The sequence below is a fragment of the Cervus canadensis genome, chromosome 10 (assembly GCF_019320065.1).
Source record: "Cervus canadensis isolate Bull #8, Minnesota chromosome 10, ASM1932006v1, whole genome shotgun sequence".
Classification (NCBI taxonomy): domain Eukaryota; kingdom Metazoa; phylum Chordata; class Mammalia; order Artiodactyla; family Cervidae; genus Cervus; species Cervus canadensis.
In genome coordinates this window covers 53,096,222-53,198,853 of record NC_057395.1, presented here as the reverse complement: position 1 = coordinate 53,198,853, position 102,632 = coordinate 53,096,222, and the positions used below count along the sequence as shown (strand labels likewise).

The 102,632-nt window shown below is 60.6% G+C and overlaps 6 protein-coding genes across 26 annotated transcripts in view; 2 read left to right on the top strand and 4 right to left on the bottom strand.

Annotated features, from left to right (window-relative positions):
- Positions 1-3,016: 3,016 nt before the first annotated feature.
- Positions 3,017-52,055, bottom strand: KCNQ2 (potassium voltage-gated channel subfamily Q member 2). Of its 14 annotated transcripts, none has more exons than XM_043479878.1 (18): positions 51,552-52,055; positions 35,725-35,815; positions 34,849-34,975; positions 34,384-34,559; positions 33,428-33,553; positions 31,620-31,730; positions 31,002-31,097; positions 28,285-28,379; positions 27,204-27,233; positions 24,208-24,276; positions 23,265-23,294; positions 19,138-19,191; positions 15,517-15,740; positions 15,047-15,155; positions 14,518-14,649; positions 12,499-12,606; positions 9,809-9,932; positions 3,017-9,061 (listed from the first exon to the last, which is right to left on the bottom strand). In XM_043479878.1, the coding sequence occupies exons 1-18, from the start codon at positions 51,845-51,847 to the stop codon at positions 8,330-8,332; spliced, it is 2,730 nt and encodes a 909-aa protein (XP_043335813.1). In that variant the 5' UTR covers positions 51,848-52,055; the 3' UTR covers positions 3,017-8,329. The 14 variants fall into 14 exon arrangements, 13 of the variants coding, with proteins under 13 accessions (XP_043335813.1, XP_043335814.1, XP_043335819.1 ...); XM_043479879.1 differs by having other exon boundaries at positions 15,047-15,152; XM_043479884.1 differs by lacking the exon at positions 12,499-12,606.
- An 11,595-nt stretch (positions 52,056-63,650) lies between these two features.
- On the bottom strand, positions 63,651-71,605 carry EEF1A2 (eukaryotic translation elongation factor 1 alpha 2). 2 transcript variants are annotated; one of them, XM_043479464.1, is made up of 8 exons: positions 71,355-71,605; positions 69,811-70,031; positions 68,103-68,282; positions 67,353-67,649; positions 66,830-66,980; positions 65,556-65,812; positions 64,714-64,948; positions 63,651-64,056 (listed from the first exon to the last, which is right to left on the bottom strand). In XM_043479464.1, the coding sequence occupies exons 2-8, from the start codon at positions 69,952-69,954 to the stop codon at positions 63,929-63,931; spliced, it is 1,392 nt and encodes a 463-aa protein (XP_043335399.1). In that variant the 5' UTR covers positions 69,955-70,031; positions 71,355-71,605; the 3' UTR covers positions 63,651-63,928. The 2 variants fall into 2 exon arrangements, with proteins under 2 accessions (XP_043335399.1, XP_043335400.1); XM_043479465.1 differs by having other exon boundaries at positions 71,182-71,365.
- A 10,930-nt stretch (positions 71,606-82,535) lies between these two features.
- PPDPF (pancreatic progenitor cell differentiation and proliferation factor) lies at positions 82,536-84,180 on the top strand. Of its 4 annotated transcripts, none has more exons than XM_043479470.1 (5): positions 82,536-82,695; positions 83,045-83,243; positions 83,461-83,538; positions 83,618-83,714; positions 83,798-84,180. In XM_043479470.1, exons 2-5 carry the CDS (start codon positions 83,189-83,191, stop codon positions 83,913-83,915), a joined length of 348 nt encoding a protein of 115 aa, XP_043335405.1. In that variant the 5' UTR covers positions 82,536-82,695; positions 83,045-83,188; the 3' UTR covers positions 83,916-84,180. The 4 variants fall into 4 exon arrangements, with proteins under 4 accessions (XP_043335405.1, XP_043335404.1, XP_043335403.1 ...); XM_043479469.1 differs by having other exon boundaries at positions 82,538-82,695; positions 83,163-83,243; XM_043479468.1 differs by having other exon boundaries at positions 82,546-82,757; positions 83,163-83,243.
- A 1,667-nt stretch (positions 84,181-85,847) lies between these two features.
- Positions 85,848-92,605, bottom strand: PTK6 (protein tyrosine kinase 6). The gene is made up of 8 exons (XM_043479466.1): positions 91,970-92,605; positions 90,156-90,277; positions 89,714-89,874; positions 89,074-89,227; positions 88,288-88,449; positions 87,082-87,263; positions 86,219-86,372; positions 85,848-86,038 (listed from the first exon to the last, which is right to left on the bottom strand). The coding sequence occupies exons 1-8, from the start codon at positions 92,197-92,199 to the stop codon at positions 85,851-85,853; spliced, it is 1,353 nt and encodes a 450-aa protein (XP_043335401.1). The 5' UTR covers positions 92,200-92,605; the 3' UTR covers positions 85,848-85,850.
- A 236-nt stretch (positions 92,606-92,841) lies between these two features.
- Positions 92,842-100,656, bottom strand: SRMS (src-related kinase lacking C-terminal regulatory tyrosine and N-terminal myristylation sites). Of its 3 annotated transcripts, none has more exons than XM_043480374.1 (8): positions 100,097-100,651; positions 97,639-97,760; positions 97,318-97,484; positions 96,403-96,544; positions 96,161-96,319; positions 95,558-95,739; positions 95,305-95,461; positions 92,842-95,069 (listed from the first exon to the last, which is right to left on the bottom strand). In XM_043480374.1, the coding sequence occupies exons 1-8, from the start codon at positions 100,456-100,458 to the stop codon at positions 94,876-94,878; spliced, it is 1,485 nt and encodes a 494-aa protein (XP_043336309.1). In that variant the 5' UTR covers positions 100,459-100,651; the 3' UTR covers positions 92,842-94,875. The 3 variants fall into 3 exon arrangements, 2 of the variants coding, with proteins under 2 accessions (XP_043336309.1, XP_043336310.1); XR_006271748.1 differs by having other exon boundaries at positions 94,930-95,069; positions 95,305-95,438; positions 100,097-100,656; XM_043480375.1 differs by having other exon boundaries at positions 94,930-95,069; positions 95,305-95,438; positions 95,558-95,686; positions 100,097-100,655.
- FNDC11 (fibronectin type III domain containing 11) overlaps positions 100,257-102,632 on the top strand; it is a 5,906-nt gene continuing 3,530 nt past the window's right edge. Inside the window, exon 1 of one of the 2 annotated variants that reach the window (XM_043480377.1) lies at positions 100,257-100,359. The gene's annotated coding sequence lies outside the window, so the exon portion shown is untranslated. Of the gene's footprint in view, positions 100,360-100,557; positions 100,724-102,632 lie in introns of those variants that run through there. The other variant, XM_043480376.1, reaches the window with a different exon arrangement.

Sequence of the window (102,632 nt, the reverse complement as noted above, 5' to 3'; positions counted from 1 at the left end):
GCCCTGCAGCACAGGCCTCGGGGATGTAATAATGTTTGCAGACAAGCCCAGCATCCCTGCCTGCCTCCTGGGTACCCAGTGCAGGGCCTGAGCTGAGCTGTGTTAGGAGAAGGTCAGGGAGATTTGCTCCGTCAGCTTCCGGAAAAGGAACTGGTGAAAACAGAACTTGCTCTGGGCAGTAGCTCTAGTAATGGGAGATAGCTTCCAGGTCTGTGTCCATGACTCCCTCTCAAGTCTGTGTCTGTGGCTCCCTCCCTGGGATTCAGCTACTTGGGTGGTGGTGGGATGGTCCCAGCACCAGACATCCCACTTTGGACTCCTGGAGGGCCAAGGGTCAATGCTTGCGCAGGGCCTGCTGCATCTATGGTCCATTAGGACCACTGACCCAGGATTGAATTAGGCTCTGCCTTGAGACAAAGGTGCCTGACAAGCCAGCAAGGGCAGCCTGTCATCACCCATGGAGCTGTCTGACCTCTGACCTCACACACACAGTGGTATTTCTGTCCCTATGGTCTGTGCTCCAGTAGCCGTCATGAAAAGTCAAGCTTCGTAAGTGGTGTCCACGGTCTGGGTTTCAGGGTCCCTGAGCTCAAGGCCATGTCTGCCTCATTCCTGCTGCTGCTCTAGGGACTGACACAGACCTGTTCAGTGAATGGATGAATACATGAATGAATGAATGAGTGAATGAATATGTGAATGAATGAATGAGAGAATGAGTGCTTGAATGAATGAAGGGCACCACTCCCAGAGAAGCCTTCAGTCTTGTTGTGTGCTAAGTCACTTCAGTTGTGTCCAACTCTTTGCCACCCCATGGACTATAGCTCATCAGGCTCCTCTGTCTGTGGGATTTTCCAGGCAAGAATACTGGAGTGGGTTGCCATTTTCTCCTCCAGGGGATCTTCCAGACCCAGGGATTGAACTTGCAGCTCTTACATCTCCTGCTTTGGCAGGCAAGTTCTTAACCACTAGCACCACCAAGCCAAGTCCAATTCCGAGAACACCACCTCATGGTCTTGGGATCCCAGGGGCTGCAGGTTTGAGGGTCCAGGTGGGACTGTGGCTGCAGCCACCCCAGCTTCGAGCTCTGGATTCTGCACCCTGGATTGCAGAGCAGTAGAACAAGCACCAGGCAAGTCAGTAGACACAGGGACCCAGACCAAAGTGGCTGGATGGAGCAGTGCCTCCTACTGTCCTGAGGCCTAAGGGCCTGGCTAGCATCCTAGCCTCTCCCCCTCCAGCTTACCAGCCCCCACCACAAGGAGCCCCCACAGCAGGAGCCCTTCCCTGAACCCTCAGGCCCTTCCCCGGGTGCCACAGAGTCCAGGGCCAGGCCTGGGGACGTCGGCACAGCAGAAGCCACCAGTCAGCCTTTCCAAGTCAAGGGATGATGATCCCTGGGAGCTGCCGGGGATGCTTCCCCAGATGGGCTCCGTGTCCCAGAGCTCCGGGCAGCTCTCCTCCAGGTGAGTGCTGCCACCTAGTGGCACCAGGATGTAGAGGCCCTGGGGCCCAGGAAGAGCAAGAGGGGGCATCCATCCTGGAGGGTCTTAAGGTTGGGCAGAGGCTGGACACACCTAGAGGCTGGCATTCCCCGCCAGCCTCCCTACAGCCCGTGCCTGCCCGTGGCATCTGTCCACCACATGTCCTATCACTACGTCACCACAGTCTCCTCTGACCCTCCCAGGCCAGCACTCACACGCTGGGTCCCCTGCCCACTTCACTTTCGGGCACTCAGAGACTCCCCACATGCCAGAAATCCTGACAGAACATGAGTCACAGGCAGGGGCATGTGATCAAGGGGGCACGTCAGCTCGTGGGGGGCTCGTAAGCTATCAGGAAACACACCATGGGACGGTGCGGGGGCGGGGGGGGCATGAGCGGACATCATCTTCTTACTCCCAGAGGGCTTGTCCAGGTGGGTGGAAGGGGCAGGGCTGCGGGGGAGCAAGATTTCAGGATGAGGGAGGGGCCAACAGACCAGTAGGTGCCCAAGTGGCCCTGTGGAGGGCAGGCAGTGGGTGAGCTGGTGGACAGCACGTACCCACGGCACCCTTGGACCAGCGCCCCTAGGAGGGAAAGCAGGGCCCCCAGGGGTCTGGTATGACCCCTCATCTCTGGAGCCCTCTCCTCTGGCTCTAGCAGACGGGCAGGGACACAGCAGGACCCGGGTGGGTGATCTGGGTGGTCACAGGTGAGAATGGCAGGGGACCCTGCGCCTGCAGGCAGTAGCCCAGCTGCACCTAGAGCCCAGTTCTCCCCCAAACCCAAGGCTACCCCGGGCAGAACTTTCTGGAAGTCTCACAGCACAAAGGCCTCTGGTGGGTGGCCTGGTCCTACCAGGCCCCTCCCTAAGCCCCTGCTGCAGAGCCAGGTGACCTGGGAACAGGCTACAGAGGCAGCAGTCCAGGCCTGGTCACTGCCTCTCAGGCCATTGAACTGCTGAGCTGCTCTTCCTACTCAGCTGACCCCCAGGAGGGTCCAGCAGAGTGGAAAATTCCAGAGGGCAGTGGGCAGTATAGTTGAAAACACACGCTCAGCTTGCCGCCACGTCTCAGACCCACCTGCAGCCCATTCCTCTCACAGAGAGGAGGTATGGGGGCAGTGACAGAGCAGGTGCCACACTCGGCAGGATGGCCTAGAGGACTTCAGAGTCCAGGCAGGGAGCCAACGGCGAGTTCTGGGTCTCCACTCATGCACAGAGCCCACACCTGAGAAAAGGCCCCTGCTGGCGCCCACCCAGCATTTCCTGAGGGCCCCAGGCTGGAGGGGCCATTCCCAGGACTCTTGCCACTCCCAGTGGTGGAGAGAAGGGCCAGGTGGGGAGCTCGGTGCATTCAGATCCCAGGCCCGGGGTCATGAGCATGTCTGTTGTGTGAGCCACCAGCTTGTCCTCCAGCATCACACCAGTGACAGGACACTGACAGGGCTTGGTGCCCTGACCTTGGAGGGTGCAACCCCACCTAGGCCCTGTCACAGGCCAACAGCCCCGAGCCCCGAGGAAAGAGGCCACACACGGTCCAGGTTGAATCACTGTGTTTTACTAAGTGCACAGGTCCACTGGGCATCCGACTCATCCCCGTGGCGCTACAGCTTTCCAGAACCTCCCACGTGTGTTCCTGTCACCAGATCCCGCACCCGCCGTCCCCAGGCAGCCTGCGCTGGGCCCTCGGGGTGGCACACGTGTCAGCCTGACAGTGAGTGCAGTCAGTGAGTCTCAGCTGGTCTGTAGAAAACTAGATTCTTTCCCTGGGCGTCTGTCCCTGGAAAATGGACGGCACGCAGGTCACCTGTCACAGGGGTGACAGGTCCAGGAGCAGAGGCCCGGCTGTGCTGCAGGGGCGCGGGCGTGACGGTGCTCATCAGCACTGAAGGCATCATGACATATTCTTTGGAGCATGAACATGAACAAAAGTGCAAAGACAGCCAAGACAACAGTGCAGACGGGGCTGGGGCTGGGGCCAGGGCCGCCTTCGGACGGCATGGGATGAGGGTGGGGTCCCCAGGTGGGCGGGTAGGCAGAGCCCCACAGGAACCATGCCGTGAGGTCCCCTACCCCCTGTACTTGCTGCAGACCTGGGCCCGCAGACCCTGGATGGAGGAGGCGGCGGGGTCGCAGGTTGGTGCCTGGCAGAGGCCAAGCGGGCAGGGGGTGACCACGGTGAATTTTTGTCAACGTGCATTAAGGCAACAACTTTATGAAACTCAGTCAGAGCTGGACGTGCAGCGTTCAGCAAAGTCCACACGCTTGCCCAGAAACCCCAGGATTGAGCGCTGTCCCCCAGGAGGGTCCCCGCCTCTCTCGGTGCCTGATCTGCCTATACTGAGGGGCTCTCCAGACAGGGCCATCCAGCCATACCTCTATCAGGCAAGGGGACCCATGCAAATATCCAAAACAAGAACCACCCAACTCCTCCTCAAGACAGAGGGGTCTCTCCTCCCCCAAGCATCTTTTTCAAGCTCCCTACCTCCTTCCTAGGAGGAAGGGGCATTCTCCTCCCTCCAGAATGCCCTCCACATCTGCCTCCATCCTCACAAGTCAACAGAAGCCAGCAAGCTGTGTGCCCCACTTGTGCAGCTCCAGGGGCTACAGTGTCCTGCCCTGGGCAGCCGGCTTTCTAGGGCCCTTGGACAGAGGGTAGGCATAAGCCCCTGATCCTAGCACATCACCTCCTCCAGGAAGCTCCCCGATCGTCTCTCCCACTTAGTACTTGGTAAAGGCCCAAGTGGAACCACCCTGGGGGCAGGAACACAGGAAGCAGCTGGCCTGGGATAAGTGCACAGCTCCACTGGGCATCCGACTCAGGGAGCCTGGGGCTCCCCTGGGCGCTAAAAGTAGCCCGGCCCTGCGGGGCCGAACATCCATCCACACAAGCAGGCAGCCTGGAGTTCTGCTCAGGGGTCACAGAGGGCAGGACTGTCCACATCACTGCCCAGGGCAGCTGAAGACCATGCAGGGCAGTGCATGTGAGGAAGAGTGTATAATTTGGAGCCGTGTGTACTGGGGGTCATGGAGGCACCCTGTGGCTCAGAACTCCCCACCCCACTGCAGGCAGGGTGCCCTGAACCCTTCAGGTGGGGCCTCCCTGCTGGACCAGCCCTCTTCACAGACATGTATTCTGGAGACTTGGGTGCGGAACCAATGTTGACTTTGCAGCAGGAAATCCAGGCCGATGCCTCCACCAGCGCCTGGCGTGGTCTTGACGTCGGGAGAGCATGGGAATTAACACCAGCACTCTTACAAAGGCCTGTCTGCAGCTCCCACCCCCGGGGCTTCAGAAGCATCAGCAATGTCCCAGGGCCACGTTCTGTCCACAAACAGCAGGTACACGGCGTAGCAGACAAGAGGACACCTCCCCCCGTCCCATGTTGACACCTTAGGCCCATGACCACCAGGGTGCCCCAGCCTAGGGAAGGGAGAAGTTAAAAACCATTCGTGAAAGCTGTGCAGAGCTGCTGTCTGGTGACCGCTCCGGTTGAGAGTGTTAATTAGAGGGCAGTGACTGGCTCTCCTCATGGGGTGGACTCCCTGGCAAATCCCCCCAAAGGAGGGTGGTGCTCCCGCGGGGGTGCCGTGGTCTCCCAGAGGGAGGGGCCCGGCAGGGAGGCACCGGAGGGAGTCCCCTGCCCTCTGGCTGGGTTCCTTCATCCTCCACGGTGGCCATGGCTCATGCTGTCACAGAGCAGCGGGGTGTGGGGCAGAAAAGGGAGAGGGTCCTGAGGCTGGGCCGCATGGTTCAGGAGGGCGGAAGGAGCCATCAGAGCCCCCACATTGCAGCTGGATGCCCACAGACACCAAGACCTCCCTGGCCCAGCCTAGGCCATCCTGGCATCTGGACAGCCTCCGGGGCAGCTGAGGAGGAGGAAGAGGGTAGGTGGGAACCTGCCTGGGCTCTGGGGATCCCCCTGAGGTGCTGCCCAGAGGCCAGAAGAGCAGGAACCCCACCCAGGGTCAATGTCCCAGGACTGTCTACAACTCCCGAACTTGCTGATTCCTATGGATTGAAGCAGACAAGGCGTCTGTGCATGTGTGGGTAAGCGTGTGTGCACATGGGTGTGTGAGTATGTGAGCATGGGTGTGTGCACATGGTGTGTATGATTGTGCACACATGAGTAAGTGTGTGCACTCTGGTGTGTCTGGGTGAGAATGCATGTGACTCTGTGTGCAGGTGCTGTGCGTGTACCTGTGGGTGTGTATGCATGAGTGTGTATGTGCTGTATGTCTGCAGGCAGGGTGTGAGCACAGGCATGTGCAGGGCTGAGGGAGCCACATGATCAGGTAACTGAGATGCTTCTCTTGGGAAGCGCCTACCACACGTATGGTGGGGCAGGGTGGCCCCACAGCCACGGGTCACCCAGGAAGTGCACCGACGTCCCCGGAGTGCCAAGCACTCTCCTGCCACAGCTCCTGAAGGTGGGGGCCCTGGGGCAGCAGATGGACACAAATGAACACATGTTGCTCGGACCCCTAAGAAGGAGCCTCTACCCCATCATCTCCTAAAACCGCACCCCAAAATGGCCCCCCAAGGAGAGACCGGGGGGGAGGTGCAGGATTTCATGGAGGAGGCGTCACAGACTCCTTGCTGAGCACAGCACGTGGAGAGTTGGGCCTCAACCCCTCCTTCTGCAACCTTGGAGGCCCTCCCAGCAGTGGCCTTGGCGCCAGCATCTGGCTCAGCAGCTCTGCGGACCAAGCCAGCCCCTCTTGTCACCAGGGACCCACAACATAGGGCATGCAAGTGACAGGACATGCACCTCTCTCCAGGGGCAAAAGGCCTCTCCTAGCAGGCCAGGGGCCCACGCAGGCCAAGATCTGACAGGGGTGGGTCCTTGCTGCTGGCAACCCGAATCGAACCGTCCCAGAGCCGGACAGCAACAGCTGGGGCTAGAGCAGCTATGGATACACTTGGTCCAGGGGCTGGCCTGCTCATGCCTTGTTGGGGGCCTCCAGCTGGGGCCTCTCTCTCCCAAGATGGGGGGCAAAGGGGGGCTCTACCCTCACCCAGAGGAGCTGCTACTTGCCAGGGCCTCTTCACACAGCCAACACTAAGGAGGAGCTTTGCTCACCACTGAAGGTCTGAGGGGGAGAACACCAAGGGGGCACAGAGCAGACACGCTGGGTGGAGGGAGCCAAAGAGGCACCCCCCGCCCAAGGCCACATGGAAGATTCCACAGCCAACCCCTCTCTGGAGACTGGGGGTGGGGCATCCTTGTGCCTTGGCCCTGAACACAGACCACGGTTCTGACTCCGAGCTCAGGTCCTCCTGCACTGGGCTAGCAGACAGGTGCACATGGCGGGGACCTGGGGGGTCCTGGTGAAGGGGGGGAATGCACAGGGGCTATAGTAGACACTGCTCCCCAGGGATCTCAGAGGGCCAGGACCCCAACAGCCAGGGGCATTCGACCCTCGGATGCTGCTTTCAAAGTCCTTCCCAGAGAGCAAGCAGAGTCTCTCACTGACCAGGATGGATGGAAGCGTCCTGAGGAGACAGCTCAGGCTCTCCCTGGACCTGGTATTTCAGGGGAAGTCGCTACGTGGTAGGCCTCGCGGACCCAACCCTGGTGCACAGGAAGGTCACTGCCTCAGAGGACACTAGGTGTCCAGGCTTGCTGTCCTGTCACCCCAAATGCCAGAAGCCTCTGCACACTGACAGCTGGGGGCCCAGGATGGGGTCCACTCCGCCTCCTGGGGTTGGACTCCTGGCTCAAAGCGACTGCTCCTCAGGCCCAAGACGAGAAGGATGGGCACCACTGTTTCCCAGGGCCCAGGGCGGGAACAGGCATCTCTGATCCCAAGACACCCAGCAGTCACAGTCAAGGGCTGGTCAGTGAGGAGAGTGCGGGGGATGGTCAGCCTAGGAGGGACAGGAGAGACCACCTACAAGGCAGCTCCTTCATCTCTGGACAGTGCGGGGCAGGACTCTACTGAAGGGTTTTCCCGTCAGCTGCAGCATCGTCCAGCTGGGGTCCTGTTGGGGGGCTGATGGGGGACAGGTGAAGCAGGGTCCCTGGAGGACAGTGAGCAAATCAACTCACCACAACCAGCCCGGTCAGGACCCCAGAGCACGAGCCTAGCCAGGGGGCCCCCTAGCCACTCAGCACACATTCCCACAGGCCGGTCCATGTCACAGTGCTGGCCACAGCGTGGTGACCAGCGCCCAGCCAGGGGAGAGGGAAGAGGACACAGGGGACACCCCTCCAGCTTCCAGGTCTGGAAGGGAGCCCCCAAGGGTCTCCTCCAGGAGCCTATGGAGCCTGTCCCTCCCCACAGGAATCAAGTTCAGGAGGTCAGAGGCCACTCTGTTCTGGAGGGGGTCCCGAGCCTCGCCCCCACACCCCCTTCAGGCCAGAGTCCTGAACGTGGGGCTGGCTCCTGTCACAGGATGCTCGGAACCAGGGGGAAGGTGGTGACACTGACCAGCAGCTGCAGGTGGTACCCAGGATGATGGGGCAGGACAGGAATGGGGGCAGAGACAAGCCACACGCCCTGGGCCTCAAAGCTGCTGATCCTCACGAGGCAGATCTGCCCCTCGCTGCCACCCTGCCCCCACCCAAGCCTCCAGTTGGCCACTGGGTGCCTGTCCTCAGCCTCGACCCCGGCCTCTGTCATGCCCAGGCCAATGGTCTGCAGAGTCTGCCAAGTGGGCACGGCCAGCCGGGCTGCCCCTTGCTGGAAAAGAATTCCTGCCAGCCTTCAGTGGGAGAGACTGAGGGCCACGCCTGCCTGCCACCCTGCACAGGCACCCCTACTGCCTTGCTCTAAGAAAAGGGCTCCAGAGCATCTGCCTCAAGACCAGGAGGCCAGGAGTCAGGGGGAGGCTAGTGGGTGGCCTCACTTCCGGGGCCCGGCCCAGCCCATATCACCAAAAGGGCCCTCGCCCGTCGCGGAGCGTGGTGGGGGCCCGCACGGGGTGCAGAGGTCCGAGTCCGTGTCCGACTCGCCCTCCGCAATGTAGGGCCTGACTTTGGCACATGGAGCGACCGCCGCGTAGCAGCTGTTGAGGGCATCCAGGTTCTCCTTGGACTGGGAGATGCTGAAGCCACTGAAAGAGCGCTCCAGCTCCTCGTGGTCCACGGATGGAATGGAGATGGATGTGTCACTGTCCCTCAGTGCGCCCTCGTGGGGCCTGCAGGCCGGGGCATCCTCCGGCCTCAGGAACTCTGTGCTGGCCCGGTGGCCCCCGCTGTAAGCGGACAGGGACCGCTCGTGGGCGGGTGGCGGCGGGATGCGTACAAGCGAGCTGTGGTCCCCCACGGGCGAGGTGCCGTGGCCTGGGCGGGGGTGGCACTGCTGCTGCCACGAGGTGGAGGGTGGGCACTGGGCAGGGGGCGCAGGCGGGGGCGCCGCAAAGTTCTTCTGGCCCACGGAGCTGGTGGAACGGACGAGCTTGATGATGCAGCCACTCCGGCCACCGTGGTCCCGGCTGTCCTCAGGGCTGTGGTATGGTGGCGCTGGCTCTGGCTCCTTGGCCCCAAAGTAGGCCTCAGTTTCCGTCGGGGGGACACCCATGCGCTGCATGTAGATGTTCACCAGGAAATCCAGCTTCTTCTCCATGGACAGGACCTGCGGGAGGGGCCAGTGGGCCACGCTGGACGCTTCCCATGCTGGGGAGGGGGGCAGGGGTGGGGAGGACGGTCCCTGGAGGTGGGAAGGGCTGGATGCTTCTCATGGGGCGGGGGTCGGGATGCTCCTTGGAGTTGGGGAGGGCAGCAATGCTCCCTGGATGTGTGGGGACCCTAGACACTCCCCAGAGGTGGGGGGACCCAGAATGTCACCTACAGAATTGCAGAGGCAATAGAAGGAAGGACACACACACACACACACACCCCCACCCCCAGCAGCTCAGCCCCTGACCACCCCCATGAGGGTATGTGGCCTCAGGGCTTCAGAGCATGGACACTCTTGTATGGGCCACTCTGTGGGTTCACCCATAGAGCAAACTCAAGACGGAAGGAACCATCCGTTCCTCTCCTGGGCTCCCAGAAGCAGACCCTCAGCTGAGGGTCTTGTGTGTGGTTCCAGAGGACTTGGTCACAAGACAGTAGAGGAAAGTCAGACAAGGTCAGCCAAGTGGGATGGAGAATGACCACGCAGGCCCTGCAGCAGAGCCCCCCAGGCGAGAAGAGAGCGAGCAAGCCAGTGCTTGGCCTGGGGTCTGTAGGCGCTGGCCAGCAGAAGGGAAGTGCCCCAGGCCTGGGAGTGCTCACGGGGTACCCGGGGTCCAGACACCACAGCCCTCAGCTCCCCACAAAGCTGGCGCACCCTCCCGCAGCGGCCGCGCGGACACCACGGACCCCCAGCCTCTCCCACCTGCTTCTCCACCTTCCCCAGCCTCCCCATCATGCTGGGGTCCTCTGGCAGCTCCGCCTCCGCCGGGCCCTTGCCTCGGTCTTTGTCCGCCATCGCTGGGCCACGCCCCACGATCTGGTCCACTCTGCCGGAAGAGATCCACCCCGGGCGTGAGGTCGGGTGAGAGTGCGGGGCCCAAGGCGTCTCCTCCTGGGCCAAGCCGCAACCCCCAGTTTCAGGCCCCAACTGAGCCAGAGCCGACTGAGGGCAGCGAGGAACCAGGACAGACGGACGCCGGGCGCCAGGTCCCCGTCCCCGTCCTGCTCTCTGCCACCCTCGGGGCCTGTCCCTTGACCGTCCCATCCCAGCGGGGCTGGCACATCAGCGAGGAGCAGAAAAGGAAGTCAGGGCCATGCACTCCCAGCTCCCCGTATCTTCCCCAACCCGAGCCCAGCCCCCACTCCGGCTCTGCTCCTGGATAACGTGCCACTGAGGCCCCGCCCACCCGGGGGTCTGGAGGGGGCGGAGCTAAAGGTCTGCAGAGGGAACCACAGAAGCGCGGGTAAGGGGCAGGGGGGCGTGAGGGCTACGCTCCATGCGCCAGACGCGGGAGGGGACACAGACTAACACTGAAAACCACCAACGCACAACCAGAAGGGACAGACAGAGCCACTGCCAACCAGAAGGGGTCCGTGTGCGCTCGTGCGTGTACACGTGTGTGCTTACTGTGCATGCGTGTGCGTGCTTCCATGTATGTGCGCGCACGTGTGTGAACGTGAGTGTGCCCTTGTGTGCACACGAGTGGGGGATGCGGAACGCAGCTGAGCTGGCCTCAAACAAGGGCAGCAGTCAGGAAAGCCAACAAGAGGGGAGGGAGGCCTCCTTCCTGGAGGGGCTTCTGCTTGACCACCGTTTGAGCAGGAACGGCCCCAGAGGAGCTCAGAAGGGGCCTTGAGAGCAGCAGCGTGGGCGCCTGAGCCAGAGGGGTGCAGCCACATGGACACTGGGCAAACACACTGGGGCCAGGGTGCGGCTGGCAGGACAGTGACCTGGGCACAGGCCACGCGAGCCTCATGGGCAGAGCCTCTTTCCAGGCTCCAGAGTGAGGAGGGCTGCCAGCCCCCCTAGCAGTGCCACTTGAAGCCACTGCCCCTTCCCCGGCTGCCTTCCTCATCCACAGCTGCCCTGATTGCCTGTTGGGACTCAGGGATCTGTCCTGTCTGTCGCAGGAAGCAGGAGGGGTCAGGCTTGCATCAGCCATGGGGCAGCCTCCTCATGCTCCAGTGGGCATCATGCTTGATCATGCGGGGGGGCTGGGTGGGGGGGGGCGGACGAAGGGCCCTCAGACTCCAAGCAGACGCCATGGGGACAGAGCGGGAGGAGGGCTGTCTGGTGTTCAAGTGTCCACACAGTCCAGGCACGGGCGCTCAGCACCTTCACCCCTGCCACATGACGGGCTGTCCACCTAGCTGCTGCCCTGGGAGCCTCAGCCCAGGGTCGGCCTGGAGCTGCTGCTGGTGGGTGCTCCCTGACTCTGCACTACCCCCTCCCCTGGGCCTCAGGTGAGGAGCTGGGCTTAACCCCTCATGCCCAGTCGGCCCTTCGGCCCCTTCTCTGTGGGAGTCTGCGTGTCCTCTGGCTGCAGTGGTCCGGGAGGCCTGGGGGCTCTGAGGGCTGGCAGGGCCTCCTCAGCCCCTGGGCCCTACAGCGATGCCGGAAGGGCAGGCTGCTGTCTCGGGGCACAGCTTCCTGGGGGCTGTCCTCCTTTTGGGGCACAGGAAGGACAGGGGATGCGAAAAACACTGTCTGGGCTGCCCTGGGTCAGGCCTGCTCCCTCGGAAACTCCTTTCTTATGGGAGAGCTGCCAGGCTGAGGTGCCAAGTACACTGATCCCCAGCCTCATGCACAGAAACCCCAGCACATAGGAGTCAGACACCCAACTCGCTCCATTGGCCCAGTGGTCAGCATCCCTGCTGGCCTTCAGGACACCCCTGGTCCCCTCTGCCAGCACAGCCAGGGTGCCTCTGTCCTCAGCCCACATCCCTGCCCTGGGTGCTGCTCTCGCAGACCTGCTGAGGGCGTCACAGCCATCATTTCAACCGTCCAGGGGAACAGGAAGGCTCCGATGTCTGAATTCACCACCAGTGACCCTGGTTCTGCTGCCTAACACCTAACTGCCCTCATACCCCACTCCCCTTTGGCCAGGACCACCTCCTGCAGGAACCCTGACTGCGGTGACAACTAGACACAAAGTCCAGGGCTCTGGGGACCCCCTGGGCACCCCACTCAGGTTGGAGCCTTTCCTAGTCACTCTTCATCAGGGTCTAGAAGCCAGGGGACCTGCTTGGTCCATAAGCAGCCCAGGGTGACCCACCGGCAGTGGTGCTAGGAGCCTGCATTGGTGCTCAAGCAGAGCTCCCGCAAGGCAGGCCCTCATGTCTGAATGCGTCTGGCCCCTGGGGGGCTACCATCTACTTGTGCCCAGGGAGCGCCCCCACAGCAGTCACACAGGTGTCACACAGCCTCCCCAGGAACCCGCCAAGACGAGCAGCTCAAGGGCCCCAGACCCAGCCTCCCGGGGCTTCAGAGGACGTTGCTTTGTCAAGGACAGAAACAGCCCCACGTCCTGTCGAGCAGAGAGGGTGCTGCCGTCATGTGGCTGGAGCGAAGGGGACTGGCATTCCACACAGACAGGCGGGGCGTGTCCTGACCTAGGTGAGTACTGGGGTGACTCTCTCGGAGGGGCCGTGGGTCCTTTGCTGGGGTACTTCTTGTGCCGGGGAGTTGAAGGGGGTGGGGGGCCCACAATCATATCTATCCTGGCGAGTAAACAAGAAAAGAGACACCGGGAAAACGCATCGTGAAGCAACATGGGGGGAGGGGGGCAGCAGGAACTTGCATAGACGAAAGGAACGACCTGCTGAAGGCCGCCCCGACCCTGTACAGACGGGCGCAAGGACTCTGAGCTCCAGGACCTCGGCACCGAGCAGGGTCGCAAGCTCGCGGTGCCCTGTCTGCCCGGGCCAGTGTCCACATGCACAGGACACTGGCAGCAGAGTGCCAAGGGCCCCAGGAAGGACACAAAGGCCCTGCCAGTGAGCGACAGACATCCAGCTCCTGCGGGGTGGGTCTGTCTCATCTGTTTTCCAGACGGAAAGGGAGGGAGAGGAGACCATCTAGGACAGAAGAGTCTGGTGAACAAAAACAGCTGCTGTGACCGGTGGAGGTGGGCCAGCCGTTGGGACCCGGGGCAGCCTCTCACTCACACTTGCACACATGTGGACATACATACACGCTCACACACTGCACACACCTGCATGTTTGCATGCACTGGCACACGTTCACACACCTGTGTACACATGCACTCTCACACATTTGCACGTGCACAACTGCATGTGCACACACGTTCACACAAACACACAGATCTACTCAATGCTCGAGGAGGACACTGAGCAGCTGACCTCCTCCTGGCCCAAGCCCGTGGACAGGAAGGGGTCACCCCCCGGCCCCACCCAAAGGGAGAGCTGGAGGCCTAGATGGACCACTCCCCTGGGATCTCAAGAGGAACCGGGTAGACGCCACCTGCTCTGGGGCCAGAGGCTGGGCTGACCCCCAGTACCGCCACGACCATCCAGACACCCCCACGGCCAGAGTCCAGGCTTCAGGGCCAGAGAACTGGCAGCAGCTTCAGTGGAGGGGCCTGGCCAGCAGAGGGTGAGGCCCACGCCAGGACAGACCCACGACAGCCATGGCATCACAGGCACCACAGACACGTGTGCTCGTTTGTGTGGACGGTGCGTGCTTCTGAGCACATGTGTACTCAGCGTGCATGCGTGTGTGCTGGCCTATGGGACATATATGTGGACATGAGACTTAGGAAACAGTTACTTGTGTACACGTGTGCCAACACACATGTGCATGTGGGAGTAGACACAGTTCTGTGTGCATGTGTGTCCCGAGTCCTCACTGCGTCTGTGTACATGCATGTACAACTGACTCCTAGAGTGAACAAGCCAGAGACGGCAGTGCCTGCGTGTGCCCTGCCCCGGCCACGCCAGGCACCTGTCCAGCCCCACCGCCTACTCTGGCCATGGGAATCCCTCTGTGTGAGGGGAGGGAGAACCGGCCCTTCCATTCTGGAGGAAGAGGTGCCACACGGCCTAACTGCTGCCCAACAGGCCCATGGAAAACTGCCCCTTCACCTCTCAACAGAACTACTCTCCCCAGCTCACGTGGGCACACATACATGCAAGGACACACAACACACACAGATACATGCGTACACCCACACATTTCTGCAAAACATGTATTGCACTCGTGTGCACACATGCACATGCATGCACTTTACACATACAAGTGTGTGCACATGTGTACCTATGGTCTGCACGTGCGTGAGTACACGTGTGCATTCACATACATGCATGTGCACACATACACACATACACGCTTGCCCATCATGGCAAGGGCAGAGAGAAGAGAGAAACAACAGAAAGATTCAAAAACAGACCACACGAGGACATGGCAGAAACCCCTCATGGGGCCGGTGTGGGGCCGGAGAGGAAGGGCCCAGATGTGGCAGCAAGCAGGGCCAGCCACTGTGTCTGCAGCCGCATCCGCTGCCACATCTCTGCCGGGAACAGGCAGCCTGCACTGCACGGGTCCCCGAACAGCACCCAGGTTTGGCCCAGAGGACCCGGCTCCACACCCCAGGGCAGGGTGGGCGCTCTTGCCTGGACTGCAGGTTTTTGATGCGGGACAGCATGTCTAGGTGGCCAGCTGAGTACTGCTCGATCACATCCATCACGTCATAGGGCCGCAGGCTCTCCTTGAACTTCCGCTTGGACACCAGGAACCGCATAACACTGGCGGGGGGTCAGATGAGGGGCTGTGAGCCCTGGGCAGAGACCACCGAAGGCAGCCCCCCAACAACCACCTAGCTATGGCCCTCCCAGCATCTCTAGCGCTGTTACCTAGGACACCCACCCCCCATAACCCCTCCACTTTTGGGCCTAGCTGTGCTGAGGACCCTTGTCCACTCAGGAACTCCCGTGCAGCACAGCTCCTGGCCATCCACGGACAGCCCCAGGCACCTGGCACCCGGGCGCAGGTGACAGCCATGACAGCAGGTTCCTTGTGAGCCTCAGGGCCCAGGCTGAAGTGGTGTCGGCCACGAGGCATCGCCCTGGAGCCGTGTCCTCACACCCGCTTCCCAGGCCCCACGTGCACAGATGGCTTTGCGAGAGGCAGCCAGGTCCTCACCACACGGCCCGAATGCTGACTTTGAGGCCTGGGGTCAGATCCTCTGTCACAAACTCGCAGTTGCAGCTCTTATTGTCGTCCACGATGTCCTCCCCTGGGAGACTTGCTTCTGGGTGGAAGGACACAGCCCGTGAGGGGCCGGGCAGCCCCCGGCACTGAGGGGCCTGGTGCTCTGGCCCCACAGCGCTCCAGCCCCCAACTCCTGCCTTCTCAGCCTGCTCCCCTCCACTGTGCTCCTTGGGGAGCAGCCACCATGAGAGTATAAGAGGGCATCACTGTGCATGGACAGATGGACAAAACATGATATGTCCACACACGGGACCCGGGGAATGTCTGCCGTAAGAGCAGGAGCACACCGTCACCAGTGCCGTGGGTGAGCATGGAGCTCGTGGTGCAGGACAAGTCCGTGTGGCCCCGCCTCCCAGAGCTCCAGGACAGCAGGCCCCTACCCCCGGGGCTGCCCAACCCACCTTCCGAGTTCTGCCGCGAAGCAGCACCCCTGGCCCGGAATGCCTGCCGGGCGCGGCCACGTTCCCCGAAGCTCCAGCTCTTGGGCACCTTGCTTGGACTGTCCTCTAGGCTCTGGTCGGCGCTGGGTGACCGGCGGACGGTCTGGGCCTGAGGGGACCCCTTGCCCTTGGCAGCCACGCCGCGGGGGCTGGAGAAGACACGGTCTTTCAAACTGACCTTCTGACTGCTCCCGCGAGAACCGATAAGACGGACAGACACACAGAAAGACAGCAAGAGAGGTCACCCTGCAAAGAACACTCCAGCCCACTGGCTGCTGGCGGGTGTATGGGGCACCGAGGCCATGGGGATGGGGAAGGAGGGTTGCCTGGGTGAGTGGAGACGAGTCAGCCCTACCACAGACTCCCGGGGCCCACTGGGTGCTCGGCCTGGCCAGGGACCAGTCAGTGGACTCTGAAATCACTTTCAGTTGCCACCCAAAGGTGCCTGAGCTCTTGCCACACTGTCCGGCCAGGCCTCCTTCTCCAAACGTCCTGGGCACAGCCTGAGGGCACCCAGCCACTTCAGTGGTTACCACACCTGCCCCTCCACCCTCGTAACTGCACCAAGTCAGGAGGGTGAGGTCTGCAGCTGACCCCTGGGCCCATCTGCCCAACCCTGGGGAGCTGCCTAGAGGAAGAGTTGCAGGGGAGGGGGAGGGGAAGCAGCACGGAGGGCAAGGGTCTGCCCACCCCTTCTACCCAGGGCAGCACAGGTTCCCCCAAACAGGACCCATCCAGAAATAGAACATTCACGCTCTGAAGAACACTTGGGGTGCCAGCTGAGCCCTGGCCAGAGGTCGCAGGGAGGGGGCAACCGTGGCCATCCAGCTGCAGCCCCATAATGGGCTCCCTGCCCTCATCTATTGGTAACCACAGAGATGGATCTGACACCCCGAGTTTGTCAGTTCTAACATCCTCCAGGCCTCAGGCAGGAGACAGAAGCAGTCATGGTAGTCACAGGTCAGGCCCAGGGCCAGGCGGCCACTCACTTCCTCCCATAGACCACCATCTGCCTGGAGGAGAGCGAAGTCCCTGTGAACTGTGAACCCATTCATGCCACCACACTGAGGGGCCACAGGACCTCCTGGAGTGGCCTCTGCACTGCCCTGGGGCCCAGGGCCTGGCGCCATCCCTCACGGGCACCTGACAGGGCCTCTGCTGCCCCTGGGAAGCAACCACCACAGCTAATCCCTCAGACAGTGCCAGCCCCATCACAGATGCCCCGGGTCAGCCACCTCCATTGACCCAAGGGGGACCCACAGCTGACACAGCGTCAGACGGCGCAGAGATGACAAGCCATGGACAAGAGACGGCCCATGGCCTGGTCCACCCAGCCCAGACACTGCAGTCCAAGCTGGTGCCCCCACCTTGCCCCCAGCCAGCTGAGACCCTCTGTGCTAGTTCTCAGGCCTGAGGCAGGGAGCCCACTTGGAGGGGAGGTTCCCCCAGAGACTCTGGGTGCCCAGGGTCCCCTTGAGCACAAGAGCCAGGGCATTTGCTTGCTCAGGACACTAACCCCAAGCCTGTAACTGCTGTGCCTGTCACGAGACCAAGACAGGGGTGGGGGGCCAAGGGACCCCGGAGCCAGGGCATGGGGGCCAGTGTGCAGATAACCCTCGTCATTCCCTAAGGAGACCACCAGCTGGTCCAGGAGAACCAAGAAGCAAGGGCCCCACCTAGACTTTGATGGGGACCCCCAGCTGGATTTGCTGTCCTGTGCACACCAGAGGTCCCTGGAACTTGCCCCCACGCAGCTGCCTACGAGGACAGAGCCACAGGAAGGAGCCTTCCCTGGCCTCGCCCTGGCCCCGCCATCCCATCCCTGACTCTCAGACTGCTCAGACCGGAGAGGAGCACCCTGCTCGGGGACCATAGGTGGTAGTCTGGACTTTCTCAGTTATCACAACTCAGAGTCACAGGCACGCAGCCCCCCAGCCACCCTGATCCTTCGTTAACTCCAGGTGCTCGAGTGCTGACAGTCCTGCAGGAGTCAAGAAAGGCCCTCCCTCACCTCACAAGCCAAGGATGAAAGCAAATGCAGGGTGGGGCTCTGGCCGCCTGCCCCCAGGGAAGGAGCAGGAGGCTAGCCCACCCTCCAAGTGAAGGGCATTTACACGGGGCCAGGGAGCAAGCTCAGGAAGGTCTGGGTGAGAAAGCAAGGCCCAGCCTCTCCTCTCCTGCCTGCCACCACCCCCATCCCCCATCCAGGGCAAAATCACCAAAAAGAGAAGCCAGCCATCAACAGGGATAAGCAAGGGGGCGCCCCAGCTGAGCGCCCCTATACCCTAGTCTGCACGGCCAGGGCCCAGCGTGTCAGGGGGAGAGCCAGCATCCACCAAGAGAACCATCTGGCCCACAGCTGGACCTTGGATGCCCAGGGAAGGTGAGGAAGATGAGGGGAGAGTTGTGAAACACACATAGCGGGGCCAAGCATGGCCTGGGCCCCTGGACCGGCTGTGGGCACCTTTGGCCCTTCCGGTTCCCAGGCAACCTGACCACAGCCCCCGACCTGATAGGCCAGCCTGTGGCCAGAAGCACCCTGGACACAAGCTCTGGGCAAGCAGGACAGCTTCTGCTGGGACCCCAAATCTCCCCTCCGAGGGCTGCAAGAGCCCCCCACCCCCGCAGGCCTACTTCAGAACACACAGGCAGCACGGCAGGTGCGGGGTGGGGGGAGGTCTCCCCTCCGAGTCCCTCTCTGGGGGAGCAGGATTCGGAGCATGCACGGATGCAGGTGTGCAGGCATGCCGCCCTGGAGCCCCGACCTGCTGCCCAGCCCCTCCCCACGCCCACCACTCAACACCCCTGCTTCCAGGGCCAGCTCGGACCACATGCACACGATGACTGGTGAGTGCAGCTGCCAGCACCTGCGGGCCGCACGGGGCAGGGTGGGGCGGGCAGCAGGGGGCCCAGAGCAAGCAGGAGGACAGACACTTCCACATCCCCGAGAGCAGACAGGGCACAGAGAGAGGAAACGTGCCGGCAGTCAGGGAGCCCACGGGGCAAAGGTCGGCCCTTCCACCGTCCCGTTTCCAGTCTGCCCTAAACCAGGCCTGTACGTGGGAGGGGGGAGCCGCGGACCTCGGGCTTTCCGGTGCGTCTGGTGTGCCAGGACCACAGGGAGCCCGGCACACACAGGACAGAGCCGCCTCCCGCGGGCGGGCAGCGGGTGGAGGGCAGCGCCCTCCCTTGCGTAGTAGAGGTGCTAGATGGCCCGGCCATGCGGAAGTCTCGCAGGAGAGCAATCAGACCCCGGAAGGCACGCTTTGCGGGTTCAGACCCCCTTGCCGGCCCCTCTCCTACTTGGAGTACAGCATCGTTGGGGCATCGTTTGGCTTGGGGCGAAGGAAGGGCGTTAGCGCCGTGCCCCTGTTGCCCAGGAGGGCGCCTGGGGTCAGAGGCGGGCAGGGGCTCCACGAAGGGGCTGGGAGGTGAGCTTCCAATCAGAATCCGGGCCTGGGGGGCCGGGCGGGCGCCAGCTTTTCCCTGGCGCATCTAGAACCTCTAATAAGCAGAGTGTTTGGAGCGGAAGGGGACAAGAGCCGTGCAGCAATGGTCGTCCGAGCGGCGTGTCCGCGATACCTAGCGTGTCCTGGGCAGCATCCACACAGGGACTCTGCGCACCGTCTGCCTTTACTGGAAATGAGGAGAGGACAGTTAGTCCTGGGGGCGCTGGCGACCGGAGGGACCCCGGCCAGGCGTGTGGGCGTGGGGTGCACCCGCCACAGAGTTCGCATGGGAGAGAGAAGTGCGAGCGCGGAGGTCGCGCACGAAGTCCTCCGTCAGCCTGGAAAAGAAAATAGTCCCTATTTTTGGAGAGAAAAAAAAAATCCATTTTTTTTTTCTCTCCAAAAATACCTTTTCCTTCCAGCATCTATTTGGGGCCATCTCTTTCAAAAGATGTATTATTTTTTTGCTATATTCATGCCAACAAAAAAATAATACATGGGCTAAGGCTTTGCTGGTTCTACAGGGACAGGATTTCAGAAAGCTCGCGTTTTCAGAGGAAAAACGTGCGAGTTTGGCTTCACAAACCAACCCAGCCAGCGGTCTGATCAGAAGTGGCCCCCATTTACCCAGAAGGCAGTGGCCACCTCTACCCGGAGGGGAGCCAAGGAGGAGGAGGCTTGGGGCACCTGCACATCAAAGGGCCAGCCAAGGCCAGACCCTGGGTGAAGGCTATCCTGACGTGCAGCTAGCTGTTCAGGAAAGGCAGCTGGTGGTCAGCCTGCCCAAGACCCTCCGCAAAGGCCAGAGCAAGCCTCAGCTGTGCACAAGAACCTGCAAGTATGTTAGTTGATCAGTCATGTCCAACTCTCTGTGACCCCATGGACCACAGCCCACCAGGCTTCTCTGTTCATGGGATTCTCCAGGCAAAAATACTGGAGTGGATTGCTATTCCCTTCTCCAGGGGATCTTTCCGACCCAGAGATCGAACCCGGGTCTCCTGCTTTGCAGATGGATTCTTTACTGTCTGAGCCACAAAACTTTTAAGCAGAAATGAAAAGAACCAGCGAGAACATCAAGAAACCCTTCGCTTCCCTGGGGTCTCACTCTCTGCCTCCACCTTCAAAGTTGTTGCTTTTGAGACAGTGGCTCCCAAACTGCTGCGCCTAGAAACCCGGACGCAGCCAACAGTGTCGACTCACATTCACTTAAACACCGGTGGCACCTGCCACTGTCCCAGCAAGGATCTCCCCACATTAACACCAGCAAGCTAGGGTCAAGGCTCCTCAAAGAGCTCTCCCTTGGCTTCACCGGCCTTGTCCTCTGTGGAGGACCCTACGAGAGTGTGCGTTTCCCTGGTAGGACCTTCCCCAGTTACTTCAGGTTGTAGAAAAAAACTAACTAGAGGGCCACCCCGGGCGGAGGGGCACACCTTCCCAGGACTCGGACCCCCCCAGACCCTGCCCAGCAGCTCACAGAACTCAAATTTAGGGCAAACGTGCTCTCCCCGGGCACACCCCCGAGGCAGCCACAGTTCCACCAGGGCCTGATGGACAGATGAAGACCCTAAAGACCAAGACCTACATTGCCAGCTCCTTGCAGGGGTCCCCAGGCCTGCACACAGAGCCCTGCCTTGCCCCGCCTGGGGGCTCCTCCCCCAGGAAAGAGCATGAGGTGGGGTGGGGTGTCTGCCTCCGGCTCTTTGGAAGGACCCCAGCCTTGAACAGATGAGCAGCCCCGCACTGCCCACCCACCATTTCCTACATGACACCTCAAGCCTGGCTCCCACGCACAGGAGCTTGGGGAGCGGCTCTCCAACTGCAGTGGTTTCTTTAGTTCTAATGAAAATTTAAACAGCCTCACGTGGCCAGAGGCTCCTGCATGAAACAAGGAAGTCTGAGAGCAGGACAAGAGCAGAGGGAGGGGGACTGGTGGTGGCCCAGCCAACCCCCCTGAACACTGCTCCTCTGCTTGGGGTGGGCAGTGAGGGGCCCTGACTCCAGCCCATCGCCTCTGGGCTCTAGGCTGGCCCTGGGGTTTCCTGCCCACATTCAGCCCGGGGGGGGCCTGGGTTCAAGAGGGTGGAAGAGGTGCCCACAAACAGTCACCAACACCAGACTGGACAGACACGCACCCAAACACGGCACACGGCCCCCCACGACGAAGAGGGGGCCACACGGACGGGAGCAAAGCAGCTGGGGCACAGGGGTTTCCCCAGGCACAGGAGAAGGCAGTCAGAAATGGGGTAGATCAAAGGGCAGGTCAGAGCCACACCCGGAGCAGCACAGCCCGAGACCCCCACCTGCCCCCCCCACCTCCGCCAGCCCCACGCCTTGGTCTGACGCCCACACAGCCACAGTGCATGTCCCCACAATGAGCCAGGACCAAAGGGTCTCCCGGCAGTGGAGGGCCCCCGCACCCACCCCATCCACCTGCTTAGGGTCCCCTCGCCGGGCAGCCCAGGAACAGCCCACCCACAGGTGTCCAGGGCGGGACCCTTTCCTGCAGACCTACTGTGCATCGGGTGCTGCACAGGGGCTCCTGGCTGCTCCAGTCGGGGCACAGAAATGCCCTGGCTGAAAGGTGCGCTCCCAGGATAGGCCGGCCCTCTGTCCCAGGGCCTCAGCCTGGGGCCCCCAGGGGAAGCCGCTGGTCACAGGCAGGGATACACGGACACACGGGGAGGGAGGGAGGAGCAAAAAGCGGGTTCGAGGAAGGGGAGCCACAGAACGTGCCGGAGAGCCAGGGGGCTCCCGTGAATCCTCACCTGGAGTCCTGCTTTCAGGGTCAGCCACCTCATCCCCAAAGACAGAGCGGACGTGAAAGGGGCCCGAGAAGGGCAGTGACATGATTAAAGGCACTTGGGGGGGGCAGGCAAGATTTTCCAGATTGGGGGAGGGGAGGGCAGGAGAGGAGAGAGAGAGAGAGAGAGGCTGAGACGAAAATTGTCTGGAGGGGAGAGGCACGCAGGTGGCGAGCACAGGGAGCCGCGATAGGCCGGAGGGGCCACGCCGAGGGCCAGAGAGCGCCCACTGGGCAGAGCTGAGGGCAGCCGCGCCCACCTGCTCGGCCTCTGGGTCCTGGGGGCTCACAGGAGGGGCTGATGGCAGCACCAACGGGAACCAACGAAGTGGAGCAGCCTCGGGGCACCCCAGAGGCCAGGCTTGCTGCTCCCCCTCCCTGCCCACCTGACCACAGCCCCGTGCCGGGCCCCTCGGTTTGTGCCCATGAGAACAGAGGTCACTGCCCAGGATAAAGCCACTCTGGTCTGGGATCTAAAGGGTCATCTCTGCTGCTCTTTGGGCTGGTTGGAGGCAAAGCACTGCTGATGTTTCCAGGTCAGCTCCAGCGGCCAACCCGCTTCAGGGACTCAGGGGTGGGGTACATGCCCCCCTCCGATGGATGCTGAAGCAGGGCTCAGCCCATTGCCTTCCCAGCTGAGCAGCCTTCAGTCCAGGAGGGCACGAACAAGCTGGCAGCGTCTTTGGCCCATGGCCTGGGGAATGGGACTCCCCATGCAGGTGTGGACAGGGCACCAGGGAACCCCTGAGCTCAGGGATACACAGCAGTACATGGGCAGGTTGCAGGTCACCAGACTCGAAAGTAGTGAATTGATCTGGCTTTCTTTTCAAAACTAGGAAAACAGCAGGGTGCTATCACCCTAACCCCAGCTGAGATCACCCCCGGGAGTCCCCATCTGGGGTCCCAGTCTCAAATTCACATGAACCAAATAGAACTGCAGGGGCCTAGACAGACACAAGTAGTGGGGTACGGGTGCCCACCCAGGGGGTGTGAGGCGGGGCAGGAGACCATGCCCAAAGGGAACCCTCTCCCACTCCTCCATCCTCCAGAAACCTCCACAAACCAAGACCTGCAGGGGTGGTGTGAAGACCTCCCCTCAGAACAGCCCCTCCCCCTACTGCCTGACCCTGATCTGCAGTGTTTGGGACACCCCGTGGGAGTGTCCACCTGGGTCACCCTCGACTCAGAGCAGCCCAGACCCTGTGCCTGGAGCCAGTGGGACCGCTCCCCTGAAAGCCCCCCAACTCCCGCCCAAGGGGCTGCAGTCACAGGCGGGCAGACAGGAGCTGCCCCTCAGCTTGGGGGCCTGGAAGGGGGCATAGACCCAGGTGCCCACATCACCACTGGGCAGGGGTCCTCGCGCAGTGGCATCAGGGAGCATGCACAGGCCCCGCGGCAGCGCGAGCTCCACGGGACACGCAGAGCACAGCGGAGGCAGCAGAAGGCAGGCGGGCACTGACCTGGGAGATGGCTCCGGCTGAGGCTCCTTCCTGCAAACAGAAGCACAGAATGTCAGAAGCCGGCCCAGCAGCTGAACCCCACACAGGGCCCAGCTGATGCACAATGCTCCTATGGCCCAGGGCTCCGTGTGAGGGGTGCAGAAACAGCCCACATGCCCCTGAGAGCTCCCTGGGGGCCCAAGGAGGCAGGTTCCAGAGGGACAGCGAATCTGGAAGGGGTCACGAGAAGTTTTGAGACTGAGGGTGCTATGGCCACATGTTTATGGACACTTGTTTTAATCAGCATCACCAATATTAACGAACTTTCAAAGAGGACATGTGAAGAAAGCTCTGGAGCTGTCAACTTCCACAGTCGATGCTCAGGACAGCTAAGGTCCTTCACTTAACCACACCCACGAGGACTCTTCCAGATAAGGTCATGTTCACAGGTCCCAGGACACAGATGAATCTTTGCAGGGGGGCACTATCCAACCCTCTCCAGATGCCCCACTGCTGAGAGTTCTTCAAACAGCCCTGGGCGCTGGGCCCAGCAGGCATCCTCCCCTCCTCTCCCATTGGCCAGTCCGTGTCCTTGGCAAGCCTGTCTGTGTCAAGTGCTCCGGGAGTCGCAGGTTTTGTGGTCGTGAAGGAAGCAGCAGGTGCTACTCACGTGTCTCCACCCGATGCTCCAGGGTTGGACTCTTCCTCTGACCTGTGGCCAGAGCACCAGCCTCCCAGCCCCATATGGAGTACCACCTCCCCCATGCCCACCCCCAAACCAGCCGCCCTCAGGATGGGAGCCAAGACTGGTCAGCAACAGGGGAAAACCGCCAGCAGCACCAGGGCCTATGGCAACAGGATGTGAACATTCTGAGCCATCAGGGGCCTTAGCCCAGCCTGAGCGCCCCTACTGGCTCTCATGGAGCCATGGGGGATCAGAGCCAGCATGGACGCCCCCGCCCACCTGAAGGTAAGTCCAGACTTGCTCTTGAGGTTCCGCAGCAGCTCCAGCTGGTTGAGTGGCGGGATCAGTCTGCAGCAAGAGGACAGGTGAGTGAGCCCGCAACCCACCAGAACCCCAGGGACCCCCATGCCAGCTCTCACTGGTGTCCACATCTCACATGGGGACACAGGCCATGACGACCTGTCACAGGCAGAAACAGGAGGAGTCCATGGCGGCAGCAGACCCCCAGGGAGCCCATGCCTCCACCTCTGCAGCCCAGGCACTTTATGCATTCCTCTGGGCTCACTTTCCCTGGGCACCTCGGCCTGGGAGCGGGTGGTGTCCAGGCCATCCCTAGAAAGGATGCCCACGTGGAGCAGGTCCCGCAGGGCACCAGAAAATGGGGGGGTGCCCCTCCCCATTCCCAACCACTGAACACCCCCTGGATTTGCAGCACAGTTGAAAACGCAGCCCCCAACATCCTAGGACTCCCAGTCCCTCTCTCTCTGAGACACTCTCTCTGCCAAAGCTGAGCAGGGCAGAGGTCCCAGGAAAGGACTGTGCTGGGCAGAGCCCACTGGGCGGCTCCTGGGTGACTGGTCTGGCCCTACTCTGAGCCCCATTTCCCAGATGGAGTCCCACCCACCAGGACAGCTGCATTCCTGGCCTGCCTGCCAATCCAGCATTCAGTGCTGTGGCCACCAGCAAGAAAGCCAGAGGTGAATCAAGTCCCTCTGGGATGCCAGGCAGTGGTCTGTACACCTGGGAGGCTCCGGGGAAGCCCACGCCCCCACCTCCAGCTGCAGGAGCCTTCACCCAGAGACTTGGGTCTCCACGCTGTCTGGGGACACTTTTGTCCCTCCCCCCACCCCACTCCCCAGGTCCCTCCCCACCCCACTCCCCACTTCCCACCTGGTTCCTGGACACTTTCAGCCCTCAGCTTCCATCTCGTCCATCAGTCACCCTGTCAGCTTCCGGGCACTGGTCTCTCCTTCCTGACTCAGCCTCCACTTGTTCTGACACCCCACCTGCTCTGTGACCCCCAATGTTTGTGAATTCCCACCTGCTCTGACACCCCCATCTGCTCTGACACCCCTACTGTCTGTGACATCCCCACTGAGCCCCAGGTCCCCAAACCCTGTCCTGAGCCTCAGGCCTTCTTAACCCTGGGGACCCCTGACCCTCCCAGGCAACTCTGTCCAAGCCTCTCCTGGGTGTCCTCACTCTGTCCCGCAGTACCACCATTCCCCACACACCCTGGTTCCAGCCCCTACCCCCTGCTGTCCCTCCCACGTACCCCATGTCCCTGGTCCCTGAATGCCCATCCTCCTCTGACTCACTCTAGTCCTTCTGCTCGGACTCCCCACTGTCCCCAAAACAGGAAGGTCCCTGACCCCCTGTACCCGCAGCCCTGACCTGCCCCCACCAATCAGTCTCCAACTTTGCTCTGGTCTCTCCCAACTCCTCTGCTGCCCGGCCATGCCCCTAGCACCCAGAGGAACATCCCTCCCCCGGCCCTGCCCTGGTCATTGCCATCCCAGGGCCAGCAGGTGTGACCCCGCACCTCTGTTCCCTCTGCAGCCCCAGCCCCGCCAGGCCTGGATCCTGGGGACGCTCACCCTCCTTCTCCCCCTCCCCACTCCTCTCCAAGGCTCTCCCCTGTCCTCTTAGGTCTAGACCAAGCAGGAGGCCTGGGCAGTTCAGTCGGCTCAAGCCATGGGCACAGTAGAGCCCCAGGAGTGACACTGGGGCAGAGCTGGTCTCCCCACCACCTTGAGCACCCACCGTGGCCTGGAGCAGAGACCCCGGGCAGCTGGACCCACTCGCCCCCACACACGTGGGTCAAGGGCAGGGACACGCAGTTAGGATGCCATGCCTTGGACACAGAGCGGCAGGGGGACAGAACACAGACGGGCAAAGGACGTGCAGGCACCACACACTCGAGGGCCACGCACACACAGTCCAGTCATGGGGGATGAGGGTACAGCGGGCGACGGGGGTGGGACACACAGGAGCGAGCAGTATTAGTCTAGGGGTCAGCCGGCTGCGGAGGACACCACCAGTCCCCAGGCCCGGGGCTGGGCAGGGGTGTCTCCGCAGACCTCGGGGGATGTGGTGTTGCTGGAGTAGATGAACCAAGGGGCTGCTGGTCTGGGAGGAGCCTGACAGGGTCTGAAGCAGGATCCCCCCCACCTGGAGCCCCAGGAGTCCAGGGTCAGCAGCCGGGAAGGACCCTGCTCCCTCTCCACCCCGCCTCTGGGGGGGCAGTCAGGCCCTCCTGCCTGCGGAGCCTGGCCCTGCCTGGCCCCCTCTTCCCTTCTGGGAGCAGAGGATTAACTCTGACAGGTTCCCACACAGGGCACCGAGGGAGGATGAGAGAGCCCTGCTCTGCAGGGTGGAGCACGGTGCCACCACTCTGAGGGGAAAAACAGGGCCTATGAAGGGCACAGGAGACCCTTCCTGGAGCAGCTCAGCACCTGGTCTAGACAGGGGACCCCAGGAAGCGAGCTGTCCGGTGCAGACACGGTCAGTGGGGCCACATGGATGGGCCACAGGACCCTCTGTCCATGGCCTCGAGTCTCACTCTCACTGCAGTGTGAAGACTTGGGGTGGGGGAGTGGATGCAGGGAGAGACCCCAAGCCCAGAGCAGTCTGCCAGGACTGGGGGCTGCTAACTGGGGGTGCCCCAAACTGGGACGGCCAATACCCTGTCTCCACTACCTCTGCACTGGGCATAAGTGGGGCCCCGGGGGCAGGGTGGAGGTGCAGGGGCAGGACCCCAGCCACTGAGACAGGCAGGAAGCAGAACAAGGGACAGAAAACACCTGGACAGACAGATCCAGCACAAGAAAGCAGCTGAGGGTGGGGGCAGTCAGGAGAGGGGACCAGGGGAGCGAGGAGGGGGCGTGTGGCTCCAGATAGGGGCCACAGGCCGGGCGGGGCTGGCTCAGGGGGCCCTGGGACAGTCCCCAACAGAACAGAATCACACCACACGCTTTCCGCCCATGCAGTCCTACCTGGAGGCCCCGTAGGTTTGAGTTTGCGAGCTTTCAAGTGTTTTTCACACACACACAGAGGGAAAGGAACAGAAGATTGTAAAAGAACGGGAGAAGAAAAACGAAATGAAAAAAAAATAGTTGAGGAAAGTGGGGGAAACAACAGAACAAAGAAAATTAGCACGAGGGTCGGTCCTGCCTCAAAGGCTGGGAGCACAGGGCCTGGGGTGAGAGCGAGTGCCCTTGGGCCCCCAGCACCCCGAGACTGAGTGTCCCCGGAAGTGCTGGTGGGTCGAATGCTGGAGAGGGGAGTGGGCAGCACTGTCTCCCAGGTGACAGATCCCGGGAGAGGCAGGTGGGGACCTGCAGGAGGACTCTGCCCCAGTGAGGGCTCCGTGGGTGGACACCCAGGGGCAGGTGAGGGGACTCTTCTGGCTGAGAGGACCCAGAGTTCAGTGCTCACCGGAGGGCACCTGACCTTCATGGACTCCGGCCAGGCCCCCACCCTTCTCACCTTGGAAATCATCCTGAGCCCAGGCCTGGCACCAACACACCCCAGGGGCAGAGCCTGGAAAGGTGCCCACTGTCCATGCGACCCCCGGGGGGGTCCCCAGGACACTCTCTCCCCACAGGGATCCTGGGGGTGTCTGCACCTTGTCCTGCTGGGGCCTCGCTGTGGTCCGGGGGGGTCTCTCCTTCCTCGACAGAGACCCTGGCCCTCGCTGGGGGTCAGAGGGTCAAGGTTATCCTTTTGTTTCTAAACACAGGGCCCACCACCAGTAGGGCTGCACGGGGCTGTGGTCCGTGGAAGCAGCCGCATTTACCTCTGTGAGCTCAGGGGGCCGTGTCCACCAGACTCACACACTACACCCCTGACAGCAAGGACACTAAGCAGGGGGCGGAATGAAGGTGAAAAATAAAAGCCGCAAACTATAAAACAGAGAACAAAGTTAATAAAATAAATCACACACGATTCATTTTTGAAAAGTACATGTTTTAAAGAAAAAGAAACAAAAAGCAAACAAAATGATGAACAACTGAAAATGGGGATTAAGAACAAATGGGGGGCACACACAGGCAGCGTGGTGGGGGGCAGAGGTACCTGTACATGGGGACGGTCACCGTGCGCTCGTAGTACTGCCACGTGGAGTGCAGGTCCGTGCGTGACAAGTTGGTGGCATAGAACCTCCAGGCGGACTGTGGAGAGGACGGGGGTCAGGCGGGCGCTAGGGGCCCTCCCGCCTCTCCCGGGGCTTCGTCCCCATGCATCCCTCTGCACTGGCCTCTGGACAGCAGCCCAGTGTCGCTCCCACCCCACGGGCCACAGTCACCTCTGCAGAGTGGAGTTGGGAGGGGGGACCCGGCAGTGAGTCTGCATGGAACTCCAGTTCTTTCCCTTCCATCTGTCCCACCTAATGCCTGGCAGCCATCACCCGGCATCATGGTCACCTTCCTGCCCTCCCTGGGGGACAGGAGGTGAGGGCCAGAGCCAAGGACATGGGCTGCATCCTCCACTGTAAGGCTGAACCCCTGCAGGGCGCAGGCCTGCCCTTTACACCAGCCTTGGCCAGGCCTGGCCTCTGTTCCCAACAACTCTTGTTAATCAGAGTAAAATACACATAACGTAAAATTCACCCTTTTAAAGGGCACAGTTGATTGGCGCTAAGCTTGTTCCTGATGCTGTGCAAACGTCCCCTTGACAAACACCACACTCTCACCACCTCAAGACTAAAAGCCCCCAACCCACCAGCATGACTCCCCACTCCCTCCACCCCTGGCCTGCCATCCCTGATCTGCATCAGTCTCTGTGGTTCCCCACTCTGGACACTTCCTAGCAATAGAATTTCAGTGCCAGGCCTCCTGGGTCTGGCTCCCTCCGTTTAGCGCGTTCCCAAGGCCTGTCCCTGGTGGAACCCGTGTCCGAGCCTTGTTCTTTTTAAGGCCAGACATATTCAAGCATGGGGCTTCCTAGGTGGCTCAGTGGTAAAGAATCTGCTGCAATGCAGGAGATGCAGGTGCAATCCCTAGGAAGATCCCCTGGAGAAGATGGCAACCCACTCCAGTATTATTGCCTGGGAAACCCCAGGACAGAGGAGCCTGATGGGCTACAGTCCTTAGGGTTACAAAGAGTCAGACACAACTGAGTGACTAAACAACAACAACAAGATTCGAGTGTGTGGACGGACCACATCTTCTGCACCCTTTCACTGGCTGAGGTGGTGTTTCAACCTTTGACTCCTGTGAACAGTGCCACTGCGAACACCTGCGTGAAAGTTTTTGGCTAAACACCTGTTTCCAGTTCTGTTGGGTGTTCACCTAAGAGTGGGAATTCTGGGTTGTGTGACAGGTTTAACCTTTGGAGGAGCCACCAAACTGTCTTCTACAACAGCCATACCATTTCACACCCACTCCCACAGCAACGTATGAGGGTTCTGACTTTACCTCCTCATCAACTTAATTTTTTTAAATTGTAGCCATCCTGGTGGACATGAAGGACTTTTGATTTGCATTTCCTCCATGAAGAATGACGTTGAACATCTTTTCACGTTCTTATAGGCCATCTGGTATATCTTCTTTGGAGAGATGTCTACTTAAATCCTTTGCCCATTTCTTAGTTGGGCCGTTTGTCTGTTTGTAGTTGAACTACGAGTCCTTCATGTATTCTGGATACCAGATCTCTATCAGATATCTGATGTGCAAATATTTTCTCCTATCCTGTGGGTTATCTTTTTACTCTCTAAGGAGACAGTTCAAATAGTGTCCTTGGATGCACAAAAATTTCTCTTTCATTGCTTGTGCTTTTGGTGTCATATCTAAGAAACCAAAGTCTCAGAGGCTGACTTCCTACCACATGAAGTCAGGTGAGGTAAGCACTTAGGGTCTTCTCCGGTCACTTCTGAGCCTGCATTCAGCGCTGGGATGTGTGGCCTCATGGAGTCCCCAGTGTGTGGGGGTCCTTCCCTAATTCCTCCCCATCTCCCACCCTCCCCCAATAACTTGGAGCTTCTCAGAGAGGAGGGGGCTGTGGGGAAGTGATATCTGTTCAGGCCGCGCTCCTTCCCTATGCTGCTCAGACCTCGAAATCACTGGGAGTGCTAAGACTTTGGTGTCAATAGTGGGTGGGACTCTTGTCAATGGGGGGGTGGGCATTTTTGTTCTTCTTTACACTCTTTTGCATTTAAAAGAAGCAGTCGATTGAAGTTCTTACGGTGAAAGACACAGGTGTACATATACACACAAAAGTAGGCAGCAGCATGGGCAAGACCACATCTTTAAAAAAGAAAGCCAGGTGAGGGGCTAGGCCAGTGTCCAGCCAGCAGTAAAGGTCAGTCAATGCCAAAGGTCCACTGGGTCCCCCGGCCCTTGGGAAGGGCTGTGGGAAACTCAGCCCCTTGGGCAGCCTGTGCCCGGCCCGCACTTTCAGGATGGCTCAAGAAGCACTGCTGGACGCTGCATGGCCACTGTGACCCCAGTGATGGGGTGGGTGGTGCAAGCTGGGCAGCACAGACATGGCTCCGCCACCTACCTGCATGGGGGTCTCTGAACCCCCACCCCACAAGTGCAAGGCAGTGTTGGTGCTGTGAGGGGACAGTTCGGGGGCACCGGTGACAGCCTGGCCCAGGGCCCACAGACCGCTGGCCTTGATGTTACCTGTGCCACAGGTGCCAGGCCACTGCAAGCATCTAAGTGACTCTCAGCACAGACTTGAATTCCCCGACAGGAGACAAACACCAGAGGGACTTCGCTCTAACACCTCGGGCCCAGGCCAGGGGTCCCACGGGTCCGTGTGGGGCCCACATGGGGGCTATCTGGACGCACCTGGATCAGACCTGCTGCAGGGTTCCGCCTCTTCTCAAAGTGCTTCTGACGGTGCTGCTCTTGAACTTTCAGTGCAAAGCCAGACCCCAAAATGCCCTGCAAGTCACTGGGGTCAGACAGCGCCCAGGGACCAGAGCCCCCCAACCTTGCCTGCACATTCCTGGCCCCACCTTCTCGCCCCTACCCCCAGCCCCTAGTCACCAGGAGACAGACTGGGGGCTTCAGAGTGGCAGGGCCCACTCTGAACACATCTGAGCACAAAGGTTACAGTCCTTCCCAGTCTACACTGCAACGAGCGGGGGGTGAGGCCCAGGGTCTCAGAGAAGAGCACCTGGACAGCAGCACCACCAGCTGCCCCACGCCCTGCACAGCTGCAGGGGGAGGGCTGACAGGCCCCCACGCCTTCTGCAGGAAACCTGCCAGAGCCACGTCACCCACAGCTCCGCTCCTGGCCACAGGGACCCAACTGGTCAATCCCAGGGCTAGGAGGTGCTGATGGGGACCCAGAGATGCAGTAACAGGGGAGCCCTGCCCTGCCCCACGTGACCCCAAGGAAAGCAGTGGTCGCCGAGGGGGCCAGACTCCATCCCCCGCAAAGGCAGGAAAGGCGGGACTCACGGCAGGAAGAGCAAAGAAGGAGACACCGATGAGGGTGAAGGTCGCCGCCAGGAGCCTCCCGTTCCAGGTCTGGGGGTACTTGTCCCCGTAGCCGATGGTTGTCAGGGTGATCTTTGAACAGAGGGCCCGTCCTCAGCCAGGCCTGGCAGGAGCCAGGGCCCTTCTGAGGCCTCAGGGCAGCTGGACAGACCCCTGCCCCATGCTGCCCACGCAGGGCCCGTGAGGCCGGGGTCACCACCAGCCACCCTTCCCCACTCAAGAACCAAAATGATCAGGGGGCGGGGGGTGGGGTGTTCGGCCTCCACTCTCAATTACACCTGAGGTGGGCAGGGCAGGTTCACCCAGGAGGGCTGAGCTCCAGCCGGACAGGTAGCCAGGAGGCTCTGACAAAGCAGGAGCCTCAGAGGCAACAGGGCCAAGGGACCCTCTGAGGATGCTCAGGGGTCATGTAGGGGCCTTTGGAGGGGGGCCTTGTAAGCTGAGGCCAGAGAGGGAGGGGCCCAGCTGCCAGGAGGGGCATGGGATTGGGGGCACCTCCACACACAGGATCTCACGAACTTCTCCCTCAGAAGGTCATGTACTCCCAAAACAAGGGCAGACTTGGGGGCATGGAGGATTGCTGGGGCCTCGGTCCTTGGGGCCAGCATTCGAGGCCAGTGTTCACAGCCAGCATTCGGGAGGCCAGCTTGAGAGCAAGGCGGTGGGAGGACTCCCCCAGTGCCCATGAGGCCCCTCCAAGGACCACCAGCCCCCAGAGCAGAACAAGGGGATCTCAGGTGGAACGGTTCCCAAGAATGATGGGATGGGGAGGGGCCAATCTCATCCCATCAGAGAGCAGAGGGAACCTTTAAAGTCTGCAGTTCACAGAGAAGGGACTTCCCTGGAGGTCTCTTGGTCAGGACTCGGCACTTTCATTGCCGAGGGCCCAGGTTCAGTTTCTGGTCTGGGAACTAAGACCCCCACACATCAAGAAACACGGCCAAAAATGAAACACTAAAATAAAAATAAAGTTCACAGAGGAAACCCCCGGTTTAGGTGGGGAATATGCAGAAGGGGTTCCCCGTCTGAGTGTCCAGCACCCCCAGAAGAGCTCGCAAAGGAGGGGCACTCCGGCCCCCACCTGGGGGCGTCCACGGAAACAGACAAAGAGGAGCTAGACAGAGGTCCTGGCTCGAGCTATTGGGGTCGAGGTCTGCGGGGCCCTTTGGAGGGTGGCCCAGGAAGCCTTTTCTCAGAAGAGGCCGTTGCACTTGGTGACAGGAGAGGGGCCCATAAGCGGCCCAGGAGGTAGGTGGCCGTGAGCATGGGTCAAAAGTTCACCAGCTCTGGATGGAGTCCCTCTCGTCAGGAGCAGCCTGGGAGGTTGAGTCAGGGGGTCTAGTTCCCCTTTTTGAAACTCTCCTCCATCAACATGACAGGCAGCACCGCCCATCCCTCTCCATCACAGAGATCACACAGGTTGGTCAGCAGAGAAGGAAGGTGACCGGCCATGGCTGGGCACAGGCTCCCTGAGGGCCAGGCTTCCTGCCACCCCACATAGACCAGTGCATCCCCCACCACGGCCCACCTGGGACACCACCTCCACGTGGCATCCTGGTCAGAAGCAGCCAGCAGGTGGCCCCAGAGAGATGTCTCCAGGCAGGAGAACTGAAGGTCTGCTGTCCAGGCCTGGGCAGTCAGGGGCATACCGTGGGGAGGGGTGGGGGGAGCTCAGACCATGGGCAGGAGGGACCCCAAGGCAGGGCACGCCCGGCGAGCACATCCTTGGTGAAGGCCCCTCTCCTTGGCCCCAGAGGCCAGACACTTACCAGGCCCCACCAGAGTGCATCCGCGTAGGTATCAAAGTGATCGTTCTCCCCCTTCTCCGCCAAGTACACCAGAAACGAGGCCAGGATGAGGCAGAGGAAGCCGATGTACCAGGCAGTGACCAATTCCTGAAAGAGATGGCCACATCACAGCTGCCAGGCTGGCACCCAGCCCAACCCGCCCAGGAGCACAAGGTCCCATCTGGCTGGAGGTTCGCTGAGCTCTGAGTCCCCTGGGCTTCCGGGGCAGGTACCTCTCCCGAGAGCTGGCTGCAGAGTCCCTGGGAGCCTCAAGCCTGGGCAGACAGGAGAGGCAGCTGGTTTTCCAGCCCCAGCCCCAGCCCTGGGTGGTCCCACACCTGCGCATCTCACCCCTAGAGGATGGCAGGCAGGGATGGCCCAGAGCCGCATCCACCCAGGAAGGGAGTGGTCCTGAACGGCTGTCAGCGGGCAGGTTGGAGAATGTCGGGCCTGCTGGGGCCCTACCCAGACTTCCCTGAGGCTGAGGGAGACTCCCACTTTGTCTTGTCAACCAAAGCCCAGCCTCGGGTCCTCAGACAGGAAGGACAGTGGGGAGGAGGCTGGGGACCAATACGGCCACCCACCAGCAGGAGGGCCTCTCCGCACAGCCTGGCAGGGTGGGGTCTGGGCTTGTGGAGCTCCTGGGAACACAGGGTGGGGATCGGGAAGGACCTGGGACTGCAGCCACCTCGCGGGTCCCACAGCCAGTGGCCACCATGAGCCTCAGCCTAATGGGCAGGTGACTGGGGGATGGGCACTAATCCAGCACACCCCCCACCATGGAGCCAGCCGGTTCTGGGTGGGACCCAAATGGACCGGGCCTGGCAGAAAAGCTGGAGAGACGAGGTCAAGGGTCAAGTCATGGGAAGATGCCCAGAGGAAACGAGGGGCTGCGTCATGCCCGGCCAGCCCTCCGCACCCTGGCCTGGCACCGTCACCTTGCTGTGCGCGTAGACCACAGAGCCCAGCAGCTTCCAGGTGCCGCCCCGCCGGTCCATTCGGATCATGCGCAGGATCTGCAGGAAGCGCAGGCTCCGGAGAGCCGATGTGGCGAACACATTGCCCTGGGAACCAGCAGCCAGCACGGCGATGGACGCGATGAGCACCATGATGTCTGTGGGAGATGGCGGAGCTGGGGGGTGGGCCCTCTGCTGCAGAAGGGCGGTCCCCACCAGGGCTCCGGGAGGATGGACAGATGGACACACACAAAGGGCCAGCAGGGCCTGGTTCCACAGCCCACCCAGCCCAACCCTTCCCTGGGCACGGCTGCCCAGCACCTCACTGCCCTGCAATCAGGCTGCATCAACCATGGGCTCTGACGCCAAGAGGGCAGGTGGGAAGAAACTTCCAGAAAGAGCCGGTCCTGCATTTGTGCCTGCCCACCTACCCCCACCGGGCCTCACCAATCACACAGAAGGGCTTCCGGGCAAACTTGAGCCGCCCTCTCCAGCCGCGATACCGACAGCAGCAACCCGCAGCCCAGATCCGCACGAAGTACTCCACACCGAACACCACAATGGTTACGATTTCCTGTGGGTGACACTGCAGCTGAGCCACTACAGTGGGGGGGGTCCCCGTCCTGTGTAGTTGGTGTGTGGCCCCGTTCTGTGTAGCTGGCGTGCATGCAGGGCACAGAGGGCAGAGCTGATGGAAGGTCTCAGGTAATTGCCAAGTGGGGGGTGCTCCCAGGCCTGGGGCAGCTCCAGGACACAGGGCAGGGGGGAGGAGGACTCCCCAGAGGTGCATCTGGATGCAGGATCAGCCTCCCTGCAGCCCTGCCTCCATCACCAACAGCAACACAGAAATCACCCTGCAGTTGCCATGGCGCCCACCCCTACCCATCACAGGACTGCTGCGAGCTTCACAACCCCCACCCCACGCCCACATCTGCCGGGAAACACCCCGCACTCCAAGGCGGAGGGGGCCACCAGAGCCCTCAGGCTCCAGTGAGAACGAAAGGTGGAAAAGGGCACAGGGACAGTGGGGGCGGGGGCTGTCAGGTGCTGTGATGACACAGGGTGGGGGGGCAGGCCGGGAAGAGGGTGCTGGGGTGTTGTAGGGAGGGGCCAGTGGAGGCTGAGGAAGTTGCAACATCACCAACGTCAGGAGGGGAGACTGGGAGGAACCGAAGGGCTACCAAGAAGAACAGTGGGTGCCAGGAGGGTGGGGGGTCCCTGCCAGTGGGGGACCTGGAGGGTCAGATCAACGGGATCACGGGCAGGCTGCCACCCGCGGCCTCGAGTGCCATCAGGCCCTCCGCGCCATCCTGCGGAACCCACCAGGATGTAGAGCGCGCCCTCAGAGCTCTTCTCGTACTCCTTGATGGTGGAGAACACGGACAGCACGAGACAGGAGAAGACCAGCAGGAACCTGGGGACGGAGCAGAGGGCGGTCAGCCAGGCCGGGTGCCCAGTGGCACAGAGCGGGACAGGGCAGAGCAGGGACACCCGCCCCCCAGGGCTCCATGGCAATGACCAGCCTCATCTGCTCTCTAGGACACCCACCACGTGTCCCTTGTCTGTCTGCTCCCAAAGCTCCTAAAACAAACAAGGGGCACAGCCTCCTGGGTCACTGGGCAAATGAGAACTGAGCAAATGCCACAGCCCACCCCCAAGCAAGGCACCCCAGGCATGGTCCCCCATCCCTGTCCACAGCTCTCCTTGCCAGGCTCACAGGCAAACACTTCCTGTCCCCTAGTTCACACCGGCTTCACCCATGCCGTCCAGCATCCTTGACCACCAGAACACACCTGCAGGCAGTGTTGGGAGGGGGCACAGAGAACTGGTCAATTTCCAGAACCAGGAACTGCTGGGCAGCAGGCGTCCAGCCAAAGGGGACAGGGTGGGGCTGGGATCCCAGGGAGCAGAGCCCCTGAGGGCTGCTGACAGGGGTCCAGGGCTCCTGAGGTGCCCTCCCACTTTATCACCACCTGGGAAACCCCAGGCACCTAGCTCCACCTTCCCTGGGTGTCGAGACCACTGGCTTCCTTGGTGGCAGAGGTGGAGTGGAAATGAGACCCTCAGAGCCAACGCCACATGGTCCAAACTCAGCCTGACCATGGCGACAGACTGGGCCCGGCCTGCCCAGTCTGGCCAGAATCACCAAGGGGGTGCTCAGCGCCAAGGCCTACTGAGCCTCAGCCAGATCCAGGGGTACCTCCAGTGGTCCTGCCCACGTGCCTGGAAGAGGCCTGGCAACAAGGTCCAGAGAGGCACAGGCCACCCCCCTCACAGGGCCGACCCAGCCCCTCCTTGGAGCATGGCCCCTTGAAGACAGCTCCATCATCGCCCCTGGCTCCATCCGTGTCCCTGGCTCCATCATCACCCCCGGCTCTATCTGAAGGCCGCTGGCTCAGACAAAAGGCACGCGAGGAAACGGTCACATTTCAAAACCGCAATTAATTTCCTTTGCTCATTAGCCAATTTATTCAATTAGCTGAGCCCAGGGACAAAAATGTCCAGATGTCTCATGTGCCTTATATTCATAAATCTTTGCTGGCAGTATCCTCCCCTCAACTCTATTGGTGAGAAGGAGCCCACATGCCCAGAGAGGGTCTGCCAGGGTTGGAGGAGATCCCAGGGCAATGGTCAGGATGCCCAGGCCTGGGTGGTGGGAGAGACTGAGAGGGTCGCCCACCTCAGAAGGGGTACCGGGACCCAGCTCAGCTCAGTACCAGGACTCGGGAGCTGGGGGGGGACATACAACCGGGTGAGCTTCCCTGAGGAGGTGTCCACCACACTGCAGGGTGAAGAGCCAGTGGGGCCAACAGAGAAGGGAAGCTGTTCCTGACAGAGGGAAGAGTAAGTGGGGTGGCCCTGGAGAGGTGTAAGGGGTGGACAGTGAGCCCGGGACCCGGCAGAGGGCGAGTCTGACCAGACTGGAGATCAGGGTCCCCGGGGTGCCTGATGCCATCCTCGTCTGTCGGGCAGGCAGAGCCCAGGGCCACAACCACAAACCCCAGCTCCTTGTACTGCATAAGAACACTCCTCTAGAGAACAAAGGAAAGGCCAGGACTCTGGGTGACCAGGCCCTCTCAGCCTGGCTTCCTCGAGGTGGCTCTGCCAGCGTCTCAGAACGTTCCAGAATGTCCCACTCTTCCCAGCAGACAGAGGCCAGGCTGTCGGGAGCCCCATCAGCAGCTCAGGAGGCAACCCTGCAACCCAAGGTGGGGACCTCACAGCCTTCCTCCCCCACCCCCGGAAAGTGCCGGCCACACTCCCAGTTTTGTTTCTGATGTTTTGGGACAGATGGCCACAGATGGCACCGCCAGGGGATGCAGGGGAGTCAGCGGGACGGACGCTTGGAAAAAGGCTGGCACGCCCACTCGACGAGGAGGAAGCAGAGGAGGGCGGCAGACGCCCCCAGGGAGCGAGCACCCCTTACACCGTGCTGCCAGGTCCAGGTGGGGCCCCCACAGATCTAGAGGAACACCTCCAAAGTGCAATGATGCCCCCACAGCCCTTGGCCACTCGCAGGCAGTTGGCTGATGGAAGTCACTTACTCCAGGGCCCTCCCATCTGCAGGCACCTCAATGACTGATGGCCATCCCCACCCAGCATCCAGCCATAGCCTGGCCCGCAAGACTTCCAACGCCCATGCCCATCTAGAGACAGGGAGGCAGAGGCCCTACAAGCCTAGGAGGGGGCTCTGCCTCTGGCCTCCTGGTTTGAGACACTGCATTCTTGGTGATAAGTGGCACTTCAGTGGGGCCTGGCCTCCACTGGAGCTAGTAGGGGTGGGGGGCTAGCTCAGACGTGGGTGCCGCTCTCCCACAGGACAACACGGGTGACCACCCCTAGCCCTGTGGCCATTGCAAGGTGCCCACTGCAGTTATGCTGGGGCCCTGGGCACCGGGGCATCCTGGAGATGCTGGGGAATCTGAGCCAGGCAGGGTCTCTCTTGCCTTAGTGACCTGGGTTCTGGCCTCCAGCAGACTCCTCAGAGCTGGCAGCTGTGTCTCAGAAGAACTCCGTCTGCCCCGCTCCTCCTCAGGAGAGGAGTTGCAGAGGTGCAGGGCAGACACCGCCAACAACGCTGGGGCCCTGGGAGGCCAGCTATGTGCTGGATACTGACCCCCCAGGCCCCAGAGTCTGCTTCCTCCCAGACAGACCGGTGAGCAGGTCCACCCCACCCCCAGCACGCTGGGAGACCAGCCTCTCTGCTGCAAGGTTCATCTTAACGCCCAGCATCATCCTGCACCTCTCCCTGCCACCTGACCAAGGCCCCAGGCCCTGGGGGAGGGTAGTCCTCATGCCCTCCAGCCCAGGAACTGTCCAGGTTGCAGGGAAAGAAAGGAGCGGTGGCAGGAGGTGTCCACAAAGGCAGTACGTGGTGGCTAATTATGATAATGAATTCAATGTCAGGATGCTTCCCTGGCAGCAGTTGCCATGGAGACAAGCATCTCGAGCACTTGGTCCCCAGCCCCAGACTCCAGGCGCTGTGATGGGGGTCAGGCAGTGGGGCCGGGCAGGCAGGCACAGCGGACCTTGTTCACCTAGGCAGGGGGGAGGTGGGCCACCTGGAGAGTGAGCATCAGCCAGAACCACCACAGCCCAGGTGCGCTGCCGGGCCTGCACCACCCAGAGCACCCAGTTTACCAGCAGCCACGGCAGGGGGTGAGGGGTGGGTTGGCCCCAGCCCTGCAGGATCCGAAGCAGCAGGAAAGACCTCAGCCAGATGGCAGGAGGGACATCCATGGCCTGAGCTCTGGGCAGAGATGGACCCCTCTTTTGAAATAGGTCCTGAGTGCAGGGTTCTGTTGATGGAGAGGAGGGGCAGGAAGGAGATGACAGGAGGGACTGAGGATGCTCGAGGCTTGGGCAACAGCCATAGGAGCCCCCCAGCCAAGGCTGACAACACCCTTGAGGCAGGTAGCCCACAGCTGTGCCCGCAGGCCCTGGGTGCACGTGTGTGTGTGTGTGGTCTGCCTGCCCCTGTGCTCTGGGGAGGGACAGCCCCCACTTCCGGAGGGAGAACCCACTGCCTCCGGCTCTTCCCTCCCGCCTCCTCCCCCCATCTGACTTAAGGGAATATTTCTCTTCTGGAAAAACATGACTAAGCCTCTGCCACCTCATCCCATGTCACTGTTGGGAGGGCACCAGGGTGGGGGCCGCGGTGCAGGCAGGGACAGCCCCCCAAGGTTGTACCTGCAACCCAGACTCCCCCCTCTCCAAAGACTGAGTCAAAAGGTAGCTGGGATTACTTGCCTCATTCTACATATTTAATGAGATAGGCGTATGTGCTCAGTCATGTCTGACCCTGTGTGACCCCATAGACTACAGCTCGCCAGGCTCCTCTGTCCATGGGATTCTCCAGGCAAGAATACCAGAGTGGGTTGCCATGCCCTCCTCCAGAGGATCTTCCTGACCCAGGGATCGAACCCACGTCTCTTACGTCTCCTGCACTGGCAGGCGGATTCTTTACCACAAGAGCCACCTGGGAAGCCCTTAATGAGATAAACCTCTCATAAGCAGGTGGCAGGGTTGGGAGGAAAAATAGTCATGTTGCTATCACCCGTTTGCTCGCCCCCAGGCCCCCAGAGCTGGGAGAGGAGAGTAGGGAGGGGTCACTGACATCGAGCCCCACCCCCAGGCTGGAATCCACAGCATGTCTGCTACACGCCAGGTACTCAACAACCAACAGACAGGGAAGGTGTGCGTCCATTTTACAGATGAGAGCACAGAGGGAGCACAAAGGCTGTGAAGCTGCTCATTGCGGCTGTGGGGGCCAAGCCTGAGCTCCCCTTCCACTGGCGGGGTCCCCAGAATAACGTCCATTCTGATAAGACTGTGCCTCCCGGGGGGTGGGTGACCCAGGAGTCAAGAGAGGCCGGGGGAGGGGAAGCCAGCGTGTGAGGTCCCCGGGGAACCTCCCGCTGCCTCGTCCTTCAGGACTGCAGCCGGTGCCGCAGCCTGGAATCTAATTTCACTGCCTAATAAACTGCTCTGCCTCCAGGATCCGCTGCCACGTCCAATCTCTGGGAGCGACAGGAAGCCTGGATTCCTGACGGCTGCTCAAGGTGCAAAGCAGATGCAGGGAACCACTCGTCATCCTGCCAGGGTTGGAGAGAGCTGGAGGTTCCATGCAGACCTCTTCCCTGGAGCCTGGGCAGGGAAGAGGGGCAGCGCCAATGGGGCAGTGCCCAGCCCACTGCAGCCCAGCCAGGCCAACCAAGCCTGCTGCCAGGAGAACAGAAGGTACTTGGAGGCACCACCTGAGCCTAAGGCCATGGGGGTGAAGGAGATGGGCACTGGGAACCTCGCAAACAGCATGAGCTCAATCAGTGCCTTGGATCTGACAGGCCCCGACCCAGGAATCTCAGACCCTGGGAAGGTCCAGTTTCAGACTCAGCATTCAAGGGCTCTACAAATGACCTTGGCTTCCCTTGTCCTGGCCCCCAACCCCTTCCCCTGCTCCCTGCTGGACCAGAGGTCACTCCACATCCACAGCAACCCACACATCCAGCCCTCTCTCTCCCAACACCCAGGGCAGGAAGGTGTGCTCGGGGGACCCCTTATGCTCCCACTGGCCAGTACCCCAGATGGCCCTTGTCCTCCAAAGCCTCAGCCACAGGGTGAATCTGGTGAATGTCTGATCCTACCCTTCCCAAGCATTGTCCCCTGACCACTCACCAGTTAGAAGTCCCAGGTTCCAAGGGACCCCCCAGTACCCCCAAAAGAGTAGACATCTGTGGTGAAGCCCCAGGGGCTCCAGGAGCCACAGGAAGGGCTGTTCCCTGGGGCCAGGCCAGACAGGAGGACCCCCGGGGACCTGGCAGGAAACCCACTGGCTCAGCACCCACTGAGGCCACTTCCAAGTCCCTCCCATCTCATCCCCAAGATGCCCACTCCACACGGGACCACTCTCCACTAGTCACCTGTCCGCACCCAAAACCCAGCATTGAACAAAGGCTCACCTGAGTGCCTTCCTCCATCCCACATCAAACAGGTTTTGGGGTATTTTTTGTTCATGTGTTTATTTTAGCCACATGGCATGCAGAATCTTAGTTCCCTGCCCAGGGATTGAACCCGTGCCCCTTGCAGTGGAAGCTTGCAATCCTAACCACTGGATGGCCTTGGAATTTCCCCTCCATCCCCCATCAGAGTCCACCCGCCGCCAGCCTGCACACATGGATGGAACCCCTCGTCATCCCCACCTTCCTCAGACACAACAGTCCCCACCAGGCTCACAGCCCCCATCAGGGGTCCTCCCTGCCAAGACCCCATCTCAGGCCTGCTCCCCCAGACTCTTCCTCTAATGTGTCCTGACTGCAATCCACCTCTCTGTTCCCCATTCCCACCACCCGCCACCTCACCAAGACACCTGGAGGAGCACCCATCTCCTCCTGCCAGCTCGCCTGCCCCAGGGCCTTTGCACACTCTCCTCCACTGCCTGGCACTCTCTGCTGCATGCCCAGTGCAGGGCTACCCCCTCCTCATGCCCAGGTGCCATGCTCAGCGTCACCTTCTGCAAGAGGCCCCCACCTCCCTCCATTCTCTCTCCTGGGGCCCCTGATCATCCTCGTGCCGGCTCCCCTCACCTGCTCTGCTCATCCATCCCCACAGTGTGCAGCCAGAACCTGCACATGGGGCGGGCCCACATCCCGACGAAGGGCAAGGTCAGCTCCAGCCCACAGCCTCCATCACACAAGGCTCAATAGTGCAGACCCACCAGACAGTTTGGGAGCAAGGAGGCAAGAAGCGGCCATGGACAGAGGCCCAAGGGACCCAGAGGCTTCTGAAGGCAGAGGGTGGGGGTCCTGGGACCAGGAGAGTACCGCACACCCCAGGGAGCCTGGCCACACGTGAGTTCACAGGCGGCAAATGCACTCATTAAAAACACAGGAAATATTTGCATGTATCCACACAGAGCCATGAACTCAAGTGTTCACAGCAGCTCCAGACACCCCAAACTGAGGGGGACACCGCACAGGTCATCAGCAGATGCACAGTGGGCAACTGGCCCCTCTGCAGTGGAATATACTCGGCCTTTAAGGGGAGCAAAGCACTGACCCAGGTCACAACCTGGATGAACCTTAACACATGACGCTCAGTGAAGGAAGCCAGATGAGAAAGTCACACAGTATGTGATCCGCTCCCATGAAATGTCCAGAACAGGAGCCACGGCCCCAGGGGCTTGAGGTGGGGAGACAGACTGGATGGGCTTGGGTGTCTTAGGGGGGGACAAACATGTCCCAAGACCAGACAGCTGGTGGCTGCCCCTCACCGTGAACCCAAAAAACGCCCCCAATTGGCCACTTTGGAATGACTAATTGTACATTCTGTGAGTTTCACCTCGATTACAAAAGAAAGACGGGCAGGTTGTCAGGCTCTGAAGAAGCAGGTGAAGCCCCATCCACGTGCTTGCGCCCAGGCCAGCCTTCCCACCTGGGCCTCAGCTTCCCTCTGAGAAAGTCTCAGACAGCCCACCCCTCCCCACACACTGCTTCCCGCACCCCTGCCAATAGGGAACCTGACCCATCCTTAGAGGAAAGACACTGCTCTGAGGCCCCTGGGGGCAAGAAGGGCCCCAGCCTCCCCTAGAGAAGCCTCAGCACCCACTCGCAGGGAGCAGACAGCCACTAGCTCGTTGATTTCCTCAGTCATGGGAGAGGGTCCCCTCCAGGTGTGTTTTCTTCCATGGTCTTCACTAAGCTCTGTCCTCGTAAGGCCTGGACTCCCCCAGCCCTGGCTCACTCTGGGGGCCCCTTCTGGAGGTGTGTCTCCCAGGCCTGCCACACACTCCCCCAACACAGGCACCTTTGGGAACTGCCCTGATCAGGCGGTCAGCACAGCTCACTCTGGCCCATACAGGTCCCACAGCCCTGCCATGTGGAAGCCTGGGCAGGAGTGGGGTGGGGAGGGGTCCCCCAAGGGCACACTGCAGTGGACAGGCTACTTGGCTCAGAACACAGGGCAGACACCAGCTTTCGGGGTAGAGGGGCTCCCCCAGTTAGGAGGTCAGTTTGGACCACACCCCTGGTATCCAACATCCCCTTTGTGAGCACAGGAGCCATTCAGGGCTCAGGGCATCCCAACCACTGCTCTCCTGACTCAGAATCTCTCACAGAGTCACCCCCCGCCCACTGCCCCCAGGTTAACAGGACAGCCAGGCTTGCTCCCCCAGACTCTTCCTGAAGACCCTCCAAGTAGCTCTCCAGCTGGTCCTCTGCCACGCTCCCATGGCTCCCAGCTCACTGGTCCTTTACAGACACCCCCGGTTTCCTCTCAGCCTTCACTTCACGCCTCCAGCAATGGAGGGCTCACCCTCACGCAGGACCTCATTTTAACAAGCCCCCTCCTGGGCCAGCCCTGGTCCTGACCCCAGGGCCCCTCCCCAGGCCAGCACCCAGAGCCACCAAGGGCACAGGGTAAGGGATCGGGGACAGGGCCACCTTTCCCCCAACTCCGGAGAGACAGGGAGCCTTGATGACAGAGACAAAGTCCAACATTTGCCCAACCGAGGCTTGTCTGACTCCACGGGTAAATCCCCACTGTGCACGGTCAGCGTGGAGGAGGGTGACAGAGTCTGAATCTGATCTCCTTTGAGAAACACAGATGCTCAGAAACAGATCAGGAATGACAAACGCGCCTCCTTGGGTTTTCTGCATCTTCTCCGTCTCCTACAGCGGACGTGTGCAGTGTTCGGAATCAGAAAGGATAATGCACCATAACCAAGTGTTTCTCTAAAAGGCCGCCAGCCCCCTCCCTCAGACCACGCGGTGCTGTCTGCCCACTGCATGGCCTGAAACACTGGGTTTCCATCCAGACGATATTAATTCAGCTCTCAGCTAATTAAACTGCAGATTGGAGAGAACCATCTTGGAGAATGTTAACCAAGGAGGAAAGAGCCCTCTAAGCACAAACAGCTGAATCTGGAGACAGAAGCAAGTGGTCCAGACAAAGGGTGGCCATGCGTCTGCCCCAGGAGCCCCTTCCCTGCGCCAGCCAGTCATGGACAAAGCTCCCGCTCTCCACGGTCCTGCACGGAGTTCACAGGGAGAACTGGCTAAGGGCTCCTGATCAGGACCACGGCCAGTGCCCTGCCCGGCCCTCCAGTCACACAGGACCCAGCCTCCCATCCTGACCCCAACCACCCACCCCCCACCAGAGGCTGAGCTCTAAACACTCCCACTTCTTGTTCATCCGGTGAAAGTCAGAACCCTGCATCAGACCCTGCCCTCCTGCTGGAGGGCCGTCCCAGTACTGCCTCTACATCCTACATCAAGCCTCCGTCTCCCCCGTGGATATGGCCCAGCAGGACTGGCAGCCCCTCAGGGCCCTGCTTGCAGGAACAGAAACAGATTAGCAGGTGCTTGCCCAGGCTCCCCCAACTTCTGCACCCCCCATGACCCCACTTCCTCCCCCAGAGCCTGGGATCCCAGGAGAAAATGGCCTTTTTTTTTTTTTGAAACTGGCCTTTTCCTCAGACAAACCCTTCAAGTATTTTTCCAAGCGTTAAATGGAAAAGCAAACTCAAGAGTTCTAAGCTCTCTAGTTGGGTCAAGACTGAAGCTCCAAGGAGGGAAGGGGGGCCAGACAGGACCTAGGGGAGGAAGGGGCCTGGGTAGGGGCCACACGCAGCAGACTGCCAGGAACAGCCTGGGAGCTGAGACCTGCCACCACCGCGGATGGCCAAGGGATCGCTGAGGACAGTTTCCACCAACTCCTCATAGGACTTTCTGGAACAAACATGTTCTGCACAAAACTACAAAATTATTCCAGATAATCCAAAAAAAATAAAGAACTAATTGTATTCAAGACAGATAGCAGGCAAAGTCTAAGAACACTCAGATCTGAGCACATCCTGAGGGTGAAGGTCAGACTCAGGGATGGAAGCTGGAACACACCCAGCCTCCTGTTTCAACTGAGTGAAGCCACCATGGCCTCTACAAGGAGCTGCCGGGAAAGGCCTGCCTGTCTGGTGTCCCCTTTCTTTGGCCAATCCCAGATGCTGGGCAGTGGGACCAAAACTCTAGGCAGCTGGTGGCCAAGGAGAAGTGAGAGTCCCCTCACAGGCAGACCTTCCCCAGACCAGGGGTCTCACCACGTCCTTGGGGCTGCTAGAGAAGCCAAGGGCCTTGCCCATCACCTGCCTGGCTGAGTGCTGGTGGCCCCGCTCACCAGTACGTAGCCTTGGATCTGTTCATGAGCCGGGCTCATCTGGGCTCGCACGCCAGTGTCATGACACCTGACAAAAGCCCTGTTCTCCCTCCAATGGGCACCATCCTTCCTATCCCCAGGGGAACCACTTTCCATGGCAGAATGCACACTTCCCACAGCCAGGCCTTCACAACCTTCACAACCTTCTGGGGCCTGCCTCCCCCACAGGCTCTGTCTGGGCTGCGGAAGAAGCCACGCAAACTCAGAGCAAATCGGGGGATGTGGGTTGCGGCTCTGCAGCAACCCCTCGGGGGGACCAAGGGTCCCACAGCCGACCCATCCAGGGCCCTGGAGACCCACACATCCCCAGCCCAGCTTCCTCTTGGATGAATGGAAAGCTTGGTGCCGCCCAGCTTCAAACAACTGACTTCAGCATCTAACTCCAGACCATTTGTGTGCAAAACAGCCCCCGGACCACCTGCCTCCAACTCTGGCCAAGCCTGCCCTGATTCACGCGAGGAACAGACAACCTTTAGAAATAGTCATCTCTCTGCCCCAGACCCCTCCCGCAGACACCCACGTCACCAAGAGAGGTCTCGGGGTTCACCACCACCCCACCAGCTCTCAGGGAAGTGAGAACAGTCACAGGGCAATGGCTGCCCACAAAAGTGGAGGGAGGGGGGCAGCTTTGTCAAACCCTCCCCCACGTGGAAGGCAGAGTCCCCCGGGGGACAATGTGGGACTGCAGGCCCCTCTTCTTTCCACCTTAGCTCTCACCAAATTGGCGCAGCCTTGCTGTCCGGGTGGCCTGCAGCCGGGAGGGCACAGGTGAGGCCTGCTTCCCGGGGCTGCAGAGCTGTCAGAAAGCACAGCCGGGCACCTGGGGCAGTGCCATCTGGAGGTGGGCTCCTCCCGGTGGCCGGCATGGCGCTAAGTCACCATACAGCAGCTCATCGGCACATAGCCCACAGGGAAACCTGAAGTCCCCATTATGGTCTGAGGTCCATGGCTACAACTTGCCTGCCATGATGCTTTTCAAGCCAAAACCATGTGGCTTCCTCGCTTGGAGGTACCAGGTGCTAGGACCACTTAGCGATGGAAGGAAGACCTCCCCCAGCACCTGGGCAGCAGCAGAACAAGCGAGGTCCTTTAGGGATTGGCCAGTCCCCCTGGACAAACACACAGCGTCAGACTGGGCCTCGGGTCTAATCATGCAGCCACTACTTCACAGCAGCCCCGAACACCTGTCCAGGCCAGCCCCTGGCCAATGGGACCGAGGACATGCCACTGGGCTAAGGGCTGGGCTGAGGGCGGACAGCCCAGGGTGCTGTCCCAGGCGTGCCCACCTCCATCTGCCTGGAATTCCTCCTGCAGAGCAACTCATGATGCAGCCAGGACCCCGTGACCATCACACACGCCAGGCGCTGTGTTGAGTGATTCACAGGAGACAAGCCCAGAACGGTGTCCCCACGTCACAAACACAGACATGCACAGCCCTGCTGCAGGAGCGGTTTGGAGGGCAGGATCCCCACCAGGCTCGCCTGGAGGCCCTATCCCCACCGCCCTCCCACCTTCACCCACACATGTCCTCTGAACCACCACTGGTTATAACCTCAAGCTGCGCCTAAGAGGGTGTGGGGATGACGAGGTTACATCTGGTACTAATGCATGTGCCCACCCAGGAAAGAGCCTGCGTTTATACTCAAGAATATTTTCAGTGACCCGCATACCAGCTAACCCAGCAGCATGGTTTGTAGCAACGAGATATCATACAGGGACCAACGTCCCTCACACGCTTCACCCCTGAAAGGGCAGCAGCTTCCAGTGACCCCCCGGCCCCCCCCGCCGCCCCCTCCCCATCCTCCTCATGCGCCTCGGCAAGGAAGCTCAGCCCTCCCCATGGTCTCCTGCACGCCCCCCAGCCCTCAGCACCTCCCACGAAAGGCCCAGAGTACCCTCGGTCCCCTGGACCCTGTTCCTTCTCTAGTGGGTTCAGGGTAAGGGTATCTCCCAAGGGTAGGGGCAGCCTGGTGTGGCTCACTAGACGGGGACTCAGGTCTTGTGAGCAACGGCCAGGAGCAGAGGCGGCCTCTGCTTAGCCGGAGCGCTGGGATTAACAGAGTGAGCATTCATTGACTGACTCAAACAAACGGGGGAAAACACCCCCTTAGACACTCCCTCCACCGCTGGACTCAGTCTATGCTCTCAGAAATGACCCGATCCCTCTACAGACACTCCAGGGTGAGGCGTTCTCAGGTTCGGTGCCCATTCAAGGACCTCCCCCACCGCAAGAATCTCCGCAAAGACAAGTTGTGAAGTTTGACTTGTACTGATTTCTAACAAAACAGAGGTCTTTCTTTGTTCTGATCTGTGAAACTGTCAAAAACAGAGCTTTCAACTGACTTGTTACCTTGAAGACACAGACTGTCTGTGGGGCCTCACGGCCCAGTGTAATTAGACACCACGATTAAAAAACATTTCATGGTTGTCAGAGGGAAATCCTACAAGGAGGCCTGAGGTCTCCAGACGGGCGGCCAGAGACAATCAGCCAAGCCCTGTTCTCCCTGGAAACCACAATCCTCCTACCTTCTCACCTTTGGGGAAATTTCCATAAGATTCTCCAACTCTCCAATCAATAGTCACTTCCTCCTCAAGACAGTGGGGCTGGGGGCGGGGTCTGGGAGCTGGAAGGAGCTGAGGACATGGCCATTCAGACTCCAGCCTCCTCTTGAAGCAGAGTCTTGGTCACTTGCCCTGGGCCCACACTCACCCCTAAAGGCAGTCGGGGCGAGGACAAGAGTGACCGACCCGTGGGGTCCAGCCTTGCCCACTGAGAACAGACGGGTGAGAAAATGCAGCAGGCAGCCTGCACGTGACCAGATGTGGGGCCAACTGGGTTATCCAAGGCCATGCAGGGGACAAGTACATGCCCCGAGGCCCCAGACCCCCATCTCCCTGCCCCCAGCCACAGGCCCAAACCTTCGCAGGCCTCCAGAGGTCTAGCTGACGCCATCTGAGGAAAGAGGGGGTTCGGTGGACCAGCCCGGGAGAAGGCAACTCACAGCAGTGAGCTGGTCAGATGAGCCCCAGCCTCCAGGGGTCAGTCCCTGCCCTGCATCGCCAGCATTTTCCATCTGCCTATTTTAAACACCATTTCATTGGCAACTCCTAGTGGCTTTCGGAGGTTCGAAGTTAGCCAATCTGCACCCCAGCTCTGGGCAGAGACCCCTTCTGGTGTGAGTGGGGCAACTCGGGAATTCTACCCCTTGCCTCACCAGTGAAAATGGGGCCACAAATGAGAAAAACCTGAGACTGGCAGACTGCAGGCCCAGAAGATGTGTGGTTCCCCTCTCCTAACTCAGGCCTCAAGCAGATCCCCCATGACACTAGCCTGCCTGCCCAGGGGAAGGAGTCATGTGGGGAGGGGTCTGCCGGCCCAGGGACCGCTCTCCCTCCAGACCAAGCAGAGGAAGGGACCTCGGGGCTTAGAGGGGCAGCCTGGTCTGAGATCCCTCCATACTCAGGGAAGCCTCCTGCCTTCAGAAGTGTTTCTGGGGCCGCTCCCAGGCAGAGGCAGTGATAGCCATAGCTCTGGGCCCAGAGGCACAGTCACAGAGACGGCCCCTTCTGCAAAGGGTGGGAGAGAGGGGGACGGGACCTGCCTGATGCCCACCAAGCCGGGGGGGCCACAAGGCGACCGCCTCCTTCCCCTCCTCTGATGCCCAGAGGGTCCGGCACACCCCTGCTTTGCAGAAGCCAGGCTTCAGTGGCAAAAGGCAGAGGAAAGTGGCCTAAGAAGGCAGCACTGCCCGCCCCACCACAATGCTCCCTGGCCCCATGGCTCCCCCAGGCCCAGCTCTGGAGGGGCTTGAACTGGCTTAATTAACGAATCAACAAACCAAACTGAGGAGTGTCGGTCCCTGCTGGGGGGGTGGGGGATGAGGCGGGCAGTGTGCACAAGGGAGGCCACACCCTCGGGGACCAGAATGAGGGCAGAAAAGGCCTCCTGAGACTGATGGCCTGGGCCCCAAGGATGGGTGGGGCCTAGGGACAGTGACGAATCCCACGCTCGGGGACTGGGTGATGGTTGATGAACAAGAGAGGACAGAGATGTCGCTGTTCAGGGAGTACCCCCAGGCCAGGTGAGGGGAGGCTCCACACAGTTCGCCTCCACAGCGCCTTGGGGGCAGGGGCAGCTGGGCCCCTTTACTGCCCTAGAGCCCCCATGCACTGCAGGCCCACTTGTCCTGACTTAGGGACACTCAAGGAGGCAACAGAGACCCCACCCTGGGAGTGGCTGCCTGGACCCCGGCCCCACACACTATCCCTTCAGCTCTGGACGCAGGAAGCACAGATGGCTGACCGCTTCAGGCTGGGCATGGAGGGGCCAATAGAGGGGCCCTGGGAAGCCCAGCCAGCTGGGACCTTAGTGCCAAAGCACAGAAAACTCTCCAGTAGCCCCACTGTAGGTCAAACAGGAGTGGGGGCGCCGTGGGCTGTGTCCACGGATCAGAGGTCACCTCAGGCCAGGACCTGCTGGCCAGAGCCGGCCCCCAGGACCCCCTTGAGCCCCAGCCGGGAAGGAGAGAAGACGGGGCTCTTCCAAGGGTGAGGAACACACCTGGGCACGTCCGCCCAGGGGGATTACCAGGGTGGAGCCACCTCCCCGGGGCCGGCGGGGCTGATGTGGTGCCCAGGGAACCTCTGAGGACAGTGCCCAGGAGGCCTCCAGGGCCGTGGTGACCCTCAGGACACCCATTCCTCAGCAGCTGGACACTTCCCTCCCAGGGTCTTCTCCCTCCTCCCACGGAGGGTCCATACACAGCACACTCACAGGGCACAGCACGCTCTCGGGACACACAACGCCAGTTCTAGGTGAGCCCTCAGTTGTTCCGAGACGTTTTCCCAGAATCCACCCCTCACTCCCATCCCAAAATGCCTCTTCTCACAAAATGGCCGAGTCCCGGCCCCGGGCTGGCTGGGATGGAAGAGAGCGCCTGCAGGCTCAGAAGCTGTGCGCACCACCGGCATGGGAGCACACACACACACACACAGGCACAAACGCCACACACATGTGAACACCCATGTGCACACACCGGCCCCTGGCCACCAGCCCTGCCTCAGGAGCCAGGAGTTCCCCGAACACCGCGCCTGGGGACACCGGCAGCCCTTCCACGGCCAGGGCGGATGGCCCCAGGATGGTGGCACCCCTTCTCCGGGGTGTCTGCTCTGCCAAGGAGGGGGTCCAGAGCCCAGAATGTGCACAGGGGCCTCAGGCATACACCTGCCCCTCCTGCTGCTGAGAGGAGTCAGGGCCGCGCTGCGCGGAGGGAGAGCGCGGTGCAGGACAGCTCAGGGATGGGTGCAGGCGCCACGGGACAGGACAGCCAGCTAACTGCCCTGGGCCTAGGGCTGGGGAGGAGAGTAAGATTTGGACCCCTCCCCATTTCAGCAATCCAGGCGCTCAGCCTGGACGAAGAGCAAGCGGCTTGGGGGGAAGGGGAAGGGTAAGCCGGCCCCTCCCCCATTTCCCTTTCTTTGGGGGAACCCATCTAGAAGGGGCCCCCCAAGAGTCCAGATCCACTGGCAGGACGGGCAGCGCTGCGCTTCCTCCCAGGCCGGCCCTTTGTTCCGTACAGCGACCGCGGGGAGGGGCCTCCGGGGCTGAGGAGGGGAGGCTGGGGCGTTGCAAGGCGCCCCATCCTGCGGGGGAGGGGCTGATGCAACCCAACCAGGCCGCGAGCGGGCGGGGGAGGGGGACAGACGCCCCCGCCCGGACCTGAACGCCGGATCCCAGAACTCCTTTCAACCGTTTGTCTCCAAAATCGCTCTCCGACCTCCCCCCCTCGCAGGAACCAAGGGACCCCAGGCACACGGTGTGACCGACGCGGGCGCCCGGACACATACGGAGGCCCTCGTCCCCTGCAGCTGCGCGCCCGCGGGCCACCAGCGGCCGATTGGCCCGGTGCCCCGCGACCCGCGCCCCCGCCCGGGTGGGCACTCACACGTAGGCGTGGTAGATGAACGCCCAGCCGCGCGGCCGCTCCAGCACGTTGTAGAGGAAATTTTGCAGCTTGCGGTAGAAGGCGTTGCGCTTGGGGGGCTTCCCGGCGCCCGCGCCACCCGCACGCGGCTTGCTCAGGATGCTGCCGCGCTTGGGGGCCTCGGAGCCGGCGATGAGCAGCGCGCCGTCCCGGGTGGAGTCGGGCGCGCCGGGGTCCAGCCCCACGAAGCCCACCTTGAGCTTCTTCTCCCCGCTCGGGCCAGGGTACACGCCGCCGTTTCGCGACTTCTGCACCATGGTGCCGGGCGGCGCCCGGGCGGGCGCGGGCTCAGCGAGGGCGGCGCGCGGGGGGCGGCGCGGGCCCGAGCCCAGGTCTCCGGCCCGGGAGCCGCATGGCCGAGGCGGCGGCGGCGGCGGCGGTGGCGGCGGTTCCGCGCTCCTGCCGGGCCCGGGCCGCGCGCGGGGATGTTGCGGCCACCTAGCTCCGCGCGCGCCTGGGCGCCTGGCCCGAGGCCGCGCCGGCTCCGCCCGCCGCCTCGCCCCGCCCCCCGTTAACTCCTTCGCCGCCGGGAAGCGAGGGGGTGGGGGTGGGGGGGAGAGACGAGAGAGGATTTGGCTGGGCCGCCGAACCCAGCCCTTCCCGCTGCTACGGCCACGTGTGCCCTGACGAGGGAATCCGGACCCCTGGTCCTCTCTGGGTGGGCGGAACCAGGCAATCACACCGCCTGACCAGAGCCCCCAGCTCTCCCTGGCCCCAGCTGAATTCTAACCAGCTGACCTGGACTGGACACCTTGGAGCCGGGGAGACAGGAGCTCTTGCCAGGCTCTCTGTTATAAAGCCCAGTCCCCAAGGACCTTGTGCTCCTGGCCTCTAGATGGACCAGGCATTCGGACGGACGCTCTAGACCCCAGGCCCTTGGGTGAGCAGGGAGGCGTCTAGGACTTCCTTAGAGGTGGCCTGAACTGGGCCTTGGAGAGCAGGTCCAGGAAGGCACACAGCATGAGAAAGGCTGGGTTTGCAGAGACCTCGGGGCAGGAAGAAGGGCGTTGATGGTCAGGAAAGTGAGGCCCGAGACACCGCAGGGGGCCTGGAAGTCCCCCAAGGGGCCTGGGCTTTGTTCTGTAGACTCCAGAGGGGCCTGCGGCAGGTGCAGCGGTTGGAGAGCCAGCCCCAGGGCAAGACCTAGGCCTCAGGCCACTGGGGACATTGATGCCACAGTCCAGGACAAAGGAGGACAGGCTTGGGACACAGACAGCAGGGTGTCCCTTGGGAGGGGACAGAGTTGACCTCTCCTAGTCATGGATGTCCCAGGGAGGGGGGCGGTGTCGCTGAAAGACCAACAGGCTCACTCTCAGCCCCCGAGGGTCCCCTGCACACTCAGTGCTGCCAACTTCTCAACAGCCCCCCGGGAGCCCGCTTTGCATACCTGGGGTGTTGATGGCTGCAGGTGGCCCTCCTGATTACATTCAGACTCCTCCCACATTCACTGGGCAGTATGGGATCCACCAAGTGAACAGCCTGTTTAATAGCTGGCGCCGTCCTCAACGGTAACTTGGGGCTCCTAAAACAACAGGACCCCTGGGGCCAGGTCACCTGTGTTGTTTGCCCTTTGGGTTCCAAAGTCATTGGCCTGGTTTTGGGGTTTTTTTTTTTCACTTGGGCAGAAAACAAAATGGACAGTGCAGGCACAGTGCTAAGTCATCTAGAATGTGGAAGTGGGGGACTGCAGTGCATGCCACACACACACCTGTGCACACAAGTGCATGCCAGGGGCCACATTCCTGACCCTACCTTCCTGCCTGTGTGCCAGTATTAGTCGGGTTCACCCCCACTGAGCCCAGGATGAGGGAAGAGGAGGAGGACCTGGATTACAAAAGGAAAGAAGGGATCATTGCATCATGCATGCACTGGGTCTTCTTACCTGGGGGACACTCACGCTCAGTCCTCAGAAACCGGACAAAACACCTGTGACTCAAATCTGCACACTCCACAAGGGCTGACCCACCCCATCCTGCTGAGGGGAGGCCTCCCGGCCCCTGGGGTTCCACCTGAGCTAGGCACAGTCCCTCCCTGGGGTTGGATGGGAGAGCAGAGTGGGCTCATGGTTGGGGGGTTCACAGAGGTGCACCTGGGCAGGTGCATCAAGACAAGAGCAAGCTGTGGGCTCTGCGTCTGAGACCCTGAGCAGGAACAGAGACCGGAGGGGCCCAGCTGCCTTCACCACCTCCTGGGGTGCCAAGAGGGAGCACCACCTCCCAGCTGAAAGGGGACCAGGCTCAAGTGCAGGCCCCTGCTTGCTTGTCTACAGTGGTATTGGTACCAGCAGCTTCACCGCATCTCTCGGAGGTTCTGGAAGGTGAACCCTGTGTTGAGGTTTGAAAACCTCTGCTTCTGCTGTTCAGGGCTCCTTCCTGTAATCATTTGTGTTTTCAGTTTTGTGTCTTGCACAAGTAGACTGCGCACTGTCCAGTGCTCCCACCCCTGCCACCCAGACAAAACAGGTCATTGGAAACAGTCAGTTGGGGTGAATTTCATGCAGGCGACAGGAATTCCATTTATTTAAAAATAGATGGGAAAAGCTTTCAGGCTCAAGCCATCTTTGCCAAGACTGCACTGACAAGATCCAGAGAAGAGGAGTGGAAAAATTCAGATGCACATGATGCCCAGCTTCAGTTTGGGGAGAAAGCTTTCTCCTGCACTCTTGAGCCGGGTGCTGTCCTTTCAGCACCACCTCAGAGCGTCCTGAGACCAATGCACACTTTTGCCCTCTCTCTTGGCTTCCTCCTCCCATCCCCCACATCACTGGCTACACTGAGCTGTCATATTCCCATCGGGGAGCTGGGCACACAGGGCTGTGACCCTGTTTCCTTGCCAGCCTCCCCTGCCTTTGGGTGCGTCTCATCCACCATCATGTCCCTCAGAGCCTGGCACACGCGAGGCCTGCACTGGGTGTGGGGACATCACAGCTGCCAGCGGCAGAGGCCATCTAGAAGCAGGTCTGGATCATCCCCTCTTTGGGAACCTTCATGGTGACACATACCATGGCTCAGATCACAGCCTCAGCATTTCCCAGGAACCCATTTCTCCACTAGCCTGGGGGTGGTGACTCTAGCTTCACAGACTCAACATCAGACAGTGGGGCCTGAAGACATCAGAGCATAGGGGAGTGAATGGAGAGGAAGCCAGGTTTCCCCTGGCTGTTCATCCTGGCAAAGGGCCATCAGCACCGAGGTCCTGCAGGACGTCCCCAGGGGAGGTGGCTGCGGTCCCCTGCTGTGGGAGCCCTTTTGGTTGAGCCCCATCTGTTGCTTTGTTGACACCCTGTGGTCACAAAAAATGCATGACCTGAGGGTTCTTGCATTCAGCCCCTGGGTCCATGGCCAGTGACCACATAGACATGGGGGGTAGACACTGAAAAGCAGAGCTTCCTACTTCACCACCACCCCTTTTCCTCCAGTGGAAAAGGAGCAAGTTCCCTCCCCAACCACAATGCCTTCAGAAAAACAGATGGTTCCTCCGAGGCCCAGAGGGAGAGTTCCACCAGGCCAAGAAGCAAGACTTAATTTGGGAAAACGAGGAGAGACAGGTCCTCAATCATACAACCTGGGCCTGAGCTGCTGTCGTATCAGCGCCTTGATCTGGGGCAACAGGAAGTGCCTGCCCAGACAGAGTCCAGTCCCCCACCCCCAGCTCCACCCCCACCACTTGCAAGGAATTTTCCGTTATTCAGAGGAAGGGCTGTGTTATTTCTCCAGCTCATGGAAGGAACAGGGACGTGAGGAAAAGATTCAAGACATGGAAGAATTGATTTCTTTTTAAACATCTTACACACTAAAGTCAATATAAATTTAATTTATAGGTTCTTTTTGAAGGGTCAGATCTCTCAACAAGCTTCCCTAGCCCCTGGCAACTCAGCTAATTGCATGCAGGAGCTGACTTGCGTTCCTCAGCCACCAATAACACCTTGATGCCAGGAGTCCACAGTCGCCTGTGACAGCGGGAAAAAGATCAGGGAGCAGAGTTGGCCCTGGACACATACAAATGGGCAGAAATCAACATGGAGATTCTGGGAGGGGCTGGTAGGCTGTGCATTTTGCCATCGCCAGCCCATAGCTTCCTTATGAGGCATCCCACATTCCCCTTCTCACACCTCCAGGCAAATGAGCAGTCTATAACCCCCGTCCTCATTCAAGTTCATGTGTTCTTGTTTGGAGGTGTGATCCAGGCCCCCTGGGTTCTCTGCATGTCAACGCTCCCATGGCAAGTCGATCCCCACTTTCCTCGCCATGGCCTTTTCATCTGGGTGATCAACTCGCTCCCTACCCTCCCAGCTCCTCTCCCTGGGCACATGATGCTCCAAGGATGCTCAAGCAGGTGAAGCGGGCTTCAGTATACTGTTCCCTCTGCCAGGAATGCTGTTCCCTCCATTAGCACCAGAAGGTCCCTGCTTGTGGGTCTCCCCTGAGGTGTAACCCCAGCCCCCACTCTCAGCTCTGGTTCACAGTCACAATCGGAAACTGTGCTACTTATTAGCTCACCTCCTGTTCATTCCCCACCCACCCAGACAGGGAGATCAAGAAGAGGGCAGTGCCACACTCACATCCCTGTGTGCGCGTGCACACACACAAACACACACACAGCTCTGTTCACACACTCACATCCTCCCACCCACACACAGAACCACACACACACACAAAGCCCACTGCATACACGCAGCCCAGTGCACACACTCACATCCTCCCACACACACTCACATCTTTGTGCACACACACAGACCATTGCACACACATCACAGCCTCTGGCCCCGCCCACAGGAGGTGATGAATGAGTGAACAGTCACTTTTCTCTAGAACTGGAGGTTGCTTGGAGCCTCCAGCCAGGATGCGCCCTTGATGACTGGCCTGGGGCTTGTGTGGCTGGGGGGCAGCCCAGTAGACTGTGGGTGGATGTGCACTGGAGTGCAATGCCGTGGAGACAGGCTCCCTACCAGCAGAGTGGTCAGCCTCCCTGCCCACACACAGGCGTCGGCATCTGGGTCCTGGCTGCCTGCCCACTGTCAGCCCTGGCTCGCTTGAGTGCCTGGCTTGATTGGCCAGATGTCCAGTAGGCTTTGGACAGAGCTGTCCAGCCTGGGGCAGGGCCTGTGGGCTGTCAGAGTCCCTCCCCACAGCCCCTCACCCAGGACAAGGTCACCACACTCTTAGCCAGGGAGATGGGACAGAAAGACTGGATTCCTGGACCAGTAAACAAGGACACACCTGCCTAGACAGAGCTGGAGCCCTCAGCCCACACTGAGAGCTCTGGAGGGGTGGCCCTTGATGAATTACTCCACCAGAAATGCAGTCCACCCCATAGCACTGCCAGAGGCGACCTCATGGGTTTCTCTCAGCTGTGTGACCTTGGGCAGATCAAAGAATCCTTGCAGGGGTTCTCACTGATCAAGTGAAGAGACATGGCTCCCACCTTACAGGGCTGTTGGGGATTCTGAACAGAGATGATCCTGTAAAGCATCACCCAGCACAGAGTAGCATCCAGGAAAAAGCAAGGAGATGCATGACAAGCCCAGTCCTGGCTTACAAGCACTCTCTTTCTTGATTTCTTATAGACCCTCCCCTGTGGAGGGTCTCCCAGCTCAGATACACTGATCCTGTGCCCTCCTGGTGTCCACCCACAGAGATAAGATCCAGTTAGGCCAGTCACTCTTAACTAGGGCAGGTGCAACTGGTATCTGGGGGTGGGGGGAGGATAGGACAGGCTCCCCACCCCCACAACAGAGAATTCCCTACCCCCTGATGTTACTAGCACTGAGGTTAAGACACCATGATTTGGGGACTTCCTGGTGATCTGGTGGTTAGGAGACCATCCTGCAATGCAGGGGACACGGGTTTGATCCCTGGTCCAGGAAGATCCCACATGCCTTAGGGCAAATAAGCCCACGAGCTGCAACTACCAAAGGCCATCCGCTAGAGCCAGTACCCTGCAATAAGAGAAGCCACCACCATAAGCCCACGCACTACAACTGGAGAAAGCCTGTATGCGGCAACGAAGACCCAGCACAGACAAAAATAAATAAATAAATATATTTTAAAAAGACACGATGATTTAGGTTAACAAGATTTTCTCTTAAGTTGCAAATATTTCTGGGAAGCTAGCCATTCACTCCTTAGTATGAAATAGTGCCAACAAATGAATTTTCTCTCTAAAGCTCCTAATAATACCTAAGCCAAGGAATGAAAATGCTCATGGCAAAGAGGCAGGAGTCTGGGGTGTTGGGGAGGAGAGATGCTCTCCCCCAGGAAGGGCTTTGGGCAGGGCAAGCATCTCTGGGGGGCACCCTGGCCAAGTGGCCACAGAACAGTCATCATCGGAGTTCCACAAAGTAACCTTGGGTTTTCTACCTGATGACAGTCTCTACCTTCACACCATCACAGAGCATTGCAGTCTTTGCTTCTGTTGCACGGCTCTTGTCTGTAACTGGGCACAGTGCTGGACCTCTCTGCCCCTCAGTTTCCCACCCTGTACATGGTGAGTAATCAGAGTAAATACAACATAGGACTGTTATGACCGTGCACAGAGTTAAGGTTTGCAAAGCACTAGAACAATGCCTGGCATGAGTAAGCGTTATATAAGCTTTAAAGTAAAACTAAGTGAATCGATTCCAGGGCTGGCTCTGCAAATTTGCTTTTCCAGTGTGTGCCACCTTCTGCAACATGGGGACGAGGACCCTGGGTGTTGGGAGACACACTGGGAAGAACAGCATGAGAAGATACCAGAGGCACAGAGCATCCCAGGAGCCCCAGCCCCACCCCAGCAGGGGCAGCCGCAGCCTTCCAAGAGAGCTGAGGTCTGCGGGAGCCCCATCCAGCCCAGACCCCAGCCCTTCTGGTGCGTGGAGCACCCTTCCAGGCCTTGCCTACTCTGCGGAACAAGAGGGCTGCTCAGAGGCCAGAGATGGACGAGGAAACTCATGAACTCCAACACGGGATACAGAAACATGGTCGCGTCCCCTCCCCACCCTGGTTCTGTCCTCCGCCTCCCCATTTGCTCAACTTGACTGCCCCATCCCCCCACCCTCTAGGCAGCTGAGCCCTGGAGCCCAGGACGTCAGCCAGCTAGACAGACCTAGCTTCAAACAGCAGTTGGCAACATTCTTGCCACCAGAACCTTGGATGGACTCTCCGGCCCAGGGAGCTGGCCCTTCAGGCACTCCGGGTTGGCATGAGCCCAGCCCCAGCCCAATGCCCCCCAGAGTTGCCAGCATCCCTGATGAGATGGTTTTCAGAGGCTGGGGCCACTTCGCCAAGCCGCTTCAAAGAGACAGTCCAGAAACTGTGATCTGGTCTCTGCCCCGCTGACCCTTCCAGGCCCACCCACTCTGCCAGGGCAGACCCCAGACAGGCAGAGCCTGGATGCCATCATCTCCAGAGACTGTGATCTGGTCTCTGCCCCCCTGACCCTTCCAAGCCCACGCACTCTGCCAGGGCAGACCCCAGAGAGGCAGAACCTGGACACTGTCACCTCCCCCAACCCTGCCTCAGGCCCCAATCGGCACACAGTCCAGACCCTGATCTTGGTGTGAGCTGACTGGACCTCTGTGCTGCCCAGGTTCCCAGCCACAAGCCCATATCTGAGTGGCCCCCTGGCCTTCCTCTACCTCCTCCCCAGCCGACTTCCACAGAGAGACACCAAAAAGCAGCAGCTCCTCCGGACACAAAGCTCCATTCCTCCATGACACACCCAGACCCACCCCAGCAGAATTGGGAGCAGCCAGCCCAGCCACTTGGCTGGTTTCTCCCTGCATGGCTGCAGGGCCAGGAAAATTGCCCAGCACTGCCGCCATCCAGCCACCCACGGGTGCCCCCAGGAGCTCAGACCTGATTCCAGGCAGCCAGCCAGCAGTGCAGGTAGAGCCAAGACATAGCCTGTGTAGGTGTACATGCACATTCATGTACATATGTGTGCACGCACATGCGTGCTCCCTCAAGCATGCACAAGATGCACACCTGCACACACCCCTGCACACACGCAGGCTCCCGTGGGCTCCAGGACAGCCCACCACGTTCCCCTCACACCCCACACAGCTACACACAGGCCCACAAGCTCCACAACCAGGTCACACTCGCACACGTGTGCACAGCTGGGTACACATACCGGGGACATTCATGCAGTCTGGCACAACCACTGCCCCAGGGCACCCAGGAGGAGACAAGCCCACAGCCATCCCCGGGGACAGTCTGAGGCTGCTCCCAGGACTGTCACCACCAGGGTCACCCACATCCCTGGGGGAGAGAGGGAAGGTGCTTCCTGCCTTGAGGGAAGGCATTGGGACCCCTGGGGAGATAAGGGCAGGAGATAGATCAGATTCGGCCAGCTCAGCAGGACCCTGCTGCCCCAAGGACTCATGAATTTTTCAGAGGCATCCAAAGTGCAGACTGAAGCTGCCAGTCGGGTCCTGGTGGTTCCTGCTTTCAATTATTCACCAGCCCACCAGAGGGCAGGAGAGCAGCCCCAGGCCCCAGCTTCAGGGACCACTCACCAAGCCCAGGCTGCAGGCACCAGCCCCGTGGCCAGCAGGAAGGCTGCTGTCTGAGTCCCCACATTGTCCGGGGAAGCCTGGGTATCTAGGCCAGGTGTGAGAGCTGGTCTGTGTCCCGTCCTTGGGCCCCAGTCCTGAGGCTGTACCACCACCCCCATCCCAGGGTGCACTGTCTGGGCTGTGGTGCCCACCCCGTCCACCCACCCCCTATCCAATCACCCACCGCCTCTGAAGCTGATGCCCTGCCCCACCGACCCAGTGGACTCCACCCCCTCCTCGGCTCCCCTGCCCCAAATTGCGGAGGGAAAGCGCCCACCTACCATTGAAACAAAGGAAGGGCCCTCCATCTCACCCTGCGGCCTCAGCCTGAACTCGGATGGCCGCACCAGGAACTGGACAGCAGAGAAGGCAGGTGTGGAGGCGGCCACATGATGCCCGCAAGCGCCTGACCTTAGGGGGTTGTCCACCCACTGCCTGCTTTCACCAGGCTCCCATCGGGTGGAGAGGGCAGCAACCTGACCCTTGCCAGCTGCACTGCTGCCCAGATTAAAGGTTCTCAAAATTCCATCCAGACACCCCAGGGCCCAAGAACCCTCCAGAAGGCCCTCAGGGTTAAACTATTTACTCAGTAACACCACTGCTTGTCTTTGTCCCTCAGGCCCCCCTCCTGCAGTGAGTGGGGTTATCAGAGCCACGTGCTGTGTGAGGACTGCACCGTGTGACCCTGAGTTTTAAATATTCCTGCTTTCATCTCCAGGGCACTGAGCCCCTGGCTGTGACCTCAGCAGCATCCGACCCTATGAGGGTCTGAGAACTGACGCCCAGGGTAATGCAGGGGTCAGCCGTCTCACCCAGCAGCCTCTCCTCACTGCCGTTCCCCGGGTGTGGCCAGTGCCTCCCCTTGAAGCCCCTTCCGTTGAGTGGAACAGCCCCAAGATCCAGGCCCCTGCCTACCCCAGCTCTGCAGGGTGCTGACCCACCCCCAAGGTCAGCCAGAAAGTCCTGGGAGATGTGCTGCATGTGCTGCCCTCACGTGGACACTTGGAGGTACTGCACATCCGGATCAGCGAGGTCTGGGTTTCTCCTCCTCCGCCTCTCCGCCCCTAACCTGGAGCAGGGCATCAGGGATGCAGAGAGGCATAGGACCCTGCCAGGAATCATACGAGGAGCTGGCACCTTCCTGGGCCTGCCTTAATCTCTGCATCCCCAAGGGAGCCCAAGGCACTGAAACCCTCCGAGAAACCCCACCCTCCACCACGGCAGGGACCCCCGACTGGCTCAGACTCTGTGGGAATGGGATACTGCTTCCACCTCTGTCCTCAAGCCATCCTGAGAGCCCACCAGCCTGGAGCGATCTGTGTCCCCATTCCAGAAACACTCACCTGGGGGGCGAGCAGTGTGGCCCAAGGACAGCCCTCTGGGGAGCAGGACAGGCTTACAGCCCCCAGCCTTGGCATCTGAATGACCAGAATTTGTAACAGCCACTGGGACCAGAAGGTGAGGGTCTCCACAGGGACCACGCTCGGTGGCTTCCTTTGACCCCAGCCAGGGGCTGGTTTCATTCTTAGCCTGTCTCGAGCTGACAGGTTTTTCCTGCTTGACCCCAATTCTAACTGGGCCAAGTGTGTCAGGACACTTCCTGGGACAGACAGCCCATGGGGTCAGCCCAGGCTGGCCTGAGGGACGGGCCACATCTCAGCAGAGTGGCAGGAGGCATCCACTTTCCTCTGGTAGGGCCTCCAGGTAAAACACACCATCAAGTTTGAATCTCAGGTGAGCAACAAATATTTTTTCGGTGTAAATAGCGTATAGGACATATTCATGTTAAAAATTATCCACTGTTTCTCTGAAACCCATATTTGACTAGGGGAGCTGTGTCTGTGGGTTCCCCTGGTGGCTCAGATGGTAAAGAATGTGCCTGCAATGCAGGAGACCCAGGTTTGATCCCTGGGTTGGGAAGATCCCCTGCAGGAGGAAGTGGCTACCCACTCCAGTATTCTTGCCTGGAGAATCCCATGGACAGAGGAGCCTGGTGGGCTACAGTCCATGGGGTTGCAGAGTCAGACTCGACTGAGCAACTAACTCTCTCCCTTACTCTCTGTGTCTGAATTTGCCTACTCAGGCTGCCTTCCTTGGAGGCCTCTGGGGGTCAGCCCAGATGGTTCCCGGGAGGTCTGCAGGCCGCCAGCACAGGAAAGTGGGTCCCCACGCAGCCTGACTAATCTGGTCATCCTTTTTCTGGTCCTACTCTCCCTTCATGCGGCCTCCGGGGACCCAGCCCCACTTTGGGACTTGGCGTGGAGACACCACAGCCCCTCTGTAGACCCCCATGAACTCCATGCACCGCTCTGTCCCACTGGCCCCTCGCTGGGCTGCATAATTCCCATCCCCACCCGGGGTGGTGGGCTGGATAGGCTCCCAGAGTTCAGGAGCCTCAGGCCTCAGGCCCTGGAACCTGTGACATGACAAGTGAGAAGAAAGCATTTTGCAGAGGTGACTAAAGTAGGATCTTGAGCTGAGATGATCATGGATGATCCGGGAGTGGGGAGGGTCTTCAGTGCGCTTCCTTATAAGCGGGAGGCAGAGGAGGTTTGACTCAGAGAAGAGGAGGCCATGTGACCATGGTGACAGAGGCTGGGGGGATGTGGCCAAGGGCCAAGGGACTTCAGCAGCCCCCAGACGCTTCTAGAGGCCGGACTCTCCCCTTGATCCTCTGGAGCAAGCAGGCCCACGCTGGGTCTTGTCCCAGGGGTACTGGACTGTGAGAGAGTCCACGTCTGTGGTTTTAAGCTGCCAACTTGGGGCCCATTTGTTGCTGCAGCCCCAGGGGACTCCTACACTGGGGGACCCTATGGCCTGCTCACCCTGGAAGGGACAACCCGCAGCCCAGTTCCACTGCAAACGTGCAAGTGTGCACTGCGCCCGTGGTGGGGGATCGGCTCAGCCCTCCTGAGCTCTGTAGGCAGTGCCAACACCCCCTGGGGCTGGGGGCTGCTTTCTGGGGCAGGGCTGGCTGGGCAGGGAGTGATCCTGCCATTCCTCCCCCCTCCCCCCTCACTGACCACGGTCAGGGCTTGCTCTGGGGTTTCTGGGGCCACAGTTCCTGGCTGTTTTATGAGCCCCACTGAGGAGCAGGGTGGATGTGGCACAAGTGACTGGCTTGTGGGCATGGGGTATAAGAGGAGACTTCTAAGAGCTTGAAAACCCAGGAGAAGAACAAGGTGTGTGTGACAATCACTCGTGCAGGAGCCTTCTGCTCATCCCGTTGTCAGAGAGACCCCCCAAAACATTCACCCCCCTTCTGCGGATCCGAAGTGACCCATTCTTTGTCCTGGATGCCCCCATTGGGGGAACGCCAAAGCCCCCTCACCAGCTGGACTCCGAATTCAGCGACCCACCGCCCACCTGGTTAGTGTGGGTGGACGCCTGGGCACATAGCCAGCAGGGGTGATGGCCGCCGGGGTGGATGGGGTGGCAGCTTGGTGGGGGGCCAAGAGGGGTCCTAAGGAGCGCCCTCACGCAGTGCAAGTCCCCCACCCCCCAGCAGCAGACGCACACGGTTCTGGGGTCGCTCAGTTTATTGGTAAAACGGGCACTGAGCGTGACAAAGGCTGGACGCGGAAGCCGGGGCGGCGGGGACGCTTTTCCTCTTAAAGAACTTCCACTGGACCTTGATGGCGAGCATCCAGTCGCTGACGGAGAGCCTCTTACAAGCGGAGGTGCAGACATGCGCCTGGCGGGGGGGCGAGGCGCCGGGGCCGCGCCGGGGGCGGGGCCGGGGGTGGGGGCGGGGGCGGGGCGCGGCGCCGCCGGGGAGGGTCGCGCCGCGGGCGCCCGCGCTTCACTTGCCCGCCTTCTGCGCCTTCTGAGCCGACTTGGTGACCTTGCCGGCGCCGCCGCTCTTCTTCTCCACGTTCTTGATGACGCCCACGGCCACTGTCTGCCGCATGTCGCGCACGGCGAAGCGGCCTGCGGGGAGGGAGCGTGAGGCGCAGGCCCGGATGCAGCGCGCAGGCGCACTGGCGCCGGCAGCATCCTCCCCCAGCCCCTGGCCCTGGGGCGGGACCCTGGCGCGGAGCTCTGTGAGCCTGTTTGACTGTTTCCGGAGTGGAGGCAGGGGGCAGTGAGGTGCTAGGCTCCCTTCTCCTTAGATGGCAGGAATAACATATATGGGACTCCGCCAAGGCGTCGTTGTGGGAATTAAATGGCATGTAAACAGTCCTTAGAGCAGCCTGGTGCAGAATACAGTTCACCCTTAAAGTATTCTGACGGTGGCCAGCAACCTTGCACAGGCAGCTCTCCGATATAGATCTGTGGGTCATCCCTGGGGTATCAGTGGGGCAGGCCAGCTGGAGGCCGGCGGTCAGTCCTCACTCTGCCAAGCTGTGGACCTTGAGTGAGTCCCCTAGGGGACTTCATCTGCAGAGGGGGATACCATCCCCCGCCCACCCAGTGGGGCCACCTATGCTCTGTGAGACAAAGACCAAGGCTGGGTCTCCTCTAAGCTCTAAGCCGCAGCAGGAAAGTCCAGGACCCTCCGTCCACCCCACCCCCACAGCAGCTCTCTGCCCTTGGCCTGGACTGGCTGCCACCTGATGGCTGCCCCTCCCCCACCACCCAGCTCACCGAGAGGCGGGTACTGGGAGAAGCTCTCCACACACATGGGCTTCCCTGGGACCATCTCCACAATGGCTGCATCACCGGACTTCAGGGACTTGGGGTTGTCCTCCAACTTCTTGCCGGAGCGACGGTCAATCTTCTCCTTCAGCTCAGCAAACTTGCAGGCGATATGGGCTGTGTGGCAGTCAATGACTGGTGAATAGCCAGCGCTGATCTGCCCAGGGTGGTTCAGAATGATGACCTGTGGGCAGAGGTACACAAGGCCATCAGGCATGCCCAGGTGGGTACCGGGGGAGGGCCCTGAGCTGGAGGAGGCTCTGCCCACCCCAGGTCCCTGGGGCCCAGATGCTGTCCATGGAGGAAGGTCAGGATAGGGAGAATCGAGGCTCCCAGACCTGAACCCCAAGGTCCTCTTTGAGCATCTGAAAGGCCACAAGAGATAAACAATGACAAGGGCATAGTTTGAAAGGGCAGCACCAGAGCAGAGGCCGGGGCATGACAACACTACACCTCAATTATCATATTTCAGTTATATCTCAATAAAGCCAATTAAAAAATCCTACTCACCTACAGAGGTCACCAAAGAGGGCACAGCAAGCATGTAGAGGACAAAGTACCACAGGCCTGTTCCCAGCAGTAAACTGAGAACAGCCTTTTCAGGACCAGAGCAGGGACTCAGTGAGGCTGGGAGCACCCTGCCTGCTCTTCCTGCCTACAACCCCGCCAGTCCTTGGGGACCTGCTCTGCAAAGTGAGGATCTCGGTCCTCCCTGGCACCCAGCAGCCCCCTCGCTGAGGACAGCCCTGGTACTACCTGGGGTGGGCCCCACTGGCCACCGGGCTGCCCACCTGGGACGTGAACTGGGCGGCTTCCTGGGGTGGGTCAGACTTGCTGTCCCCACACACGTTGCCCCGGCGGATGTCCTTGACTGACACGTTCTTCACGTTGAAGCCGACATTGTCCCCGGGCAGGGCCTCGCTCAGAGCCTCGTGGTGCATCTCCACTGACTTCACCTCCGTGGTGATGTTCACGGGCGCAAAGGTCACCACCATGCCAGGCCTCAGGATCCCTGTCTCCACTCGGCCCACAGGGACGGTGCCAATGCCTGGGCCGAGAGGAAAGGGGCCGTGAGGGCAGGCTGGGGCCAGGGGTGCCCTGTCCTCCCTGGCAGGCAGGGAGTGGCCATGTGGTAGGAGGGAGGGGATGGGAGACCCTGGGCAAGGCGGACGCTGGGACCTACACAGAGGTGGAGACCTTTCTCCTGCCCCATCTGGAGAAAAAGGGCCTGAGGAAGCAAGTTCCCAGAACACAGGGAACACAGGCACCGAGAGGCCCATCTACCCCCAGGGGCAAGTGTTCCAAGAGGAGGCACCACAGGACCCTCCTTGTGAGACAGCAACACTAAGCGGGCTGTGGACAGCTCCCCCGGGGTGGCCCACCCAGCACCGGTGCTGCCATCTCAGGGGTGAGTCCCAAAGGGGCATGGTGCCCCCACACTTCTCAGGATCTGCTTACACTGTGTGGCCAAACAGTGGGGGTGTGATGCCCCCCGCAAGACAGGGGGCAGGGGGCTCAAGCCTGGCTTCCCTGGCTGTGGCAGAGACTCCTGTGGCATTAAGGAGGCTCATGGCTATGCTCTGTGCCGGGTGAGCGTGATACTCCACCTGCACCCAGGTCCTCAGCATCTCTGGCCACAGCCTCCTGGCTGGGAGTCCCCCACTATGGCCCCCTGTGGGCCTCACGCTTGTTTATGGGTCTGCATCATTGCGTGACCAGCTCTTCTCATTCCTAGAGTGGATGGTGTCTCTTGCAAGTCAGGGATCTCCAGGTGGAGGGTGATAAATGACTCTCCCTGTGCCACTGGTGCTGGCATAGGGCTGGGCACTTGTCTGGAGGGAGGAAGACCCCGGCAGTCTTGGGATAGATGGATGAACAGATGGATGGATGGAGATAGGTGGATGGGTGGTCCCCCAGAAAGTGTGCAGCATGGTGGGAGAGGCAGAAATAACTGGCCCTGGATGCTCCTGGTCTGGGGGCAGTTTTCAGGAGGGGGTCTGAGGGCAGAACTGGCCAGGTGGGCAGGAGCACTGCAGCGGGCAGTGGCCATGGAGCCCTCACTCACCACCAATCTTGTACACGTCCTGCAGCGGCAGACGCAGGGGCTTGTCTGTGGGGCGTGTGGGAGGCAGGATAGTGTCCAGGGCCTCCAGGAGGGACACGCCACTGGCATTCCCTTCCTTCCTCTCCACTTTCCAGCCCTTGAACCAGGGCATCTGGGCAGGAAGAAGAAGGCACCGTCATAGCACACACCTCCCCCCACCCCATGCACCCCACAGCCAGGAGTGGGCAGATAAGCCTGGGCCTCAGTGGCCATTGCCCCCACAGTGTCAATCTGGGGGTGTCCCTGGCCAAAGAAGGGGCTGCAGTGGCTTTGGCCAGCCTCCTGGGGAAACTGAGCTGAGGGCAGAGTGCCTGTACCCAAGGAGGCTGTGGTTCCCACCAGCACAACACCCACAGAGGGCTAGTACCACAGTCATAGGGCTGAGAGCAGCCTGGGGACAGCTCCCTGACCCCCCCACTGGCCATCTGTGCTCACCCTGACCCAGGGCCCTTGGGGAGCAGCCCCACCACTGTGGGGCACTTACGTTGGGTGAGGGCTCCAGCATGTTGTCCCCGTGCCAGCCTGAGATGGGCACGAAGGGCACGGTGGCCGGGTTGTAGCCGATCTTCTTGATGTAGGCGCTGACCTCCTTGACAATTTCATCATAGCGCTTCTCGCTGTAGGCGGGTTCCGTGGAGTCCATCTTGTTCACCCCCACGATGAGTTGCTTCACGCCCAGCGTGTAGGCCAGCAGCGCGTGCTCCCGGGTCTGCCCATTCTTGGAGATGCCTGCCTCGAACTCACCCACTCCTGCAGCCACGATCAGCACGGCGCAGTCCGCCTGTCCAGAAGGTCAGACAGGGTGAGCTCGGGCCCCTCAGGACAGTGGACAGGGGCCTGGGCAGTCGCCTGGGGATGGAACCTGGGGGTCTCACCCCTTAGAGGCAGTGTGTGTCTGTGTGAATGCCCTGGCAATGTTGAATTGTCTGCGGGGGGGGGGGGTGCATTTCTGTCTACGTTCAGTGTCCCCATCCTGGCCTCTGTGTCCACTCGTCTGTGAAGTCGGCCCTGACAGTGGCCAGCTGTCCTTATAGGCACTCTTGCCTGGCTGAGATGCTGGGCGCTTACTCAATTCTTTGAGGGGTGAGTGGTGAGAAAGGTGAGGGGTCTCATGCCCTGGCGAGGAAGCAGAGGAAACCCAACCACCACTCACCAATTCCAGGGCCCCCAGGGTCTCCTAAATGTTGCCCTTGCCCCACCTCCAGATCCCCCAGACCTCCGAAGCCCCGCCCACCTGGGATGTGCCTGTGATCATGTTCTTGATGAAGTCGCGGTGGCCTGGGGCGTCGATGATGGTGATGTAGTATTTGGTGGTCTCAAATTTCCAGAGGGAGATGTCGATGGTGATGCCGCGCTCCCGCTCTGCCTTCAGCTTGTCTAGTACCCAGGCATACTTGAAGGAGCCCTTCCCCATCTGGAGGGGCGGGGGGGGGGGGCGTGGCTCAGGACGGACCCGGACCCAACGGCCTGGTCACGGGTCCGCCTGGGCCGTGGGAGCAGCATGTCACAGCGGAGAGGGCCCTCGCTCCTGCCGGGACCGGGGACTCTGGACCCAGCTCTGGAACCGGGGACACCCAGACCTCGTCCCTGCCTGCCCAGACCAGCCTCCTGCAGTCACAACGGGCGCCATCTGAGCATCCACCAGCAGGGGGCGCAAGGGCCTGGGAGCCGCCCTGGGAGAGAAGCCGCGGGCGGTTTCAAGCCCTCCCCCGGCTGAGGGCTCCCCTTTATCTGAAGCCAGAGTCTCCCCTCCCCCAGATAGATCTCTATGTCAGCCGACGACACCACTGGGTTTCACACTGTCCAACCAAAAAAAACCCCTCTGTGATTTTTTTTTTTTAAAGAAAGAAAGAAATCAGATGAGGTCGCAAGGAAGGGCCTGGCTTTCCAGCTCTTTCTACAGATAAAGCTCCCCAGTGGCTCCGAGGCTCCTTCCCCCACCCCCGCCTCACCTGAGCAGGGGAAGCAAAGCCGGGCCACCCTCTGCCAACACCTGCGCCGCGTGCAGAGCGAGACCCCCAGGCTTAGGGCCAGGGCTGCGGTCAGGACTGTGTGTTCACTGTCCAGCTGGGCAAAACCCCCTGCCAGGGCTGCGCAAGGACCGAACTCTGCCCTCCAGGGAGGCTACGCAGACAGACACCCTGCGAACACCCTCAGCGCCCCCCCCCTCCAGGTACCAGCCCGGCAGGGAAAGAAAGACACAGCTTCGGGGCCCAAGAGCACCCCCACCTACTCTGAGAACAGGGTTCATCCCAGGCCAGCAACTGCCCCCTCCTGAGCCCTGGCACCAGTCATCCAGGTGAAACCCTTGACAGCTTCCCCAGACAGGGGGCTTCTCCCAGAGCTCAGGGGTGAAGGAAGGGGGCACAGAGAGCAGACCCCTACTTCATAGACACCTCCCACCCATGGGTCTCAGAACTCAAGAAGATCAGCCTCCAGAAATGGGGGTTCAGCCATCAGGGCCCCTTAAAAAAGGGTGCCACCCTGGATGAGTGGCCTGCCCCAGCCCAGCACGAGAAAATGGTGCTGATGGGCTGGGTGCCCATCAATTGGCTATTAATAGCCACTCTGAGCCCTGGCCCTGCCCTGGGACAAGCGAGGACAGCGCCACCCTCAGCCCCAGACTCAGCCCTGGGGCTACAGGAACCCAACTGTGGGGCTCAGAGACAGTGACCAGTACTGGGAGAAGTGCGCCTCCCCCTGCCCCGGGTCAGGTCCCGCAGGTTGGTCCACCTCCTCCACAGGCACCTTCTCAGAGAGAGGTGCCCCTGCTCCCCTGCCCCCTGCCTCTTCCATCTGGATGCTCTGACACACACATCCTCTTGCCCTGGAGGAGAACATCTGAGCTTCGTGCCCCACGGTCAGGGAAGTGCCAGTCGGGCTGCCACATGGGACCCCAGCCTCATGGTGGAGGCGAAACAGGGAGCTCCCCCAGGGCTCACCTCGGCAGCCTCCTTCTCAAACTTCTCGATGGTCCTCTTGTCGATGCCCCCGCATTTGTAGATGAGGTGGCCAGTCGTGGTGGACTTGCCCGAGTCCACGTGGCCGATGACCACTATGTTGATGTGGGTCTTCTCCTTGCCCATTCTGCCTGGGGCGTGGGGAGGGGCTGGCACAACCTGGGGTGCTCTGGCTCAGGATGAGGGGACGCTGAGCAGTGAGTCTGTGGGTTGAGGCAGGGGCACAGGTGATGGGGGGCCTCTGGGAGTAGCCCAGCAGACACTGCCCTGCCCAGGTTGGGAGCATACCCTGCCCCACAGAACAAGACCCTGAGGCTATAGCCAGGTCTCTGCATTTAGCTGAGCGGAGCCCAGGGGCAAGTCCAAAGGGCCCAACAGCTGGAAATATCTGAGTGTCAGTGGCTACAACCACCCCCCCCCCCCCCCCCAGAGAGGTTATCCCCCCTCTGGAGAGATGGAGAAACACCAGGCTGGTGAGCCCCATGACCAGTCAGGAGCCTGTTGATGAGTCACCCTGCCCAGCTCTCCAATGCCCTGTCCCCGGTGTTTGCTCCCCCACCCACGGTCTTGGGCTGGGACACTGCACCCAGTCCCAGCACCCCCCCACCCCCCGCCGAGCTGTCACAGTGGAGAGATGGTCAGGGCTTCCCACTCCCCTCCTCGAGCAGCGACGGCGCCATCTTCCTCTCATCCCTGCCCGGCAGGCTGGCACGGGGAGACAGGCTGGCCCAGACCTCAGGCAGGGTGATGCAGTGCCCAGATCAGGGGCCCAGAATAGCTCAGGCCCTCCCCAGATCTGGACAGGGGGCAGACAGTAGGGCAGGGAGGTGGGGGTCCCTGCTCTGTCCAGAGGGTGAATCTGGCCCTAGCAGCCAAGCTCAGCAAATGACAGACAGATGCCCTCAGCCTGCTGGGGGCAGGGGGCCTTCCCCTCTCCCTCCCCTCTAATCACAGAGTCGCAGCCCCTGCTCCATCCTGGAGGTCAGTGGGGAAACCTAGGTAGCCCAGGAGGTGACAGGCAGCTGGGGGAGGGAAAGCTGGAGAAAAAGGTGCACCCTAGGGTGCGGATACCAAGTGGACATCGCCAGCGCGGGTGGGGGTGGGGTGGCAAAGACCCTTCAGGTCTGACCTCCTGCTGCTCTCCCGCTACATGGCGGGTACCCACAGCGCCCACCCTCACCAGCCCCCAGCGCTGACGACCCTTCCTCAATCCGGCAGGGCCCTAGGCGGTCCCAAGGTCACGGCTGCAGGTCGATCGCCACTGTCCAGGAGACTCGTCCCCGCCTCAGCTGCCGCGTAAACAAGCGATACCACGGTGCCCCCACCCCACCCAGGGCCGCCCCGGGGACTGACCCCGGTGCCGGTGCGGGCGCGCTGGGCGGGCGGCAGATCTCCGCAGGGAGGACCGCAGCCTCGCCAGAAGCCGGGACGGGCCCGTCTATGCCCCCAGGACTGGTCCCCGGGGAAGGGGCCCTCTGCGGAAAGCTGGGGGCGGGAATGGGGACCCGGAGGCCCAGCGTCCTTACCCAGAGCCGAGGTCTCAGCCAGAGGGACTGGCGGCTCCGGCGCCGGCGGTTTTATCTCTCCAGGAGGGGGGTCCACCTATCGCCCGAGCAGGCGCAGTGCACCGCGCCCCTGCAGTACGGCAATGCGGTACCGGCGCGGGCGGGGCCGGGGGCGGGGACGCGAGGGATGCAGGGTCCTCGGGCGCGCGCGAGCGCGACAGGGACGCGAGAGGAGGATGCGGCGAGGGAGCGAGCTACAAAGGCGGAGACGAGACGCACCCGAAGGGAGCGCAAGCAGCGAGGGAAAAACAGGCGGAGGCGGCGGAGAACCGCGACGAGAGGAGACGGGGAAAGGGAGGCAGAAAAGAGGGAGGGCGGAGATGGAGAGAGGGACCAGGAGAGAAAGGCAGAAGACAGATAAAGCCAGCCTGAAACGCAGGCTCAGGCCAGCAGGGAGAGAAGATGGGTGCGTCAAGCACAAGACAGGAAGACATTCAAATCATAAGAGGAGGTCCCAGGGACGGGCCCAGTCCTCAGGAACCCGGCAGGCAGGGGCAGGGTGGGAGCACAACAGGTCGAGGGTGGTTGTTGAGGCTGGGGTCTGGGCGGCTGTAGCGTCTGCCCCTTGGTTTACAATGGACCTGTGTTTTGAGGTGTCTCCCCAGGGTGGCCTAAGGGGTGCAGGCCCCCCTGCTGGGACTCTAGAATCTGGCCCCTGTCCCCACATGTGTGCCACAGAGGTGTGCCCCAGCAGGCCCCCAAAGCCAGGCTTCTCCCTGTTGGGCCCCGTGGTTCCCTGTGACCTTGGAACTGTGGCCTCCAGAGTCCCCTCAGCTTGGCCAAGTGGCGTCAGGCTCCACCACCAGATTCTGAGGCCCCGGGAAAGAACTGTTCTCCACCCTGGACCCCTCTGTGTGGAGGGTACACTTGAAGTCTGCCCCCAGAGCCCACTGAGACCTTCAAGGGCTGCCCTGGTCTGCATACATGGGCAGGGTTCCTAAGGACGCAGAGCTGACATAAAAACAGGGCTCCCAAAGAGAGTTCCAGGCTGTGGCCCTGGCAGGGTCAGAGTGCCAGGCCGCAGGGAAGTGGGGTGGTCACAGGCCAGGGCAATGACAAGAATGGGTTTCAGGGAGGGGGAGGGGTCAGTGAAGACCACAGTCACGGCCCCTTCTAGGGTCCCCCGACCTTGTCAGCTTACCCATGATTATGCCTCCCCAGGGTCATCTCTCCCATCTCCCTCACATCCTGAGGACACTCAGGTTAGGGTTGGGTCTGGGAGAAGGTCAGGCAGGGTCTCAGAAACATGTGGTGGGAGCAGAGGCCCAGGGCAGTGCCCACGAGGAGCCCCCAGCAATGGGACCCCCGGCAGGCCAGGAAGTAGAGATGGGCTGGGGGCCAAGCAGGTCTCCCTTGCCCTCGGTGAAGGTTTCTCCGGGGGGGGGGGGGGAAGGGCCCTTCTTCCATACTGTCCCTGTGTCCTCGGGTAGGCAATAGTTGGCAAGTGACCCAGCACTTCCTCGCGCTGCTGATTCCATCAAACAGGAGCCAGGAATTAAAAATAAACGCCTGCAGGGAAAGCGCAGCCCAGCCCGCCCAGCTGAGCTGGTCTCTAGGCTTAAGGTGTCCCATCCTGCTGAAGGTTAGGCAGCATCTGGGAGACTTTGTGACTGGCCAAGGCTGGGATGGGACAGGCAGGAGGCCCGGGCCCCTGTGGACACCACCCCAACTTCCTCCAGGGGACCTCCAGCTGCCTGAAACCTCAGAGGGTGTTTATCAGACACCCCCACACAGGTCCGCGCCTCTCTGCTTCAGGCTCACCCACAGCTGTCAGCTGGCAGGCACCAAACCGCAGTGGGGTGCCCGTGCCAGAGGCCAGCCGGTGCTGGAACCCCATGCTGCTAGGAGCAGTGGCCACCGCTGCTGGAAGGCAACATCCTTCCCAAGGGTCTGCTGGCTGACCCTAGGGAGGAGTCTCCAATGGCTTCACCAAGAGGCCTCTGTGTCCTCAGCAGTACTACCTGCAGGGTCCTGGGAGTCCCCAGAGATTCAGCATCTGGAGACACTGGGCTCACACAGTAGTGAGACACGGAGGTATGATGCTAAATAACGCCCACCGGCAGAGTGGAGCACTAACCACTGCATGGTACAACTCACTGGCAAACAGCTGCTAACTATTGCTTAGTGTTTAATGCCTACTAACTACTGATTCATACTTAATAACCACGGAATAGTACTGAATAACTACTAATCACTGACTAGTACTGAATAACCACAAAATACTAAGCAGTACTAAACACTACATGATGTACTAGACAGCCACAGTCACCCAGCCTTGCATGGTGGGGCTCCCAGGCAACCTGAGGGTCCATGGATCAAGAATCAACTAGGCACAGAGAGGCAAAGCACAGTGCCTGAGGTCACACAGCCAGGAGGGCAGAGCTTGCAGATGACTTGGAAGACCTGAGCCAGGTCAGTGCTGCTTCTGGACAAGCCCATCCAGATCCCACCTGTGCTCTGCCCCTCCCAAGTCAGGCTCCGCCCCCGTAGCCTCCCTTTCCCACATCTGTGACATTGGTCACTGTGGCCCCCAGTAGCAGCCAAGGTTATGGGTGGGGGAGAGCAAGGAAGGGGCTCCAGCTAAGGAGGTTGGTGCTGCCTCCCAAGGCAGCTTCTGGGGAGCAGGCAGAGGGAGGGGTACAGGCCCTGTCTCTTCAACCGCCCCCGCCCCAGCTCCCAGGCCCAGTGAGCTGTTTGGGGCGACACATGCAGCCCCCTCTTTGGCAGGCGGGGTTTTCACCAGCCTGGGGAAAGAAGATCCAGCTAAAATTAACCGTTATCAAGCTGTCAGCCCTGGAAATAAACCCGCCTCCTATTGGCTGCGGGTGATGTCACCGCCGGGTTAATAATAACCTGCGAATGCAGAGCATTCCACCTGTGCGGTGCGCTTTCCTGGGGGGCCGCGGCCGCAACAGTTGGGGACGGCCACCCGGGTGATGGTCGCGAATAGCGGCCTGGGGGGGTGGGACAGGGAGAGGGAGGGCTGCGCGGTGTCTCAGAACGACTTCACCCCCTGCCCTTGGGCTACACTGGCTGCCCTCTGAGCCCTGGGCATGGGTGAGCATCCTCACGTGAGGGGTCAGTCGCACTTGTCTCCCAGTCTAGCTGGGCAGTGGGAGCCTGGACGGCCTCGGGGACACGTGCCCCCGCCCTCAGCTCTCAGGCCAGGCACTCAGGGGACCGAGCTACCCTCGAGGCTGCAAATTAAGTGTCTCCATGGCGAGGAGGCGCTCTCGGGAACTAGCTCCCGGCAGAAGAGCAAAGTCACGGCGCCTAATCAGAGAAGGGGCGGGGCCGGGGCGGGGCCAGGGCACGTGTACGCCGGCAAGACCCCCAAGACCGCCGAAGCCCCATCAGCCTGCCAGCCCTGGGCTGGGTCTCCGGGTCTAGTGAAAGAAAGGGGACGGCGGGTGGGGGAGAGTCGGGGTGACTTGCTGGACAATGCAGGCCCCCAAACACATCACCTGCCAAACCGAGAGTGTCTGGAAGGATGGGGCTGGCCTGAGTCAGCCAGAACAGCTTAGAGAGGGGGACACCATCCCTTAGAGAGGGGGAGGGCAGCCAGCCCGCCCCGCCCCCACCCATCCTGGGGCCAAGGGAGCTGTCCGCCCACTGGTACAACGGCAGCAGCAGGGAGCCGTAGCCATGGTGATGGAGCCTTCAGACTCCTCCCCCCAGGCCCTCAGGCTCCTCCCCACAAGCCCTCACTCCCCAGCAACCGGGGCGGCCCCGCCTGCAGTAGAGTAGCACCGCTGCTTCGGGGAAGCAGAAGAGGTGGTTCCGGTGGGCTGGGCCCCTGGCTCTGTGTCACTGGGAAGGGGAGTGGGGGCTCCAGCTTGGTGCTAGGAAGAGGGAGTGGCCAGGTCCCCCCATTCAGTTCACTGCAGGTTGAGAGGCCAACTGAGAGATGGAAGGATCAGCCAGATCTTAACCCAAAGTTCTTGGGTTAAGAAGGCGCGGCCCTGCCATGGGCCAGGGAAATAGGGAGAACCAGGGGAGGGTCTGCAGGCCCGACGGCCCCTCACGGACAGTGTTCTCTGGGCCCAGGTGGGCATGTGCTGTGTCATGGACTCCTTTCACACCTGGATGGGTTACCTTGGGCCCCTGCCCTGGCGTGGGGGAGGGAGAGGTCTCAGCCCTAAGCCAGCCTCCCATTCCCAGGTTCAAAAATCTCCCTGGGGAACAGGCAGCTCCTTAGCAACCCTGGAGCCCTCATTTTCTGCTTTTGAATAGAGCTCCCCTCAGTCGCACAGTTGGGAATAACCTGCTGAGGGCGCTGAGGGCCTCAGGAGATGTTAGAATGAGTGATGCAGCAGGGCAGGGAAAGGACTGGGCACTGAGGGAGACATGGCTCCAGAGCCTGTCCTTGAACCACTTCGGGAAACTGCGTGAAGCACAGTTGTGCTTGACCACCAGGTCAAGAAATAGAACACTCTGTTGTGCCCTCAAAAGCACCCCTACTTGGGTTTCTCCTGCCAGACATCACCTTGCTGGCTCTTAAGCTTTGCATGAATGGTCCACGTAACTTCTCTTCTTTTTTCTGGCCTCTTTCACCTGCCACCACATGTGTGATGTGCACCTGTGCTCCTGCATCTGGGAGGTGTTTGTTTCTACTGCTGTGTAGCGTTCCATTTTCACTGCTGTGTAGTATTCCACTCCCAGTTCTGAGTTGCTGAAAATTAAGCTGCTATGAACCTCTCCTGCGTGCCACTTGTGTGAGCATTTCTGTCTGCTATAGGCCCCATGGGTGGGGCCTTGAGCCGTGTGTATGTGTGTACATTATTCCAGTCATTTGTGTACTGCCTCCTGGCTGCTAAATTCAATCCCTGGTCAGGGAACAAAGATCTCAAAAGCTCTGTGCTGCAGCCAAAGGTGGGCAAAAATGGTTAAGATGGTAAATTTTTATGTGTATTTTACAGCAGTAAAACAATTTTTTTGTGGGGGGGGAAGTGCTGATGCATGCTGCAATGTGGATAAACCTTGAAAACAGTATGCTGAGTGAAAGAAGGCATAAGTAAAAGGCCAGGCAAAGACTATGATTCCACTCATATGAAATGTCCAGAACGAGTAAAATCATAGAGACAGAAAATGGATCAGTGGTCACCAGGGACTACGGGAGGGGCAAAGGGAGGGGAGTTGCTTAATGGATAAAATTGGTTTCCTTTTGGGGTGATGAAATGTGGGGGGATGGTTACACAACTGTCAATGTATTAAATGGTTGCTGCTGAGTTGCCCACTTTAAAATGGTTAGTTTATGGGAATTTTACCTCAATAAAAAGATTTGGGTATTGCTATTTCTCTATTCTTATTTTTCAAATATATTTTAGTTATCATAGTTCATCTGTGTTAGTTTTAGGACCTACATCTTCAAAGACCTTGCTGAGATTTTTACTGGAATTGCATTAAATATGTATATCAGTTTGGAGGGAACAGACATCTCTACTGTACTGAATCTCCATTATTTAGTCCTTCACTGGTCTCTGTCATTAGCATTTAATTTTTGGCATACAAGTCCTATACTCATTTTGTCAGGTTTATACCTAAGTGTTTCATGGCAGAGTGTGGCTATTATATACGGTGTTTTTAAACTTTCTGCTTCTAGTTGTAAATCACTAGTAAATCAGGAGTACAACTGGGTTTTGTGTGTTGACTGTGTCTGGCTAAATCTGATTCGCTCATTAGGTTTTTTGGTACATTCCTTGATGACAACCACCATGTTGTCTTGGAGAGGGACAGTTTTATTTCTCACTTTCAATCTGGATGCCTTTTCTTTCTTTTCCTTGCCTCATTGCACCCACTAAGACTCCTGGTAGACTTCGAATAATCGTGGTGAGAGTGGACATCTTTGCTGCCTGCCTGGTGCTGGGAAAAGACCCTGTCTTTCTCCATCAAGGACCACACTGGCCTACTTGCCAGGAGTTGGTTGGTTGTAAGCGATGCTCTTTACAAGACGGAAAACATTCTTTTCTTTCTTTTTAAAAAATTATTTATGAATTATTTTTGGCTGCACTGGATCTTCATTGCTGCCCCTGGGCTTTTCTCTAGTTGCAGAGAGAAGAGCAGGGGCTACTCTGCAATTGTAGTGCATGGGCTTCTCTTTGCAGTGACTTATTGCAGAGTAGGGGCTCTGGGGGCGTGGGCTCGGTAGTTGTGATGCACAAGCTTAGTTGCCCTGAGGCATGTGGGATCTTTCCAGACCAGGGATGGAACCTGTGTCCCCCGCATTGGCAGGTGAATTCTTAACCACTGGACCAGGGAACTCCCAAGGACCTCCTTTTTTTATTTCTTGTATGGTTTTGATCATAACTGGGTTTGTCAACCTCATTCTCCATCACTTGACGTGAATGCTCACAGTTGTGTGTTGGTGCATTTTTACATCAGTTGCTTTAAAGCCTTCGTTTAAAGATGCTGGATTGGTCACTACAGCATCTGCCATCCCAGTAAACCTGTTTGCCAGGTGTCATTTCTCATGCCCACTGGGGTTCTCCTGGTGCTTTTTCACTGAGGAATTTTAGATCTTATCCTAACACTCGGTATTCTTGATGAATAAACACTTTGTGGGTTGTTTAATGCCTTGGATGGAATTCCAGGGCATTGCAATGCTTGTTCCTAGGTTTGTATTTGCTTTTTAAGGGAGAATCTTTTTGACCTCCTCACTCCTTCATGCTGGAAATCTGTCATGTCTTTAGGTAATTCACCCTTTCATCAGATATATTTCTTAAATGCCTACAACAGGGCCAAGTCTTTCTTAGTTACTGGGGACAGAACAGGTGCAAGCTCAGCCCTCCCAGATTTTACTTAACCAGCAAAAAAAAACAATTAGGTTGTTTTCAGTAGCAAAAAGTGCTATAAATAGTGACTTTTAATAAGCACCTGCTATGTCCTAGGTCCTGGTACTTTCCTGTTTTATCAACAAGGACACTGAGGACAAGTGGATGAGTGATCATCTGGCCACACAAAGTGCCCCCCACATAGTAGGCATTCATTACATATTAGTCAGTAGTTTTATTTCTTCTGCAAGTGGTGATGTCACTTGCAGAAGCTCCAGCTAGGGCTGAAACCTGGCATAGCTGGGACCCAGGGAAGAGGGTGTTCTGACCTGAAAGGCAGGGGCAGGGCCTGGGCTGGAGTCCTATTGGGGAGCCCGTTCTCCAGGGGCAGGTGGAGAAGCCCTGAGGGCCCCAGCTCTGCTCAGTCTTTGGCAGAGCCCTCACCTCACACCCAAACACCTGCGCCAGAGCAACGACACCAGGCCCATGACAGCAGCAACCTGGGGTTTGAGCCAGCCCCTTGCCGCCCTGTCTGGTCTTCACAGAACGCCTGTCAGGAAGGTGCGGCCCCATCAGTCTGCGCAGGAATGGATGGGGCTCAGGAACCCTATGAGGCCCTGTTGCTCAGCTGGCACCCCATCCCCAGGCCCAAGTCTCGCCCCGAACCCAGGGAGCCCATGGCCAACAGCCGTCCTGCTCCCTCTACAGTGAGGACGTCCTGCATGTGACTGTCTCCAGCCTCCCTACGGCTTTCATGCCACTGCTTCTCCAGGTGGCTGGAGGCTCAGGCACTGCGTCCTGACCCCACACTCAGCCTGCCCACTCTGAATACCGGACTCTGAGCCCCCAAGCACTCTGGCCACTATCCCCAAGGGATGGTGGAAGGCCCGGGCCAGCCTCTCCCAAGCCTAGCCCCTGTCACACCCACCCTAAAGTTAGAGCAGCCCCAACCCAGGCCTCAAGGCCCAGAGCCTGTGTTCCCCCAATGCTGGAGCCGCACCCAGGGGTGTCAGCAACACAAGGACCTTGAAGTCCACTCAGCACCTCTGGGGACCCCAGACAGGGGTGTAACCCATCTGGGGATCAGGCCATGCTGTCCACAGGCTGGGGCAAGACTAGATGGAGGCCAAGGTCCCTACTCCTTTCCCCACTCTAACCAGGACATGCTACCATCCACTCAGAGGCCCCCGTGGCGAGTGCCTGGCAGAACCCCTACCTTCCTGGCTTAGTAAATGCAGCCTTTACATTATTGCTTTTAAAAAAAAAAAAAAAACTACCCTTTTTTTGGATTATCCCACTCTTGAAATCATTGGTGAGGCTGAGACTGGGGTGGATGGCAGCAGGCTGGCCAATGGGCTGCTGAAAGGTGGCCTGGGAAGATGGGGGACGCCCCCACCAGAGATTTTTCAAGGAAGGCCTCAGTGCCTAGCTGGGAGTGGTCCCCACTACCCCCTCCTCTAGGGCTGGCCTGGGCTGCAAAGCTGCCTTGCCCAAGGGCTCAATTCTCTGGTTGGCTGCCTGGGGCTCAATGCAGTTCAACCCTAATGATCTCTCCTCACTCCAGGACTCCTGATGGGCCCCATTGCAGCCCCTCTGGGCCAACCATCTGAGCTGACATCACCCCTCACCCAGTCCTGCATCCCTCAGCTCCCTCCCAGGGTGCTGGTCACCAACACACATCCTGACCCCACCCTCTGTCTCAGCAGCTGCTCCCAAGACACTCCTACAGGAGGGAGTCCCAAACAGGAGCCAGCCACAGCAAATCACAGCCGAGTGCCCTGCCAGCCCGGGTTCCTAGATCTGGGCTGCCAAAGGTGACCCTAGGGCATTGCTGGCCTTGACCTCAGCCCCCCAGGTACAGGCTCAAAGGCTCTGACCAGTGAGGGGTGTCATATGGCCTGATCAGACTGAGCAGAGCCCTGCTGGCTGGAGCCAGGGGCTGGGGGTGGAGAGAATGGAGCCGAGTTGAGGACCACTGAGCTCTGAATGTGGGAAAGGAGCAACAGCCTCTGGGGGGGTCTCAGCCCTGAGCTGGAAAGAGGGCAGCCTGAGAATTCCTCCCAGTCTCTCCCTTGAGGGTCTGAAGCTTCCCATCACCCTGGGAGCTGAGCTCTGCTTGGGGGTGGGAGCCTCATGGTTTCTTGAGGCCAAAAGGAGGGGTTTCAGGATCCCACCAACCCTGCACATCTTCCCTTCTCCCCTAGCCCTCCAACCCAGCTGCTCAGGCCTAAGCCAGGTCCAGGGAGGCAGGGATCTGGGTCCCTCAGGGAACAGATGGGGATGTGGCTGCCTCAGGGCCATCCCAAGGGCCTGGCACTATTTGGGATCCCCGAGGAAGAGAGGCTGCCAAGGTCCCAGGGGCAGGACTGGAAGGCTGCGAGGACTGCCTGGAGTGACTAAAGTGCCACATGCTTACCCACCCCTGTGGACTCGCTGGGACATCTCATCCTCTGCTCCCCACCAGGAGGCAGGACTTAACATCAATCTCCCCACCTCCACAAGTCTGGGCTTCCCAGGTGGCACTAGTGGTTAAAAAAACCTGCCTGCCAATGCTGGAGACATAAGAGATGCAGGTTCAATCATGAGTGGGGAAGATCCCTTGGAGGATGAAATGGCAACCCACTCTAGCATTCTTGCTTGAGAATCCCATGGACAGAGGAGCCTGGTGGACTACAGTTCATAGGGTTGCAAAGAGTCAGACATGACTGTAGCAACTTAGCACACACACACACCCACAGCCCAGTGCACCAGGGCTCCCTCTGGCCCCAGGGCCTCTGCATCTCCCTGCACTGGTGCTAAGGCAGCACTGTCTCATCTTCAGGACACTGAGCCTGAAGAGGGCAGGGTCTCCCACTCACTGCCCCCGGTGCACACGTGGGTTATCCACGAGCTCTGGGTGGTAGAAGCCACAGCAGCAAGGTCAGCACCAGCCTCCAGCTCTGAGCACCTCCCAGCAGAAGCCCTGGTGGCCCCCTGCCCCTAAGCTCTCTCTGCTCAGACCTCACCATGGAATGGGTCTGCCCCAGGGGTTCCACTCCTCACATTGCTGCCCCTCTCCCCCAGGGGTACTCTGTGTCCCTCCCGGGCCCCCAGGAATGGCAGCAGCCCTCAGTTTCCCAGCTGTGCTCCCTCCTGAGTAACCAGCAGGCCCAGGATCCAGAGCAGGCGCCTTGCCAAATCCTAGCCCCACTTCCTGATCACGTGAACTGTCCATGGTCCTGGACGGGCCCCTCAGGCTGGCCTCTCCAGCTTTGGTCCCTGGAACCCCGGTCCTGTTGGAGGCACGAGTGACGGGCACCCACGAGATGCCCACACACTTGGACACCAACTACAGGGATGTGAGAGTCCAGGGAAGGGGCAGGGCCCAGTGGCTGAGGGTCCTTCACACCAGATAGAGGGGCTAGACCAGGCCTCCGCCAAAAGCCCTACCTTTTCTCCGCTCTAACCAGGACATGCCACCATCCACTCAGGGGCCCAAGGCCAGCAATGGGGAGTGACTGGCAGAACCTTCACCTTCCTGGCTTAGTAAATGCAGCCTTTACACTATCACTTAAAAAAAAAAAAACTACCCTTTTATCGGATTATCCACTCTTAAAATCACTGGTGAGGTTGAGACTGGGGTGGATGGGGGCAGGCTGGCCAGCGGGCTGCTTGAAAGGTGGCCTGGGAAGGTAAGCGAGAGCGAGACAAGCCTGGGTCTTGCCCAAACAGTCCACCCTCTTGGTGCCAACTGCACTGACCTTATCAATGATCCCTCAGTGAGTAGGAGGCATGCCTGGCTGCCACTTCCCTCACAGGTCTTGCCACGGACCCCTGTCCAGGCCCAGCGGGCCCCCTGCTCTTGCAGCTCTGAGCACTGGGCCCTACCTCACCTCCTCCTTGCTCAGCCCTCAGCTTAAGCCTGACACCCCCTCTCCTGTGGAGAGCAGCAGAAACAGACTGGAAGTGCAGGGGCCACCGTCCAGCACGCTTGCCGCCTCCAATAAGCTGGAAAGGTGGAAACAGGCTGGACTAGCAGGGGTCCTGGGTCCCAAATGATGGCCAGAGCCCAGGAAGCGAGGATGGGAGGTGGGAAAGAGACAGGGCCTGCTTTCAGGCTGGGGCGGCGGTTATTTAACCACCTCAAGCCCAGATGCGCTGCCAGGCAGCCCAAGTCAGACAGACAACAGAGATGGATTTCCTCCGGGGCGGACCAGCTAGGGCCGCGCCACGGGGGCGGGGATGGGCGGGGCCAAGCTGAGCTTGGGGCGGGGCCTAGTTGGCCTCGCAGCCAACTAGGCGGGGCGGGACCGAGCCTAGCTGGGGCGGGGCCGATATCGGGGCGGAGTCTCGCCAGGGCTGGGGCGGGGCCGAGAGCGGGGCTGTACCGCCTTATAAGGGGTCGGGGGCTGCGTCCGCGCGTGCGCGCCCTGCGTGTCTGGTTTCTGGAGCTGCCGTCCGCTTTTTCTTACGCAGATGGGCTCTGTGGCCTAGCGCCCCTGTGCCCACCGTCCGTGATCGCACGCCGAGGCCCGCGAGGGGTCGCCGCCGAGGTGGGGCCCGGGCGGCGCGTGGATGAAGTCGAGCGGCCCGAATGGGCAGCAGGGGGCGGCTGGTGCGCGACGGCTGGCGGGGCTGACCACCGGGCGACCGGGAAGTCGGAAGGGCGCGGGTGGGGCAGGGGGCGACGGATAGGACCTGGGGCACGGAGCTGGGGGCCCGCCGGCCACAGGTAGGGCCACTTCCCGGAGCCCCAGGCCGGCGACCCAGCGCACAAAGCGCCTTTATTGTCTCTCGCGGCCGGTTCGGGCTGGTTGGAGCCGCCCGCGAGGAGAGGGCGGGCCGAGAGTTCCGGATCCCCGCCTCGACTTGGTAAACAAACCCGGCCTCCGCCCCTCCCAGGAGCCCACGGGGCTGACCTGACCCTGGGGTCCGAGCGGGTCTACTCAGCCCGGGTGGGGAGCACCCTTCTGCGGAGGCAGCAGTGACCGAAGGGGCTCTCCGACCCCCGCGTGCGCAGGTTTCCACCAGCCCGCAAGCAAGAGCATGGCAGCCATCCCCTCCAGCGGCTCGCTCGTGGCCACCCACGACTACTACCGGCGTAAGTCAGCCCCTTGCCCGCGCCCTAGTCCGTCCCGAGCTCCCCCGCCTAGATCTTGTGGGGTCAACTCACAGGTTGCTTGAGAACCTGTATCCGGGTGGGGAACGAGCTGCTAAGGACCCTTGGCACCGGCCTGCGCTGCTGGTGAAGCCAGCGCTTGGCCGGGTGGACTGGAGGCCCGGTGCCCCGTGGAGCTGAGTGGGCCTCTTCTCTCCAGGCCGCCTGGGCTCCACTTCCAGTAACAGCTCCTGCGGAAGTGCCGAGTACCCTGGGGAAGCCATTCCCCACCACCCGGGTGAGTGCAGTGTCCCCTCTGTCCCCAGGGCCATGCCCAGGGAGAGAGCAGCACTCTGACTTTGCCTCACTCCTCTTAGGTCTCCCCAAAGCAGACCCAGGACACTGGTGGGCTAGCTTTTTCTTTGGGAAGTCCACTCTCCCGTTCATGGCCACAGTGCTGGAGTCCCCAGAGCAGTGAGTGTGCCTTTCTGGGGACCAGTGTGAGGGGAGGGGCGGGGGCAAGTGGAAACAGCCCCTGACTTCCTGCTCTCCCCCAGCTCGGAGTCTGCCCAGGCCTCCACCAGCACGATCACCTGTGACCTGGCTCGGGAAGCTGTGGGGAAGCAGCAGCCCAGCGGCCAGCCTGGCAAAACCAACTGCAGGCCCCCGTCCTGAGTGACCACCACCAGCTGCCAGGCTTCCTTTCAAGGCGCTAGGCTCATCAGAGCCCTCTTCCTCCCCCGGCCCTGTACCCTCCCTTCCCTTCCTCTCCCCAAGACCAAGCAGTCAAGGGAAGCAGTTCGGTTTTTAATATCAAAACACCAAAAAGGAAGTTGAGAGAATCCCACTCTCTGCTATCCGAGCCACACGAACACGCCTTCCTCACACCCCGGAACCCTGTGCCTTGTACCAAGTGGACAATAAACTCCAAGAGTGTGCAGCCTGGTGTGTGTGTGTGAGAGAGAGAGCTGTGTGCTCCCCCGCCCCCGAGGGAGAAGTCACTAACCTCTCAACCTTCTCATTTCCAGGTGTGAGAGAGCTGGCCATGCTCCTTGGGCCTTCCTGGAACCCCTCCTAGGGGCCTCCTCTGAGGTCTGACCCAGGTTCATGTGGGCAGACAGCTCCAATGAGTGTGGAGCCTTGCATGTGAGAAGGGGTGGGGTGCCTGGCTATTTCGGGAAACCAGGGAGAGCAGGCAGTCCAAGAAGAAGCTTCCAAGGCAGCTGCTGAGGTCAGAGCCCTCTATTGTGATTCCACCCCTGGCCCCTCTTGCTGCTGCTATAGGAGGCCGGCGGGGTCTCTACCTTGGGGTCAGAGGGATGCCAGTGCCCCCTGGAGGACCTTGAGGAGGCAGTCCTCAAACTTGCTTGCCCTCTTTTCTCCCTTGTGTCTTCTGTTAAGGATGTTGCCTCCTCTCTTCTCTTGTAGGACACACTCTGGACAGGGCCCCCAATCCCCAGAGTGGATCTGAGGCCCCGGCACCCCACTGAGGCAGAGGGGAAGCAAGTGTGGGAGGCTCCTGTGGGTCGCTCTCACCAGGGAAGCCCAGCTTTGGGCAGAGTCTGACTCAGGAGGCCTGTGTGGTGTTGTGAGGGAGAGGTCCTCATCCTCTGCCAGCCTCCTGGGACAGGCCTGAGGGGTGGGCTGGTGGTGTCCACATTCAGTGGCCAGCAGAGTTTGACTGGGGTGTGGGGTCAGGAGAGGGCAGTTCAGTGAGGCAGTGGATAGAGCTTTGGTGTGAAGTCAGAGGCTTAGAGGGGTGGCCTCCCCTGCTTGAAGGGCCAGGCTCTGCTGGAAGGGCCCATCCTCCTCTGGCCGCCCCACCCCAAATCTGTTCTAAGTCACATGAGTCATTTGGGTGGCTAGTAGCCCCCAAAGCCTACACCGTCTGTCCCGCCTGCCCTCCATGTGTCCAGGCAGGTTGCAGGCTGGGGGGCAGGCTGTCCTGTGGTCCCAGGGAAGGCTGGTGGTCACTGCTAAGGCTGGGTGGGGGGGTCCACCTCAAGGATTAGCCTGACCCCCACCCAGTCCTCCTGGCCACAGTGTCCAGATGAGGCCCCCAGACACCCTGGGGCAGGTGTTTGCCAAGGCAGGTGGACAGCAACAGCACTGGCCCCAGGGAGCAGGTGTCAGTGCCTATCTCTGCAGAGGACTGGGGGGTCACACCCTCTCAAGTCCGAGGCTCAGGCAGGGCCAGGGGGCAGAGGAGGTGCAGCCAAAGCCTAGGTCCCCACCACCCAGCCAGGGAGGCTTGACCCTGGTCCTGCTAGTTGGTGGGCTTCAAGTCAGGACCAGGGACAGGTCCATTCTGAGGAAAGGGGGGTGATCTGGCTCCAGGGCAGACGTTGACTGTAGAGTGCCTGGTACTTTGCAGGCGCTGGCATCAGGGGAAGGGACAGCCCCAGCTCCAGGCTGCACTGGGGAAGGGGTAGGCCCAGGTCTGCCAGAGCCCCTTCCCAGGAGTGTCCAGATGGTTCTGGGAGTGGTCCGTACCTTCGGCAAATCCTCAGTGAATTGGGGTGGTCCACAGCCATGATCTGAGGTCCTCAGGCCTTGCCTGACTCATGAGGGCTGACCTGGCCTCTGGGCAGCTGCAGGGAGGCTGTGAGCTCAGAGCGGGTTCTCGTACCTCGTTAAGCTGGAGAGCTTCTCCCACAGCCCTTTGAAGTAGGGTCTCTGCTCAGGGTCCTTGTGCCAGCAGGAGAGCATCAGCTTGTGTGTGGTGGGCGGGCACTCTGGGGGGCAGGGCATGCGGTAGCCACTCTCCACCCTCAGGAAGGCCTCGTGGTTGGACATGCCTGCGGTGAGTGGTACAAGGGGCTTTGGAGGCAGGAAGCCAATGCCCTCTGCACCCCTGGCTCTCCTACCGCCCTCTGGCTGGTGGCCCTGAAAGATACTCAGTGAGTGGTGCAGGGGGTGTGACCAGGAGGCAGCCCCCCACTGCCCTGCCGACAGTCTGCAATGCTGGGGCCCAGTACCTGGATAGGGCGTCTGACCCCTGCTGAAAATCTCATGGAGGAGAACCCCGAAGGACCAGATGTCAGACTTGATGGAGTAATGCCCTCGGGAGAGCGCTTCTGGGGCGGTCCACTTGTAAGGGACGTTGTGGTCATAGGAGAGATAGATGTCCTCCTGCAATCAGACACATGCTGGGGGTGGGCCTGGGGGCTGCCCCTGCAGCAGGGACAGGGCAGGGGAGCCTGGCATGTGGTGGGCAACTGTGCGGTCAGGACCCACACCATGTCATGGCTTCCTGGGAGCTGAGCTGGCAGACCCTGCCTGGATACCCACAGGCAGTGCCCCGGAAAACCACAGTCGCAGAACCCAGTGGAAAGCCTCCCAGAACAAGGGGCAGAGAATCCTTGAAAGTGAGCTTCGAGAAGACTTTGGCAGGGACAGCAGGTTAGCAGCCAAGCTAGGGGGATGCAGGGTCTGCTTGAGGAGCAGTCAGGAACGGCTGACACTTAGCTCTGGGTGTCATGACTGAAGGAACCCCCTCAACTTCTCAATGTGTTAATGGGAGTCCTGGAAGTGCTTGTGTCGCCAGCCTGCTGGGCCAGGCACCTCCCCCACACCCCGCTGGCCTGTGCGCCCTGCCCTGCTGTGCCCCGCTCAGCGGGGACTTCCGTGTTCACAGCTTCTGGGCACAGAGCTGTCCTTCTAGATTCGTCCAAGGGCCTGCACTGCCCTCCCAGGAGCCTCCTAACCCTGTCAAGGGACAGCTTGGGCTCCATAGCCCATATCTCACCTGAGAACAGGAAGGCTACAGGAACTTCTAATGGCTCATGCCCTCATTGCCCGTGCCCCGCCCCCTCAGCTCTCCACCCTGCCCCACCCCTACCTTGATAAGCCTGGCCAGCCCGAAGTCCCCAACTTTGCAGATGTTGTTTTCCCCGACAAGGATGTTCCTGGCAGCCAGGTCCCGGTGTATGTAGTTCTGCGATTCCAGGTAGCACATGCCCTCGGCCACCTGTGCTGCAATGTCCATCAGCTCCGAGACGGGCAGGGCTTTCTCGTCGGAGTCTGCAGAGGCCAGGGGAGGGCAGGGTGAATGGGACCAGCCAGGGCCAAGTCCTCTGCAGACTCGCATGCTCAGGGGAGGGGTTGGGACAAAGGGCAGATGGCCTGATTTCATATTGGAACTGTGGAGCCACTGCAGGCCTTGTAGAGGCTGATAGAGTCAGCATATAGCCCTTTGGAATTTCCTTCTGGGAATCCACACTCAAGCAGAAAGAACTCACATGTACACAGGTGTTCGGCCCAGCATTATTTACATGAAAACCTCAGAAGGTTTCAATAACAGGCACCTAAGTGGACGTGGCACATCCACGTGGTGGCCCACAGACTATCAGGATTTAATTTCTGATGAACATTTAATGATATGGGAAACTGCTTACAATGATCAAGTGGAAAGTATTCCCAATGTGCTGTATTAAAATAGACCCCCCAATGTGCACACATGCATGTTGGGTGTAGTTTATCCTGCGTGCACACTTCTTCCTTTTGCAGCATCTCTGCAGTCAGACAACATCTGCACACAGTGGCATCTCCGCTCACTTTCTGCGGTTGTCTGGTCTGGGTGTTAAGTGATGGCTCTTTTTGCAGATGATGAGGTCTGTGCATCAGTGAGATACATGGCATGAGAGTGTGTGCGGGTGTATGGCTGTGTAAGCATGTTCAGAAACACCAGAAGAAGGGACAACATCTTCCAGGAAGAGAAGACAGCAGTGAGACCAGGCTGTGTGTCCCAGTAGCAGGAGGGGTGGGCAGCCACACCAAGCCTTTGACTAAAGAGGCCTCCGTTCACTGTGGGTGCAGGAGTGATGGGTGGCTTTTCTTGTCTTTGTTCTTATCTGTATTTTGTCAAATTCCTACGACGAATGGGTGGTACATTCATCATAAGACATTTTAAATCCTTTTGTATGCAGAAAAGTGCTGAGGAAGCCCCCAGAACCCCAGGCTGTCCTGTGCATGGTATGGAGTGCACATCTGTGCACGTCTCCCATTCCCTCCAGTGGGCACAAGTCACTCTGGTGGCCCCACTCACCCCGCAGCAGCTCCAGCAGACTCCCCTTGGGCATGAGCTCCGTGACGATGTACACTGGATCCCCCACGGACGCCACCGCGTACAGAGCCAGGATGTGCTTGTGCCGCAACTTCTTCATGGCCTGGATCTCTGACTGGAACGTGTGCTGGTGCAGAAGGTCGGCTGCGGGGGTGGGCGGCCTCACTGGGTGTGGCCCCTGGAGAAGCTGGGGGCCCTCTGCCTGCCCCTCCACCCAGCCACACCAGCAGCAGCTCAGGAAAGGTGTGCACCCTTCCAGATACCCCATCTCCCAAGCCAGGATGCCAGGGCAGACACAGCTTTGTCCCCACTGTTCACATGGGGGGGTCCACTGTGCCCACCAGCGGCTCTCCCTACACCCCGGGCACCACAGACACCCCCATGGGGTTTACCCCTGACCCAGCCTGATGTGAAGCTAGAAATCCCCCTAAATGTGCTCCCTTGCCGCCCTGGGTCCCTGGTTCCTGAAGTGGGTGATCTGAACCTCTGGTGGTTCATCTAAGAAGAGTCTAGATGAACCTTTTCAGATATCTGGTGATTACTTAACAGCTTTTCTTCCATTTACATTAAGAATTTAAAATTTCCTGTTAGGATAAGTGCACTTGGGTCGCAGCATGAAAGGAGAAAGCCACCCAGATGCTGCAGTGGGTGCCACACATGGTCCAGGTTAGGGTGCTGAGTGGTGGGCGGGGTGTCAGGGTGCAAGGCTGCTGGGCCACCCAACGCCTGCAAGCGAGGTTGGAAGTCCCTGGCCTGAGGCCCACTGACCTCGGGCGATCACCTTGATGGCCACTCGGACCTTGTCCTTCCAGAGCCCTTCAAAGACCTCCCCGAAGTAGCCGGAGCCCAGCTTCCTGCAGAGCGTGAACTCCTCCCGTGGCCTCTCCCAATCGTCACAGTGGGGCAGGGGCTCTGGCTCGTGCTGCAGGGACATGGGGCGGGGGCACCCGTCCACGCGAAGTCAGCCTCAGCCACGTCCTGCTTCGGAGGGTCCTGGTGTCCAGCACATGGCCCGGCTCACAGAGGCTGCCTCCAGCCAGGCTGACCCCTTCTGTGTCCAGCAGACAAAAACTACCCTCCATCTGCTCTGAACCAGTGACACTGGCCTGAATGCTATTCAGACAAAAGTCCTGTCTGCTGCCAGCCAAGGCATATGGCCAGAGAGACTTAAGACATGGCAGGAACACAGCTGACCTCTTGCTGGCCCAGGGGTGAGAGTGCCCACCCTCCCCCCATGCCCGGCTCTGTACAACCACAGCTTCCCGGCTGCCAGAGTCCCCAGACAGTGTCCCTAAGGGTCCCCAGGCAGTTGAGGCAAGGACCCACACCCATCTCCACTGGAGGGTTTGTGTCCCTGTAAGGGGCAATGGGGAGGCCAGGGTCTGGTGTGGGGGTCAGGAGGCTCTACCTTCCGGCAGGGCGAGGTCAGCCGCAGGCCGTGGGACAGGCTCTGGACCTTGTGGTGGTCCACGAGCTCAGACAGGCCAGGAAAGGACACAGCCTCGTTGAGGTGCAGCCAGCCGGCCCGCCACCAGATCTTGTAGTGGCGCACGGTCTGCTGGTCCCGCACTGGACGGAGGGGGGCACTCTTGAACAGGTGCCAAGAGGGGCCCCCAAGGGGGAAGGTGAGGACCCAGCAGGACCTTGGGACAGGGGCCCAGACAATGGGGCCCGCGCCCACCAAGGGTCAGAGCTCCCAGGGCAAGGTCTGGACGTCCCAGGGATGGGGAGAGGATAGGCCAGAGGAGCTGAACTCTACATGCACAAAGGGTTTAGGGACCAGGAGTCCAGAAGTCAGGCCCGGGGGTGGGCGGGGGTACTGTGGAGCGGGGAGAGCAGGAAGTAGGTACCCGAGAGGACATAATCGGCGCCTGGCTTCTCACTGATGCGGATCAGGAAGGACCCCTGCTCGTTGCCCACGGCCTGCAGTCGGTGCAGAGCTTCCGAGCGAGAGATTCGGCCAAAGAACCACCTGCAGGATGGGGGCACCTTGAGCAGAGCAGATCCCCCCAGTGCCCCTACCTTAAGCCTCAGCCCCTACCTTAAGTCCCAGCCCCCACCTGACCTGATCCTCTGCCTCGGATCCCAACCCAAATGCACAGTTACTCTCTGACACTCACTGATCCAGAGTACGCTTCTTTGCCCACTGCCAACTCCAAATGTCCCAAGTGGCCAATTCTGGATACCAGGAAAGGCCTGGAGATCCAGAAGTGGGAAAGGCCCCCCACCACCCTGCCTGGGGAGTCCCCTGTCTGTGGGGATAGAGCCCCCCATCCTGTGGGTGCAGCGACCCATCCCCAACTTCAGCTGTGACTCTGCAGCCATGCACTTGGACCCATCTTGTTTGGATTTTTTGTGGGTTTTTTTTTTTTTTTAGTTTTGGCCTTGCCAGACAACATGCAGGATGTGGGATCTTAGTTCCCTGACCAGGGATGGAACCCACACCTCTGCAATGACAGCGCGGCCTCTTAAACATTGGACCACCAGGGAAGTTCCTGGGCCACACAGTCCTGTGACCCTGTGGCACCTTCTATCCTGGGGCCACAGACACACGGTGCTCAAAAGCCCTAGGACCTGAGGGTTCACACGTACCAGCACACACCCATTCTCACACCCTGGCCCCCAGCGCCAGGACAGGGACCAGCCTGGACTCTGGAGGGAGGGGTGGGGCCATTGGGACTCCCCAGGGAACCTCTGCTGCCAGCCGCTCTGCCCGCTGCACCCTCGACTCCTCAGGCCCTGTTGAAACGTGAGCCCCCGCACAGAGGACCACTGCCCAGCACTGAGCCCTGTGGGGCTCACAGCCCACTCCCACCCACCCACCCAACACCTCTGGAGTCTCTCCCCTTTGCTCCCAACCCCATCTCCTTGCCTCCTTCCACGTCTCGATGTACTGTGTTCCCAGGGACTCGGGGCCTTTGCCCTGGCCATGCTGGCCCCGCCTGAGGCCGTCCAGTGTGTGCTGTGTCCCTCCGGGAGGACACAGTAGGCACTCCATCAGTGGGGCGCATAGGCACCCAGGGACTTCCTCCTCTAGACCCTCCCCCCACCCAGAGCTCACAGAACCTCCTCGGGTCGTGTGAGCACGCCCAGGCCAGGCTGCTCCTGTGGCCCAAGCTTCCTGGGCAGCCCCTCAGGACTGTAGTCACCTCCCAGAGCTCCCTTGCCAGTGACAGGCAGCCATGCTGACACAGGAAGCATGTCTGTGGCCCACACCCCAGCCGGCCTGTCGCAACAGCCTTCCCACTCCCTCTGATGAGGCCGCATGTCTGGTTTTGGGTATTTGGAAGGGGAGCAAAGCTTCACTCCCCAGAGGGCCCAGACTCTGCCCTCTCTGGATCCCACACGGTGCACTGACCATCGGGAAGCCCAGGGGAGGGGCCACAGTCTCAGGACCCCCTCCCCAGAAGTCACACACAGATGCCCAGCCAGGGATCCCAAGACCAGGATGGTAGGCCCCACCTCTCAGGGGGGCAGGGGCGGGGAGATGGAGCCATGGATTCCCAATCTGTGGCAGCCCAGGGTTCCTGCCCACATCCAGAGCCCGGCCACAGAGGCACAGAGCTCTGTCCCCACAGACCCCTGCCCCAAGCTCATGAGGGGCTGCATGGCCCAGGGATGGGGGTGCCTTGGAGTGACCCACTAGGGCCACAGGGACACTCACGGCTCTGACTCCACAGTCTCCTTCTCAGCCAGGTAGTTGTGGGGCACGTAGCCCTCAGCCAGGGCCCGGCCCGCCCCATCCAGGCGCACGGCCCACCACCACTCCTCCTCCTTTCTGGCCACATGGAAGAGGTCCCCTGCCCGGAAGCTCAGCTCCTCAGCAGTCCGAGCCTCAAAGTCCCAGAGGCCCACGTACTTGGGGCCCAGGGGAGCCTGGCCCTCGGACCCCATGGCTGGTGCAGCAGCAAAACTGGGCCGTCCGGCCTTGCCGCCTTCTCCGGTCCAGCTGGGAGCAGCATGTGGGCAGGGCTGTCCCCAGCAGTCCGTCCCTGCCCCACTAAGCCACCACCCATTTCCCTGTGACGAGGCGGCCAGGCCAGCCACACCTGTGCCACCAGGGACGGCCCCTCTCGGGCCTTCTCAGGCACCCTAGGCTCCACTCTGAGGGCCACCCACTGGGCCAGGTCAGTCTGGGCACTAACTGATCAGTTAACACCTGCCAAGAAAGCTGCCCACCAAGTGGTCACAGGTGCCACTGGCCACATGGCCAGACCTAAGCTCCAGGAGAAGGGAGAGGGGAGTCACTGATCAGGCAGGAGGTGTGGGACTCGGAGCTGGAGGGGAGGGACAAGGCACGCCCTCCCCAAACCCCCCCACCCCACCCCCGGACTGTTGTTGCTGAGCCTGGACCTCAGGACGACCAGTTCCCAGCAGGGTTCCGACCAGAAGCCCAGGGCTGCTTCTCTGCTTCTCCTCTGTGGGGAGCTCCCCTGAGGCCCAGGCACCTCCTCCCCAGCTGGAGGCTGGGGTGCCAGGGACTCTGCCCAATGGGAGGGCCATGAGAACAATGAGCAAGGGAATCACACACTCATCCTGCTTGTGGGCGGGTTCCCTTTTATTGAGAAGAGACTAGGCACCACCCGCCTCTCTGAGATCAAGAACAAGCCTGCTTGGCTCTGACCAAGGAGGGCCCAGAGGGGAAAGACAGATGGCTGGGCGGTGAGAAGTTCTGAAGCCCCCACCCCCGCATACCTACCCCCTCACCGTTGGCCACAACTCTCTGACCCTCCTTGGCCTTGGGCCCCGCCCCTGAGCCGTGTCCCGGGGCCTCTGGTTCTGCCTGAGTCACACCAGCAAATGGGAGGGATCTGAGGCTGAGGCCTGGGCCCTCCTAAGGCACCAGGGTCAAACCTGTTTAGCTTGTGCTGATGACGCGCCCCCAGGAAGCGCTGGTGACCTCCACGCACATCTGCCTCTCCTGTCACCCCACCCAGCATGCTCACCCCCCTCCAGGACGCCTGCCAGCCCCAGTTCCCACACACAGCAGGAAACATGAGGGTGAGCCCTTCAACGGGGCTGGAGCCCGAGCCCCACAGGCTTCTTGGTCTGTGAACCACCAGAGCCAGAGGAGCCCAGCCCTCACCTTCGGGCCCTCCAGCTCTCCCAAGACAGGATAGAGAGGGGTCAGGGACTGAAGGCCAGGGCAGAGCTGAGGCCCAGCTGCCTGGTGTCCCAAAAGGCTGAGACCAAACCCTCCTGCCCCCTCCCCCATCTGCCTCGGGGCGGGGGTGGCTAGGGACTGTGTGTCAGGCTCTGACCCACAACCAAGGTGACTGGGGCCCAAAGGGTCCCTCACCCTCCCCACGCCCCCCTCCCCTGCCCCAATTTCTCCAACCCTGCACAGACTGTTTTTCTGAGCATTTGAGCAGCTCCTGGGGCAGGAGGGTCACTTATCTGAACCCTAGGGTCCCATCTTCCTGCCCCATGATGCCTCTGCCCCTTCTGTCCCACAGGCCTCTGGAGCACAGCTGCCAGCCTGGGGCTCCCACGATGAGAGTTGGGAACCCTGAGGGCAGACCCCACCTGCTCAGTCCCCGTCCATGTCCATCTCGGGGGACTGGAGCCGGCAGGGTGATGTGAAGCCAACAGTGCACGTCCTGTGACAAAGCCGTGCTTGAGATCAGCCCCGGGGCAGCAGCTGCACCTGGAAACTGGCTGCTTCCTGTCGCAGGAGGGCCAGTGGTCATCGGGTGCCCCAACGCCAGAGCATCCAAGTCTGCCCCACCCCGACCCTGCACAGTCAGCCAGCACCCAGGACCCCAGCTCTGAGGCACGATGCCTCCCTGACCTTTGCCGACCCACAGAGAACCGCCCAGAGCGTCACCCAGTCACCTGGTCACCAGTCTGAGCTCCCTGTGGCCTGACAACCCCCTCCCTCCCTCACTCTCTGCTCCAGCCCCAGGGGCATGGGAAAGGCCGTTCACCTGGCCTCTGCAGCCTCCCCCACCATCCTGTTCCGGCCCACAGCCCAGGGGGTGTGCTGCCTCTGAATCCCCAGATGTGGGCGCCAAGATGCCCTGGGGTGGAGGTGGGCACGTGAGAGCCAGCTCTTTCTCCGGCAGGATCCACCAGACGGAGGGCTGAGCCGTCAGCCCCAGGTCCTGTTCTGGTTATTGGCTCAGGCCCAGGTGGCCCACAGGAGGGAGCGGCTATGCCAGTCTGTGCCACGTGGGGCCAGCGCCACAGGTTTGCCAAAGTCCTAGCACCGACAGCTGCAAGAAGGCCACAGCAACCCACCAGGGCTCCTGACTGTGGGAGGGGGCTTGATGAGGCAGGCACTGACAGGAGGCCTCTGCCCCGTGTCTCCCTGAGGTCAGGGTGAATGTGGGCTCTGTCTGGGCTTCCCTCTCTGGGGAACACTGGTCACCCTGGTGGAGGACGCTGGTCCCTCTCCTGTCTGAGCGGGTGTTCGCATATGTCTGCCTCGTGTGCACAAGCTGTGTGTGCCAGACTTGTCAGGGTGTGAGGCCCACAGCCAGAGGCTCTGTGGGCTGGCACCAGTTCTGAGCAGCAGGTATTGTTGGCAAACACTGTCCCGTGAGAGGGGTGCCTGGGCAGGGGCCCGGGTCATGTGAGGGCGGGGCGGCGGCGCCTACTCGTGGCACCCAGCTTCTCCTGCAGTGTGGTGAAGTCCGGCCGCTCTTCCGGGCAGTGCCTCCAGCACCCCAGCATGAGTGTGTAGACCTCAGCCGGGCAGGCGGCTGGGCGCGGGAGCCGGTACCCCCGTGAGATCTGCTGTAGAGTCTCGTGGTTGCTCATTCCTGGAGAGGGGCAAGAAGACAGGCTGGGCAGGTGCTTCCTGCCTTGGCCTGGGAATCACCCTGGAGCCCACCTCCAGCCCTGGGCAGACCCTGCCAAGCAGGCAGCCTCCAGGCCTGGTACCCCTTCCAGGCTCAGCAACCCCGGGGCACAGGGTGCCTCCTCTTCCAGGTTGGCTCCCACGCTTCTTTCCTTGGACTACCCTTCCCTCCTGCCCTGTGCTGCCTGGAGGCCCACCTTCATAGGGACACCGGCCATACGTGAAGACCTCGTAGAGCAGAACCCCGAAGGACCAGACGTCAGACTTGGGCGAGTACACGCAGTAGTTGGCTGCCTCGGGCGCTGTCCACTTGACGGGGATCTTGGAGCCGCTGCGCGGGGAGTAGACGTCATCCTGGGCAAGGGGAGACCAGTGGTGCAATGGATGGAGACGCAGTCTCCCCTCAGCACCTGAGTCGCCCAGCAGCCCGTGGCTAGAGCCCACGCTGACCTTGAGCAGCCGGGCTAGGCCAAAGTCGGCCACCTTGCAGGCCAGGTTGTCGCCCACGAGCACGTTCCTGGCAGCCAGGTCCCTGTGCACGATGCGCTGCTCCTCCAGGTAGCTCATGCCCTCGGCCACCTGACAGGCAAAGGTCAGCAGGAGGGGTGGGCTCAGGGCCTGGCCTTCGGGGCCTGCAGGCGGAGCCGACAGTCAGGCGGCAGGCGTCTGCGCTAGTCACTGCCCTCCGCGCCTCGGGGTCCCCAGCTCTAAGTTGGGTGAGGACAGCACCGCCTGCCAAGGCCGCAGGGGGGCACTGTGTTGTGGTTCCAGGTCAGCCTGGCCCTGGTTCCCAACCAGGAATAGAAACAGACCAAAGTGGGGGAGGGGTGCACTCGGGGCCTGGTGGGGTCCATGCCAGAACTAGTGAAATCGTGTAGGATTAGTGACCCAGAGGGGCCCCACCTGGAGCTGCAGTGTCCAGACCCCACCCAACCTCACTCGTGGCCAGAGCCCACCCTGGCCATCTGGGCTTTGGACAATCGGCGTTCAATAAAAAGGCCTGGAGGACCATCAGGAAAGGTGAGGCATCCCCATCCCCACAGCAACACTCACTGCCCAGGAAGGCCTGCAGGCTGCCTTTGCGCATGAGCTCAGTGACGATGTAAACGGGCTCGCCCGCCGAGCACACCGCATGAAGCCGGATGAGGCGCTCATGCCGCAGGCTCTTGAGCGTTTGGATCTCCTGGGCCAGGTCTGTGAGCTTCACATCGCCTGCGGGACAGGGCAGCGTTCCAGGACCTGCCATAACCACCGCCACCCACCGCTACCGCCCTGGGCTCCGGGGTCCCACCCACCTGGTCTGATGACCTTGACCGCCACGGGCATGGAGCCTAGCCACAGGCCTTCCCACACCTCCCCGAAGTAGCCTTCGCCCAGCTTCCTCCGCAGGGTGAACTCCGAGTGGGGCCGCTCCCACTCGTCCTGCTCAAGGGACTTCTGCAGGGGTGGGAGCACTCAGGGCCTCTGCCTGTGGCTCCCTGAGCAGAGTCCACAGCTTCTCCTGGGGCCCCAGGCCTCCAGCCCTCTGCCCCTGTGCCCCAGCACACACTCGCCTCCGACCCTGCTCAGGGCCAGGGGCACAGGTGCTGACCTCTGGAGGCCTGGCCCTAATTGCTTCCGGACCTAAGTGGCACCTTTGCCAGTGCAGGCATCCACCCACACTCATTAGTGTCCCATCCAGGCTGTCATTAAGAGACCAGAGGAACCAGATGGCTGCTCGGCCCCTGGCAGGACTGCTTGACTGGGACCATCACAGATACCATGGCTCCAGCACAGGTGTGGCCGTCCTGACAGGCATCTCTTCCCACGGCCTCCACGCTGGCCTGGGGCTGCTGTGGGTGCCATCCCTGGACGCCTTCCCCAACCTGCCTCCCTCCCACCCTCCTGGTTGCTCCATGGCAGAGCTGGGCAGGAAGGGAGGGCATCTCACAGGCCTCATTCCCCTTCCCCCTCAGAGAAGAGAATGCCACCGGGATGAACCTGTGAGAGCAGACCCAACCCCAGGGCAGGGTCGCAGCCAGAATGCAGAGGAGTCACAGGAGCTTCACCCAGGGTTGGGCCGGGCCAGCTGGACATGTGCTGGGAAGTGTCACGGGCCTGGTGAGGGGCAGCCTGGTGGAAGGGGTGGGGATGCGCCCACCTGGGGCGGGCAGGGCAGGGGGGGACTGGCGCAGCTGGGGCATGCACAGCAGGGGAAGGGATGGGCCCACCTGGAGTGTGCAGGTCTGCAGCAGTGGGCTCTGGATCAGCTTCCAGTTGGCCTTGTAATATGCCAGCAGCTCATCCAGACTGGGAAAGAGCCGGTCCCTCTGCAGGTAGAGGCTGCCATCGGCCGCCGTGGAGATGCGGTAGTGGCAGACTTTGGTCTGGGCCCGGACTGGGAGGGCGCAGAGATGGAGACCCCGTCTTGGCTGCAGCCCTGACCCTCCCACCATCCCAACCAAGCGACCCATACCATTGGGCCCAAGGTGGGCTGGGGGCTGGCACTGCCTGGGGAAGCCACCACCCCAAGGTCAAGGGCACTCTGGTACCTGACAGTGAGTAGTCCCCATGGCTGCTTTCACTGGGCCGGACAAGGAAGGCCCCCGGTGCATTGGCGGGGGACAGGAGCAGCTGCTGGGCCTGGGTTCGGCTGATGCCACTGAAGTACCAGCTGCAAAGGGCAGACACAGCAGTCCCCATACTGGCCCAGCCCTGAGACACCCATGACTCCCATGGGTTGGGCCCCAGATGCCCACTCCACGCAGGAGGCAAAGAGAGGAACCTGGTGCCTGGTACTGGGGACCCAGTCCAGGGTCTGCACATGCCCCAGCCCCAGGGCCCAGTCTCTGGAGTCTGTGGGGACTGGGCACAAGGTGGGGGCCCCCAAAGAAAGGACTGGATAGACAACCTGGGAGGGACTGCTGCTGGAGCCTGGGGTGAGAATGGGGCCTGGAAGAACGGGTAGAGACAGGCCTACCCTGGCACAGATAGACATCTGTGCCCACTCTGGTGCTCTGCGGGGAGTGGGCTAGCAAACAACATGGCCAGAGTGAGCAGTGGGGCTGGGCTGAGGCTGAGGCAGGAAGCGGGTGGGGCAGGGTGATGGTGGGAGAGGCAGAGGTTTGTTCGGAGGTAAAATCAGCGGACATCTGGGGAAGGGTCAGGGACCTGTAGGATGTGGTTCCCCCAGACAGGCCCTGGGTGGACGGCAAGCCAGAGACACACTGATTCGGAAGCAGGAGGCCCAGACCCAAGCGTCTGAGGGCTCCATCCACCGAGGGCCTCCTGCAGCCAGCCCCTGCCTCGGGGACCCTCTACCCAGGAGAGGGGAGGGGCAACAGAGGACAGTCCCAGGGCAGCAGTGCTTCTACCTCCCCCGCCCCTGAACCCACATCAGGGCCTGGGGGGACAGGGCTGAACCCCCATGCACACCCAGACTTCTGATATGTTCTTGAACTCTAGACCCTGGTTGCGGAGCAGTGGGTGAGATAAGCATGGGGTGTCCTAGCATCTTGTAAAGTTGAGGGGTCTCCTCCTGCCTGGCTGGCCCGGGTGACAGGCAGCCAGGTGTCCGAGTGTAATGACACAGCAAGTGTGGCAGCCCTTTCATCTGCAGCCCAGACAAACAGTCATTAGCTAGTCTTCCAAGCAGCCCTTCCCCTCCCCTGGACCCTGCCCACCTCCAGGAGCTGCTGACCCAGTCTGTCTTCCACCTGGAGGGACTGTGGGCCCCCTTCCCATCAGAATGGCTGGGGGTGGGGCTGGAGTCCCCTCCAAAGGCACCTTCCTGTGACTCAGGCTTTCCCCCAGATGTACATTTCCAGGAGACGGTGGGCGCCCCAGGGGTCCCCAGGATGCCAGAGGTAGCCTGAGTGACATGAGACCTACTTCTGGTCTGCAGAGACACAGCTGGGTGCAGGACCTGGGGCCCATGTCAGGGCAAGGTCTGGGCAGCCTCCCTTTGCTAGCCCTGTTCACCAGCCAGTTTCTGGACTTTCTCAGCTGGCATGTCACCTCTGTAGCACCAGGACTGGGAAGAGGTGCCTCTGCCCCAAGGGTTCCCCAGGCACCCCCTCCTTCTAGAAGGTAGGGATGACAATGGCCAAGATATTCAGAGGAAAGACAGGTAGGGGCCATGCCCAGAGTTTGGGTCAAAGGCCCATGTACTCTGTCCATAGCCACATGGTGGGGACCAGCCCGGCACCAGCACACACTGTGTCCTGTGGACCCTGAGCCTGGGCCGAGAGGTCACATCTTCTGAGGAGCCTGCTGGGAGAGTGCCCAGCCTCTGCTCCCTGCCATGACCACACAACTGGCATGCAAACAGCCAAGGGTCCATGCGAGCCACTCCCCATCTGTGGACTGCCCTGGCCCTAGGGGCCTCAGACACTCAGGGGAATGGGTGGGCTCTCCCATCTGTACCCACTGCCCAAACGAGCCTCTTTGGGAGCAATCTCAAAGACCAGGGCCGTGTCTGCCCCATGCCTGGCCCAGAGCAGGAGGGAGGAGGCCAGGTGAATGTGGATAGGTGAGGGGGTGAACAAAGGCACAACTCTGACCCAGCTTATCACCCCTTCCACACTGAGGTCACTATCTCACCCCTCACAGCACAAGGATGGCCTCTCTGCTCACTCATGTCCTCACCACCTCACTGCACCCCAGTCCTCAGCCCCCTGCCCCCAAGCAATGACCACTCAGCAAACACTGCAAGATACCAGGTCTGAATCCCCGTGTGCCAGCAGGCAGGAGTGGCGGGCGCAGTACGCACACACTGTCCAGCATGCACACACCGTCCCGCTGGCTCGCGGCCCCACCTAACCACTCCTGCCAGAGTCCCTGCCCCTTCCTCTCCTAGCGGAATCAGGCGCCTATCTTGCACACCATCCCGGTACCACACCTGTGGAACTTGCTCACCGCTGGATGGCGGGGCCTGAGGAGTGATGCTGGATGTGCGGCCTCAAACTACCCTGCACTTATTACTGACTCCCTAGAGCAGGTGGTACTCACGGCTGGTCCGAGAGCGTCTCAGGGGCCACCTTAGCCACGTAGGTGATGGGCACCAGGCCAGTGCAGGGCCAGCCCGAGAGTTTGCGGGCCAGAATGTAGCCGCCCTCCTCCCTGAGGGCGTGGAGCCTGTCCCCGCGGCTGACGCTCAGCTCCTCCGCGCGCCGCGCCGTGAAGTCGGACAGCGCCCTGAAGAGCTGCGCGGGCGCCGGTGGACTGCAAGGCTCCGCGGTACTGGGCTTCTCTGCGGCGGGCTCCGGTTCCAGGTCAGCGTCGGGGTCCGGGAACCGCGGCGCGTCGGTCGGCCAGATCTTGTCCCAGAAAAAGGACAGGAAGGCCAGCCTCTTCCTGAGGAAGGGCTCCATGCCTGGTTCTGCAGGGGGCGGAGGGAGCGCAGCGGCGGGGCTCCGGCTCCCCGACCGGGAGACACTGGAGGGGCGGTGGGATGGAGAGCGCTGGAGAGGGGTTGAGGGGGGCAGGAGCTCCAGAGGCCACCGCCGGCTCCCTGCGGTGCTCAGAGCAGCGCTGGGTGGCCCTCCAGCGCCGGCCACACGACAGCGGTTGCTCTCCTCGACCTCTAGGCTGTCTCACCGGCAGGACTGGTCCCCAACTGCTCCAAGTCTTGTGAAGGTGGGGCGGGCCCAGTCCCGGGACAGGCGTCAGGGCGGGACTATGGGGAGGGGTCCCGAAGTGGGGCCGTGATGGGCGGGGCCTCAGGGGTAGGCCCGCGGTGGGCGGGGTCTCTCGGGTGGGGCCGTGGTGGGCGGGGTCTCGGTGGGGCGTGGTGGGCGGGGTCTCGTGGGCTGCGGAAGGTGAAGCTGGGAGGTCGCTGTGGGGTAGGGGCCGTCTGCGTTTTGACGGTCAAGGTCACTCACGTGGTGTGATCTTGTAGGACAGTTCTGCAAACTGGTCCCCTCAGGAAACGGGCAGAGGATATTTGGGATCTCTGTGTTATTTCTTACATTGCAGCTGAATTGCTGCTGAATCTCAAAATTGAAAGTTTAATTTTAAGAAAATAGCTGAGAACGAGAAATTTAAAAAAAAAAAAAAGGATGGAGTCAGAGATGGCAGAGGTGAGGACCTGCCTGACCCAGAAGAGGAGGGGAGACTGCTCTGTCCCCCACAGTCTCTCTGTGGGTGGGCTGCATGGGTGGACGGTCTTTCTCTCGCTGCTGTTCATTCCCTTCCCCACTTTCCAGCTCCCCGCCTCTCCTTCAACTTTGAGACAGCATCCCCTTTCCAAATAATTCAACTCTTGCTTCTCAGACCCCTAAATAATGACATAACAACAGCTACAACATATAGACTAAGCGCCCAAGGCACCCCCCCCCACCCCCACACGGTGATGGGCGCTTAGCCTGGCAAAGCCTTCTCCCATGAGTGAGGTCACCAGGAGGGGTGGGGGAGGGGCACCGTGGAGAGGGAGGCTCTGCCAGGGGAGGGGAATTCAGAGACAGACACCCTATACTGGAAGGTACCCACCATTGACCTGCAACGGGGTGGAGGCAAGGGCCCTCCCTTAACTTCGGGAGGCTTCTGGGTCGCGACCGGGAACGCGCCCCCGCAATCTCCCCGAGTCGAGGGGGCCCGATCCCCACAGTATGGGCTCTCCGCCCACCCCGCCCTCTGGGCGGAGCGTCACAAAGACCCGCGGTCCCCATGGCAACCCGGGGGACTCCGCGGTGCGAGGTTAGGCGCCCCTGGTTCCGTGCACAGTAGACAGCGCTGCTCCAGAAGGCAGGGCAAGTGGGCGCGCCGGGAGGCGGGCGAGGGGGGTGGAGGACGAGGGGAGAGTGGCGGAGGTGGGCAGGCGGGGGCGGGTGGGGATCGGTTGAGGGGAAGTGGGCCCAGGGCCAGGGGCGTGTAAGGGGTCCCTGAGGCGGAGGAGGGTGTAGGTCTGGGTAGCGGGCCAGGGCAGGCAGCTTCTTTCCTGAGTTTACCAGCAACCCCTCCTAGCTTTTTCAACGGAGAAACTGGGGCCGTCTGGAAGCACCTCTGACCTGTAGCCCTACCTGGAGCTAAAGCTCCCTCCAGAGGCGGCTTGAATCTACCCCAGCCTTGGGGCACTGGGCCACTGAAGGACACAGGCCAGCAATCCTGGTCCTGGTCTGTTGCACCTCAGCCCAGACATTGGTGCTGCTGTGCCCAGGGTTGGGTCTGCCGCCTCCATCCCAGGAAGGTCAAGTACTGGCATCTGGGGAGGGAGACCGACTTGGGTCCCAACCTCACTCTGCCCCTTGGGACTCTCACTCAGCCTCTCAGCTCCCATTTGTAACTCATCCAACTTTCTGGGTGCTGCACAACCTCAGACCTCCCAGTGAAACCACTGAGTCTGTTTCGCTGTCCTTGGGGGTGTCTGGGACCTGGGTCAGCAGCCAGGAATGCTGACCCCCTTTCTCCAAGGAGCCCCAGCCTTGTGGTCAGGACCTGGCAGGGCTGGGAGCACAGCTATGCCCAGCTCTGGGGCACACTGGACCCTCCTATAGCGGGGAACCTGGGTGGAGGAGGGGTGCAGAAGGAGATAGACTCTGGGGTCTAC

What these genes read in the sequence shown, in the direction of transcription:
- KCNQ2 (XM_043479878.1), bottom strand. Translation starts at nt 51,847, where the DNA reads ATGGTGCAGAAGTCGCGAAACGGCGGCGTGTACCCTGGCCCGAGCGGG. An exon ending in TGCTGCCCAGGACACGCTAG is followed by an intron (nt 15,741 to 19,137) that starts GTATCGCGGACA and finishes TCGCGGGAGCAG; the next exon opens with TCAGAAGGTCAGTTTGAAAG. An exon ending in TTCGCGGCAGAACTCGGAAG is followed by an intron (nt 15,156 to 15,516) that starts GTGGGTTGGGCA and finishes CCTTCCACCCAG; the next exon opens with AAGCAAGTCTCCCAGGGGAG.
- SRMS (XM_043480374.1), bottom strand. Translation starts at nt 100,458, where the DNA reads ATGGAGCCCTTCCTCAGGAAGAGGCTGGCCTTCCTGTCCTTTTTCTGG. An exon ending in GGTCAAGGTCATCAGACCAG is followed by an intron (nt 96,320 to 96,402) that starts GTGGGTGGGACC and finishes CCTGTCCCGCAG; the next exon opens with GCGATGTGAAGCTCACAGAC. An exon ending in TGGCCGGTGTCCCTATGAAG is followed by an intron (nt 95,070 to 95,304) that starts GTGGGCCTCCAG and finishes GCCCCTCTCCAG; the next exon opens with GAATGAGCAACCACGAGACT.
- PPDPF (XM_043479468.1), top strand. Translation starts at nt 82,718, where the DNA reads ATGAAGTCGAGCGGCCCGAATGGGCAGCAGGGGGCGGCTG. An exon ending in AGCCATTCCCCACCACCCGG is followed by an intron (nt 83,539 to 83,617) that starts GTGAGTGCAGTG and finishes CACTCCTCTTAG; the next exon opens with GTCTCCCCAAAGCAGACCCA. An exon ending in GTGCTGGAGTCCCCAGAGCA is followed by an intron (nt 83,715 to 83,797) that starts GTGAGTGTGCCT and finishes GCTCTCCCCCAG; the next exon opens with CTCGGAGTCTGCCCAGGCCT.
- EEF1A2 (XM_043479464.1), bottom strand. Translation starts at nt 69,954, where the DNA reads ATGGGCAAGGAGAAGACCCACATCAACATAGTGGTCATCGGCCACGTG. An exon ending in TGATCACAGGCACATCCCAG is followed by an intron (nt 67,650 to 68,102) that starts GTGGGCGGGGCT and finishes CCTTCTGGACAG; the next exon opens with GCGGACTGCGCCGTGCTGAT. An exon ending in GGACGTGTACAAGATTGGTG is followed by an intron (nt 65,813 to 66,829) that starts GTGAGTGAGGGC and finishes CTCTCGGCCCAG; the next exon opens with GCATTGGCACCGTCCCTGTG.
- PTK6 (XM_043479466.1), bottom strand. Translation starts at nt 92,199, where the DNA reads ATGGGGTCCGAGGGCCAGGCTCCCCTGGGCCCCAAGTACGTGGGCCTC. An exon ending in GAGACTGTGGAGTCAGAGCC is followed by an intron (nt 90,278 to 91,969) that starts GTGAGTGTCCCT and finishes CCCATCCTGCAG; the next exon opens with GTGGTTCTTTGGCCGAATCT. An exon ending in CGCCGATTATGTCCTCTCGG is followed by an intron (nt 89,875 to 90,155) that starts GTACCTACTTCC and finishes CCCTCCGTCCAG; the next exon opens with TGCGGGACCAGCAGACCGTG.